Source organism: Salvia hispanica, chromosome 2 (genome assembly GCF_023119035.1).
Source record: "Salvia hispanica cultivar TCC Black 2014 chromosome 2, UniMelb_Shisp_WGS_1.0, whole genome shotgun sequence".
In the NCBI taxonomy this organism is placed as follows: Eukaryota; Viridiplantae; Streptophyta; class Magnoliopsida; order Lamiales; family Lamiaceae; genus Salvia; species Salvia hispanica.
In genome coordinates, this window is record NC_062966.1 from 20,197,666 (window position 1) to 20,325,788 (window position 128,123).

General features: G+C 34.1%; 16 protein-coding genes and 1 non-coding gene across 22 annotated transcripts; 10 read left to right on the forward strand and 7 right to left on the reverse strand.

The window, feature by feature from the left end:
* Window positions 1-9,493: 9,493 nt before the first annotated feature.
* On the forward strand, window positions 9,494-13,900 carry LOC125204286 (phosphate transporter PHO1 homolog 1-like). Its single transcript, XM_048102890.1, has 13 exons — window positions 9,494-9,955; window positions 10,052-10,355; window positions 10,439-10,829; window positions 10,938-10,986; window positions 11,067-11,138; window positions 11,407-11,536; window positions 12,026-12,146; window positions 12,235-12,484; window positions 12,576-12,725; window positions 12,804-12,956; window positions 13,049-13,327; window positions 13,415-13,551; window positions 13,649-13,900. The coding sequence occupies exons 1-13, from the start codon at window positions 9,731-9,733 to the stop codon at window positions 13,737-13,739; spliced, it is 2,352 nt and encodes a 783-aa protein (XP_047958847.1). The 5' UTR covers window positions 9,494-9,730; the 3' UTR covers window positions 13,740-13,900.
* A 1,707-nt stretch (window positions 13,901-15,607) lies between these two features.
* On the forward strand, window positions 15,608-16,168 carry LOC125206436 (dirigent protein 22-like). The gene has a single exon (XM_048105691.1). The coding sequence runs from the start codon at window positions 15,608-15,610 to the stop codon at window positions 16,166-16,168; it is 561 nt and encodes a 186-aa protein (XP_047961648.1).
* Window positions 16,169-17,124: 956 nt separating this feature from the next.
* LOC125204715 (protein MIZU-KUSSEI 1-like) lies at window positions 17,125-18,272 on the forward strand. The gene has a single exon (XM_048103430.1). It carries the CDS (start codon window positions 17,371-17,373, stop codon window positions 18,115-18,117), a length of 747 nt encoding a protein of 248 aa, XP_047959387.1. The 5' UTR covers window positions 17,125-17,370; the 3' UTR covers window positions 18,118-18,272.
* An 8,617-nt stretch (window positions 18,273-26,889) lies between these two features.
* Window positions 26,890-29,417, reverse strand: LOC125204353 (piriformospora indica-insensitive protein 2-like). The gene is made up of 2 exons (XM_048102986.1): window positions 28,604-29,417; window positions 26,890-28,173 (listed from the first exon to the last, which is right to left on the reverse strand). The coding sequence occupies exons 1-2, from the start codon at window positions 28,811-28,813 to the stop codon at window positions 26,968-26,970; spliced, it is 1,416 nt and encodes a 471-aa protein (XP_047958943.1). The 5' UTR covers window positions 28,814-29,417; the 3' UTR covers window positions 26,890-26,967.
* Window positions 29,418-30,738: 1,321 nt separating this feature from the next.
* Window positions 30,739-36,251, reverse strand: LOC125205440 (nuclear matrix constituent protein 1-like). The gene is made up of 8 exons (XM_048104367.1): window positions 35,702-36,251; window positions 34,961-35,170; window positions 34,634-34,887; window positions 34,273-34,543; window positions 34,111-34,194; window positions 31,542-33,529; window positions 31,316-31,439; window positions 30,739-31,223 (listed from the first exon to the last, which is right to left on the reverse strand). The coding sequence occupies exons 1-8, from the start codon at window positions 35,981-35,983 to the stop codon at window positions 30,924-30,926; spliced, it is 3,513 nt and encodes a 1,170-aa protein (XP_047960324.1). The 5' UTR covers window positions 35,984-36,251; the 3' UTR covers window positions 30,739-30,923.
* Window positions 36,252-44,598: 8,347 nt separating this feature from the next.
* On the forward strand, window positions 44,599-48,462 carry LOC125205084 (protein decapping 5-like). 2 transcript variants are annotated; one of them, XM_048103899.1, is made up of 9 exons: window positions 44,599-44,630; window positions 44,740-44,952; window positions 45,727-45,827; window positions 46,070-46,144; window positions 46,220-47,161; window positions 47,343-47,414; window positions 47,575-47,775; window positions 47,865-47,966; window positions 48,046-48,462. In XM_048103899.1, the coding sequence occupies exons 2-9, from the start codon at window positions 44,781-44,783 to the stop codon at window positions 48,214-48,216; spliced, it is 1,836 nt and encodes a 611-aa protein (XP_047959856.1). In that variant the 5' UTR covers window positions 44,599-44,630; window positions 44,740-44,780; the 3' UTR covers window positions 48,217-48,462. The 2 variants fall into 2 exon arrangements, with proteins under 2 accessions (XP_047959856.1, XP_047959855.1); XM_048103898.1 differs by lacking the exon at window positions 44,599-44,630 and having other exon boundaries at window positions 44,672-44,952.
* Window positions 48,463-48,762: 300 nt separating this feature from the next.
* LOC125205085 (probable transmembrane ascorbate ferrireductase 4) lies at window positions 48,763-50,962 on the forward strand. Its single transcript, XM_048103900.1, has 4 exons — window positions 48,763-49,703; window positions 49,808-49,859; window positions 50,056-50,252; window positions 50,526-50,962. Exons 1-4 carry the CDS (start codon window positions 49,554-49,556, stop codon window positions 50,829-50,831), a joined length of 705 nt encoding a protein of 234 aa, XP_047959857.1. The 5' UTR covers window positions 48,763-49,553; the 3' UTR covers window positions 50,832-50,962.
* Window positions 50,963-54,091: 3,129 nt separating this feature from the next.
* Window positions 54,092-55,702, forward strand: LOC125206437 (protein CHUP1, chloroplastic-like). The gene is made up of 6 exons (XM_048105692.1): window positions 54,092-54,349; window positions 54,435-54,566; window positions 54,655-54,836; window positions 54,965-55,076; window positions 55,180-55,323; window positions 55,417-55,702. The coding sequence occupies exons 1-6, from the start codon at window positions 54,092-54,094 to the stop codon at window positions 55,510-55,512; spliced, it is 924 nt and encodes a 307-aa protein (XP_047961649.1). The 3' UTR covers window positions 55,513-55,702.
* Window positions 55,703-56,523: 821 nt separating this feature from the next.
* LOC125206438 lies at window positions 56,524-56,970 on the reverse strand. The gene has a single exon (XM_048105693.1). It carries the CDS (start codon window positions 56,968-56,970, stop codon window positions 56,524-56,526), a length of 447 nt encoding a protein of 148 aa, XP_047961650.1.
* An 8,321-nt stretch (window positions 56,971-65,291) lies between these two features.
* Window positions 65,292-67,945, forward strand: LOC125203108 (probable splicing factor YJU2B). Its single transcript, XM_048101396.1, has 6 exons — window positions 65,292-65,418; window positions 65,912-65,974; window positions 66,066-66,145; window positions 66,835-66,943; window positions 67,029-67,188; window positions 67,268-67,945. The coding sequence occupies exons 1-6, from the start codon at window positions 65,416-65,418 to the stop codon at window positions 67,768-67,770; spliced, it is 918 nt and encodes a 305-aa protein (XP_047957353.1). The 5' UTR covers window positions 65,292-65,415; the 3' UTR covers window positions 67,771-67,945.
* A 5,844-nt stretch (window positions 67,946-73,789) lies between these two features.
* On the reverse strand, window positions 73,790-75,005 carry LOC125208116 (transcription factor CYCLOIDEA-like). The gene has a single exon (XM_048107674.1). It carries the CDS (start codon window positions 74,852-74,854, stop codon window positions 73,919-73,921), a length of 936 nt encoding a protein of 311 aa, XP_047963631.1. The 5' UTR covers window positions 74,855-75,005; the 3' UTR covers window positions 73,790-73,918.
* A 12,507-nt stretch (window positions 75,006-87,512) lies between these two features.
* LOC125204060 (transcription factor bHLH30-like) lies at window positions 87,513-89,702 on the forward strand. 2 transcript variants are annotated; one of them, XM_048102603.1, is made up of 3 exons: window positions 87,513-87,689; window positions 88,029-88,436; window positions 88,964-89,702. In XM_048102603.1, exons 2-3 carry the CDS (start codon window positions 88,059-88,061, stop codon window positions 89,426-89,428), a joined length of 843 nt encoding a protein of 280 aa, XP_047958560.1. In that variant the 5' UTR covers window positions 87,513-87,689; window positions 88,029-88,058; the 3' UTR covers window positions 89,429-89,702. The 2 variants fall into 2 exon arrangements, with proteins under 2 accessions (XP_047958560.1, XP_047958559.1); XM_048102602.1 differs by lacking the exon at window positions 87,513-87,689 and having other exon boundaries at window positions 87,696-88,436.
* Window positions 89,703-91,005: 1,303 nt separating this feature from the next.
* On the reverse strand, window positions 91,006-91,079 carry TRNAI-AAU. Its single transcript has one exon. It is a non-coding gene; the product is annotated as a tRNA-Ile (tRNA).
* A 1,624-nt stretch (window positions 91,080-92,703) lies between these two features.
* On the forward strand, window positions 92,704-97,720 carry LOC125208548. 3 transcript variants are annotated; one of them, XM_048108184.1, is made up of 15 exons: window positions 92,704-93,015; window positions 93,816-93,906; window positions 94,030-94,114; window positions 94,239-94,308; window positions 94,428-94,497; window positions 94,810-94,879; window positions 95,080-95,125; window positions 95,215-95,470; window positions 95,556-95,761; window positions 95,845-95,919; window positions 96,034-96,094; window positions 96,245-96,325; window positions 96,526-96,605; window positions 96,748-96,853; window positions 97,612-97,720. In XM_048108184.1, exons 1-14 carry the CDS (start codon window positions 92,900-92,902, stop codon window positions 96,827-96,829), a joined length of 1,389 nt encoding a protein of 462 aa, XP_047964141.1. In that variant the 5' UTR covers window positions 92,704-92,899; the 3' UTR covers window positions 96,830-96,853; window positions 97,612-97,720. The 3 variants fall into 3 exon arrangements, with proteins under 3 accessions (XP_047964141.1, XP_047964140.1, XP_047964139.1); XM_048108183.1 differs by lacking the exon at window positions 97,612-97,720 and adding an exon at window positions 97,172-97,605; XM_048108182.1 differs by lacking the exon at window positions 97,612-97,720 and having other exon boundaries at window positions 92,705-93,015; window positions 96,748-97,129.
* Window positions 97,721-101,451: 3,731 nt separating this feature from the next.
* On the reverse strand, window positions 101,452-101,868 carry LOC125205838 (small polypeptide DEVIL 4-like). The gene has a single exon (XM_048104990.1). It carries the CDS (start codon window positions 101,801-101,803, stop codon window positions 101,663-101,665), a length of 141 nt encoding a protein of 46 aa, XP_047960947.1. The 5' UTR covers window positions 101,804-101,868; the 3' UTR covers window positions 101,452-101,662.
* A 6,894-nt stretch (window positions 101,869-108,762) lies between these two features.
* Window positions 108,763-110,266, reverse strand: LOC125205832 (probable galacturonosyltransferase-like 3). Its single transcript, XM_048104983.1, has one exon. It carries the CDS (start codon window positions 110,095-110,097, stop codon window positions 109,099-109,101), a length of 999 nt encoding a protein of 332 aa, XP_047960940.1. The 5' UTR covers window positions 110,098-110,266; the 3' UTR covers window positions 108,763-109,098.
* Window positions 110,267-121,742: 11,476 nt separating this feature from the next.
* On the forward strand, window positions 121,743-126,450 carry LOC125205829 (receptor-like protein 4). 2 transcript variants are annotated; one of them, XM_048104979.1, is made up of 9 exons: window positions 121,745-121,958; window positions 122,053-123,132; window positions 123,403-123,550; window positions 124,094-124,165; window positions 124,350-124,418; window positions 124,707-124,775; window positions 125,058-125,135; window positions 125,671-125,879; window positions 125,965-126,450. In XM_048104979.1, the coding sequence occupies exons 1-9, from the start codon at window positions 121,895-121,897 to the stop codon at window positions 126,069-126,071; spliced, it is 1,896 nt and encodes a 631-aa protein (XP_047960936.1). In that variant the 5' UTR covers window positions 121,745-121,894; the 3' UTR covers window positions 126,072-126,450. The 2 variants fall into 2 exon arrangements, with proteins under 2 accessions (XP_047960937.1, XP_047960936.1); XM_048104980.1 differs by lacking the exon at window positions 125,058-125,135 and having other exon boundaries at window positions 121,743-121,958.
* The last annotated feature ends 1,673 nt before the right edge of the window (window positions 126,451-128,123 follow it).

The window sequence follows — 128,123 nt, forward strand, 5'->3', positions numbered from 1 at the left end:
TAATTAATAAAAACGAAAATTACACGTGCAAATTATAGACCACACGTTTTTTAAAATCATGTGGCCTTAAATGTTGTAGTTAGCAATTAAATGATGAATTAGCAATTGATCACTCCCCTATATATGGATATATTAGAAATAAATCATATTGTACGCTTGCATATAGTTGATATATTTTACGCTACTAATCTTGTACACTATGTTACTCCTAGCTATTCTATTTTGTTAGCCATTTTTCATGAATATGCAATGATATTATATTGTATTGCATATCATAAAATTACTTAATATTATAATTGTATCAAATAATCGAAATTTTAATTTCATTTGTGTATGTCACATATTAATATTATAAATAACTGGTATATTTAAGATACTACTAGAATATTCCCACGATATATTATGTACTCCATCCGTCCTCTATTAGGAGTCACTCTTTGACCGGACACGAGTTTTAAGAAATGTAAAGAAGAGTTGGTTGAAAAAGTTAGTAGAATGTGGGACCCATTTTTTTATATTGGTTTTATAATAAAATGTGAGTGAATTGAGTTAGTGGAATGTGGGGCCTACTTACTATTTATGGTAAAAATTAAAAAAAAGCATGCTTTTGAGGGGAGAGTGTGACTCTTAATTGGGGACGGACAAAAATGGAAAAGTGTGATTCTTAATGGGGGACGGAGGGAGTAAAATATATAATATTATTACGTTACAAAAACTACTAGAATATTATATAACCATCATTATTGCCAAAATAACTATCATATGACATAATACAATTATATACCAATAACTAAACTTGATAATAATAATAATAATAATAATAATAATAATAATAATAATAATAATAATAATAATAATAATAATAATAATAATAATAATAAAAAAAATAATAATAATAATAATAAAATAATAATAATAATAAATAAATAAAATAAATAAATTAATTAAAAAATAATAATAATAATAAAAAAAAAACAACAACAACTTATGTAGATAACATGTAAATTTATATGCAACAACATCTAAAGGTCATGGTACTAATAGGGTGAGTTTGGCCATAAATCCGTAATGATATATTAGTAGCGTTATATCATTATTAAGTTTATTAGTTTCATATACTATTATTTTTATATATTTTTTTAGTAGCTATTATTATTATATACCATACCTTATTTGAATATTATGATATTACTTTCTATTGTTAGTTAACATTTTTATATGGTTACATTATCAATTATTTAGATAAAACTAAGATTAGTAAAAAATTACCATTAAATACAAAATCAAAATTAAATATTCAATCGAATGAAGTTTTTTAGTTTCATAAACCAATGGAGCATCTCAAATGGTAGATTTAATCTAAAATTTTAGAATGTTATTATAAAATTGTAATTATTTTAATATGAACATAAATATTTTATTTTAATGAATCTTGTGATTTTATTAAATTGAACATTTAATTTAATCATAATATATAAATATACATTGAAATAAAAAAATGAATAAAGTAGAAAAAAATACGATCCACGAATAGTCAAGGGCATAGATATGATAACTATGAACAGTTTTTATGATGTTGGTGTAAATGACCTATGGATGATAGTAAGACGTGGCATTGTAATATTAAACAATTGATGGCTATTATTAATTTTTTATATAATTAAACAGACATAGATTTAAAATTTAATTTATCATTTTTCTCTATAATTTCACAAATAAGTTGTGACTATGTGGCATTACTTTTTCTTTGTAGTGAGTAAGTAGGTTGTGATATAGTAACACCAAGGTTAAATATACAATATATTTAAAATTAGTTATAAATTTAAAATTTAGTAAATAATTAAATTTGAATTATTTTGACAAATTATTAATATTGTATTATAGTATGTGTTTTGGTTAACATTAAATTATTTCACTATAATTAAACAGTAAATTAATATGTGGTATAACTAAAATTGAATTATTTTTATATCAATATATAGTTATATTTACATGTATTTTATTCACTAGTTACTTTAATAATGGGATAAGTTATAGTACAAACTAAATTAGTTTAAATTAAACAAGTGAAGCTAAACATAAATAATCACTAATAATAGAGATTGAAATATCATGAGTATATTTTATTAATACTTCAAATTTAATCGTATAGTACATATTAAATAATCTGAATAAGTAATTTTTAATACCTTATTTTGAATTATTAAAAATATGTACGTGTTTGATTACAAATAAATGCATGTTTGATTACTAAATAATTTTATAATAGTTAAAGATTAATATAGTTGAAATTGATCAAAATTATTAAATTACGTAACTAAAGTATATGGTTCAATGTTTTTTAAATGTAGGCATTGGAATATAATTAGGAAAAATATTTTTTTTCATCATGCCTTTGGATTTATTGATTTTCCAATCAAGTCGAGAATGAAGAATGAAATTTGAAGTCCAAATTGCCGTATTATTGATTGGATACAAATATACGATCGCTACTTATTTAAGTTACAAATATAATATATTCTACTACTACATATAACTATTACTAATATATGAGGGTATATTAGTCTTTAAAAAATTGTTACTCTCTAAATACATAAATTTCAACAATTGAGCATTAATTACACAGGATTTTAATAATTTTTTAATATTATGCCAGGCCATAACGTGGCCATTTAGCACTACTAAGAATTTTGATGATACCTAGGAATTGTTATTTTTGTTTTAAAAGAGGTTTATAATGATTGGAAAAGCGTGTGTTAAGTTGTGTAATTTAATTCTCAAAATGACTAGGAATCTGTTGTGTTAAAGTAACTGCTCTTTCAGAATCTTAGAGGCATATAATTTTTCTTGTTCTGTTGGAATTCTTTGATAACTGGAGAGAGCTATCTTTTTTCTTTAATATGAAGAAAATGACATGAAAAAAATTTCACCATTTTTGGTGATTATCTTATCGGTATATTAAAATGTCTTCCTTATTGGGCTTCAAGAATTATAAATAAAATATGGGCTCAAATATCTTCCTTATTTATTTCGAAGAAAATCGGCCCATCTCTGATGGGCCGCCTTATCATTGGGTCCTATTTGCAAGAGCTAGTGGCTCAAACTATCCTCTCCTTCAGCCCAATTATCATTTTCTTAAAAAAAGGAGTACTTATTATTGCGAAATAGTTTTAGGCTATATCATAAATTGAGCTTGCACAATTGGAATTCGACCTTCAATTTCTAAATTCAATTTTAATAGCTCAAAATATTTGAATTTAAAATTAATTTATAATTCCAATTACAATTTGAATTTCATATTAAAACTGGAATTCCACGTCACAACTAAATATTGGAATTTCAAATTTATTAAATTGGGCACCTTGACACAGTATACGCACACACACAGTGCATACACGCACACACTCTGCACACACAATACACACTTGCGCGCACACTTCATATCAATACTATATCATTTTACCGAACAAATGATTTGGAATTAAATTATAATTCAATTCTTTTAAATTCAATTTTGTGGAATTCTAATTTCAATTCCAATCCCGTGTACGGAACGAATCCTTATTCATTTGTTTACAATTCTCATGTGATATTAGTATATAATACTCTCGCCGTCCCTAAAAAATAGACAACATTTGAAATGACACGAGTTAAAATGCACAATTGATAAAGTAAGAGAAAGATAGAATGAAAAAGTGATGGAAATATTGTTAGTGGAAAATAAGGCACACCTCCTTAGAGATAAAAAAGTTTCCTTAAATAGAATTGATCTATTTTAAAGGAACATCCTAAAATAGCAAATTTGGTCTATTTTTAAGGGACATGGGAGTATTAATGAAAGCATAACGCAATACATAGTCGGGATCAAATAACTACACTACCCTAATGAGAGAAATATATTGAGCCTCTGCACAAGGAATTTGAACTCAAGACCTCTCGATTAAGAGTGTGTTATGAAGTCTCATCAGTAGGTATAGATAGAAACGTACATACACACAAGTAGATAATGGGAAATCATGAAATAGATCCATTATTTATAAGAAAATGATGGCCAATCATCGAACTTAGCCCTTTGGAGATGCGTGTGTATAACATGTGGATGCGATGTCAAAATAAGATGGCCTTAATCCACTTCATTTGATTTCATAAAACACCAAATCCATACGTTGCGTGATTTGTAGAATTAAGCAGATCCATCGCCGCATGCGTCTTTTGTTTTATTTTCTTTCCTTTTCCACTTTAAAAAAAGGGCAAGAGAAGTGACTGAGATATCTCAAAAGGCAAGATTTTATGTAACAAATAATCGCAAATGTGGACAAAAAAAATACTACAGTAGAACTTAAATTTGAATGTTATGAAAATGAAGCAAAAGTATATATCTTGATTCCGACTAATGAATACGACAGAAACGAAATATTTTTTTCTACCCACAGTCATTATTCATATTTCATACTGTATAGAGTATTATCTAGTTTTAGTGATACGTTTTGAAATAGCATACGTCTTGATTATAAACGGCAATGACTAACGTATGTAGATTAAAAAAATAAATAAAGTATAGGAGTATTAAATGTATGAATCTAAGTTTTTGGCACATTAAGCAAGCATGGCTAATTTGCAGTTGCGTTTAACAAAGAAATAACATCGTGTAGTGGATGATAAGACTTCAACTATTTAAAGTGGCGATTTATAGTCATTGTAAGGATACGTACAACATCATTTAAGTCGAATTACAACGTGGTACAATCATCTAGCTAGATTGAATTTGAAATAGTACTAGTAGTTTTAAGATGATGGGTAACTATAATTAAATACAGTATACTTTTTGTATGGTAAATACACATCAACATCTAATTACAAATTACAACTTTCTCCATTTATATTTTGAATTGATGAATGAAATCAAATGCACGCTGATGAAGCATCTCCATTTTCAATTTCATGAGAGATTGCCATGTTTCTTGTCTGATGATGCATCATGCATGCTGCATGTCCAAATACAGAATAAAATATATTTAGTTCTCTTGAATCTAACATCATGGAACGACAAGAATCAAGTATAGATCAGGGGAAACACATATTTTATCCTGATTTTCAAATTTTTTATGGGGGAATTAATTGTCCTAGAAGTTGGCTTCAATCATAAATGACGTGTTAAGAATCCTAGTCTACAAATTATATTCCGATGTACTACTATGTGATTAAATGGTGCTACAGTTTCTTTTCATTTGATAAACTACACATGTTTAATCAATCAAATCTTGATTCATATTCATGTACACGTCCTGATTCACAGTTGGAACTTGTAAGATGGGTTTCAGAATATTTATGTCTTGGATCAGATTAGAATCCATATGAGTAGATATACGAATTTAAGAATATTTTTGTTCTCTTCTCATATCTTAATAGTACTATCATTTATTATATTTATTCGCCACACATACGTACCTATATATATCCTTAACTATAAATGCAGGAATTTCAAGTATACTAGTACTACTTTAGTGCTTAGCTTATGCACGGTTAAATCGGAACTGTTAATTCGGCTCGAAACTGTATCAGCGGTTCCACACCTTCCAATTTAGAAGCCATCACTATGTCTCATGGGCGGAATCAAAACCGTTTCTATCGATCTGATTCCGGTTAGATAATTTGGAACCATACTCAACGCCGGCGGTTTCAATCCAAAATTTGGAAAAAGGAAGAATTTGTGAAAATCTATGAAAAAACGAGAACATTGATTAAAAAAACATTCCGACCCCACCGGTTTAATTTCTGGTTTAAAACCGGAACTACGGATTTTACTTAACCGGCAGGAACACTGAACATATAGTATATATCTTCAGTAGTGCTAAATAATTTTATAGAAATCCCATATATAAGAGTTAGGATACGTTGATTGAAAGAAACTGTATAGTAGACTTAATAAAATATGTCGAAACTTGTAACCATTATGGTGATTTGATTTGAGTTTTTTTTTTTATGTTTAATTTTGCTACTTTAATGTTGTGTGGTTCTTGATACTTCTTCTGAATCAAATCTACACCAGCAATGTTCGCATCGTGGGATACAAACTGGAGAAGACACTCGTACGATTTTTTTATTTAAACTCCTTGCCATTTTCTTAGCTCGAATTTACAGTTATTTTGTTACTAGTAGTATAACTTTTTTTCCCGATAAACACAACACTATATATACTACGAAGCTTTAATTCTATCTTACATCTATCATACCAATTTGTGACACCTATTTGATCAGAGAAACTTCTTCCAGGGTCATGAAAAGATACAATTAATAACGAAGGAAAAAAAGAAAAGAATATATTGCATGTTGGCCACTATTTCATTTATTTGCATTATTATGATGAATCATGTCATCATGGCCACTATTTGAATGCATAATACAAAAGAATTTAGAATTACGCAAGAATTTTTACCGAATAGTTGTAAGCAGCATATATGCCTGAATGAATTACTAGATTTTGTGCATTGTATGATAATACTACTAATAATTATTAGGAATAATTTATAAAAAAACTTTTTAACTTCAGCATGTCTCAATAACTTTTGAAACTATAATATAAAGAGTGAACTACAAAATTATTCTAAACAATATGGTCTGCACATTTTCTATAAAACTTATATCATCAGAATTTCTAGACTAGCTACTTAAATTTAAAAAAAAAAAAAAAACCTAAAATAATGCAAAAGTATCTCAAATCATGTATTTGAGGTACTTTTGTATTACTATCAATACATGATGAATATGAAATCAAACTTAATGTGAAAAAATCAAATATAATGTGAATATAAAACCATAACTTGTTATTACTACCATTGAAGAAATTTGATGCCACAATTTCCTGCTCATATGTACTTCATCGATCGAATTTGATTGCTTTTAGAGGATGAAACAAACGCACCATGTTTGCTGCAGGCGATGCACCTTACTATTGTTCATGTTATTTCTCTGAGATAAATATGCATATATACAGGGAGATGAATATATAACTAAAGTTACTATCAAGAATCCAAGATTATGACGAAAAAAAATAACTAAATTTTAATGCATATTCAAATAATCAATTGTACAGAAGTCTATTTTTTATCACAAGCATATCATTTCTAGTTCATACAAATACGAATGTCATTTTAAAATTGTTTTAGTTCATATTATGCAAACTATCATAACCCTATATATATTGGGCTTTTACTTAATCACAATAATAGTTACTAATTAAAACATGTATCTTTGAAATATGAATAGTAATAAAAAGATCAAACACAAAATAATAAAGGAATATGAAACGAAAAATAAAAATAACAATAACAAATCAATAAAAAGAAAAAATTAAGAAATGAGCAAAAGAATTATATACAATCTTCAGTTTAAGATGGATATTGCATATTTTATGATGAACAATATAATATAATTATTAAGTAACTAATAGAATAATGCTCAAGCGTATTTATTTTTTTTCAGAAATATAATGCTGACTTGATCGCAAAAAAACGTTACTAATGTTTCTTATCATGATTTTGCTTATATTATTATTATATGTATAATGTAGGAGTATATAATTAGTATAAATGTAGTAGGAGTACAATATAGATTATGCCAAGATTAATACTGAGAAAAGCAATTAATTAGGTATGCAAAAGTATGAGATAATTCTTCAATTAAAGTGGGATATTCTGAATTGATAATAATATTTTACCAATAATATAGGGGCATTTGCATGGAATCCTAATCCAGAATCATATGCTTAATATTGTTGACACGAGGAAGCTCAATGCACACATGGAGTATATATAACATCTCAGTATATTATATTTCGTCGTGGCATGAAGAATATTTTTATTAATTAATTATATACATCTAAGTATCTAACCATAGTTAGGAATAAATTAATTGTATTGCTATGTTTACTGTGGTTAAATATTCCGAAATTAGGGGAGGGTAAAAACGTAAAAGCCTAGGAGGCGAAGGGGCGGAATAAGTTTGGGCCCTGCTTACGTGGGCCGTGGGCGCAGTGCGCACCCACCAAAAGTTGACATCCTACTCAGACCATGATTCGCATAACTTTGTCATTGCATGTTTGGACTCAAAACTTAAAAAGCCTTAACTTTCGGGGTCTTTTTGTAATTCCCTTTTTTCTCTTTCCTTTTATTCGCAAATGCCATTGTACCAAACTTAGGCCACACAAAAACGAGATCAAGTTTTATGTTTCGTTCTTCATATTCAATTTATATCTTATTTCGTGTTTATAGATTTTCGTAATCATCATGCATTTTTCTGTATAAGATTCTTTATTTTTTGTAAGAACTTCACACGTATTCCACACAACGCACATTACCTTATTAAATTGTGGAATAAAAAAATAAACTTTATAATATAAACAATCAAAAGTAATATTAGACCTTCAACTATATAGTCTATATTGCATATATTGATTTGATTCTACGAGGGTTGTCAGGTTGTGTAACTAAGTTTATACTCACCTCACCCCAATAAATATGAAATATTTGGTTTTCGCCACGAGATTTTATGCAATGTTAATTTGTGAGTTAATGAAAAAAGAGTAAAGTGAGGGTGAGAGTGAGGAAAAAGTAAAGAGGTTAGATGATTTGTTTCTATTTTAGAAAACATTTCATTTTTAATGGGACAACAAAAAAACGTTTCATTTTTAATGGGACAATAAGAAAAAAGAAAACGTTTCATTTTTAATGGGATATAAGGAATACTAAAATAATGCATGTGTGGTCACACGTGTGATGAAAAGAAACAAGAAAAACAAGTTGGTCGCGCGTATCTTGAAGTCATCACCTCTGCAAAAATGGCGCTTTCAATTATCCACATATGTAACATCATTGCTATTGCAATTCCTTCTCAAGGGACAGAATAAATGGGTTCAGATTTTTTTTTATTTTAATTATAAGTGGAATTTTTTCATGTGAATAATTTGGTGGAATAGGTGGAATGAGTATTATTATACATAGGATAAGAATATAACTAATTCTCATTGTACTAACAGCATCTGTCACAAACAAGATTCTCAACTATTGCACTAATGTTACTATATATTGCATCTTTTTTAGTTTTAGCGTTTTTGAATTTGGACAAGAATGCAATGTCATTCTAATCTTTTCTTACATAAGAAAGGAAACCTTTTTCCTAAGTGAAAGTGGAGATTATTGCAAAGCTATCTCTCTTATTTTTTGTTATCTTCAATTTAGTGGATATCAGGCTGGTCTAATTAGAGGCATCCTTCGTGTGATTACAAATGATTTGACCAATAATCTTTCATTCCATAACAAGGAAATTATTGACCAAATGAACACAATCCAAATCCCAATTTTGCCCTCCACTCCATGCAGCCCCCATGCACATGCACAGGGACATGATAGGAAATTAGGAATTCCCATTACTACAAGGCACAACTTTAAATTCAGACCTCTTCAATAAAGGCTTTCATGCAGAAGGTTGTCTTAGAACCAAAAAATAAAAGAAAAAAGAAGCAGCAGTTTGGCAAGTCTGCTGCTGCAAAAGATTATAGTGGAATGAGCATAGGATAAAGATGCAAAGGATGTAAGAGAATGTGCTGTCGAGCATCCGCATCAATCAAAATTCCCTTCCTTCTCCATAAATAACACGATTTTAGTGCTCAATAGATATAACATTAGGCCATTTTTTTTCTTAATTTTTTTAAGTAGAAGTTATAAGCTTTGAGATGGTGAAGTTTTCAAAGCAGTTTGAAGGGCAATTAGTCCCTGAATGGAAAGAGGCCTTTGTGGATTATTGCAAGCTGAAGAAGGAGATCAAGAAAATCCATTTCCTAAACAATCTTGACACAAACAGCAAGCAACCCAAGGCCTCTTTTCCCCACACAATCATCTCGTCTTTGAGAAAATACGCGTTTCTTGAGCATAACCAGAGAGATCATGGGGTCATTCATGTATTTCCCCAGCCTCCATTTCAGTCAAAAAAAATTAGTATATTTCTGTCAATCTCACTGCATTGAATGTGAAATGTGTCGCGTCTCAATTTTCAGGTTCACCGGAAGCTTGCAGCATCGGATAGCAAGGGGGACATGTATGAGACAGAGCTGCTCGAACAGTTTGCTGATACTGATGCTGCAGTGGAGTTCTTTGCATGTTTGGATCATCAGCTTAACAAAGTGAACCAATTTTTTAGGACAAAGGAAAAGGAGTTTCTTGAGAGGGGTGATTCTTTGAGGAATCAAATGGAGATTCTCATTGAACTCAAAACCATGCTACAACAAAAGCGCGGTAAAGGCCCTTCTTCTGCAGAGGAATCTAAAGAGGATGATTCTGTTTCAGGCACCATATCATGTGGTAATCATCAGACAACTCTCTTTACCACATTCTTGATTATTTTTTAAGAATGATGATGTTGATTTTGTTGCGTTTGGCTGTAGATGAAGAGGTGTCAGAGCAAGGTTTGGAGAATTCTAGTGATGAAGTAGACAAACTTGGAGCTGAATTCTCGGACTCTCCGAGGTCAGGTGAAGTAGGGAAGCCATGTAAACTCAAGAAAAAGGACAGAAAAATGAGGTCTTTTTCAGACAGAACTGTGAGCTGCCGTGGAAAGAATCTGCGAATCCACATCCCTCTAACAAATCCAACACGCACGTTCTCAGCTATCTCGTACCTTCTCTGGGATGATTTGGTAAATCAGTCCTCCAAAAAATGTGGTGTGGACGGAAATAAGTTGCACATTAACAAAAAAAAGTTGCATCATGCAGAAAAAATGATCAGAGGAGCCTTCATTGAGCTCTATAAAGGATTAGGATACCTCAAAACCTATAGGTATAATTAACCATCTTTGGTAGTAGTATTACTTAAAATTTGTTTCTACTATTACACTTATAAAAAGAGAAAACTGTTGTGAAACATATCTTGTTTGTGACATTTCAGGAATTTGAACATGCTTGCGTTTGTAAAGATTTTAAAGAAATTCGACAAAGTAAGTATTTTAGCCAGTAGACGCGCATTATTTCCTTCGTTTAATCAGTATGGCCAACACTAGTTTTATGTGTTTCTCAGGTGACAAATAAACAAGTTCTCCCAATTTACCTAAAAGTGGTTGAGAGCTCTTATTTTAACAGCTCAGACAAGGTAAATCTCTAATCCTAAAAGTTGCAATATCTGGTAAAATATCGAGTGAACATAAACAACAATAACTTTTTATTCATAACTGGAAGATGATTGGATGTGTGAGTTGATAATTTTGGACAGTACCAAGTGTAATATGTTAGTTGAGGGCCTTTTATGTGTTTGTGTGTGTGTGCCTAGATTCCCATTTCATGTTGTCTGAGATATTCTTGTCTCACACTACAGCCAAAATCTGTCTGAAATCTAAACTAAGCTTCCACTAATATGACAGGTTTTAAAGCTAGCAGATGAAGTAGAGGAGCTTTTTGTGAAATATTTTGCTGATGATAACAAAAGAAAGGCCATGAAATACCTTAAACCGGCTCAGAAAGAAGAGTCGCATTCTGTCACATTTTTCATCGGTGAGTTTCTAGCAATACTCTACACCTAATGGAGAACAAACAAGAAATTGAAAAGATGAAGAAATGCAAGATAATGTTTAAAACTAATGGTTTCCTTTTATTTAAGTACTTTTTGTAGTGGAGATCTATCTTTAAGTAACAGCCGTTTTTCGTTTCAAAATTAAAGATTGATACATAAAATTTGTGACTATCAGACAAATTGATGACCATGAACCAGACATTGAATCCTCAATAAAAAATAATCATATAGGGTCCACTCTTTGGCAGTGGACAATAAAGAAAAGGTCATTTGAAGAAGCCATTATTGATTGAATGAAAAAAAAAATATAGAAACTGTATGTGTTGCTATGGACAGATAACAGCAGAGTTCCATACTCTCTCTGTTCCTCAAAATTTGAAATGATAGTAATGAAAATCTAAGATAACATGATCTATGTCAAGAATATCAATATTGTAACTGATCTTTTGATTGTTCCTTTCACAAACCAGGGCTTTTCACTGGTTGTTTTATCGCGCTTTTTGTGGGATACATTATCATGGCACATATTACTGGGATGTATCGACCTCAATCCGATGCTATGTACATGGAAACAGTGTATCCAGTCCTTAGGCAAGTGATGAAAAAAAATCACTAATTTTGATTCATTACCAACTCAACTAATAAGAGATAACTGAACATTCAAATCTGATCTTTGCAGCATATTTAGCCTCCTGTTCCTTCATTTATTCCTCTACGGATGCAACATGGTCATGTGGAGAAAGACACGTATAAACTACAACTTCATCTTTGAACAGCCACAGACGAAAGAACTGAAGCACAACGACGTGTTCTTGATCTGCACAACATCAATGGCTGCTGTGATAGGTGTCATGTTTGTTCATCTCTCCCTTGTATCTAAAGGCTACTCATACGCTCAAGTTCAAGCCATTCCCGGCCTTCTGCTTCTGGTAACTTCTAGAACATCACAGTCAAATACCATGACGAAATTTTCCATTTTCTTTAAGTACTAATTATAGAAAATCATCTCATCTGGTGCAGGCATTCATCATAGTTTTAGTTTGCCCCTTGAACATAATGTACAAGTCAAGCCGCTACTGTTTCCTTTCTGTGATAAGAAACATCGTTTTATCGCCTCTCTACAAGGTTGTGATGCTGGACTTTTACATGGCAGATCAACTCTGCAGCCAGGTATAATTAGTACACATTACACCTTTCGAAACAAGAATTCTACACACTAAACATGGTACAATCCGTTCATTTCCTCAGGTACCGATGCTCAGAGATTTGGAAAACATCGCGTGCTACTACATAACAGGGAGCTACAAAACTCAAGACTACCAATACTGCATGAGAACCACCTACTACAGAGACCTCGCCTACGCGGTTTCATTCCTACCATACTACTGGAGAGCAATGCAGGTCCAGGCCTAATCCATCTTTCTCCAGCAAAAAAAACTAAACAAGAATCATACCAAAAACTCACTAAATCCCTTTTTTTATTGGTTTGGCAGTGTGCAAGAAGATGGTTCGACGAGGGGCACACAAGCCACCTGGTGAACCTAGGCAAATATGTGTCTGCAATGGTGGCTGCAGGAGCCAAAGTGGCGTACGAGAAGGAGAAGAGCGCGGGGTGGCTCTGCCTCGTTGTGGTGGTGTCAAGCGTTGCAACACTCTACCAACTGTATTGGGATTTTGTCAAAGATTGGGGCTTGCTGCAGCTCAACTCAAAGAATCCATGGCTCAGAGATGAACTCATGCTTAGGAAAAAGTTCATCTACTATATCTCAATGGTATATGCCTCTTCATCACAAGATTAACACCAACAAAAAATGATAATCTTTTCTTGACAAAATATGCATGTTTATTGATGAATGTAGGGATTGAACCTCATTTTGCGGCTAGCATGGCTGCAATCGGTGTTTCATTACAATTTTGGGAGAGTAGACTACAGAGTAACCATGCTGTTTTTAGCAGCACTTGAGGTTGTAAGAAGAGGGCAATGGAATTTTTACAGGTACAGAAATATCATCAAGATTTATCAATACATAAATGTATCAAGATTGTTACATATTTTGTGAAAAGAAATGATTGTTGTTGTGTTGAATTTTCAGATTGGAGAATGAGCATCTGAATAATGCAGGCAAATTTAGAGCGGTGAAGACAGTGCCACTTCCATTCCATGAAGTGGATGATCAAGATTGAATATTAGCTTATATTCCTACATTCTTAATTATCCAACTAGAAAAATCAGAATAAAACTTTCTTGCAAGTTGATGATGATTGATGAAGAATATTGTCTCAACTGTATTTCTTTTCTACTGTTGGATTATATTGAATAAATTTATACCTATAATTTTAGAGGATTTCGAACCTTATTAATCAACACGGTAATTATTTTCATATTTCGTTATGATATGTGTAACGTGTTCAATATTCTTGCCATTTTGCCAACTCCTTACATATGTCATAATTCGGAAATATAATGAGTATTTCTAACAAATAAAATAGAGTACTAAAACACCAAGCCCATTTCCCACTCTTCAGTTCAGGCCTATTTTACCGAATTCTTTGTTTTTTTTATCAATAGACAACAAGTACAGAAATACAAAGTCCAAAAAAACTATAAAAGCAAAATGGATATACGAGCAAAAATACAACACACAAGCAAACACACAAGTTTAAAACAAATCATCATTAAAACGGAACATCCGTCATCCACAAACCTGAAAAACCACTACTTACCGAGAATTGAAGGGAAAATACGGAAAATCGCCTTTACTTTATCTAGCAAGAAGATAATTGTCTTTGCAATTATGTTGGACCATCTTCTAATTATAGATAAACCCTCTCACACTTGTCCGGTAAATATGAAAATTTCAGACACCTTCTTTTAATCCATATCTCAAGCTTTCAAGTAATGCCATTTTTCTCGACACGTCAGTTTGCTACCTTTTCTTCCGAATATTACTTTATTTATGAGTGTCATTAGATGAACCATTTCACATACGTACATTTCTTTGATGTTATGGGTGTTTAAGAGTATTAATTGATTAATGTGTGTACTAAAGAGTCTAATATTATTGGATGTATTAAAAGGCAAAAGAAATATAATGTGATATTTTTAAGAGAGAAAAAGATAGTAATGAATATATTAAATGGAGAGAGAAAAGTGTTCAAAGTTGTTTTATTATTTCTAAAATAGTAATCCCTCCGTTCCATAGTAATAGAGACATTTCATTTTGCGCACTCGTTTTGAAAAAATAATTATAAATAGTTAAAATTGAGAAAAAGTAAAGTAAGAGAGAGAATATTGTAGGTAAGACTCTCCTCTACATTATTTTTTCTCTTACTTACTCTCTCTCCACTTTAACTATTTATTATCATTTTTTTAAAATGAGTGTATAAAATGAAATGCCTCTGTTACTGTGGAACCGGGGAGTGCTAACGAATAACAACGTTATTTTGTAACTAGGTGGGTTTTAATATTTGGGCCCGAAAATTCGTCGGAAATAAACTATTTATATTTGACCGGAGTCAACATAATCTACAATTGCACGTTACGATAATTAATGATCATCTAATCAAAATTGATAATACTACTATTTTCACCAATTTTCCAATTTTTTAAAATCATTTATGTACCAATCAAAATCAATCCATATTCAGCCTTACAAAGGCATCGTTTGTTCCAAAAGAAATTTACGATTCAAATCACACGCACACACACATCTTTGAATTTGGGCACAATCATAATCTAAAAGTATGTTTTCGATGTACTCGGTACCTCCTAATTTATTACACGCTTGGAATAAAATCCAACTAAATATTTGACCAAGTAATATAAATACGAACTTAAAGATGCTATAACAAGTCCAACTGCCGAACATCTTATAAGTTAAAATGCAATCTTACATTATTTCAGCTAATTTATCGAATTAAAATAGAATGTTTGTACGTGCAGGCGAGATCAACCGATTCAGCATCTTTGAATGGTTCTAAACCCTCCTCTATGTAACCCCCAAATTCACAAAAAATATTATACATGTTCATTTATCACCTACACAAGAGAGATGGATAAATTTTGCACAATTCTACTTATTTCTTCATTTTTCATAGCAAGCACACATGCTACATCGAGCAAAGAGGCCGAAAAATGGTTCAAAAACATGCCTCATCGCAAAGAAAAATTCGTAAAACTCCATTTCTACATCCAGGACGCCCTAGGCGGGCCCAACGCCACCATTTGGGAGGTGGCGCGGGCTCAAGTGACGGCCAACTCACCTACTTCATTTGGGCAAGTTAGAGTTTTGGATGACTTGATAACATCTGAGCCCGACCATAACTCAAAGAAGCTGGGACGGGCACAGGGACTCATCGCATCTTCAGGCCTCCGCGAATCGTCTCTCACCATGAACATCAATTTTGTGTTCATGACGGGCCCGTACAATGGTAGCACGCTTTGTATTGCTGGCTCGAACCCTATCGAGAGGCTTAATCGGGAACTGCCAGTTATTGGTGGCACCGGAATTTTTCGGATGGCTAGAGGATTTTCCATCTCTAACACTTATTCGTATGATCCTATCAAAGATTTAGGGGTTTTGGAGTACACGGTTTATGTTTCTTACTTTTAGAGTTTTTATGTAAGAAAGAAGTGTGATTTAATTCATTATTTATAATTTTTGTACTACTAGTATGTATTATGCGTAAGTTATGTTTTGATTAATTTGTGGGATTTAAGGTATTTATGTTTATGTATGATTGTATGAGGAAACAGGGTTATATGTTTCTAATTGATCTTGAGTTATTAAAGATTTCTAGCAGCTACACTACATTGTGATTTAAAGATTTCATGTAGTTTTTCTACGTGGGGTATAATTTGAAAATAAATTTTAATATTTTATTTGCTCTCGCTAGTAGGTATATACAATTTACATTGTTATACGAACGTAGAATACTATGAAACTAGTTCGGCTAATAAAGGCCCATTAAACGGCCCAATGTGGCCATAAACAGCACATGTTCTATTTCAATAAGTTACTACTTCTAACATCTAAACTATTCTATTAGGAGTAGTATTTAATCGTTTTATTTTACTTTCGCATAAAGAATATAATCCTAATTCTATCTTCCAAAATTGTTCTACATTTAATTGTCAATAAATTTCACTTTATATAATAAAAGATTGAATTTGATGGACAAATGACTAATTAATAAATACTAGTATACGTTAAAAACTGGACTAATTTTGTCAAGTCTAAAGTTGTAACAGATCCCAAGGTTTGTTCTGCAACATTCTAAATTCCAATATCAACTTTATTTAAAAGAAGACAGCCGGCGGTGGTGGCCGTGGCCGCAGTAGTCATGAATAAGCGTGCAGTTGATGGCGGAACAACACACAATATGTTTTAGGAGAGTGCAGTCAGCAGTGGTCCAATTGCTTTACTCACTTGTCTCACTCTCCCCTACCTCTCCACAGTCACAACAAAATTGCATCAGACACTAAAAACCAAATAGTATTATTCAAGATTTATAAATTCTCGTCTCTTCACCTTACCATTATTACTTAATTATCCTTTTCTTCACCACTGTCTAGTGTGTTTTGTTTTCTGAATACATTCTCATGTTTTCCTGATCCAGCTTGGTGGGGCTGAGATTACCTTCTTTTTGTCAGAATTCATTCTCCCACCATCAAAAATCAAATATATAAACCCATAAATTATTAGTACTTCAATACACATTCTTCCTTTTTTCCATTTTACCAAGCTCACTTTCAACACAAAAAGAACCCATCTTTTCCTTTATAATTGTTTAACTGGTTGCTTTTAGCTAGTAGATGAAGCCAATCATGGCTAAAACCCCTCAAGACTCACTCTCTTCCTCCCGCAGATACTTCCACTGGACAAACAAAGCCTCCCAAGACGAAGACACCGAAATGGAAGAAATCTTGAATTTCACCCACAAATCCAAATCCAAACCCAAATCAGAAAACCCCAAGATTTTCCCAATTCACCAATCCCCACCCACCGCCACCGCCACCGCCGCGAGAGCGAATTACCGGAAAAGGGTATCAGTCAAGCTGCGGGCCGCCCTCGCATTCGGCCGGGCCCGGACGCCGTTTTTCGTGGGAACCCTCTTCGGGCAGCGGCGCGGCCACGTCCGGTTCGCGTTCCAGGCGGATTTCAAGGCGGCGCCGGCGTTCCTGGTGGAGCTGGCGACGCCGACGAGCGCGCTGGTGAAGGAGATGTCGTCGGGCCTGGTGAGGATCGCGCTGGAGTGCGAGAAGCGGCAGCAGCAGGAGAAGAAGCTGCTTCTGGAAGAGCCCCTCTGGCGCACCGACTGCAACGGCAAGAAGTGCGGCTACGCCATGCGCCGCGACTGCGGGCCCGACGACTGGAAGCTGCTCAACGCCGTCGGCCCGGTCTCCATGGGCGCCGGCGTGCTCCCCGGCGACGGCGAGGTCATGTACATGAGAGCCAAATTCGAGAGGGTCGTCGGCTCCAGAGACTCTGAAGCTTTCTACATGATGAATCCGGATAGAAATGGAGGCCCTGAGCTCAGCATTTATTTACTCAGAGTTTGAGCATTTTCTTACCAATATGTAATGCCATTTTAGTTTTATTTTACTTTGTTTAAACATAGTGACGAATGGAGTGGTGAGATTGGTATAGTTAAGTTGTGAATATGTTGCTGTTTTTTGTCAATGGAAGAAGAAGCCATGACCGATTTCTAGTTTTTTGTCTGAGTTTTTTAGATGAGGAATTTTGTCGAACACTTTGCATGCGTTTCTAATTTTGGATTAGTAAGGACAAGAGTGAACAATGATTTTTAAGGAAAAAAGAAGATGAAATGGCAATGATTAGGCATGATTTGGAGTCAGGGTAATGGTGACACACGTGAAGGAATGGATCAAATATGTTTCTTCAATTCTAAGTTTAGTCACCACTTTAATTATCATAGATCATGATGTATATTCAATTTTATCTTTCTTAAAAAATATTCTTACTAAGCAATTCAAACATCACCTTAAGATGTTATATAGGGTTATAACGGTTTAAGTGCGTGACAATTTGGGTTTGGAATTTATGAATTTGAAAATTTATTACTCCATCAGTTAAAAAAAATAGAGCAATTTGTGTATGACACGAGTTTTAATATAGAATTTGTAAAGCTAGAGAGAAAGGAAAAAAATAAGAGAGAAAGAGAAAAAGTAAGTGAGAAGTAATGTTAGTGAAATGATACGTACGATTATTATTTATTGAAAACTTTTCATAAATAAATGTGCTCTATTTTTTATGAATTGGATAAAAATGGTAATTGTGCTTTATTTTTTGTTGATCAAGAGAGTATTATTCTTGGTTGAAATTTAAAAAAAAAGGGACAAGTAACCTTCTTATCTGTCTCTCTCCAATGCAGGAAATGCTCACGAATGATGGTACTAATAATTAGTGATCGACACCATAAATTAGGGTCTTATAATTTAACCGAGTCATACAGACATTATAATACTTGCATTTAGTATTTTTTATGATATTTTTATAATTTAGTGAGTATAATTATTTAAAAGTCATATCTGTATAAATAGGTCAAAGTTATTTAAATTTAGCTTTACTCATAGTATAATTATTGCTAAAATTATTTGAAAGTTGTGTTGTTGGTAGTGTTATTTATCATGAAGTTTCTTCCCTATATTAATGAGTAATTGACTCCTGGCTCATATTAGTATACATATATCCTTTTAATTTATATGCAGAGATGATAATATATACTCATAATCATGTTATTACGGGATACTATTTTTTCTAAAAGGATTAAATTAAGTGGCGTTTGATTGTCATTGCTAATAATCATGAGACTATCCATCTAGGATTAAGTTGTAGGGTTCAATCTTATGAATCAAATATGATACATATTTAATCATGAGATTTAATCTTGTCAACACCCCCTAATTAACTAATTAGTAAAACTTAATCGATTTTTACTTCAACTAAAATTAGAATGCATAGTCCTTGAAAAAAAGTAGGAGTACTAGTACTCCACTTGTTTTCTTGCCTTAAATTCCACACAATTCCCAATTTCAAGAAATTAAACAAATATTATAAGCACGCGGATCTTTAAAGTGGAATGTAGAAAATCAAATCAAGCCCGGCGGCTGCATATTAAACGTTCGATTTTTATAATGATCTCTCAAACAATTCTCGATTATTTAGAATGAGAGGGAGATTACTTTTGCCTTGTGTTTGATAGTCACAATTCATATGGCAGAATCTGAAACATGAAACAAATTGTCAATTAGTATAATTGCTTGTTTTTGTCATGTAGTAATAATTTAAGGCAGCGAATGTATATCAGCGATTGTTGGTTGCAGCACTGGCAATTCTGCCTATTTGGATCCACTATTTTAGTCAAGTCTTATTTTCTTTCTTATTTTTATTGCACCACTCCAACACTACTTTTTCTTTAATTTTTTTTTTTTAAGTTTTTGAGTCTTTTTATGCAACAAAGTCTGAAATTTTATCTTTACACAGCGATCATACCCTACTCTTGTGTCTTGCCTTCTCCATTTTCGTGATTTATCATATCTCAGTTTCAAAATTTATGATTTGGATGTGTACCTATTAACCTATAAGTATGATTTGTTACAAAGTTAAATCCTAGTATAGTAGTATTTGATATAGAAACTACTGTAAAAGTTATGTTATGACGGCTTTTAACACACATGATTTTGCAATTTTTTTCCTCTAGTGGCGTCCTATAAATATGCCTCGTACGTTTTGTAACCGTAGTGTTCATTGAATGAAAAATCATAAAAGCACCAATAGGATGTGATCAAACGAGAACTCTAAATATTGTACAAACTCAAAACTATGATCTGGACCATTGAAAAATGTCAACAGATCACAAAAAAGCATCAATAGGAAAATGTCAACAGAATTTCAACGGTAGTCAATGATTGATGTTGTGTTGATATTGTGTTGACATTAAAATCTTAAAATTTTACACTGTGTTGATATTGTATTGAAACTGTGTTGAAGCTGTGTTGAAGAGTTTTAAATTTGTACAATATATAAGTTTGCATTTTATCACTACCCAGCACCAATATTTATTTATTTACGCAAGCATAACTTTCTGCCTATAAGGTAGAGAATCTCATAGTATATTATAAATATATGGAAACTTTGTAAAAGAAAAATCTATATGGGAAGTTTGGGCCTATTCTTGTAAAAAAAGAATTATATGGCCCATAAGTTGGAATGAAATTCATAAACTAGTTTTCACCAGCTTTACTGAAAGACCAACTTTAATTAAGCCAGTAGGCCCATGATAGATTAGACCTATACGAGCAATTATATGTTCATTACACAGTAGAAGTACTATAAAAAATATCATTAAAAAATCCAGAACTGTAATAACCAAATTTAATGTATACCAAAACAGCATATTTAATTTGAACTAACTACTAACTGGAAGCAGCTTTGTTTCGAACTACTAATTACTACAAAAAATAATAACTTTGCACCCTTTTGCTTTGTTTTTCTCTTCCCTCAGAGTTAGTGTTTTCAAATTTTTGTAGTACATTTTAATGACGTCAGCAAGCTTGTAGCACAAAAATGATGGCTAAGATTTTCTCTCTCAATTAGTGGCATCTAATAAATATGCCTCGTACGTTTTACGGCATATAGTTATTTCGAATAAAAACCATAAATATACTACGGCATATAGTTATTTATAATGCTATATGCAGAACTTTCTAAATGAAAAATCTATGGGAAGTTTGGGCCAATTCTAGTAAAAAGGCCATAAGTTGAAATGAAATAAAAACTAGCATTTCCTGGCTTTTTACTTGAAGGCCCGATACAGTTGGGCCTAAAGCCAGAATAGATTGGCCCTGGATGAGCAATTATATGCTCATAATATAGATTGAAACAAGATATCAAAAAATGTAATTAATCAACAGGTAATCCACAACAAAATTTAATGTATCACAAGAAAAAAATAATAAACACGTGACTTTTGACCTATATATTCATCTGTAGAAAGCTAATGAAGACAACTTTTTACACGAACTCTTTGACTACGTACGAAAAATAAATATTCCACGACATTAAATATCCCAAGCTTTATTACATTTCCAATTAGGACCTATATATGAATTATGATATCACCCATTTGTGATGTTTTTTTCTTTTGAATAGAAGATGAAGAAGCAAAATGTAATTAAAAAAAAGTTTAAACAAGGATATCATCCTCTATATATATATTTTCAATCTTGAGGTAAAGAGTTGTGGTTCTTGGATGGACCAGAAGGAGGGATAGGTACCCCTTTTGGAAGCTTAGCAAAGTACAACTCCTCATTGCGTCGCTTTGCCTTTTCTTGAAAATAATTTGAAGCCATTGAAGAATGATCACTCTCCTTCACAATCAAGATGGATCTCCCCGGCCTAGTCGCAATGCAAGAACTCCATGTATTAATGAGAAGGAGAGCAATAATGATTAGAGTTTTGAACAACGAAGATGGAGAATAAGAAGAAAACGAAGCCATTGTAGAGTATCTTTTAAACATTTTTTTTTTTTTGCTTTAGAGAATTTTTAGGAATGGTGTACAGCTTTTCTTGGTGATGAAGAAGATATGGATTTATATATACATATGTGGATGATTTATTGAGGATTTGTTTTTGCATGGGGAGGCCGAGAATAGGTTAGTTGGAAATGTGGTGTCAAGAGTTGAGAATTATCTAATAATTTTAGTAGTACTACATACATGAAAGTATTAAACACGCAAATGAGTGTTGAATTTTTTTAATTATGAAAGTATTAAACCGTGTATACAATGCATGGGTTCTATTGGATGCCGGCTTGAGTTTTTCATAATTTAAGTATATTTTTCGTGATAGGGTTTTCAATGTAGAATAATATTTCTTGTACGTCAAATATTGTTTCTCAATTATTTGTCTTATATAGGAATAAGTGTGAAATTGGTTTAGTTATAAATTTATACGTCTTATTGGATTAAAAGATTTTGTTGTATTTGTGGAGGTACCGATCACGTGACATATGGTAGTCTTATACTCATACTCTTACCCAATATGGTCATCAATTTTTAATGTGAACTACGTATTTACAGAAGATTAAGAGCATTACATAGCTACGCCTACGCTACGTATCTAAATCTTAAGCACTAATCTACCCAAGTGCTTATCTTTCTACATTCATATGTATTTAAAGGGAAATTTAATCTTAAGCACTTAACAATAATCATATTACTTTTTTTTAAATCTTGTTAAAATTATATTTTATGAATAATAAAATTAATAGTTTCATTAAATAAATAAAAGAACAATGCATAATTGAACTTAATAATTTCAATGAAAATGAAAATGAAACTTCAAAACCAAAAATGAAATAATACACTAATTAATTGAAGGTATATTAAGCATATGTATATGTGTGTGTGTGTGTGTGTGTGTATACCTCTGCCATTATGTGTATCTAACTACTTATACATGAGTTCCTTAAATTGCATGTTTGGTGCATTAGCATGAATTTATTGAAGGAAAAAGGGAAGATTAAAAATTTCAACAATGAACTTTTTTATAAATCTTTTGCGTGAGAAGCTACCAAAAGCTACACATGGGCCACTAATTACGATTAATAATCACTTTACTATTTTAAACTCGACAACGATAGTTATGTGCTATTATTGGTTCAAATCTTAGTACTATCAATCTAAATGAGACTTGTACGAATAATGAAATCAGTTCGGTTTGCAAGAATCGAAGTTGAATAGTTATAATTATTGTTTAGATTATGATACTTTAATTTGTTTGTTGTTATGCGGCAGCTTTATCGACCATATCATATTCATACAAAAACTCTCTTTTTTTTAACTAAATACTTGTAATAAGTAGTGTTAAATTAGTATTTCAAAGACAATTAATGAACAACCTAAGTGAAAAATAGGGTGCCATATATATAAAGAGTAGTGATTTAGAGACATAATGTCTCCATGACATAATATCCTTATGTCTCTATGCCATAATTATATTTTATATGTGGACAAATATAACCAAATGCTATTTTTGGATAAAATCAATTAGCATGAATGCATGATCATTAGGGGGTGATCTAATTTCTATAATAAAGACTAATAAAGCTAACGGTGAAATTAATTCAATAGAGTATATTATATATTTTACATAGGAATAACATAAAAATAAATACTCAAAAATCAAACTAGAGTACTAATATTATAAAATACTTAAAATTAAAACAATAAATTTAATTAGTATTATATTTATTTTGACTAAAATTTAAAATTTGAATAAATTAAAATTTCAAAATTGAATAATTTAGAATAGTAAGTATGATATAAAAAAACCTACACCCAATTAGTATTAATATATTATACATATTTTCTTAATTTTATTTCATAATATAGTGAATTGAGCTAATAACTCAATTATTTATAAAGCAAAAGAGAAAATACCTTGTAATTATTTATTTGATTGAAGTTCGATGGTAATGTTCTAAAAATAAAAAATTTAAATAAATTAAAATTTTGGAAAGGAAAGAAGTAGTATAATAAAAATTACAAAATTCTTAAAATAAAAACTATAAAGTCAATTTATTATTATTCATTTTTAATTTATTTAATGATATATTGAATGGAGCTTAAAACATTAATATTTTATATAAGAAAAAAAGAAGAAAATAATATAGGTATTAAATAGATTAGTTAGAAACATAAAGTATGATTTTGTTATCAAGGTTCAACTATAACATTCGAAAGAATAAGAACTTAAAGAAATTGAATTATGGAAGTAAAGAATTTAAATTTTTTGCAATCCAAATTGTTACTTAAAAAGAAATCTACTATATATTGCTTTTAGAGTAAGGTAAAAAGTGGTCATAAACATATGACCGAATTATGAATTTAGTAAAAAATATCCACTTTTTGAAAATCATGTCCTAAACAAATGAAATTGTCGTCGGATTGGTCCTTTTTTTAAGGTTGCGTAAAAAAACTGACGATCAACGCCCAATTAGTGATATTTTGACTAAATAATAAATATAAAATTTATAATTAAAATTTATTTTGAAAGTAAAAAGTTAAAATAAAAAATATGCAATTCATAAAAATATTAAATATAAAATTTATAATTATAAATTTAACTATCAAAATGGCTTGTAACTAATTTTATTTTTGATCGAGGTTCAATTATTTTGTTAATGTTAAAAATTATAAATTTAATTGTCAAATGACTTGTTACTAAAAGGAGATAATTAATGATAAAATAAATATGTTGAACCTTAATCATAAAAAACTTATATAAAATACTAATAAAGAACATAAAATTATAATAACAGATATACTGTACTTAACAAACAAACCCAATATAGAAAACAATTGAGTTTAATAATCTTGACGTATAAAGACATTAAATCTTGAAAGAAATTAAAATGTTTAATATGCAGCATTCAAATCTCTAGAGATTAGTATGGTAATAATGGATTGAATTTGTTTTCTAAAAATATAATCATAATAGATAAAGGGTAAGAACGTCTAGTACAAAATGTGTATTTAAAATAATATATAGAAATAATAGAAATTGACATAATAGTCCCTATTATGTCTTAGACATTATCCAAAACATTTTTGATATATAAATTACAAATAGTTCTATTTATGCGATATCAAAATTCAGAAGTTACCATAAGTAAAAATAGAAATAGAATGATCCTTCTCATTTCATTAGTGATCTAATTTGTGAAGCGTGAATTTTACTACTAATAGTTAATAGTCTTTTTTTAGTGTAGATATTTTGTGGGCGTTCAGGAATAGCTTGTTGTTGTCATTGTTTTTCAACTCTCTTTTTAAAAATTGAGATTTTTATGAGTGTTTAAAAATCTAAAAAGAAATTATTAATTATGAATTGGGGTTGTTTGTAAAGAATATAATAGACTACATCGTTAAAGCATTTTTTTGACGATTTGCTTAAGTTAAGATTAATTTGGTAATATTTGATCATTGCATGTAATTTTTGTGATTATTACTTTATTATTTCAATTAAATCTTGCAATGATGATCGAAGACGATGAAATTTCCTTACGTGCCCTTCTTATTAAAATTTGCAACCATTTTATTTATTTATCAGTTTTCTTACTTTAATTGTTATAAACCACACAACTACTAGCCACAACGTTTAATAAAAATTGAACGATCTTTATAGGTATTTAATGGAGTATATATTTCTTCATAAAAATGGAAACAATCGTCACCGAACAAAATATTCGCCAACCCAATTCAATATAATTGGTATAGTACATTAAATAAACCAATATTAGCTGTAAATTGTGGTAAAATGAATCACCCACCAATTTTGAGACAGCATATACATAGCCAGAACTGCCGGCCGGCCGGTAATGATTTTGGAAATAAATTCATGTCAGTGACATTGGAAGCAGCTATAATCTAAATTTCATGTAAAGTATAGAAAAATAAAATAGTTTATTTAGAATTAGTAAATCTTTGTGTTTTTGTGTAAAAAAATGGGATTATGCATAAACAGTTGTGACAGCTCTGGGGTGGACCCTAGAGGCCAAAGAAATCCAAAACAGAACACTAAAATCTAAGTCACAATAGATACCTAGAGCAACAAACTCTGAATTAAATTTAACCACGTCTACAATTCTGACACCCTTGAATCACTCTGCATTACTGCCCTTTGTAATTTCTAGTATGATTTTTATCTTCAAATGGTCCACCACCACTTCCCTCTCATCATCACCACAATCTCTATACTTTCATGGACCACATTTCTCTACAATCTATACATATACACATGCAATGCAATGGTGGATAGGGTCGTGGGGTCGAGCGACCCTATCACGAGCATTGTAGTTGTTGTTGACCTCACGGTGCGACGTCTCAGGGTTCCCTAACCCTTCATGGTATGATTCACTTTCGTTTTTCATCCAGTGACAGTTGCCGCACTACCTCTACCTTTCGACATTGGCAACAACCTTCGTTAATACGTGTATCCCTCGTGTATCCTGTTTTCTAGATCCGTCAGTGTTCGCACGACTAAATTTAAGTGACCAGTGTGTGTGTGCAACAAATATTCTACCCATAGCACCAAAACATATCTACAGTTAGTTAGTTCCATTGCAATTGATATTTCGCTTTCGCAACATTAATTATCATCTCTACAATGACTGGATCAAGAAGGTGCTCTTGATAATTCCAATTTTATCTTTTCCCCTTTTGTCGTTTTTATTGGCTTTCAAAAGCCAAACATTTATTTGGGATATTAATTAAAAGACTAATAGACAAAAAGGTAATGCAAGGAGTAAATATCGTTGGAAATATAATGAGTTTTTAATTAGCTTGATTACATATACAGAGTGACATTTAGCAAATTTTAAAATGTTGTTAAGCCAAGACTAAGAAGGCCTCAACAAGCAAAAGTAGCCCACTAACACTAAACACTTTGAATTCCAAAGAAGGCACTGATGATGCGGGGTGATGTGTCCAATTCTTGTCGAAATTTGAACTCGAATCGAGACCAATTTCGTACTTGATCACTTGAGGTCGACATAGCTTGACCCCAAAGGGCGCATAAGTGGGTGACTCGAGCTCAGCTTGATAGCAAAGGTTCGGGTTTCCCCACGCCCCGAAGCGCCGTCCCATCCGCCGGTAGAAGAGCTCCGAGAAATCGAGCTCGCCGGTGAGATTGTTGCCGTGGAGATAGATTGCACTAACATTAGGTAAAGTTGCAATCTTTGAGGGTATATCCCCTGTTAACTTGTTGTCATTGAGACCCAAAAACCTTAGACTTTTCAAATGTGTTAGAGACTCTGGGATGCCACCTGTCAAGCTCGTATTGGCCAGATCCATAGCAGTTATACAATTCAAATCTTGCCATCCAATACTCATTATGTCTCCACCAATGGGATTGTTTGAGAGGACTAATTCTTGCAATGACCCCAATTCTTGAATAGATTCAACCAATCCTCCACTTAACCTGTTGTTACTAAGGTCTAAAAGTGTGAGGTTCTTAAGATTCCGAATCTCACTCGGAATCTCGCCCTCTATTTGATTATCCCTCAAGTCGAGTTTTAACAGGGCCGTCAACCCTCCTAGAGTCACGGGCAGGGTGCCCGACAGCGCATTCCCACTCATATCAAGAATCAAGAGTCGGTTAAGCCCACCTATGCTGCTCGGGACCCTGCCCGTGAACGAATTCCTGGCAAGATTCAAACGCCTCAACGCCACCAAACTACCAATGCTCTCGGGCAGCTGCCCTATTAGGCCATTTTCCGTAATCACCAAAGATTGAAGATTCCCGAGCCCCCCAAAAGTCTCGGGAACTGTTCCGGTGAGGCCGGGATTTGACCGGAACTCGAGCGATTCCAAACTTCCAGAGAGAAACTCCCAATTCCCGGCCGGGATCGAGACGGCACGGCGGCGAGGCGCCACAAAGCAATTGAAGAAGGATAGTGATTTCAAATGCCTTAGTGCAAACAAATTGGGACTAAAATCCACATCTTGTCTACATGTTAAAGAGTTATCTTGAACAGGTCCAATGCTTAAATCAGTCACGTACCAAAATCCATCATACAAATCACAAGAAACTCCCTGCATTAAGAGTGATAGAAAAAATAAATTTCCATATGTAGACAATTTGTAGCAAGATTCATTTTTTAATACTTATTATAGCAGACAAATTGAGTCAGAGAATGAAGGAAGCTGCACAAGCGAAAGCTTTATTTTGTTTCAGTCTCTTACACAATGCAATGCATATAATAGAGAATAAAACTAGAAATAGAAAGTGGAAGTCTTGAATTTTAGAAAGCTTCTCCAAAACGACGTAGTTTTAGTCAGCAAGGAAGAGGAATCCACAGTATAGCAAAAAAAGTTGCACAGTTCTGCACGGATTTGACTACTCTTGCAACTTAAAACGAGATCCTAAAATAAGATGGATATTCTACTTTCCAATACAACTTTAAAACTGGATAAAAGATTCAAAGAAAATTTATGGAAAGTTATTTTTTTTTGAGAGAGAGACCTGAATAGGGGTCCAACCGCAAGGATCTGGATAAAGATCAGAACCATTCCACCATTTTCCAACAAAATCTTGAATAGTATTATACAAAGCTTCTTGCTCAGCTCTCACCATCGGAGCTCCGACGCTCTCATCTTGTCCAATGCATGTCGCAGTGAAATGAATCAAACACACAACAAGAACTGAAAACCTCAAAGACTCGATTTTTATCATGGCTGTTTAAACCCCAGATTTAAAAAAAGCTAGCTAGAAACCAGCAACCAAGAAAATGCAAACAATGGATTCAAGAAATCAACAAATTTACAAGAATGCGAATGATAAAAGAGAAAAAGATTAGATTTTTATCGAAATGAAAGCGCAAGGATTAAACGCTGAGAGAATGAAATGCGGAAAGGTGGGATTTTTCGAAGAGGGATTGCAACACGAAAGTAGTGGAGGCTAGAGTTCGATTCTTGCATGAGTTTATAGCAAAAGCTAAGGTAGTAAATGGGGAGTAATGAAAAGGGAGCGTAGACTGTAAGAGCGGCAGAGTTCGCAGTAGTCTGAGGAAGCCTAAGGCATCTTTTCAGCTAATAAGTTCACAACCACAGTTGTCAGTTCGAAAAAGAGAAAACACATATAGCAGTTGTGGTAACTCCAATAATACCAAGATCTAACCAGTGGCAAAAGAGCTGATCAAGAAAAGGTTGCAGCTTCTAATTTGTACGAAGAAATCTATTTCCAAAAGCTTGAAAATACTTAACCCAAGTTGCTATAGTTTGAATTCTTGATTGGATTAATATCGATATGTGAAATCCAATGCTAGATAAGTGATGGTAGTTTAATGAGTGAGTAAACAGTTGGGAGATTTATTGTGGGATATAGGTATCTAGGCTTCTGATCAAAGGGTTTCAAGAGAGATGGGGGGTGGGGTGGGGTGGGTAGGGGGGGGGGGATTAGGGGACCATATTGAATCTTTGATGCTCAAATCAAAGTGAAATATGGGCTTGTAAATGCATGCAAGACAAAGGTAGTTTTTTGTCTAGAGGAAACTTGTTCTCACCTTTGGCTGTTGGGTTCAAAACTGATTTTGCTGTAATAAAAGAGGACAAAAGGAGTGGGCATGAATTCAGACATGGTGAAAGACTCTTCGAAATTTGGACACAACTTTTTTTTTTCTTTCTTCCTTGACAGTTCTAAACGCTTGTTTAGTAGTGGGCTTCAATTAATACATTTCAGTTCATTAGAGCCTTCACAGTAATGTCAATTCTCAACCCCAACAGCAACTAGAAAAATGGCAGAGCTAAATTATTGCTTGTTGGGACTGTTTAATGCACAATTTTGTGGTTAAACAACCGTAACATATGCAATGATGTGTGTTTTCACAAACAACACACTGTAGTGTGTGTACTATGATTTTTTTGTGAGGGGACCAAGGAGATAAATGCAATGTTGTAATGGAGAATTAATGAGGCTTTGGTGTTGGAGAAAGGGCAAAAAAAAAAGGCTAGTAAAAGAGAGAGGGAGATGGGGCTAGCCCACTCTACAAATATCATTTTCCAGACCTAACAATGTGATAAGTCATTTTCTAGACTTTGTGGCTTTTTTTCCTCTAAGATCCTTTCTAAACAAGATTAATGCACCCTAATTTAGCATTTGATTTTCTTACTTCTTTGATGATATGTCACTTAATTGGGGAAAAGGATTGGCCATTGCTTTTCTGGATTTGTAACTGCTATGGGGTTGATGGAAGTAATTGGGGTCCTTTTCTTGCTTCTTTTCTTAAGGCCATTTCTTGGCATGTGCACGAACATGGGTCCCCTTTGGTATTAATTAGCTTCAATTGATATGAATAAGGGTGCCTTTGCCTCCACAAAAATATAGTTCAAGAATTATTGTCAATTATAGTGGAGCAGATACATAATTGCCACCTTTTAACGATAACAGATTGAATTATTATAAATTTTCTCAAATTATTTGTGAAACAAACGGCTTAAGCCATAAATGAAGTTTCTCAACCTAAGTTGCTCACTACTGTCTTGATTAGTGGGTGTAATAATTTGGGCCACAATTATTAGCTTTAGGTGGTTTTATTCAGTGCAAAGATTTGACAAAATTCAGTTTCCCCAAGCTGATCACACTCGTTTGAAAAAATAAAATAAAGAAGAATAAGGTATTTTGAAATACAACCGGACTACAAAACCGAATATGCTGACGGATTCTCAACAAAAAAAATAGACCCCAACAATTCGGAATCCACTACTTACCTATGCATATTGCTACAACATTTTAACCTTGTGAAGTTCTAGTACGTAAAAAATGACATGTTACAAGAAATTAGCCATCAAGATGTGAAGAATTTCCAAAGCTTTCTGGGCACTGAAGCTTCACCGGGATTATCTTCTTCATCTTCATCTTCATCATCCTCTTCTTCATCTTCATCTTCATCTTCATCTTCATCATCCTCTTCTTCTTTGGGATTACAGTGCAATGGACTGTTGTGCTCATCTTTGTGGTGGTTGTCGTGATCATCTTTGTCGTTGTATTCTGATGTGCCATTGACCTCCTCGCTGACTATTTCCACTTTATCCATGGACTTGACAGCATTCGAATTTTCTTCAATCTTGGCTTCTGATGGAACAAACTGCATTGCAAATTTGAAATACACAACTGATTTAAACAACAAAATACTTGAGGAAGAAACGTGATGCATTCATAATTTCAAGAGAGACTTACCCTGACTACTCTATCAACCATGATCATTTGTTCGTGTTTATAAGCCACGACCTGGGCTGGATCCTCAGGGTTGTCGCTCTGACTGGCGACTTCAGCTGGTGTGGAATTAATTTCTTTTGTGTTGCTGTCCATTTCAAACATGCAAAAGGAAATCAATTTGAAGAAAATTGATGCATCAACTCATAGTAACTATTTTCATGAATGTGTAGTGAGATTCAGGACTAACGCTTTATGACGTCGAAGGTTATAACGTGACTTTCCAGTATCTTGTGCCACTGGAGCAGCAGCCTGCCGCCTTTTCCTGCGGCCACCCACACTCACGCTTTCCGACTGACCATCACTTTCATCGCCATCACTCATTTTAGAAGACACTGCACGAGTTCGTTTTCTCCGAACAGAACCAACTCCTTTACCAGCAAGGCTAGAATCTCCTCGACTTTCCTCATTGACAGAAGCAGGGGCGTCCTTATTTTCTTCCTCATTTGGATGATCATCTTTTGATGTCCTCCTGAAGAAAGCTTCAGCATCTTCAACTACTGCTTTAACAGAACGTGTTCTGTGGATTACATCCCCTGGTTTTCTAGCATATTTTCGTCTACGATGAGTCATCTCAGAATGCTTTGAATCTTCTGAAACTTCTGGTACAGCTCGATCTATTTCGGTCGCATTGGATTGAGTGGCACCTCCAACTGGCATGCTGGGTTCTCCAACATTTTGAGCACTGACCAGTGTATCAGACAATGCTTGGTCCAAGTTTTGAGAAGGCACGTCTTGTTGAACTTTTGTAGTTGGAGACAACTTAAAGAGTCTGGGGGTGCACTTCCTAAGAAGCCAGGATATACGCCCACCAGAGTCCGGAGATTTTGCATCATTCTCACCAGGAGTTCTCTGAGCCTTTACTTCATAAGAAGCGACTTTTTCCAGAAGTTGTTCACCAATTGCCTGAAGAGGAGAGGCTCCGCTTTCGTCCAGTTCAGTAATAAGATCAGCTAGCATGTAGTCGCTTGCCATGTCCCCACAGTTTTGACAACTCTTTATCCTCTCAAGAAAAGAAACCAACCGGCTTCTTTCTTTGACAAATTGCTGCCTCTCTGACTTGAGCTTTTTACTTAAAATGCCAAGTTCATTAATGTCATTTTGCATTTCTAGCTGCTGCTCTTCCAACTGCTGCTTATTCCGGGCAATATTTACTCTTTCCTTCTCCAATCTGCTTCTCTCTGACCTCATATTTTCCATTTCCTTGTCAGCAACGTCCTTCAAATGACTGATATTGCTACGTTCCTTCTCAGTCTTCTCCTCAAATGCCCTCTCTCTTTCCTGAAGAGATTTCTCGAAATCCTCTTGCTTATTTCGCATTTCTGCCTCAAGATCCCTCTTACGAGTCTCAAAATCACGAATTAACTGATTATGCTCGTTCTGAGCTTTTTCTGATAACATTAACTGCTCATGCTTCATTGTAGCAGCAAATGATTCTTTCTCAAGTCTAAGAGCCTCCATCTCCCTCTTAATGTAGTTTTCCAAGGCTATTTTATCTTCTTCCAATTTCCTTTCCAATGAGTGTTTGTATTTATCATTTGTTTTTTTGTCTTCGTCAAGTTGTTGCAACTCTCTAGTAACTTCAGCTCTTTTTTGATCAAGAACCTCCCACTCTTCCTCGAATCTCTTCCTGTCTAGCTTTAAATCATCCCGTTCCTTACAAAGCAAATCATTCTGCTGATTGTACCTCTGTATCTCCTGTTTCAATTCCAGTATCAAATGGTTATGATTCTCCCTCTCTTCTTCAGTAATTCTAAGCTTCTCTTTTTCATCATGCATCTGTAATTCTGTCCGACTAATCTCAGCTTTCATCTTCTCAAGCTCATCCCTGAGACTTTGTAATGTTTCTTTCTCTGAAATTATTTCTTGTCTAACCGAGTTTAGATTCTTCTCCTCCAATTTGAGGGCCTTATCTTTTTCCTTCACTCCCTTTAACTTTACATCAATATCCTTCTCTTTCTCCTTTACCCTTTCAGATTTCTTCTCCAGAGCCTGTTCCCGCTTTTTCAATTTTTCCATCATATGGCTGGTTTCGCTCTCCTTCTTAACCAATTCATCAGTTTTGACTCTAAGCTCATCCTCAAGCAACTTTCTCTTCTCTTCCATTTCTACTTCAAGGTCCTGCTTTTTTATCTCAAATGCAGCTTTGTGCTCATCAACAAGGTTCTGAATCTCCATCTGCAATATGACTTATCAACCTTCAGAGGGTTTCTATGAAAAATAAAAAGGACCCAAAATTCCAACTATCCAACTAAATAGCTGATATATAATGAAATGAAATTGCATAATAGGAGGATTTAGCAACCATATAGTAATCTCATCTTTTGCACTACAGTCTACACACTCTATTTGTTTCTGTACAAGATAGGTAGATTGATTGCAGGAACAACACTGAACATTCTTACAAATATAATGAAAGCATATGATGGCCTCCCTAAACTTGAGTAGGAATATCAATTGAATATTTGAATATAAAGATGAATTTTTGGTTACCGAGATGATGCAAAATCAACAAGATATATTCCACAAATAAATTTCCCACAATCTATTGCAAATTTTCCAACACAAAGTAGTCATTATGCAAAACAGTTCTCGTCCGTGAAGAGAGGAAATGCAGAAAAAAGGCTACTAACAGATACCATTACTCAACACCCGCAAATTATTTGGATCATTAAGGAAGCTATAAACAAAATCAGAAAGTGCAGCATAAAAAATCAACAAATCTTCATGCAAAGTGCAAAGTAAGGAAAGCAACTCACTCTCTCCCTCTTGCTCAGCTTCTCAGTCAACACACTTAAATCTTTTTCCTTCGTCTCTAAACTAGATCTAAGAGCTTCAGCTTTCTGCACAGAAGTCAATCCAAAGTTAGACATAAAAAGTATAGAGTACAATTTTAAAACTAGATACAATCAGAGGCTTACTTCCTCTTTCTCGATCAGTTCAGAAAGTTTTTTGTCAACCTCTTCTTCTTTTTTCTTTAGATTCAAATTTAGCAACTCAGTCCTCTTCTGTTCTTCAGCAAATTCACTCTCTTTCTGCTTCAACATCCTATTTAGTTCGTTTAACTTCTCCTCTCTCTCATTAATATGTCTCCTATTCTGACAAAGTCTCTCTTCACCTTCTTGCAGTTTCCTTTCCCACTCCTGCATATCTTCTTTATGCTTTAGATAAGTTGCTTCGTGGGCATCCCGCCTGGTATAGAATTAGACAAAGATATTTATAAACAAAATCATGAGCTACAATCAAATAAGCAAAACGATTAAGTCATCACATTAATCATACTCGGAGATGAAGGACATGCGCTCCGTTTTAAGTACACTTTCACGTGTCTCAACCTCTTGCAATTTCCTCTCCATCTCTAAACTCTTTCTGCTGGCCTCAGCAAGCTTTGAATCAGCAGCAAGCAACTTCTGTTGCACCTCCAAAGACCGATCTTCAATTCCAGCCACCAAATGATTGGCATCAGCAAGCTTCGTATCAGATGTTATCTTAATTTTGTCATGCTCCGCGTATATCTCACGAAGAGACCTCTCGAGCTGCAGAAAGTAAGCTTTAGCATTTCACAATGACAAACACCACATATTGAATTTACAATGACAACATAATCACCTCTGCCACACATTGTCTCTCAACCTCAAGAGCCTTTCTCAAATTAGTTTCACGCTCCTCCACTTGATTAACTGCAGTCAAGTGTGTTGCCTTTTCACGTTTGAGAAGCTCCTGCGCTTCTAGAAGAGATTGATGAAGTTCTTCATACTTTGAAGTCCACTCTTTATTCTCAATTAGTAGCAAACCCATATTATATTGATAATCGTGAAGCTGCATGAGCACGACATAAGATTGAGTAAGCTTCAAATTGGTTCCACACTTCCAGGATATGCTGCATCTTAAGTCTTAACATAATCAATGATTCCATATACACCAACAATATATGCCAAATTCTAATCAAGTCCAGAAACAAAGAGTTTATACATCTTTGGCAATAGTTCATTCACCTTATCGATGTCTCAGCTCATTATATTTATCATTCTCAGCATTATACACTGTTACTATGATTTAATTTCTGCTCTATTATCTCATAATGCTCTGGGCACCTTACATGAAGCAACTACTACTTTATTTCTCAATGAGATGGGCGAATTTCCAGCCGGCATTACACTTAAGCATATCAAAACCTAACCAAGAGTTCTTATGCTATGCGATCACCCATTCACCAGTCAAGTTAAAGACTCAAATGAAAAAACAATATAAATCAAATGAATAAACAAAGCAGTCAAGTTAAAGACTCAAACGTTCAAAATGAAACAAAGCCGCAAAAAGTAAGTACAAATTTGGCCATTCTAATCTAACCTCTCTTTCAAGCCTCTGGGCTTTCTCCAGCAATGCTTCTCGATCACGTCTCTCCAACGCCGCCTCATCCAGCAGCCCCACCTCCCGAAACCTTCTCCAATCGTCCATATTCTCCGTCTCAGCTCTATCCCCATTGTCATTCAACAAGCCCCTCGGTGGAGGCGGCGGAGGTCCGTCAATAAATGTCACCAATTTGTCCTTGCCGGTAGTAGGGTTTGGCGTACGCACTTCATTCCTAGGTGTTCTCGACTGCCCCTGCCACTGCCGCTTGGGGGTGAACATTGCAGCTTTGATTTAAGATACAAGCTTCAAAATTTTAGTTCCAATTCTTGAAAAACTGGATAAAATCATAAAACCCCAATTGAGATAATTGAACAATGGCCTGAAAAAAAAGATAGGGTTTTCACGGTAACTAGAAGTTAGCAGGTGCCAGTAGTCAGTGGAAGACGGAGAAGTTACTAGTGGACGGAATATTCTGGCTCCGGCGACGGAATATTCAGAAAACTGTGTGCTTGGAAACCTTGATGAAAGAGAAAGAAGAAGAACACATTGCGATGCGGAAATTTCCTCTGATTTTCTGTTATAGCGGTGCCAATATTACATTTATGCCCTTAGCGGTTGGGTACGGTACCAACCTTCTTAATTACTCTGAACTCCATCACACATAACGGCTGCAATATGTCTTGGCCAAGCGAGAGACAAATTAATACTCAAGTTAAAAAAAATAATGAATAATTTTATTGGAAGATTAGTACTAGAACTAAACAATTTTTCATTTCTAAGAGCACTCCCAATGGCGACGGCGAAAATCCGGCGATTTTTTGGCGATGATCAATTTTTTTTTTTTTTTTTTCCTCAACGGTCATATTCTAATTTCCACCCCTATAAATATTTCATCCTCTTCCTCCATTCATCACCCACAAACTTCATTCACACAAATTTTCAATCTTTTTTCTCTCCATCTTTATTAAATGAGTTCTGATTCATCGTCTCGTGCTCACCGCCCTTGAATTTTTTTTTCTTTGAATTTTTTTTTTGATTTTTTTTTTCCATTCGTGTACTTTTTTATTTTAAAAATTTTCTTCGTTGTAATGTGTACCCGTGTTTAATACAACGAACTTTATTACTATTATTTGTTTTATCTTATAAATTAAATAAGCTAGCTTTATTATATATAAAAGTAAAACAATTAAATTAGTGATGATGTAAAAATGAAATGTTGAGTTAGGGAGAAATAAGGGAGAAATAAGGGAGAAACCATTGGAGAGTTGGCTAAAAGTTGGCTAAAAACTGGGGATAAATTTTGGTGCTGATGTGGCGCTGATGTGGCAGGAGTTAGGGAGAAATAAGGGAGTTTATCCCCAAACCATTGGGAGTGCTCTAAGACCATCTTCAATGTACACTAAAATTCAGAACGGATCGACGATTAGTTCTAAGACCATCCGCATCTTTGTCTCTTATCCGTCTACTGTCTCATCTCTTCACTATTCATGGGTCCTACTGTACTTCTCAGCTCATCTCTTAACTAAAAGATAGCACCTGCATCCCTCCATTTCTTAACCATCTCATCCCTTAACTATTCATTCAATTTCATTTTTAATTTTTATTTCCAACAAATTCAATTAATAAAAACACGCTTCATTAAATAAAATAAAAATTACAATTTAAAGGCCTAAAAAAAAATACATGATTAAAATCCTAAAGAAAAACTAAAAATACATAATTAAAATCCTAAACAAATTAAGAATACAATAATTAAAATACTCTAAATTAAATTATAAAAACTACTCCGCCGGCGAATCATCCCCCGAAGTCGGCGGTGTACCCAAGTTAGATCGAGTCCGAATACCAAGTTGAGCTTTCAAATGCGCAATTCCGTCCATATGGGCTTCAAATTGGGGAGGACTCATTTTTGAAGTGTCAGCCATCGTGGCGACCAGGTACATGGACATTAGGGTGTTCGAGCCCGAGCCCGCCTGGCTTGATTCATCGCGGCCCCTCCGCCTCCCTCTCCCTCTCCCCCTCGCTCTCGCCGCCTTCGCCGCCTTGGTCCCTTGCGGCCGACGCCGTGAACCGGAAGAAGACCCCCCTGCATCATCGGTTGGCGTGCCCTCTTGTGAGGTGTTGCCTTCGCCGCCATCACTAGACGAGTAGTGGACACGCGCCGTGTGCTTCGTGCATTTTGAGCCCGAGCACGACTCGACACCTCCAGCCCACCTTTCAAGGTGGTGGACGTGCGACCAAACTTCGACATACTTGAAATCTTTACCGATGTCGTCTTTGAAGATCCGCAACGCCGCTCTCAGAATGTCGGCTCCACTGGCTCCGCTTTGGTAATTCGCCTCTTCTGCCATGTATATCGCGCAAAAAATTTTGACATCTTTGTCGCATCGGTCCCAATGACTGCGGAGCATCTTCACGTTGCGGGCAAAGGTCTTCTTCGGCCTTCGTGCGTTGTAAACTTCGGTGACTTTTTTCCAGAAGCACAAGTGGGTTTGTTGATTCCCGATGACGGGATCGTACGAGACGTTGATCCAAGCGTCGTACAACGCCAACGTCTCTTTTTCGCTGTATGGATGACGCCCGCCGTCCCCCACAACCTCGTGCTGGTCGCCCTCTTCCTCCTCGGCATTGACGCCGATCCTGCCGGAGCCTCCACCTATTGGCCAGTCGGGCAAAGTGCGTTCAGGCGGCAAAAAATTCTCCGGAATTTGGGATAATCCCGGCGATTGCCCATACCTCTGGGGGGGAGGGACGATAGTATGCATCCACATCAAAATGTGGTGTTTGGTACGCCGGCGGAGTCGTCGAGGCTTGGGTGCCCGGCGACGAACCGGGAGTACCCAAAAAGTTGTACATGCTCGCCCAATCGTCGAACGAGTTCAAGTCTAACCCGCCGGAGCGCCGCCTGCCGCCGCCGCTGGAGTTTCCATCGCCGGACATTTTTTCAACAATTGGAGAGAAAGGAATAGATGAGTGTAGTCTTTGTGTGTAAAATGGTGAATAGAAGAGGAATAAGAGTAGTGTTTGTGTGTAAAATGGTGAATGGAGTATTTATAGAATAATAAAAGAAAAAAATATTAAAAAATCGACCGTTTGCTGCAACGGTCCTTTGATCGTTTAAAAATAATTATTTTTTCGAATTTTTTGAATTTAAAAAAAAATTAAATTATTACGTCATAATTCCGACGCCCACTCGCGGGGCGGCGAGTGGGCGTCACGCCATCGCATAGCGCGCGCCACGTGACCCGCGCGCGTGGCTCACCAGCTCGAGGCCGACCTCTTCCGGACGCGTCGCGCGACGAGATGTCGCGTCTCGTCGAGACGAGACCGAGACAACATCGAGCCGCGATGCGCATGCTCTAATAGTACTTCAAAACCAATCTCATTGTTGATTTTTGAGTAAAATATAGCTCTACAGAATTGCTCAAAGTTTAGTGAACCAACGGTTAATTGTGAAACCGAAACTGCCAGTTATGGTTCCAAACCGATATCATGACATTTTGAGCCGCATGCCGGTTCTGGTTCAAAAAATCTGGGCCTGAAGCCGTGACGGAACCGCCTGTTCCGAGCAATTTCGAACCGGAACTGCGAAAAACTGCCGAAAAATCGGTTGTTCGGAACTGGAACCGGGACCGCAAAATACGCTCAAGGCTCGGTTCCGATTTGATATTTTTCGGAACCGTAATCGTCGGCTCCTGAACCTTTGGGCATGTCTATACCTATCTTTAGCATACACTAAAACAAACTTAAATCACTTTTTCAAATTTTGTGAGTGAAAAAGATATTATAACATAGAGATATTCTTTTACGTTTTACTAGTTTAGTATAAATGATAAAAGTAAAAACATTATTTAATGTAACACTTACACTAAAGTACTACTATGTTTTAGTTTAGTATAAATAGTTGAAGATGCTCTAAGTTCTAACTTTAAACTTTTAGGTAGGGATGTCAATCGGTCAAATTCAGCGGATTTCAGACCAACCCTACTTGGACTATAAGTTTATCAGGTGCAGGCTTATCGGGCTTAAATTTTATCAGGGTAAAAATTACAATTTTAACCCTAAGTACTCAAGTTGCAAGTTAGTCCAGTGGGCTACTCGGGCTACAAACTATTAGTTATACCATTATCTTCAAATTTTTTCATTTTTTTTAAAACTGAGTGTTTAAAACGAAACGCCTCTACTATAATGGGACATAGGTTATAGTAGGACAGACGGAGTATATTTTTCATATAAAAATGTAGAAAAGTGATTTGAATAAAAAGGTGCGACATAGCATAAAATATGGAACATAAATAAAAAAGATTATTTTTGTGGGTTGACCCGCTTAACCAGTTAGCCCGAACGACCGCGGAAGGGATCAGCTAAGACATTTCATAAAACATTTGGTGCTACACCAATAATAAATTTACATGTGTATACTCTTTGAAAAAATGAAAAATAAATTAAATCCTACCTGGCATCTCTTCTTCCTCTCACTCAGAATTCAACATTCATTTCATCTTCCCCTGCAACTCCCTATGCATCTTCCTTACAAAGTCTTTCCCAATTGAACTTCACAAACTCATATTTGCTGTAGAAATTCTTCGAAAAGTCGAAGCTTTTATCCAAACCCGCCCCCCTTTCCACCTCCTTCCCCTCCGGTATCGCCGCCTCATTCGGCTTCACGGAGCCGTGCCGCCGCACCAACACGGCTTTGATGTGCTTTGCCGGAGACGGCGGCGGAAACGGCCTCTTGAAAAACCTCCTCGGCGTGCCGCTCCCTGGCGCCGGAGATCTCGCTGGAGACTTCTTGGAGAAGAGGTAATGAGCCGGGCTCGGGCTGTAGAAGGGGAAAAACGGAGACCTTTTTCCTGCTTTGACTTTTTCCTCGCTCTTGTTCTTCTCGAAGCTTCCAGAAGTTCTCCCATTCTCGAGCCTGTTCTTCGCCGGAGCTTGGTGCTAATCGTTATTATGATTTGGGGCATAATTATCGCCAATTTCACCTGATGAATGGCAATTGAGCTCTCTTGAGAGGGTTTGGGTCTAGAAGTGCAAACTCCCATTTCCGTTTATACATACAAAATCTCAACTTTTTTTTCTCTCTCTCTTTTTATTTGTCCGCAGAGAGAGGCAGAGGTGGTGCTTTAGCTTTCTACCGGCGGCAATATGATGTTCAAAAGGTGGAGAGTTGTGGGGAAGATGAAATGAATGTTGAATTCTGAGTGAGAGGAAGAAGAGATGTCAGGTAGGATTTAATTTATTTTTCATTTTTTCAAAGAGTATACACATGTAAATTTATTATTGGTGTAGCACTAAATGTCTTATGAAATGCCTTAGCTGATCCCTTCCGGAACGACTGCCCCATGAACCCGATTTTTAGTTAAGTTGTAATTTTTCTGCTTTAATCTTCTGATTCTAGCGGACTCATTTAACCCTAGTAGGAGTACTTCATTTCTTTTTCGATAAAACTAAAAAACACGACTCAAATTGCACTACAATTCAGATTACCAACATATTGGGCCCAAATTTTGAACACGGAGTATATAATATTTCGAAAACCAAATCAATCAAACGCCATATTCCCACAATTATTTAACCACCACTTTATTTTCTATATAGAATATGACTATACACTATATTTCGTTCACATGATATATTAATACAGTGAATTACATTACATAATTTCTGAATTTTGTTGTTTGCATATTTGTGATCCTTGAAAAGAATATTATGGAAAGTCCTTGAATTATGTAATTTGCACATTTCAAATACTTTTCCTTTTTTATAACACTAAAATGTCCTCTAAGCTGTGAAAAGTATTTTGATTTTTTTTTTCATATTCTAATAGTACTAATTAATTAGATGTATAAAGACGTAATAGTAAATATAATACTAATACATATTTGTAATATAAAATAAAAATCGTACATATACTATATGAATATCTATGTATTACATAAATATATTTGTTTGGAGTTAATAATAATTACATATATTAATTAAATCAATCTAACCAATTTGTGAAGTGTTACAAGGGATTAGTTAAATCAATTTTACCTATACGTGCTTAATTGATAACATCTCACAAATTGGTTAAATTTAACAAATCAATATAATTTTAATTAACTTTCAACAAGTATATTTTTGTAATACTTATATAGAATTATTTACAGGATAGATTTAATCACTAGCATTAATTATTAAAATATATTGAATTATAAATATTAAGATGAAACGCATAATATTATATGCATGATTTTTATATTATTAAGGATGAAAGGCATATAAAATATATATAATTTTTATATTACGAATTGCTATTAAAATTCAATAATATGTTTACCTACTTGATATTCTATTTAAATATTCTATTTTTTAAAATGTGGAAATTTATTAATAAAATGCTTTTTGTAGCTATGGCGACATCTTAGTTCAAAAAATTTGAAAAAGTGCAAAAATATTTTAAATGTACACGTGCAAAGTTAGAGCACCATTGCGTGCGGCTAGGGAAGGACGAAAAAAAAGCCCTAGAGCCAGGGCGTGGACAAGCGCGCTAGCCGATCACCAGTCCACTATTGCGTGGACGAGCGATCGGCTAACCGATTTTTTTTCTCATTTTACTTTTTCTATGCTTTTTTTTCCCTCCAATTCACTTCGTTGTTGTCATTTTTGGTGTTTTTTTTTTGTTTTTCTTTTTCTCGAGATGGCTAGGGCATTGGTTGAGCTATTGCTAGGTAGCTATTGTTAGAGTTTAGTATACTGAAAGCATCTTTCGAATGCTTGTATATGTAATAACTCTTATCCATTTTTACCATTTAATGAGAAAGAGTATTTTGTTACAATGTGTTTTGCTTATGGGTTGTTTATGTATTTATGAGATGTTGAAATATATTTTCCATTTAAATACATAGTTTAAGCAAAATGAGTCTAAGTCTTCTGCATAGTAGATAAGTTGTGAGCGACGTTCACAGTAGGTAACTTGGCGGTTCTTGCAGAAGGAAAACTGTTTCACAATCTATATAGGCTTTGACTACCTATCGTGAAAGGTTGTGACGTCAGTCCGAAAGTTACCTTACCTAAGGAAATGAACGACGTCGGTGTGGTATAGCACTGAAATGATCAAACAGTGAGATAAGTCTTTCTTGGCTATTTACTGAAAGACGAGGTCTCGGTGATTGTCATTTCTTAATCATTGTTGACATAATATTGAGCATACGATATTAATTGAAAACTAGTTTGATTTATCAAATGGTGAGGGTATTTCGTTGCCCAAGAATCCTGATAGATTGGGTAGTGATCATCAATGTCTAAGTGGTGCTAGTATTGTTATTGCAATGAATCGTGTGCTGGGAGAGGCCAGTCTGATAATATCCTCAAGTGGTGTTTAGAAAAGGGTTTTATTATTCAGAAAGCTGGTCAGTTGGAATTTATTTCATGAATAATAAATAATGTTTATGAACTAGACCACTCTTGAAAAAAGAAATTAAGTAATAAAAGTGGATAGCAGACTTGATATTAATTAATGGATATTTATATCTTTAACACGAGAAATGATTTAATTAAAGAGGAAGTCCCGGAATACTCGTAATTTCGGTTTGGACGGGCAGTCAATACTATATCTATAGTGGATGATAATAATATTTAAGTTTGAACTTGAATTAAATTAGTTTTAATTTAATTAGTGAAAGACTGAACTGTGGCCCAATCCAATCCTCCATAGATCCCTGGTCTGGCCTAAAATAATTAACTTAATGTAAAAGGGAGAAGAAGAGAAGACATATTAAATAATTCTACCGATATTTTTCGTTCTCTGCAATCTGTGAGAGAGAGTGAATTTTTTAGATTTAGGGTTCTTCAAACCAGATCTTCAATTCTTCTCCGACTTTTGAGGATTTGACAAGCTTTGCCCACACAAAGGTCGATTTCAAGTTAAAGGGAACAGATCAGAAGATCCGTGGTTGAGATCAATTGAAGAAGGTGATAGAATTCAACCCTTGAATTCTTACGTTATGTTTTTATTAATTGCATATATTCAGTATGATCTGTAATTACATGCTTATGAACATGTTTCTAGTTTACAATCTGAAAAAACATGTTTAGATGTAAATCTTTCAATCAATCTAAATAGATTTCCGCTGCAAAACCAACAGCTATTTGGCTATGGCATTTGACTAAGCTATTTCTAGTCCATGATGATATCGCATGAGGAGTTTTAGGTTGGGTTATTGCTAGTCCACGCCGTTGTGGATGATCTTACAGGAACAACGAACGTTCAGATAGAAAAGCTTAAGGACCAATAATTTGATTCGATTGATTTAATTTATACTTTCAATATTTTCATTATAAAAAAATCCGACCATATGCATATCATATCAATTCAAATTAAAATTATTAAATTTTTTTAAAGTCCAAAATTAGTCTCATGCATTTAGAAATAAAGATTTTTTGATTCTCCACGTTATATATGTTAGCTTTTTGTCATAGAAAATATTTTTGATTTATATTTAATAGTTCCATACAAAATTAATATGATTAACCACATTTTTAATAGTTAACCACATTTTAATATGATTAATGAGTTAAATTAATGGACTTAAACATATTTTTTGTGAAGTGTGTAGAACCAAATAATATTTTTGTGCAAATTTTTGAATTTTAAAATGCGTTTAACTGCTTAATTTTTATGAATAGTTAAATATAGATGAACAAATTATTTAAGAGTTAAGAGTAGAAATTAACACAGTTAATATGTAAGAAAAAAAAGTTTTTTTTAGCAAATCTGTGTTTAGTATTTAAAATATCCTCATTTCTTGTGTATATCCAAGTTAAAAAATTGTGTAATCAATGATTAACAAAAGATAAATGCACCGAAAACCCTAATATATGGATTATTTCACAACTTTACGATTTGCCCCACAAGGAAAGAAGAAAGCGATAGAAAAGAGTAAAATTTCTCTCTGATAAATACTCATCTCACACCACTGGAGCTGTCCAATTTCCTCTTTCTACAAAATTTGCATATATGCGCCAATAATTTTATCTTTTCTGTATAGTTAAACGCCCAAAATCAGAGTAGCAGCTGAAGATTTCGAACATGGCTGCGGAGCCTTCGACGGCCGCGTCAAGCGGTAGATCTGGCGCCGGCGGGGCATCGGCGGACTCGTACATCGGCAGCTTGATAAGTTTGACTTCGAAGAGCGAGATCAGATACGAAGGTATACTGTACAACATCAACACAGAGGAGTCCAGCATCGGCCTACGCAACGGTGAGACCGAATCGAGCAGTTTTTATCTGTATAGAAATGGTCAAACTCTTTAATTTTCTGTGTGTTTCCAGAATTCTTGTTCACCGGTGATTTGGATTCGGCTTAATCGTCTTTTGTTTTAAGTTTCAATCGCTGTATTGTCCGTTCGTTTAATTTTCGGAATTTTTATAATTTTGTGTGCCACATATTCAGTACTCCATATTTGGGTTAGGGTTTCCACTGCATTTCTCTATTCTAATACTTATTTTTTCCCGAAAGTGCTTGCTTTTGTTAGATGTGTTCAATGTCAATAGATGTTTATCGCTTCGTAGCTTATTACTCATATTTCTCTATTTATTGCTTATAATGAGTATTCGGTATCGTCAAATAGTGAATGTGTTGTCAATAAAACTTTGATGCACTAACTTGTCTAACCTTTCATTCTTGTGTGCATATAACTAACTAATTAGCTGGATTTTGTGTTCTGTTTTCACGAAATGTGTATTTTTGAGATACTTGTCAGAAATCAAGGATGCTTTATGTTTCAAACTAGAAAATCACTAACTTTTGTGTGCAACCGAGATCGTTAGGGATGCGTTTTCAATTGATAATGGTGTTTTTGTTTGTTACTTTTAGAATGGTTTTTATTATTTCGGCTGATTGGTTCACGCCATAGTAATTTTCATGTTAGGCTTCATTTACATGGCTGTTAGACGAGAAATGTAATGTACTTGAACTTGTTTATTGGTTGTTATTCTTCATGTAGAATTAATTGATTATCGTAATTTGTTGCAGTGAGATCATTTGGAACTGAAGGACGGAAAAAGGATGGACCCCAAGTCCCTCCTGGCGACAAAATTTATGAATACATACTGTTTAGAGGAACTGATATTAAGGTACTAATTTGATTTGATGCTTGTTTGTCTCTTCAGGATGTCAATGCTCAGCAAAACCTTTGTTCATGTTGATTGCTTTTCTAATTTCATCTTAACTTGTTTGTCTCAACCTTTAGTTTCACAGATTTTGTCAACACTCATTTTTATTTATGTCCTTATCCATTTTATGCTGCATGTGGGATCGGCATTTCCTCATTCAATTCATCAGACCCAAGTTTTTAGTACTTGTCTATTTTCCACAGGATTTGCAGGTCAAAGCTTCCCCTCCTCCAGTTCAGACCACACCTCCCATCAATAGTGATCCTGCAATTATTCAGGCAAGTAGATTTGCAGCTTCTTTCATAATATGATGCATGAAATAATTTAATCTAACAATCTGAGTTCTGATGCAGTCACATTATCAACGTCCGGCCGCCCCACCTACAAGCTTGCCTACAGGTCCTCCTGGGTCTTTAGCAGATCTTGGTCCCCATTCTGCTCCAATGGGACTCCCTGGGCCAAATTTCCAAACTGGTCCGCCTTCATATCAACAACCTGGAGGGAACTTGAATTCTTGGGGCCCAACTCCGCCGAATGCAAATGGTAGTGGCTTACCTATGCCAATGTATTGGCAGGGATTCTATGGCGCACCTAATGTTCTTCCACAACTACCTCAACAGTCCTTGCTTCGGCCTCCTCTTGGCATGTCAATTACTCCACCCATGCAACAGATGCAATTTTCTGGCTTCAATTCATCTTTACCAACAGCTGCATCTAGCCTGCCGAGTTCTAGTTTACCTGATCATCATTCTTCGTTTATTCCTAACAGCACTAGTTCTTCTAGTTTACCATCTAGTAGTTTTCCTGCTTCGACTTTGTCTTTGAATCTGCCCCCTATGCAACCTGTTTCTTCATCATCTGAAATAATGACCAATCTGCTGCCAAACAAGGCTCCAGTTTCTACCATCCCTTCATCAATACCGAGTTCTGGATTGCCATCACTAGCTCCATTTTCAGCTCCTGATAATGCAGGAACATCTTCCATCACTAGCAAGAGCATAGGAAATGTCCCAACAGCCGTGCCCCAGCAGACCCTATCTCAGCCTGTAACATCTAATGTTGGGACATCTGGTTCTGGTCTTACAGAAACTCCAACACCTTCTTTAATAACCCCAGGGCATCTGCTGCAGTCTGGACCATCTACTGCTTCTGCACCTCAATCTTTACAAACAACACATAAGGATGTGGAAGTAGTCCAAGTGTCATCAAAGCCTGTGAAAGAACCATCAGCTCCTGTGGCAGCGGAAGCTCAACCACCTATATTACCATTGCCACCAAATGCTCGCGCACATAAGGTTATCTTCTTTTTCCTATACATCACATGGACTTATTCTAGAATGTTCCCCTAATTTAATTTGTTTTAGTTTTAAGCTAATACATCACATAAGGTTATCTTTCTCCTATATTTGTTTAACATGGATACTCTAACCCTTTTATTAGACTTTATGAGCTAATGATCTTCTTGTTGTCCATTAGCCCAATGGAGGCCCTCATTACATGCGTAACAATTACAGAGGGCGTGGTGGTCCTGGTGGAAGAGGATCTGGGGTAAGATCTTTGTCTATATTATGGCACATCGTGGGTTTCCTGCATATGTATATACCCAGACATAGTTATACATCAATTTTTTCTATGCATGGCTGGTTACTGGATTTCCTTTGTAAAATGTTATCCAAATTGTTTATGGAGCTTTAACTTTGCCTTGCAGAATCAGCGACCAATTATGAAATTTACTGAAGATTTTGATTTTATGGCAATGAATGAGAAATTCAATAAGGACGAAGTTTGGGGTCATCTGGGAAAAGGTAATAGATCACAATCCAATGATAATGAAGGAAATGGTAATGGCAGTGATGAGGAAGATCGAGAGGACGAGGATAATGTTGAACTGCCTAATGTTGAAGTGAAGGTTGTTAATATAGTCAATGCTTAACTTGATGCTCAGCAATTCATAAAAGATTTCATGCTAATGCTGAATTATTTCTCTTGTTGTTTCAGCCTATTTACAATAAGGATGACTTCTTCGACTCCCTTTCTTCCAATGCTTTGAACAATGATGGAAGGACAAGATATTCTGAGCAAATAAAGTTAGACACAGAGGTATGCCTAACCCTTATACACCAATCTCCTAGTTTTTGCTTTATGAGATTGCTCATGGTAATTTGATTGCTGTGCGCAGACGTTTGGAGAATATTCAAGGTATCGAGGTGGTAGAGGTGGTCGGGGACCATATCGTGGTGGCGGTCGTTATCGCGGGTCCTCCTATGGAAGAGGAGGTTATGGTGGTTATGGATATGTAAATAGGGGACGTGGACGCGGGCGTGGCATGCAGAGTCCAGCGCCCCAGTGACCGGGATCAGCGTATAAACTTTCATGTAATGTGTTTGTATCTTGATTGTGATTTGAGTATTAAACTTAGGGTATGGGACAGGAGTTGTTGATCTTCCTCTAATATTCAATTTCCCTTTTTCATCGATGTGAAGTTGAAGTAGAGGCTCCGAGTTGAGTGAGCCTTGTAGAGGAGGTGAAGTTGCTGATATTTTGTTTTTCGAAGATGTACTTGAACTGCAAGGTAATGAAGACTTGAAGTGGATTCTCTTCGGTGTTGATTGATTCAATCATTTGAAATAAATCTTTTCATGTGTCAATATATATATATGTATCTATATATGTAGATAATTATATTAATACAACACGTAAATTTTTAATATCAACACAAAAACATAAGTTTATCATTACAAGAATATTGATAAATTTATGTCTTTGTGTTGATATTTTTAACATACAAGATTGATATTAGTTATTAGTTATTGCTATAAAGTAGTTAGTATTTCATCACACACCTATATATATATAGCATGAGAATGAAATTAAATTAAGAATTTTGTGTTTTGTTGTGAACGAAACAACTCATCACTCTAAAGATTAGATATTTTTTCTAATTAATAGAGAAATCAAGTCATGGCATTGACACATCAACTACTTTAACTGTAGTAATTGCAGTATTAGTATATCCTCAATTGATGCCGACAAGTCTAGAACATTTGTAAGTTGTAACGGCACCAACATCGTTGTGGTCAATATGCTTCCTTTGTCCCATAAAAATATGTCATAGTTTGTTTTTCATCCGGTCCTGTAGAAATAGTTCATATACATTTATGATAATATATTTTTTTTTTCTTTATCATTTGTGGTCCAACAATCTACTACACAATTTCAATTACTTGTTCTCATTCTTTCGTACTTTACCAATTACATATTAAACCTCATGTCAACCCTAAAGGTCTATTTCTATGGACGGAGTCACGGAGTGAGTATATACGATCGGATTTGTCGATTTGTGTGTGTTACTACTTTGTTTCGGTTTGATGTACTACATTCATAAAGCCAAAATTAGTAAACTGAAATTCATGGATGGTTATTCTTTTTTGTTTAGACAATCTGAATTAATAGTTATTTGGCGACCCACACTGCTTCACTAAAATAGCAGAATGATACTCCAAAAGAAAATTAGGACCCCAATAATAAAGATGCTTCTTTTTCCGTACCCTACTTAAAAAGTTGGGATTGTAAATTAAAATTGATGCCACATTATCATTATTGCGTCGGTGGCTCACTGTTTCTCATCACTGGACACTACCACTATGGCCAAGAAAGTGCTCTGAAAATCAAGGTTACTTTGAGGCCATGGCCGCAGCTTTGACTTCTTCATTTCCTGTCCTGTTCTTTGCAAGATTTTCAGCTTGTCTAGTTGCACTGCTTGTAGTAATATGGGCTCTTCATTTCAAGGATAGCTTCATTCCTCAGTCCCCAATCCAAGAAGAACACATTTACGCTGTAAAAACTGAACCCATTTTTCTAATTTCTTGATCTATGGTTTTTCTTGAATGGAAGGTGCATGCATGTTTACATTGAATTTCTGTGGATTTTTTTGTGAGCAGGTTATGCACCCTTTGTTAATGGTGATTGGCTTCATCCTCATCAGTGGAGAAGGTAGATTTTTCCCCTTTCTGAAAACTGAAAAGTGTGAAATTGGGGGAAAGGGTTAAGTATTCGAAGATTCAAACTTTCATAGTGAAAGTTGGTGAGAAACAAAATTTGTGGCAAACTGGGGAGGAAAATTCTGATTGATTTCGAATTGGGTTTTTTAAAACAAAATACGTAACTTTTTTTATTGTGGTTGTTTCAGCCATTTTGGTGTACAAATGGTTGCCTGGTTCAAGAAATTTGAAGAAATTAGTGCACCTCTGCCTCCAAGGTGTGGCTTTGGCTTGTGGGATTTTTGGGATTTGGACAAAATTTCAAGGCCAAGATGGAATTGTTGCTAATTTTTACAGTTTACATTCATGGATGGGAATAGTCTGTATGTTCCTGTTTGGGGCTCAGGTTTGTTCTAGCTAGATCCTTTTTATACAGCATTGCTTGCATAAATGTTAGATTTCGTGAGTGATGAAATCAAGAAACTGGTATTCCCATCATCTCATTGACTCTACACAGAGTGAAACACACTTGCTAAGGCTGATTTCACATAGATACTGCTGCACACGGTGAAATACACGCGCATTAGTGCCTATAGGGCGAGTTTTCGCATAGTGAAATGCAAGGACTCTAGTGACATTTATCATGAAATTGAGTGATTCTCTCCGCATAATGGTGCAGTGGTTGTTTGGATTCATGAGCTTTTGGCACAAGGGCGAGGTGCGAACGACGAGGCTAAAGGTACTTCCTTGGCATGTCTTCCTAGGTTTGTACACATATGGTTTAGCAGTGGTAACAGCTGAGACAGGGCTTCTTGAGAAGCTCACTTTCTTGCAAACCTTGGGAAACGTGTCTAAGCGTTGCCCAGAGACGGCGGTTGTCAACGGTTTAGGACTAAGTTTGGCCCTGCTGAGCAGTGTTGTGATTGTAGCAGCGGTTACACCACCAATGCGCCAAACTTCAGACAGGAAGCTTTCTTCTCTCTAGTTGAAAAGAGTTCTGTTACATTGTACATATTGACATAGTACATGCTTTGTAATGTGAAGTGTTACTTCTAAAACACTCTTTACTTTTGTATCACTTTGCATTATTGCCTAGTTGACTTATGTTGTTTTGCAGGATCTTATGTGATGAGGGAAACCTGGATTAATAATAGTAGAACTGTTTTTTTAGTTTTTGTGGTAAATTTGCACAGTTATTTTAACAACCTTAAAACTGTCTGACATTAGTTGACCCAATTCCAGGACCACACGGTTGTGGTCTAGATCATGATGATCATTCCTGGCCCAGGCCCAGATTCATCAGTCTGGACTTAATTTGAATTTGAATTTCAACTAATCATTTAAATTGGAAAATTCTGGAATATAGTTTACGTACCCCCTTTGTTCCCTCATAGTTGAGTCATTTTTCCATTTCGAAAAATTTCCTCATAGTTGAGTCATTTCCATATATAATAGTAACACTTTTTCTTACTCTTACTTTATTGTCTCTATCTTTTTCACTTTCTACTTTATTTCTCTTTTACTTATTTATCTATTTATTAAACACACTCAACATCCATTTCTTAAATTTCATGCTGAAAAGTTTTGCCTCAATTATGAGGAAAGGAGGGAATATGAGTATCAATTTGTTAGAAAATGGCAATGTTTTAAAATTCGGATCAGCCGGTGTACCAGCGAGATTACTGGTTTACGGTTCAACCGGTTCAATCACTGGTCCAACCGTTTTACCTTGCAAATATAAAATTAAATATATTCTTATAAAATATATTAAATTTAGTGAGTAATATATTACAATTAATAGTAACATATAACAAAAACATATATTAAACATTTTAAGTAAATTAAATATTAAGAGTATTTAAAATAAGTGAATTGTAAAATTTAAATATTTATGAAATGCATAAATTTTTAAATAATGTAGCCAAAAAATGTACTCCCTCTGTTCCACTTAAAATGAAATATTTGGGAATTGACACGAGATTTTATGTAGTGTTGTTTTGTGAGTTGATGAGGAGAGAGTAAAGTAAGAGAGATGAAAAAGTAGAGATAGATAGAGTTGTTTCCATTTTAGGAAACGTTTCATTTTTAATGGGACAAACAAAAAAAGAAAACGTTTTATTTTTAATGGGACAGAGGGAGTACATATTTTACATATAATAAATAGATAAAATTCATATTATCTCAAAATATTTATGTGGTGAAATAGTATTATAGAAAATATATAAAACTAAACATCAATTTTTAGTTAATTTGGATAAATATATACTATAATAGTATTATTAGTTAACACATAAAATTAAACTTGAATTATTAGTAAGTTTGGAGTAATATTTAGTAAATATGGAGTAATAAACTATATTAATAGTATATATAATATTAAATCTTAGGTAAAATTATTTTTTTCATATATATAGATATATATATTACACCAATAAAAATAAAATTTAGTGGCTTATAATTAAAATTAAACATATCACAACTAAAAATTATTTAAAAGTATAAAACTAAATACAAATTATTAATTTGTGTGACAAAAAATAATAATTGATGTTCACAATATTTCATTCAAGACCATGTGGTGGAGTGATAGAGGTGTTGGTTTCTTCCCTAGAGGTCTAGGGTTCAATCCCTTCTAGTCTCATATTTTAACCATAAAAACCGGTTTCCGATTCAGGGTTTAGGGTTTAGACAATGTAGACAATATTTGATTGAGGGAGGGAGTATATAACCCTCACGTTATAAGGTTAAATTTGTAAATGGTAACATTTCATGGGAATATTATTTATTTAAACGAGAGTGATGATTATTAAAAATGAGGTTATGAGCAAAATTGTACCTATCAAGAACGTTTAGTCTTTGCCTGGATCCACTTGAACCTTGAAATGAATTAAGATCCACTTGAAATGTTTTGTTGGATTTTAGTGGGAGCGAAGCACCCATACTATGTAGCCTATCATTTTGTCACATTTATACAGAATAATTACAAATGCAGCCAAAAAAAATGTGCCACCATATTATTAGCAAAATTTTGTTTTAATCTACTTATGTTATGGATAAATCAATGTATATGCACAAATCCAATCACACAAAGCCACCAATTAAATTCCAATATTACCTTTTTCAACCTAATGAAATTTAACTCCTCATTTTCTTTTACCAAACACATAAATCCAACAAATTCTACTTTTGTTATCTTTCCCACGATTCGTAATTAGCATATTTAATTTCATACACGAGAGCAGTCTCACTAATTTGAGCCTGAGGTGTTGCCAACTTGAAGAATAAAATCCCACTGGTCGGCCGCCTTATTTATGACAATCCAAAAAAAGACATTTTTTTTTAGTTGTAAGTTGTAACTAACAAGTAACAACAATTGCTCAATGAAACTGGAGCTGGATTCAGACAAGTCGCTTAATTCTTGTCCAGGAATAGGATCACCTCTTTCATTTACTGTTGTCATTGTCAGTCATTTATTTGCCAGTTTTATTATTTTATTTTCAGTTCTCATCAGGTTAGCTAATCAGACCCACCACATGTTTGTAGAATTGCAATCCTCTTGGTCTTGGAGGATAATTGGCCACTCGAAAATTGGTGGCTCCTGTAGCTCGATTGTGCTGCAAAATCCTATTTATCAGAAACTTTGTTTGCAAGCAAGTTTCTGCTTTTATCTCGTTTTTATGTGAAGATAATGCCATTGAGGAATAAAAATCCTGTCTTGTGTCATTTCATATCCTAGGAAAGGAAAAACCTTTTTACTTGTGATTGTATGGATTCTTGGACTGAAGCATGAGATATGGGGTTGAAGGGAGATGAGGGAAAGCCTTCTGTTTTTATTAGTCTATGAGTGGAAAACACAGTATTTTCCATCAACAGTGCCTACATGATTGTCAGGTTAGGCTTTGTTGTTGCTGCTTCTATTGCAGCATATGCAGTTAAGCAGGTTAGTGTCAAGAACTCGAGGCCACCGGACAATTCTAAGAAGCGCCAAGGTATGCTTATAATTCTAGATTATGTGTATATTGTAATGAATCAAAGGCAGATTCGTTTGTTGAGTCTTGTGATTTTGCATGCTTAGTTTGTGTTATTCATTTTGAAATTTGGTTGCTTTGAGTAGTAGAAAATGATGAAGCATCCCTTGACAAGTGTAGCCAAGGACGTCCCAAAAGAACATTGGTTGAGGTGATAGCATCGATGACGTGAAATGTGACATAAGTCATCATATCTTCGATCATTAACCGTAATCGGATGGTGCCTAGGGCTTGTCCTCCGCCTCCACCCCCACCCGGTGGGGCTCCTCGCCCTCCGCCTCCACCAGGAAGTCTGCCCCCAAGAGGAGCCAGTGATAAAGTTCACCGGGCTCCTGAGCTAGTTGAGTTCTACCAGTCATTGATGAAACGTGAGGCGAAGAATACAAACGCCTTGATCTCTACATCATCAAACACCTCAGAAGCAAGAAGCAACATGATTGGGGAGATTGAGAACAGATCATCCTTCCTGCTAGCTGTATGCTAAACCTTAACTTATTTTCTTCAGTAATAATATCATTTGCCTTTCTCAAAGCTAACAATGCAACAAATCTTGCAAACAGGTTAAAGCTGATGTGGAAACCCAAGGTGAATTTGTTCAGTCATTGGCTTCTGAAGTCAGAGCAGCTTCTTTTACAAACGTAGATGATTTGCTGGCATTCGTGAACTGGCTAGACGAGGAGCTCTCCTTCTTGGTAAAGTTTTGTTTTTGATGGAAATGATTTGAGCCTTTCATGCTTAAAAACAATTTTGTTAACTCTTTTGTGCTCATGTCTGTGCTAGGTTGATGAGCGCGCAGTCCTCAAGCACTTCGACTGGCCAGAGGGGAAAGCAGACGCGTTAAGAGAGGCAGCCTTCGAGTATCAGGACCTCAATAAACTGGAGAGGCTCGTTGCAACATTCACAGATGATGAGAATCTTCCTTGTGACGCTGCTCTGAAGAAGATGTATAAGTTGCTCGAAAAGTAAGTTCTCTCTAGCAAGGAGCTATTGAATAACAAAAATTCGGTTCAAATGGTCAATCAAACTCTACAAAATAAATTTATTTACAAACTATTTTGGCTTGATTTCTGTAACTTTACCCTTCTCACAGAGTGGAGAATGGCGTCTATGCCTTGCTACGAACACGAGACATGGCCGTTTCACGATACAAAGAATTTGGCATTCCAGTGGACTGGCTTCTTGATTCCGGAGTAGTAGGCAAGGTATGTAATGTTACAAAACACCATGCAACAAGCAGTGATAAATGCAAGTTGATTAGCATGTTTTTTCATGATAAGTAACACAAATTACCATTCATTTATGCAGATCAAGCTGTCATCTGTTCAACTAGCTCGGAAATACATGAAGCGCGTTGCAACAGAGCTCGATGCAATGAATGAACCAGAGAAAGAGCCTAACAAGGAATTCTTGCTCCTACAAGGAGTCCGGTTTGCTTTCAGAGTGCATCAGGTACACACCTCTCCACAATTTTGTACATTACTGAAAAATGATAGTCCAAAAATATGAAATTTGAGCTCATGACCTTTCAAATAACTCTTTCAGTTTGCGGGAGGGTTCGATGCAGAGAGCATGAAGGCTTTTGAAGAGCTGAGAAGCCGCGCTAATACTACCACAGCAGAGAATAAACAAGAAGAATAAATCTACTTTTTTTTTAAAAAAAAAAAGCTCATTGTACATTAATTTAACATCTGTAAGAACACAATTTTTTAGTTAGATCAGTTATATAAAGATTATAGCCTGTTTCATGCATATATGAAGAAGAGGAAGAACAATGAGGCATGATATCATGTGAATTTTGCGTATTTACGTAAGTATGATTTCTAGTCAACTTCTGCACTTGTTTTTATTATCTTTGATGAATAGCGATGAGTTCGTATGCTGTCATGAAATAATATAAAACTACAACATGGTCACCATATATACTAAGATGTTACATTTGATTATTTTTGCCGTGTCATTGAACAACTTGAATACAAAATCATATTCTGTCAACTATTGAAATATTTTATTCTATGCAAGGGGCGTCTAAAATAATGGAGTGACAAAAATCGAATAGGCAGCTTGATAGTTGATGTAGTGAACGATTTTATGATGAAATATCTTCAAAAAAAACAAAATATATCCACAATAGTTTCTAATAAAAAAAATACGGAGTAAAAAGCTAGGGCCTAGGTGCACGCTGTTTTCATGACGATGCATCCCAAGCATTTTTCAATTTTTTTATTCATTTAAATTTATAAATAGCATTATTCAATTTATACACAAAAGACTTTCGTTAAAAAGGCTTCCAGAGTAGAAGGTTTTACGAAATATTAGTAAATTTAGGTTAGGTCACCTAGAGTTAATATTAATTGAATTGACCACGTAAGCAATTAATCCTACACGAAATCAACTCTTTAGAAAGACCAAGTCAATTTCAAAAGGCAGCAACTAGTTTACCATAAAAAAAGAGGAGAATATGAAACAAATTAACTTTCCTCTAAAAATATAAAATAAAAATTCAGGACCACAAACCACTGAAATTAATAAAAAGCGAAAAAGATAAAAAAAGAAAATAGAAACACTACACCAAAATTTCATAATTCATATAAACACTAAAGAAAAGGAAAGGAAAAAAAAAGAAAAGCTCCAAATTATTACAGGATAGTATCAGTAAACAGAGGCCTCATTTTTCTGCTGCGGAAAACTAATATTCTTCAACGGCGTCATGGAGCCGTGGCGCGGCGACTTGGGCATCTCCGGGATCCTCTTTCCGTCGTAATCGTAGTAGATGACGCCGGAGAATTCCGGCGGCTGGCACTTCTCCCCCATCAAGATCGCCTTCTGCCACACCCCATTCTCCTCGCCGGAATCCGCCGCCGCCGCCGCCTTCTTGCTGTGGATCAACGGTGACATGGCCTTCTGGCTTATCGCCGCCATCAGCTGCTTCGGCGACGGCAGCGGATGCCCGCTTTTCGGGCTCTCCTTCCGACCAATTTGCTTTGCATGCTTCGCACACAAACCTACCAAAACAGACACCGAAACAAACAGCCCCAACGCTACCGCGATCGCCGAGAAGCTCTCACTTTCATGGAATATTGGAATTGGACGAACCATTTTTTTTTTCTTCTTCTTGAATTCTTGAAATTTTGAAGGTGGTGAATGGATTGTGTGTATATATATAAGTGTGTGTGTGTGTGTGTGGTTGGGTGGAGGTTGGGGGGGTGGGAAGGGACGTAGTCAACTTGGATTACTTGTGGGATTAATAAATGGTGGGCAATTAGTGCTTTGATGGAAATTGAGGTGTGTTTGGGTCATTTCATGATTAGGCAAAGTGTTGATAACAAAATTAAGGGGATATGGAAAAAATGGGCCACTATAGATTTATCATGCTTTTGGAAGTTTGACTTGGGGGATATTGAAATTAAATTGAGCTAGAGTAGTAAAATATTGATGGTTGTTATTGGGAGAATATTTTTGGTGGACAAATGGATGGTTCTTGGACACATGACATAAAGTGATGAGTAGATATATCATATTGCAATTGTATGTATTGTATAAAGTGTTTTTGTATAGATTATTAATGAAAATAATTAGATGGAAGGTATAGATAACAAGATAAGTAACAGACATGAATAATTAGGCGAAAACTAGGTGAGCAAAATGTCAGCTAGTGCAGTTGGGTCAACTGCAACTATGCAAGAAGTGGCATAGACCAAGTCTACCTATATACGTATCATATGGGAAATATACAGCCAAAAAACAGAGTTGACCGAACAAGTATTTTGTCAATGACTATGCGAAATTAGTTCGTAATTTTGTTAATAGTTGCATATTCAGGATATAATTTTTAGTAAAAGTACATATGAATTACTAATAAAAAAAAGAAACAAGAAAATTGTTAGCCATGGCATAAGATATAGTTAATATAGATATTCATCAATAAATGAAAGAAAAGAAAGTCATGAGATAAGAATATGAATTGACAAAAAAAAAAAAAAAACCCGCTAGGAGTTTAAAAACCTGACCAAATTAATATATGTACTCATTATTTTATCCATCAGTGATTTAATTTTGTTTAGATTGATAAAGTGTTTACCGATTGATGTGTCTATCAATGATACTTACGATGCCAAATTAATTAATCGGTGAATTCGACAGTGATTTTGGTGCATAGCAAGTTTTTGCACCGAAATCCATTGGCCATCCGTCGGGGAATCTCGTCAAAAAGTTGTCGGAAAATCCATCGGTAAACATACTTTTTTTTGCAGTGGTTGACATTTGTTGTATGTCATTAGTCTCATTAATCAAATTGCAACTTGGCAGGTTGACTATCAGATATGTATGGTGACTAAGTCATATTAGTTTGCAAGTTGGAAGTTTGGGGGTTTATCACTTTGCACTTTGTAGAATCTGCCTAACACTAATTAATTATATATTGATTTCAGCAGTTCTTTTATTTTTTTAGATATATGCAATACTATAAGTCGAATTAGAAAATTGTGAAGAACCGAGACCATAGTTTTTTAGTGATATGACTCATATAGTATTAGTAAAGGCCACATATGTAGTTAATCTATTAATTAGGTCTCGTGCTTTTCATTTTAACACCGATCGACTCGACTTAATTTGTTTGTTTTGTGTGAGAAGAAATATAAAACAGAATTTGGAAAAAATGTAAATTAATGATATAGTCCATTCGCATTTGCTTCTTTAGGTATTTCAGCAGTAATTTGCGTTTATCTATTTGACAAATTCAACGATTAATTGAAGTATACATACAGCAGTTGTTCAGTGTCTATGCAATAATTGCAGTATGAAGGCGTTGACGGCTTGACGCCTATGAAATTAATTTACATGATGTAGATATACCTATATATGTCGACATATATATGTATCGTGCGTCCATGATTTATAGTAACTACTAACTACACATGAATCTGTGATTATGTGCTTCCATTGCCATATCATTTATGTTCTGTCTTCTTTGAGAAAACATTTACATGATTAGTTTATTTTATTTGAAAATAAGATAGCTTTTTTTTTGGAGTGGATATAGATTAAATTCCATGATTAGTTTATTTTATTTAATCAAAATGTTATGGTAATGGGCCAACGAAGAAGTACAACAAGGCCTAAAAAACCTTAGGCCCAAATACGAAACAGAGAAGCCCAATCTAACCTTGTTTTAATTTAGCATCTAAACTTCATAGGCCCAAATACGAAACAGAGAAGCCCAATCTAACCTTATTTTAATTTAGCATCTAAACTTCATAGGCTCATTATGCCTAACATTTCTATTTATTTTTTATTTTTTTATTTTTTAACATTTCTATTTACTTGGAATGCAACCAATTACTTTATCATAAAAAGTTTTTTTTTTTTAAAGTACTAGAATAGTCGAACATAAGGGGTGAGCCCATAATCGATCCTTTATCTTCATTTTAATATGTCATTATTTTCCAGTAAGAAGTTTCACTATCTAAAAAATGATAAAAATAAATAGACTAAAAAGATGTAAACAAACACTTAAAAATATTTAATGCATGACAAATAGACAATATAGAAAATTAATATATCAAAAGAATTAAGTTTTATAAAAAAATAATGAAAAGATAAAAAAAAATATTATATGAATAGAATATTTAATAAATTGATAAAATAAAAAAATTCGGCATTATATATTTTAATTGAATTAGTAATGGGTTAAAAAATTAGATTAATCTCAATAAAGTAAGAAATTATAAAATGTTCTCTAGGAGGTCGAACCCACACCCAGAAGTAGAGAGGCTAGTACTCTACCATTGGGCCATTAGTGAATTGGATAAAATTGGATCCTCTTTGTTATTATTGGAAGGTTTGGGGGTACGGTTGTACCCCTAGTTCTATTCTTCCTCCGTTACTATTGCCATATAATCAACATTATCTAATTAGAAGTAAAAAAAAAAACAACAAATAATAAGGACAAAAAAAAAGCACGAGCCACAAGAAAAAACAAAAGGAATAAGAGATAAATAAGGTTGTAACAAGAGAACATCGACGAGACCAGAGATGGTCAGAAAGCATTACAATCAACAAGATAAACAGTATTAGATTACCTAGAAAGTGAATCGGTCTTTTAGCGTGGACTAGCGTTTAGAGGATTTTTATGAACTCTTTTACTTTTTGATTTCTTTAAAACTTTGAAGTATGATTCAAATGAATAAGAAAGTTGAAACGCCATCCACCCATTCACTTGCTAACTAACTAAAAAAAGTCTCTTTTTCAAACTCGGGATTGGATTTGAAGTTTTAAAATTGTTTTGTATATCTCAAATGGACCACTGATAAGACTAATTTCATGCATTGGTTATAGGGATAAATTTTGTGATTTCCTGGGTCTAACAAGGTTTTATAAGCCAGGTGTGTAGATAAATCGCCAGCCCCAGGAAGAAGACGAAGATTGCCTGGAAAAAGAAGCTGGCGGGAAAAGTGAGCAGAAGAAGGAAGAGTTACTAGACTAAGGACCATCCAATTGGAGGGCGAAATGGGAATCACAAGAACAGTCTAGAAGCTCTACCTCCTATAAATAAGAGCACGCGATCAATATGAAGGGAGATATCTCTTTTTCCACTTCGGCTCTTAGCTTAGCTTTTTCACTTTTCTCTACACACACTTGAGGGGAATCATTCTGGGGAGTTCACGTTTCGGATCTAGTTGTGGTGTAACACCGTCTCTACGGAGGCGAAGATACAATCCTTTACTGCTTTTCGGTTACATTCCGTATTTTCCCGAGTCTTTGCTGTTCGAAGCTCGGTTATGCTTTGTTATTGTTCCGTTGGATATTTTGTATTGTGCTATGGAGACTGCTATTTGTTTTCAGTTATGATATTGTCCTTTTATTTGTTTGCTTTGGTGGATATTGTTGGTTGATTTGAGTTTGGAGTTTGAATTGCTTGGAGATTGTGGTTGATCGGTTGAATCTAGTTAAATCTGTGAAGATCGGAGGTGGAAATGGTGTTTGATTGTTGTGGATGGCTTGGATCCGGAGTGGATGAAGCATCCGACGTGTAGATCTGTTCGCATTTGCATGGTTATGATGTTTTGAATTCTATTTACTTGCTTGCCTTGTCTAGTCGTCATGGATCTGTGTTAGTTTCAGTGGTTCTTTGAGTCAATCGGTTTAATTTTGTTCACCCTGAATCGATCTTTGTTTGCTTTGTTTTTCACCGGTTGTTTCGTAATAAAAGTTAGAGAAGATGATGTCGCTGTTAGTTAGTCCTTTAGTTAGTTGATTTGCAGCTTTTTTCCGTCGTACTATGCCGTTTTAGGAAATGGTCCCCATGTTTCGCTTTTCGTCTGTCTAGGCTAGCTTAGGAAGACGTTTACCCAGTCTAGTAGTCATTTCAAATACTTTCAGTCATCATGCATGTCCCTACCTAGATCTGGCTGTTAGAATAGAGTATTATATTTACCCAGTCTAGGAATTAACGCTCAACCCCGAAGATTGCGTGGCAGCAGCCAAAAATAGCTTCCAGGTCTTTAAGCATGTTTACTTACACATCTGTCTCTGTGGATTCGATCCCTGCTTCCCTGTACTAATCTTTTTAGCTATAGCGGGTTGAGGGTTTTGAAGGGCGAAGAAAGTGATTGTGTATCCAACGACAGGTTACCCAAGGATTCTCTGAGTTCCTAGACCCGGTGTCTAGTGGATTATCTGGATCGAGAGATTTAATTTCAAACACACCTCGCTGACTTTTCGCGACTCTTCAACCACAAATAATACTCGTATAGAGAGAGTATTTTTTTTCAAAGCCTCCAAATGGACCACCGAGCTAGGGGAGAAAGCTCTTATTTATTTCTTTGGGGGAGAAACTTTATTAAAAGTGTCACGGTTTGTGCTATCCTTGTTTTTTGGTAACAGTTGAAATTTTTTTACAATTAAGAACAGATCACTTTAAGAATTAGCCGATTATAGAATATTTACGTGGATATAAATTGTAGAGGCAAAACAAGGAGAGGTAAATCAAGGAGGACGAGCTATCAAAAAATTCATTAAATTTAATTAGTTAAATTTTATTTAATCTTGCAATTTAAGAAATGATAGTTTATTAGTATAACTTTGACAATTTTTTTTCAATATTCTATAATCTTGGATTAAAATTTCAAAGTATAATATGTATGATGTGTATATTGATAAAACGCTTGCTAGTTAACGAAACCGTTTAATACACTTAGTCTGTTACGTCTTTAATTAAGTGTACAATATATGTGAACACCACTTTGTTGTTAATTTGTTGTTTTTCCGACAATTTGCTCAAACAAGAAATAGCTTAAAACTTTCGATGACTGTAGCGAAATTTTCACGTAAATATAGTAGACTAATAGAGTATTACAGAACGTGTCTTAAATTAGCCAAATTATACATCAACCTAGTGTGTGTGAGAGAGAGAGAGCATAGTAATTAGTTATTTGAGTTGAAATCAAGACCTTGCTGTGTGAAATCATGTACACCAAAGCCACGACACACCGTGTAATTGAATAGGTATATTATATCAGCTGGTCCCTCCATCTATAATAAAATATGAGGTCAAATATTTCACAAAAATCCCCCTTTAACTGGATACCCCAAAGATCTAAAGTTTCTGGTTTTATGCAACTTTCCTTTTTAAAACTATAATTACAATCTATATACATAGCTTGGATAACCTACACGTTGCTTTCATTATGTTGTTTAACAAAGGTGTTAATTCTATCATGATTAATTAAGTATCTATTTTTTTTTGGTTATTTCAACACTGGATAAATTTAGCGTGATGATTAATTCTGAAGTATAGTAGTAGAATTTGACCTTATAGAATATGCTAATTAGTACTTAGTACTCTAGTACACTGTCAATTAATAAGCTCTGGATCTCAAAGTACTTCAACATAAGCTCTGGATTTGAAGCCAACAGAAAGAAAACAAGAATCCCAGAAATTAATCTGTCACATGACTTTCATCAATATCTAAACATCCAATCAAATTAAGTACTACTACTATAGATTATAATAACATTCATTTTAAACATTAATTTTGCAAGAATTTAAGGGACAACCGGAGAAAAGGATTTCTCCATGTCGATATCCAGCTCATCACGTGCAGTGCACACCCCAAAAATTAAATATTTTTAATGTAATCATTTCACTATTTTTGACTAAACAACATTAATTGTACGGTAATCTAATTAATGGTGTATAAATTAAAGAAAAAAACCGATTTTCCCCTAAACTGCTGCCGTGCCGTCACAACTACTCATCTTTCTTGAAATTTCATTCATCGTTACATACATAGCGGCGATTAAAATGCCCATAAAACTTTATTCATCAAATTCAAATTCATGCATTATTAATAATAAAATATCTACAGATCATAAACGAAACATAAAAAATGTAAGAAAAAAACAATCATTCAGATATCCTATCTTCTATATCCAATAAACTCTAAGCTTAATTCTCATCATCATACAAATATACAACACTCACGATCCCCAAAAACTCAAATATATTGTGACCAATAAAAATTAATTTCGTAACATATCATGACACTAACCATGGAACCATATAACACATCAAATATTAGCACATAATATATGTACCAACGCCTTCGAGCTCGAGCTTAATGGTGCAACGGGTTGGGACCGGTCGGTACCAAGCGCTTCTCGACCCCATAACGAGGGTCGATTTCACTTTTGTCACGTCCTTCCCGGTGGCGTTGACGTTGGCGTTTGAGGAATGGAGTGAAATCAAATTTAGTGCGAGCTAGTGCTCTCCGATGAGGGAGTGATCCGGCCACCGGCATGGCCTTCTCGAGGTGGTGGAACTCACGTGAGAGAAGCAAGAAGAGGAGGAGAGAGAAGCAAAAGGAGTATAAAAGGAGAGGGATTTTCATGATCATAATAATGTGGGGAGTGTTGTTGGTGAAGGAGGAGAAGGGATTGATGAAGAGGAAGCATGGGGCAATGAAATAATAAGGAGAAAAATGATGGCAAAATTTGTATAGTGAGATTGAGAAATTTTGAAGGCTTGACAGCTTGAATCTTATGGAGAAGAGGGTTGAAATTTAGAGGGTTTTGTGCTTGCTTCCATGTGTGAATTAAGCTAGTTAATATTGTAGTAATTTAATGAGGGAGGGAGAATTATTTGGGGGTGGGGAGCAGTTTCCAATAAATGTTGCTTAGAAATCAAGGAAGTAGAAAAAGGGTCATTATGTGGATTGTCAAAACCTGAATTATATATTGTTTGATTATGTTTGTGAATTGAATGTTACTACTATATATATCTTGAAAGTGGGGAGCATATATATGATAGTCACATTTCCTTCTCTCTTTTTGTGTAAATAAATAAATTGCTTTGGAAATATGTTGTACGAATATAGGCTCTTGGTCAAATCCAATAATTAAATTAGGAATCGAGAATCGAAGGTCAACATCGGTTCAGGTCACGGTATGTATTTATTTTATGATGAATTATAATCCATAAAATAAAATGGTAAGTCATAAGTGCTCGTGTTATTATGTTAATTATTTACATTTTTGAAGATAGCTATACATACCTAATTTTATAACACGATTTTATGTGCCGACAAGTATAAATAAATTTCCATAATTCTTAGACCAAGAAATGCATCATGAACTGTTTGAGAAAGGTGAAGAATCATTAGCATTAATGGAAGAAAAAGAAAAGGTGAAGATTGACGAAGAAGAATAGCAAAATGAATATTGATCGATGGTCATATATATATAGTGTTCATGTCATCTCTCTCTTTCTCTGTCACACACACACACACTCACTTACACACACTCTATTTGAGTGATCATCTTTGGCTCCTAAAATAATTTACAATCATGAAAGATCATGCACAAAGCAGAAATTATATACTATACGTTTGTGCGTATTCCATTGGTCTAATAATATCTATTTTTGCTTACTTTTCAGATAATGAGGTGGATAATTATTTAAACCTAATAATAACACGTGAGTTCTTATTAACTGATATTATTATTATTATTATTAAATCGTTTGAAACTTTTCAAAACTTTTTGAGAAAACATCAAATGGGAGTAAGATGATATATAATCTTAAATAAATAAAAAACTTAATTAAATCAACATTGGTCTAGAACATACTAATAATTTTTTTTTTGAAATTCAATAACTTTACTAAACACGCAATATTCTTTTGAGTTGTTCACTTTTTCATGATACTAGCTCCTTATTATTGATTTTGGAGACTTGGAGTAGTATTTTCTCTTAAAATTAAACCATGAAGCTGGGCTTTAAATATAATGAGTAACAAATTCATAGGCCCAATAGTAGACCCTTACCCAGTTACAGTAGTGGGCTTGCAGGCGGTGACTTGGCCCAAGTCATCAATTGTCAAAACGGCGTCGTAATTTTATTTTTTCATGAACTGTGAAATAAAAGGGAAGAAAAGTACCCTGGGTTGATTACTTTGATTCAGAGCTATTATCAAAATCAATCAAAGCGTAAGGGATCGGTGGAAAAACCTCCAAGTTTCTTTCGACGATATAACCAGATCGCAAGATGGTATGGAATTCTCTCTCTGATCTTCCTATTAGCCATATGATTATTGAGGGGTTAGGGTTTGTGCCATGGTTTTGTGGTTGATTTATGAATAACAATGTCATGCTACGTGAACCGGGGAAGTATTTGATTGTGCTGTGTAAAATTGAACTTTTTAGATTGATTGGAAGAATTAATTCATCATCCGGGATCAGTTTTAGCTGTTAATATCTTTTACAATGATTCGAGTTAGGTCTTCGAAGTCGAACGTGTTTTTCTTAGATTCAGGATTCAATTACTCGTAGGTGAACAGGAAAGATGAGTTTTTGTTTTCCCCTTGGTTTAAACGGTTTTTGATATTTTTAGATTCTGGGCATCTTAAAATTTTCATATGCAGATCGCCAAACTGACTATGTCTAATTGATGTATTGTAAAATTTTATTTATTGATGCTACTTTTATTCGAATGAAAAGGTTGTTTTCTGGGTGGTTAAATTTTTTATTTTTGTTTCCTGCAGTCGACTCTTGCAGCAGCTCGGGCAGATAACTTTTACTACCCACCAGAATGGGAGCCAAAGAAGGTATGTTTGTGTTTGAACTTCCTCACAAGCATTGCTACAAGCATTTCTATTTGTTTATATGCTAAGAATCTTTTGTTGCATTTGTTTGCAGGGTGGGTTGAACAAGTTCAATGGTCAGCATGCTTTGAGGGAGAGAGCAAGAAAAATAGATCAAGGCATATTGATTATAAGGTACTGAACCAAGCTAGACTAGACTCTAGTTAACCTCTGTTGGCCCCTTGACTATGAATTTTGAAGAGCATGTTTATTTGATTCTGGGTGCTGGACAGAGGAAAGTGATGTAGAGATTCGGACTGGATATGGGTTTTGAGTATTTATGTTGATTATGAGTCTTTTGAACACCAGGCTATACTCCGCTAGTTTTCCAGAGATTAGGTTTTACATTTTCATAAACTTTACAAGCAATAGTGAAGAGATTCGGACTGGATATGGGTTTTGAGTATTTATGTTGATTATGAGTCTTTTGAACACCAGGCTATACTCCGCTAGTTTTCCAGAGATTAGGTTTTACATTTTCATAAACTTTACAAGCAATAGTGATTCAATGAATGCTTTCATACTTATTTTCTTCATCATTTAAGTTTTGATGTGCATGTTTGATCCCAATATGTAGTCTAGCATTCACAAATGGAAGACATGATTTCTTTTAAATTCCTATCATGTGAATTTGATGTGATAAAGAATTTGGCTGCTTAGTATTATGGTTACTGTGACTGTTTGTAGAACAATTCAATTGATGTTCATAGTTACTTGCTGAAGGAGCACCACACTTATGTGAAAATGATGCTGTTATATAAAGTTTGTGCAGTCATTACATTTTGAGATTTGAATGTGTTTATCATTTGCTTTGATTTTCACAGGTTTGAGATGCCTTATAATATTTGGTGTGGTGGTTGTGAGTCCATGATTGCAAAAGGTGTAAGGTTCAATGCAGAGAAAAAGCAAGTGGGGAATTACTACTCTACGAAGGTATTATGTTTGCTTCGAACTGGATGCTGAACTTATTTGTAATTCTATCAGTTCTGCTTGTTATGAATACCTTCTTTTCTTGCAGATATGGAGCTTTAGTATGAAATCCCCATGCTGCAAACATGAGATTGTTATTCAAACCGATCCACAAAATTGTGCTTATGTGATAATGAGTGGAGCCAGACAAAAGGTTGAGGAATATGATGCTGAAGATGCTGAGACTTTGGTACTCCCTGTGGATGATGGTGAGTGTTGTGTATATACAAATAAATGCACCTGGATACATGATCCCCCCAAACTAACCCTTACTCTCCTCTGCTTCAGATAAGAGTAAGCTAGCGGATCCATTTAAGCGGCTTGAACACCAGGAAGGAGATATTAAGAAAAAGAAAGAAGCCGAGCCTGTACTGGTACGCCTGCAGAGAATATCAGACTCCAGGCATTTAGATGATTATGCATTAAACAAATCGCTGCGTGCAAGGCTTAGGAATCAAAAGAAAAGAGTAGCTGAAGAAGAAGCTAGTGCCCGGAAATCAGGATTTGGTTTAAGACTTCTCCCAAGTTCTGAAGAGGATGCAAGAGCTGCTAAACGTATTAAATTTGGTACGAAGTTTGAGAAGAATAGAAAAGACAAGAGAGCTCTAATTCAAGCAGCCTCGATATTTTCTGGATCATCATCTTCTCCCTCTGATAAAAGGCGTTTGGAGCTAGAAGCTAAGAGGAGAAAAATTAATGCTGCCACTGCATCAAAGCTGTTAGCTGGAGGAGTCAAACCATCTTCATGGGCTCGTGACTCTCTCCCATCTCGGAAATCCATCAGATCCTAGTGTGATAACATCTTTGTCGGCAACCTATCATAGATGATTTGAACTCTGGCCAGCAGAGAGATGGATGGGTCGATATCCGTATCAGTTGATATTTCCCAAATTTACTTTCTCAGTTTGTAAATATTGTGTACACTGGAGCCTATGTTTCTTTGACCTCAAATACGCTTTCTTTGTATTTTCGTGTATTGTTGGATTGAGATGCCATTTTTGCTTGCCACTTTCCTCATTGCTAATACCATAATATGTATAGTAGAATTCATAAATTGCATTGTTCCTAATCTTGCGGTACTTTTCTCATTTTTGGATTTGTCTCTTTATAACCAGCGCAAATGTCACGATCCACCTAAAAATTTGATGTGTGTATCAGACAAGAACATCCTTGATGTTGTTCAAATAGTTATCCGAGTGCAACACATGCTTCATTTTATTACCATCTACAGATAATTTAACTTCATACGAAGCTCAGGTTGCATCCATTTTAAAAAATGTGGTGTACAATTATCGAGATGAAGACTTCAAACATTAATATTCCGGACTGAGATGAAATAAAATAAGCGTGGCTACAGTATAAAGAGTAGTTTTGTTTTGCGCAAAAATTTTGGTTACTTTTGGAGTACTTTTTTTAATTTTTTTTTTATTTTAGTATATTGCTATTACTTTTGTTATACTCCCTCCGTCGCACAAAGATTGTCCCATTTTTTTCATTTTGGTCCGTCCCACAAAGTTTGTCCCATTTCACTTTTTACCATTTTTGGTAGTGGACCCTATATTCCACTAACTCATTCATACCCACATTTTATTATAAAACTAATATGTAAAAGTAGGACCCACATCCCACTAACTTTTTCAACTCACTTTCTATTATATTTCTTAAAACCCGTGCTCGGTCAAAGTGGGACAATCTTTGTGGGACGGAGGGAGTAATTGATAGTATAAAACTAAAGAGTGGTTTTGTAATTGTAATTTCTCCTAAATTTTGTTGATGTCTGAGCAATTTTTTAGGATATAGTAGTAAAACATTTCGAATATATTTATTTTATTATATAGAACTACTAAAAAAGTATACTAAATATAACCTATAAACAGAAATATAGTCCTCATTATTAGATCAAAAGAGAAGAAAAATGCCTTAATTTTGATTTTTTACGAATAAATATTTATTAAACAATCGGCTTCATGATCATGGAAAAAGGGCCTCCAAGAAATTAGGGCTCCGCTACAAAGCAAAATTACGACAAGCATATAGTATTTGTTAATTGTTTAAACATACTATTTCCTCAACTTTTAAATTTATAAGTAGTACACTAGAATGCACTACATTGTAAAACATAGGTGCTATACAACATTGAGATATGAAATTTGAAGCGTATAATAAGTTACCTAACACACTCCCTTCTCACGCAATAACCCACAATTCAACTGCTACAGCTCTCCGATGGTAGGCTACACAACTACTACTGTATATCTTGCCAAAAAAATGAGTTCAAGATTTACTTTTTCTAAGTGCAAGATTCACCTTTTCAGCTATATCTTTTCTTTTCGGCTATGATCCAAGGATATAATATAATTGTCCCAATCACATATCGGTATGATCATGAAGTTGTACAAAAAAATATGACTCAGACATGTATGTGTGTGTAAATCTATAGGCAGATTCTATAATCTTGAAATTGGTTGCCTATTATTGGACACAGATTCCACTTTAAACATCTTACACTGAACCATGCATTAAGAGACAAAATTTAGCAACATTACTCTTGTTTCTTTTTCTACCAAAATCTGCATACGCATGCCTTAATTTCCTGTGTGTGTTTCACAAAACAAAATTGCAGGATATGAGGATTTCTACTTCCAAATTTATCAGCCTGCCCTATATCTAACATTTTCTGCAACATTCACATAGCTAAAAACTTCTCACAATCTGCACTCAGTTGAAGACACTATGAAATTGTTAGAGATTTCAAGATCCATCTTCCTAATCAGGTGAGTTTTTAATTCAAGAATTGGAGTCTTTCAAGAATTTTAGCTACTTCAGATTTGATTAGCATTTCTTAGGTTAATTTGGTGCTAATTCTTAAGCTGATAAAAAAAAATACCCAATTTGGGCTCTCTCTTAGAATTAACAAACAAGGGTTAGGATTAATCTTGTTTATTTCAGTTTGATGTGTGTGTGCCGGCATTCATTGCCTTGATGGTTCGAATATTGGGGTGATCAGTGATCACGATTCCATGGTAGTAATAAATCAAACATAAAGTTATGTAGCTACTGAAATTTAATTGAATTTATTCTTTTCTTGGTAATTTATAATGGGGATCAGAGATTTGAAGAAATAATGAAAGGGGTTAATTGCTCACTTGCTCTATTTGACCAGATTTTGCTGAGTTTTAATCTTATACCAATAACCAATCTTATTATATAGTACTACGGCTTAGCCACATTTAAATAGATTTATTTCTCATCAAAATTTTGTTGTTTAGTGTTTTATATATGGTTGTCATTATCATCTTTATTTCTGGTGTCACAACTCACAACCCCCAATTTAAAGATGATTCGTCTCTGTCATGTGGTCCGGTGTATGAATAGATCGCAGTACATATTCATTCAACATTTCTGCATGTAAACTTTTTTTTTTTTTTTTTTGTGGGAGTTTTGCTCTATTTACAAGTATTTTGCTAAATGCCAAGTCGTGGCTTGACTACATTATTGCTGCAGCAGAAAAATACAAAGAATGTGTTCAATGATTCAACTTTATCTCATCTAAAGATATTTGGGAAGTAGATTTGGATTTTCCACTCCAAATGAAAAAGACTGATGAAGGCGAAATAAGATATTATTATCGAATTAATTAATTAAAGGACAGATAGGATCATAGGATGTTTGACTGTTAACTTTACATTATTTTTTACTAGTCCGTATATATTCATATGTGAAATATGTGTGTGTGTGTATCTCTTATAATAACATTCCATTTTGCAGTGAGAATGAAAGGAAAATACAAATCTGGGTTTTTGCAGTGAGATGCAAATGAGGTATGTATAAGAAATGATTGCTGTACAAAACTCTCGGATACTAACATAGAATGTCTTATGCCTTGTTGTTTTCTCCCACCATTATTTTGTCTCTATAGTTGACTGCATTTATTACAAATATTTAAACCCTTTCCAAAACTCTGAAAATCGATAACCCTAACACATATCAAGCACAATTTTCAGCACTATTGTTTAGGGTCAAGAATTGCAGAGTGGATTTGGTATTTATAATTAAATTATTTAATACTAATACATACTAACATACTGCACATATAAAAAGACATTTCTTCTAATGGAGTATATCCTTAAAGGATAAAAACCTAGATTCGTTTCTTAATTACTACTAGTATTTAACAGAATTTTTCAAACTATAACTTCTAAGTCGCCCGTCCAAGCACACCCTAAGAATAAGCAGTGTTGTTAGACAATGCAATAAAGGAATATTAATCTCATTGAAAACTAGAAATACATCAGTAGTTGAAACTTTAAAACCTTGAGGTAGAGCGATTGATGATCAAATCTTAAATTTTATTTCAAAACGGGTGTTTTGGGCTAACTTCCTCGCATTCATTTACATACTATTATTAGAAATCTTGCATTCATGTTAAAAATCTAGCTACCGATTCTTAATACTACTACTATTACTATAATTCCCTTTTTTATGGATCAGTCTTTAATGTTTCTGATATAGTGCCTGACAATTTTGTAGTTATTATTATTATTATTGTTATTATTATTAATATTATTATTGTTATTATTATTATTATTATTATGTATAAAGATGTGCTTTAGGTCAATTCGAGCCGTATGAACGCGAATCACACAAGATTGCAATCGACTTACTTCACTTAGCAAAATTTTGTGAGACAATCAAACTTACAAAATTTTACTACTCCACCAAAGTTACTAAGTTTCTCATTGATCAATTAACTTCGCAAACTACATTAAACAAGGCGTGAAAGCTTTGCCAACAACTTTATTGATAGTGGTTGTGTGTTTATATGCTGAAATAAATAATACAACTAATTACCTACTCATGGTTTATGAGTATTTAGCAAGGCTTTTTTTCAGCAAAATAACATACACGCGATAAAACATCTGTAATATAAATAGAAGCGTTTAATAGTTATAATATGATATACTTGTGTCATCATAAGTATATAGTAGTACACTAGTACTAATTATTTTGCTTTTGTTTGATTATTCCTATTAGTACCTAATTGTACATTTCTGATGTCCTCCCACCAGTTACTCCAAAATTACAAGTTACTCCAACATTATTCATAAACTAAGCCTCTCAAAGAGCTTCAATGAAACACTTATACTTCGTTTCTACTAGCATATACTCCCTCCCTCCCAGTATAATTAATTCGTATTCATTTTCAAGCCGTTGCAAGATAGCTGAGTCGTTTCATTTTCTTGACAAAAGACTTCATTTTTTCATTTGATGTACTCTCTCCTTCTCCCTCATACTTTATTCTCTCTCAATTTTAATCTTTAAACACCAATTTCTTAAATTTCGTGCACAAGATAAACGTCTCAATTAATTTGAGAATGAGAGAATATATATGGAAAAAACCTCCCTAAAAACAAAAAACTCGTGAAGTTGCCTTAGTCGGAGCATAAGTGTTATGAATAATATTTACTAGTACATGCTTTACCTGAGCATCATTCGTAGGCATCGTTCACATTTAGTCTATGTTAACGCTATTTGTTTTATTTATATAGGAGTATTTATTTTTATTCTAATACGTCAAAGTTATTATTCACATCATTAGTTTTATAAATTACATATATATAAAATCTCAATTTATTTATTTTCTTTATAGATCCAAAAACACGTATAAAAGAACAAATTGAGCTTTAATTTTTGTAATTTGTAAACTGGTGATATAAGTAACAATTTTGAAGTGCTATAATCATTAACAAAATATGGATTAAACGGGAGTGGTATTCCTAGATGATGTTGGCATAAAGTATACTAACATAGTAGGAGTAATATTTGTAGATATAGGACTAAAGACAAATTTTAGTCAGTCTCTAATTATGGTCTTCAATAAGGGTGTGGTTGAATACATCCCAGGTTAAACTTAAATTTTAACTTACAATAATGCTGCAGGGATTAGATAGATCATATCTACATTTGAAATATTCCAGAAAATAAGGGAAAATAACAAAGAAAGAACACCAGTGAATATAAAAGTGAACTGTCAGTGCAGATCAGATCGATTTCGCAGCTAGCCCAAGTAATTAAAATATCATACATAGGTTGCTGTAAATAATCAGCTGAATCATACTATATGTATAGCTTCTCACACACAGACTCAGTGGCAGACCAAGATTACCAAATGAATGAAGAAAAATAAATGTATGATCAATCCCATCTCTACCTCAACCAATCTATTTATAACAAATAGTCATAGTAGTTGTTTACATTGTAGTAGTTTTTACTACTCCCCAATTCCAGTTGTTCATCAGAATAATTGAACTTTATTGCTTATAATTTATGCATGGAATGCAATGTTCCTATATAAATTCAAATCTGCCTAACGTAAATGACAAATTGAATTACAGGAAAGCTAACTCTAGAAACAAAGATGCTTCAAAAATTCATCTTTCAAAAATAGCTTCATCTGGCACCTCAGGTACTAAATTTTCAAGTGTTTTTTTTTGACCTCACATATATAGTTTTATATTCCATCACCTTATCGCAAGATATCATTATCCGTTCAACATTTCTTTGGATTTTTGTAAACTGCCATCTTATAGCTTAAAAAAATCATGCCTTGAAACAATATAAGTTTGAATTGGATGCTTGATTTCAATATAACACATAACCCCAACACATGGCCCCAACAGATTTTGCTTAATTAGCTGCCAATTTCAAAATATATCACACAAGAAGGATTAAAAAACACACACTTCACACATTCATTGTGGTCGTGAAAATTAGCAGTTAGTGTGTTGAATTAGATGTAAGCAGTTGGAATAATTGGATTATGATTATAAATTCATATATTTATTTAACCCTATCGGCAAAGGATTATTACATTCAAAAGCTAGGGATTGAAAAGAGTCAAACCGAATCATAAATATTTTACAGATAAAGCCCTCAAAATTATTGATGAAACAGTGGAAAATCCGGGGTGGTGGCTGAGTAAATTGAGTTGTGATTACCTGCATAATTTAGTCTGTCCAGGTCCCAGTTTTCGAGAAATCCCATGAAACTGGTAGTGGGATCGGTGCAGCAAGAGACAGCAGCAGCAGAGCTTGAATTCCCCAGAAGCTTCTCGATTGTTCCGGCATCGGACGGCGGCTGCACGAAAGGGGCGTAATCCTCTAGGCTAGGGTTTGATTCGATGCGCTTCCCCATCATCTTCTCCTCTGTTCTGCTGCGCGCCCTCTCCCTCGCCTTCTCCCTCGACTCCCTCGTGTTTCCTGTTGTTTTCCTTCCCTTTTTCTCCTCCAATCCCCCGTTGTTCGAGCAGTTCTCCTCGATCCCGGAGATTACCTCGCATTCCGACACGAACGATTCGGTCTTTCCATCGCTCATTGTGATGGAAACATTGTTCTCTCTCTCTCCAACCTCCATGGCCAGCTCCTTGATGGCCTTCTTCGATTTGGTGAAGAGCCACTCGATGGTCTTGCTGGCTTTGTCGTACCCCAACATGTCTTGGAGATCGAAGAATTTCCTTGCCACTTGAAGGGAGAGCCTCATTCTCCGGTCTCGGATCCCCTGCGCCGTGCAGATCTTGCTGTGCCGGTCTTTTTTCCCGGTTCGCTTCCTTGGAGGGGCGGCCGCGATGGCTTTGGGGTCTTTTTTGGTGATTTTTTTGGGGTGATCTGATGAAGAGGATGGTATTGGTAGGGTTGTGGGGATTGAGGGTTTCGGGAGGATTTGGTGCAAGGGAAGCTCGTGTTCGTCGAAGAATGGGGAGGGGAAGTTGGAGAAGAATGGGGATTCATCGTGTTTGGAGAGGATAGGGTTGTGAATTTGATCGTAAAGCTGAAAAGGAGGCTTTTTGAAAGAGGGGTTTTCTCCAAATGGGAACATTGCTGTGGGTGTCTTGGGCGTTGCTAGCTACTACTTGTTTTTGTGTCCTTTTTTCATTACTTTGTTGGTGGAGAAAGAATGCACAAACTCATTAGAGAGAGAGAGAGGTGGTGCTGGTGCTGCAACTTAGTAGTGAATGTTAGGGCAAGAGCGTGGCTAAAGTGATGCAAGTACATAACATGACTAGGTAGGGATGGAGGAAGTGGGGTCGATTTAGCATGATTAAATCTTTTGTTTTTGTTTAATTTTTAGTTTAGGGATCGATAGTGGCATGTAATAGCCCCACGTAAGTAGTAATAGATTAGATTGGAAATTAAGCTAAACATGATGTAATTTGACCATGTGTAGTACTCCATATATCTAGAAAGAAAAACCTAACACTTTTTGCACCCGGTTGTAGTTAGACGTAGTTTGTTCCCCTTTCTCATTTTCCCAAATGCAAGTCCAAGGTTCTTGCAGTTTTTGTGAATCATAAAACCCAAGAATAGGATTCTATTCGTATGAAAAAAAAAGAATTAAAAAAGATCAAACTGATATAGACCAAACATGAGAACTCATCCCAAAAGACTAGACTGTTAGGAGAGAGTCCATTTAGTCTATATAACATTCGACCCTCTTGGGAATTGAGTCCGTAACATTCGACCCTCCTTTAAGGGCCAACGTCCTCGTTGGTAACGGCCACGACGGAATATTTGCCCGGCCACCACTCCGTGTGTCACCACTCCGAGTCGGCCCCAAACGTACTCGTTGGTCGTGGCGAATTCGTTGCCCGGCCACCACTCCGAGCCGTTTGGGCTCTCAATGAAAGAGCCAATTGATACAGACCAAACAGGAGAACTCATCCCAAAAGACTAGCCTGCTAGGAAGGAGAGCCCATTTAGTCTATATACCCCACACTAGTTGTTCTCACAACCGATGTGGGAATTGAGTCCGTAACACAAACTGAATGCTACACATATATTATTAGGCATGTGTTAATTCACAAGCGAAACAAAAATTTTGACTTATGTAGTTAATTGTTCATTGGAGAGGAGAGTGATGAAAGAAAATAGGTTTTACTCTTTTAATATCCTTATTCACAAGATTTTCTATCATATAATTTAAGGTTGTTGATTCTTGAAACCTTTTTTATGGAAGGTAAAATATCTGATGAAGATTAAGTATCCAAACATATATATCCAATTTTGTTTATAATTTCCCTTCCATTTTGTGTGTTCTTCATCTTATTTTTGTTATCATCGGGCATAACAATTTCAAAAAATATTGCACATGGTTGTATGAAATCTTGGAAAAGGATTGAAAAGAATTTCCCACTCTATATATAAACATGTTTGGATCATATAATATGCACACTGGTTCGACATAAAATTGCATTTGAGACTTGGTCGGCTGGGATTTTATCTAAAGAAAGCGATGCCTATATATAGGTATATTATTGATGCATGGGTAGATTGTCAAATATTATTAATTATAGAGTACTATTTTTTAATTTATGGCCTTATCTTTTGTCTTTATTAACTTCCTTTTTCACTAAACTCCCTATTTATACAATTTTTGTTTTTTCTGTCTCTTAAAAGAATTCTTGGATCCTTCATATCAGTTCCCTCTAATTTATAGAATTTCGACTCACATTATAATTTTTTTTATTACTACTATGTTTAACATGTGAAGTTTCCTAATTACTACTCCTACTGCACCTTTTTAGAGATAGATCTTCAAAGGGTTGTTCAATTAGTATTCATATATGTTGTGATTAACTCACATGGGAGCAGGTGAGGATAGGGCTACTCGTAGGTAATGGACGAAGACTGATCTTAGCTGCTTTAATTTATTAAAAGATTTTTACTCATATTTAATTAACAAATGGAGATCAAAACAACATATATAGTGGTAATTTGCCTCCAAAATCCCAACTTAATTACCCAAGATTAATATTAATGACTTAATTATATTTTATTTTATGATGTATTTTGTTGTTTAGACATGTAGGTAGGTGTCCTCATAAGCTAAAACACATAGGGACTATATGGGTGGGAGGACAATTATTAGAAGCTGTATTTAAAACTGCTTTATTTCCATTGAAGGCCTTGTTTCTTTGACCATATGACTATATGTCTCTTTCACTACTAAGTCTAAAGTTGATCTGAAACCCTATCTTCCTTTTAATTTCATTTTCATCCACCACTTGCTAACTCAGTAACAGGAGTGAGAGAGAAAATTGAAAATAATTTACAAGAAGGGAAATCAAAATCAATTTTATTACACACTCAGTCTAAAGAAGTTTGTAATTGTGAGAATCTCACAGTTGGCTGCAACTAAAATTACGAATTCTTTCTATGTTAATTCCTCCTTTGATCAGTTAATTAGCGGATGGAAATAATCCCTCACGCTAAAATTAAGTAAATTAATTAAATAGTTAATGTGAATATATGATATCAATTAGTTATACATATAAAACAATAATCATCAACTAAGTAGTGTAAATCGATTAGCATATAAAACAATAATAAATAAACTAACCAATTTAAGAACAATTCTTGTCGATCAATCAGAAATTACATTTACTTACTATATATTTCGTGCTTAACTAATTAACTAGCTATTGCATAAAGCTTAAATAGAATCACGAAATAAACTCAAATTAATTTTCAGCGTGATATACTCCCTCCGTCCCATTTTTTTGTTCACTTTTGCTATTTTTATCCGTCCCCCATTTATTGTCCACTTTCTCTGTTTACCATAAATGATAAATAGATTCACATTCTACTAACTCATTTCACACGCATTTTATTATACAACTAATATTTAAAAATGAGACTCACATTTCAATAGCTTTTCAAACTCACTCTTCTTAAAATTCGTGCCGAATACAAAATGGACTAAAAATGGGGAGCGAAGGGAGCATCATTCTATATCTTTATTTTCATTTATATTTTCTTAATTGTCATTCAACTATATACTGTCACCACATATGTAGCAAGCACGAAGAATCTTTGCTGCATTGACTCGATGTTGGCTTAATACTTGCTGAATTTCTCGTTCCAAAAGAATTTTTCAAAGTCACAATATATCTGAAAAGGAAAGGAACTGCATACCACATCAAGCTAAACCCCTCTTTCTTGGGGTTACATTACGTGTATAGATAGTACTCATCTACTACTACAAGTACATATTGTCCCCAAAACAATAATTCGAATTATTGAGATCAATTAGGAATCATCATTCGAACGCTAGTTAAAATCATAGTAATCTTTAATTATACATAATCACAAATTTGATTTCCAATTTAATCATCCAATCGTGAGACGTCGATCGAGGTATATAGCTTCTTTTCACCATATGTTTTGAAGTTCAATTGAGCAGTCTGATTATATTGATATTTAATTAAATTTGTGTAACTATTAGTATTTGTCTTGTGTTCCTAAATTTTCAGGCAGTGGTATTCTAAGTTGAGCTCAAGTTGGAAAGACTTGAGTTTGATTTGATACAAGTCTGTCAAATTTGAGGCGTCCCACTTCAACACATATTGCAACAACTAGAAACCCTATTTACTAGATACTCTCTCCCTATATTTTTTTAAAATAATTTTATATCCTTCATATTTTGAAGTGATGATCGATCATTTACAAGTCACCTAGAAATTAAAAAAAAAAAAAAAAGAAGATGCATTTGTCCGATTAATGGGGTATATGAAGTACTATAAGTCACCTAAATAGCATCTCAACTACCGTATCCAAAATCTCTGCATAATTAATTAAGACCAATTATAGGTGATTGTTTGAGAATGTCAATTGGGTCGGATTCGTTTTAATTATCGGATCTTTTATGTAGATGAATATTGTGTTAATCTTTTAATTACTGTATAAAAAAATCAGTTGTTTGAAAAATGAAATGGTGAAGTAGAAAATACACGTGTATAATGAAATGACATCGAAGTCCACGTGATTTGATGAATGATAGAAACAACACAACATTTATGGTCATCAAAATACACATGTTTTGACACCTCACCTATCGCTGCAGAACTCGGACCACAACACTGTATAACTGGCTTCATCTCTATTTTCTTGATATTTCTAATTTCTGACCTTCAAAAACATTCAATGCACCAATTATTATAGTATCACGGAATTTTATTATGCTTGCTTATTTAAGCAATGAAATCATTTCTATTAAGACACATGGACAAAGAAGAAATTACGTAAAATAAATTAATCATTTTCTTAATAATATCCAATTAATTTAATTATTTAAATGATTTTCTAAAATTAAATAAATGATTAAAAATTAAGTGAAATGGATAGTTAGGTTAATGCTCAGACCAAATTCTAACCTAAACTTGTGAAGCCCATATCCAAACTATAATTAAGTGAAACTAAAATTGTGATAGTAGATAATGGCTCTTGCACACTATATTCAGAATATCAAATGGACAATGTGAACCGTAACTCTGGACATGTATCAATCACGTTCGGCCCATTAAAAGAGCTGGACTTACATTCTCTTAATAATGAATGGGAGGGGGGAGGGCTCACAATTTTTTATCCGACAAAAACACGCACGTTTAGAGTTTGGTTTCTTATAGGATCCACCTAATTAATAAGAACCTGAAGATTTTGGACTGGGTTGGGTCGGGTTAGGGTCGGGTTTGTGTTATCTATTAAGAAAAAAAATATCATTATTAATTAAATAGATATTAAACTTTAATTTTAATTATTTCTATTAATTAAAAAATTCAAATGAAAACTCTCGTGCATATTAGAAATGTATACTTTATCCGTCCCATCAAAATAAACACTTTTGAAAAGACACAATTTGTAAGTGAGAGATAATTAAAAAGAAAAAATAATTAAATTATTGTTAGTGAAGAATGAAATCCGTGTATATTTGCTGAAAATTTTTTTAGAGAGATATATTTGCGGAAAATCAAAATAATATATTTAGTAAAAAAGTATTGTAATTCATTGACGTCGTTTTGACATGAGTCCAATAAAGTGTAATCTTAGAGTGTCCACTATAGTTGGCCGGGCCAAGCCACAAAGTGTGGCCAGGCCACAAAATCGTGGTCGGGCCACCAATGCCCATGTTTCCCACTATAGTGGACATGGCCAAGCCACCAAAAAGTTTAATTTTTTTCATTTTATTTATATTTTAATTAAAAATGGGTATATTTATAGAATTTGTGCAGGAATGAGGTAAAAAAATGTGTATACTTATAGAATTAAAAAAAAAAATCAGAAAATAGAGAGAGCCGCGGCCCGTGGCCGCTGCAATAGGAGAGCCACGGCTCCCGCCCAAGAGCCGCGGCCGGGCCACGATCGTGGCGCTCTCGTGGGCAACCCCCCCCTCCCCCCGGCGCGGCTGCCCATCCCCGTCACTATAGGGAGCCGCGGCTCGCGGCTCTGGCGTGGCCCGGCCGTGGCTCCCCTATAGTGGATGCTCTTATGCAGTCTGGGCTTGAAGACTTTATTAGAGTTGCAGCTCTACTTTCGGTCAAGGCAAGAATGGGAAAACTGAAAAGATATAAAGACAGCATGTTTTGCCATGATATAAGCGAAGCCTTATAGTTCTACTGTTCTAAAGAGAAAAAAAAAAGGAAGTCTAATTACTTTTCACATTGGCTACTTAAAAATAATAATTATGTTTCAATAAAGTTTAGAACATAATTTATGTTTATGTATTAAGTAAAAAATTAACAAGACCAAATCATGGTTGACGTGCATATGGTTGAAACTGAGTTCAAAATTATGTATCCAAATTTAATAAACTTGACGCTTAGTTTCCTAATGAATTACTCACTTCATTCCACCGTAGTAGAATCATTTTGTCATTTTAATACGTTTCATATTAGTGAAGTCATTTCCCTTTTTGGTACAAGTCAATACATTTTTTGCATCTATTTTATTTTCTCTTCGTCTTTCTACTTGTTTTATTTTCCTAATTTATTTTTCTTTTACTTAATTCATTTAATACAATTTTTTTAAAAATTGTGTGTCGAAAATAAATATTTCTACTACTACGAAACGGCAGGAGTATGAAATTGTATGTTAGATTCTAGCAATTATTTAATCAGTTTTTATCATGAGGCCTGCAATTGCCGTTGATCGATTCTGACTTTTCATTTTTAGACTACCTGGACTTATTCAACAATATTGCTACGTGGCCACGTTATGGCCAACCATAAACTGGTTTAATAGCAAAAAAAACCGGTTTACTACAAATTTCCGGTTTAGTACTACTTGATTTTACTTTTATATATATCCTTTCAATATTTGGAAGAGAAATTGGCGGTCTCGCTTCTTCTTCTCCCGCCAGCATTAACACAAAATGGAGCCAATAGCCATTTTTAGTTTCTGTCAGTCTCACCCATTTTCTTTTCGCAATGATTTGTGCACAAAATCCTTAATATACAAAACTTAAGTTTTTCGTATGAGTTTAGCTGTATGTCAAGCATAGAAATAAGTGTTGATTTTTTTACTTAAGCTGGAGCTGAGAGAGTTGTCGAGCAGGATGATGAGAAGCTGGCCGTCGTTGAGTATCCGGGCGCGTGGTCGCCCTGCATAACTTTGACGTTTTGGTTGAAATTCACGATCGATGCAGCTGCTGATGTTTTAATTCTCTGGAAATTTCCGATAGATTTCTTAAATGTTTTTCGTGAAATTGTTTTTCATTATCTTTAAACTTCGATAAATCAATAGAATGACTTTTGATTCTTTTTGAAGAAGTGTTGTTGCAGAAAAATGGATATGGCGTACGTAAAACATTGGAACAAGAGACAAGGAGGATGTGTGAATAAATTGATTTTATGGTCAATTCTAATTTTCAATTTTGATAAATTTAGTCATCTTGATAAATGTAGATGTTGTGGATAATTAATTAAAGCAACATGCTTGTATTTAATCAAGCACGATTAATCATGCCATTAATGAAGCATGCTAACAAGAGAGTTCGAGGATATTATTTCAAATTTAAATTTAAAACTATTCTCTCCCCGTGAGAGCTACTACTAATTAGTTAGTTCAATGTTAAATCAATACAATCAGTAACTCAATCACAATGTAAACAATAAAATTTAATTCTCAATTGAATTTAAAATTCAACTCAATTGTCTAATTTTGCAAAAGGTAATATATTATCATTTTATTTGTTTAAAATAATAGTAATAAATTTTAAGAAAAATGCAGAATACAACATAATACTTATTATTTAAAAATTATCGATTACAATTAAAAATAGCTATAAAAATAAAACAACAAATAATCCTTAAATAAATTTGGTCCAATATAATAATCTAATAAATTAAGAAGGTTAATGGGACTTTGAATTTATATTAATCAACTAAAATCAATCAAGTAACTGAAATAATAACAAAATAGTAATATTTGACATTATAATAATTCAAAATTTATTAACAAAATAACAATAATAATAATAATAATAATAATAATAATATAAACAAATGAACACATTGATTTAAAAATTAAGAAAACAGATTACTCAACCGAATATAGATTAGTTTGATATTAAATTAAAGCTATATCGAAATGAACAAAATTCAATAGTGGTTAGTTTCGCTTAAATATAAGATGAAACTAAATTATTCAGTTAATTTAGTTAAAATTGAACAATTTAGTAGTGATTCACTTAAATATAATGCAACTAAACTATTCAATTGAATTTAGAAACAATTAGAACAATTCAATAATACTTAGATCCACATAAACACACGACATAACTAAATAATTCAATTAAACTTGTAAGTAATTGAACACATAATCAATTGAACAATTCAAAAGTGATTAGATTCTTCAAAATATACGACGTAACTAAATAATTCAATTGAACTTAGTGTAAAGTGTAAACTGAACAAATATTTAATTGAAATTTTCAATAGTGCTTAGATTCACTCGATTATAAAATGCAACTAAACAATTCAACTGGACTAGGAGTTAATTGAACATAGAATTAGTTGAGTTCAGTTAGATTCATTCGGTTGTAAGATGTCACTAAAAAGTTCAATTGAACTTAGAGTTATTTGAATATATAATCAGTTAAATAATTCAATAGTGTTTAGATTCTATCGATTGTAAGATTTAACTAAATAATTCGATTGAACATAATAAATTGAACAATTCAATAGTGATAAGATTCACTTGAATTGTGCTGAATCTAAAATTCACCTTAATTGTCCATTTACATCTAAAACTAGAATATAAAAGGCAAATAGATTAAATTGATATACTTGAGATTTTTTAATTGATACTACTCGATTCAATTAAAATTTAGATAAAAATAGAACAATTTAATATAGTGTTTAGATTCATATCAATACTATACCATAATATAGTGAATTTGTTTAAATTGGGATGAAGTTATACATTAATCGATTGTTCATTTTAATCTAACAATCACCTTAATAGTTCAATTACATTTAATAAATAAAATACAAAAAGTAGTAGATTAATTTCTTCAATTATAATTTCCAATAGGATTGATTTTCTTTAATGAGTTCACTAATACAATTATAAAATTTTATTTTAAGAGTTACAACTAAGATTCACAGTTATATATTTTAATTTTATAAATAGATTTTGTTAACTTCTAATTTAATTTCATAGTACTAAGAAAGAAAAATCTTAGTACTAAAATGACAGCCGTCGTACCTTTACTAACATGTACAAAAAATAATGAGGATAGAAAAGGTTTGTGAGTTTATTCTCTTTAATTTTCAATCACTATTGAGTACTAATGAATCTGCTATTAAATGGAGTAGTAATTAATGAGGATAGGAGTTAAATTTGTTATTAAGTCGAGTAGTATTTAATGAAATCTTTAATTCAAATTTAAAATTTAAAAGAGGCTGAATTATCTATTAATGATGATTTGGGGGAAACAAAGACTAAAATTGAGGGAAGGACATTTAAATAATTTTAATTTTCGCATATTTTTAAATTGACTAAATTAATCCTGTGGCTGGCCTTAATGTGGTCATTTAACGTCACTCCTGGTTCAATATGGAAAATAATTGGATTCGTGAATCAAGCGTCATAATATGTCTTGTTCCACCCAAAAAGAAAAAAATGATTTTGGATACTAATTAATTTGCTGGCCACAATTGATCACATTACTTTCCGACAAATAGACAAGGTTAGTTTTTATAATACATGACACTTAGACCACTTAGATTTTTCACGGTCCACTAACACGAACCATCCCTTTCATCAAATTCTCTTTTTTTTAAACAAAAATAAAAATAAAAAAAAAATAAAAATTGACACCCCAAACGTATGAGCTTCAAGATTTTCATTTAAATTTTGGGATTATTTAAATACATTGAATGGCTATATTTAATTAGATAGTTGTTAGAAGTATGGAAAAAATTGTAAAAAATTGTAATCCAGGTTTGAGGTATGAGGTAGGTATACACATGGTAAAACATTGTCATCCAGGTTATAGGAAATATGGTGTTTTTGAATTCTCCAAGTATCAGGAGAGATTTGAGTTCACGACGCATTAATTTCTTTCTTTTCTTATATTTCCGCCTAAATTTCAGCTAGCTTTGACTGCACTGCGCAATATTTATAGTATAGGGATAACTTTCTCCACAAAACTCCGATTGAGACGTGCTAGATATCCACGCAAAGCTATTTAGATGACGAAGAGAATGGTATGCATTAAGTACTTATTGGACTTCAAAATTGCCGAAAAAATCGGCTTGAACTGACGATACTGCACCTTGGCCTTTTTGCACCTTTTAAAGTATTTTTCCGTTATTTTTCAATAAAAACGTCAAAATACTAAAATGTATAAATATATGAAATAATGAACATAATATACATGATCAAATTTTAAACGAGCCAAATCTAGGCCTTACAAAAATATGCAAAATCCATATTTATCAACTAATTACTGCCCCTTTAATTACTCTGTATTTTTGAAAATGTGTACTCAATTGCAGTTTTTGGATTGAAAACCTAAAGCCGAAAGGCACTTTGCAAGATTTTGTTTTTTCTTGCAGAAAAAAGCAGAAAGCTACATATATTTTTATTATCAATTCTAACTTAGAAAGCGTTCAACGGTAATAGAAAGAAGATTATCTTTTTCTGCAAAAGAATGATTTTAGTATAAAAAACTTTATGGCTTGTGAAAAACTCTAAAGGACTATAAATACACACACTCACACATTTGATGCTAAATTAATCTGGTGCTTTATCTTGGAAGGAACCATTGTAAAATTAATCAGATTCCACTAGCTTACTCAGATTTCAGCTTTTTATTTATTTACCCACTTTGTGGGGAATTTTCTTGAATATGGACCACTTCTTGTACTAATCATTCAAACCATGGATTTTATTCGATCGTTTGCATTTTATCTCAATTAATTGTGCATCATTAGCACATAAATTAGTAATGATTGACTCAACACCCAAAACCCTTTGAGCACTTGAAAAAAATAGCATGTCATGTTTCACTCTCATGTCTTGCTTCATAAATGATACATATCGATTCTCAAATTAGCATGTGGCAAGCACCGTTGCACTCTTATAATCAAAAAAATTAAACAATTAATAGTAGGAGAATAGAATAATAAGGAGGCCGTACCCAAATTCCAACTTTTTGAACCAACCAAACACACTAAACATGCAATACTAAAGAAATGTGTTTTAGTTACTAAAAAGGCGAAGAATGCACATTTAATTATGATTAAAGCCATGAGGTTAGGATTAATAATTTATAATTAGCACTACTAAATGTGCTTAGTGGAGAGGGGACATACGTCATGCAAGCGTGAGACTGATGTCATCATAAACCCCACAAACAAGCTTACTTTATCGTGGCCTATTGTAATAGTGGCCAGTGGGGGTTGGAGCTATCATCAAATCTTTGAAAATATCATTAAAATGACAACTTATATATGATGATAAATAAACATTATTAACACTATCATTGTAATTTATAATATGAAAAACCCTCCTCTAGAAAAATTGATGATAAAGTATGGGTTAAAAGGTTATGGAAAATGGGACCAAAGCAGCCATGCGTGTGACCATTTTCCAGAACTAGCTAGGGTTTGTCTTCTATAACCATTGTCTACTTTGTCGGACTTCTGACATTCGAAATGATTAGTCTAGATTAAGTGAAATGTAAAATTAACAAATTAATTCACCAAATAATTTGGAAACGACAAATTAATTTTGGTATAGAAAAAAAGCATATGGCTAGATAAATTTGGTGTGGTCTGGATGCAAAGCCGAAAATCTCTCTCACGTTCACTCTCCCAAATAAGGATGAGAGAGGTAGGAACAGTGAATTAAATAATGGTGCTTAAAAAAGGAAAGAGAGAGAATGAAAAGTTTAGTAGGGTTAATGATATTTTTGTTCGACTTTTGTTTTTGTCAGCTACAAAGCCTTCTTATTAGCTGTGTAATTACTCAGACTTTGTTGGTCATGACTCCTAACAATGGTGAAACACTTTTTCTTGTTTTAGTAGTAGCATCTTTGTTTTTAATGATCTTGTCTATTGTTCCTTTTTCTTTTCCTAGAATGCAGATCCCTCTAGTTTGAATTTTGCCACTTTGATGGAAATAATAAAATTAAATTTAGCAATTAATGTAGTACTATTTCTTTAAATAAAACTCAAGTAACAACAAAAAACTATATTTGAGAAACCCTAAATTTGAAAAACTTAGGTCGCTTTCACATTATCTCATTCCTTAGTAACAAACTTTCAAATCTCAGTTAAATTAATGACCAATATTAATACTCCATTTAGTATAAACTTGCATACACATAAAAATGAGAAAAGGGACAGCTACATTAATTCATTAAAGTTGAGAAGCAACCTAGCTAGTGTTCAAAATCCAAATCATAAGAGGGCATAACCAGACAAGAAGAAGCTGCATTTAACTGTACTGTTTTCTTACAAATGCCATTTTACTATATTCATCATTATTCAAACTTCCCAATAAAGCTTACTCAAATATGATCAGTACCCTTTCTTCCGCTACACCTCTGTTTATGTATCGACAAAAATGAGATAGATGCATTATGCATATAATTTCTTTATTTAATGCATTTCTAAATGCAGTTTGTTCTGCAAGAAATTTTTAATCCGAAAAGGGACAGTAAGCATCAAATAGTAAATGTCATGAATACATGCAACTGAAACCGAGGTAGGCTAAACCTATAGAGACACAAACTGTATGCAAGAGTAAAGAGAGAACCTGGAGACGAGGAGGGTGGGTGGGTGAGTGTGTTCCAAGACACAATGATTGCATGGGGCCTAGGGAAGCACAAAGGCTTGGCGTGGAAATAGCCATTATATTGAAGAACGTGGGATACTTGTTTAATTAATACTACTATAATTCCTTTTTTCCGTCTTAATTACCATCATCAATCACACACACTAATTACTAATTAGGCTTCATTTGTCTTTGGTAAGTCTCTCTCTTTGAAAATCTAGTTTGTTTGTGCCGCAGGAGAGTGTAATTAAGTTACATCCCTATGCACCTAAATAATGTTCTCTGGTGTGATAGCTACAGAAGTGGATATGTGGTAAGAGAGAGAAAAGAGAGTGCCGTAAGAAGAAAGGAAACAAGATTATCACCACTTTCATCCCCTCCCTCTATATAGCTTGGGAGAGTGGGGAGGTGGTGGGGATACACACAGAGAGAGACCAAAAATTGAAAGGTTTTATTTTTTTTTGAGTGTATTATAAAAAGGGTGTCTCTTCACTCATCAACTTTCCTCAGAAACCACACCCCTATATGTATAAAGGCTGATGCCATAGAGGAGAAGATTTTCAAAGAAAAGTCCAAAACTCCATCAAAGAGAGGTCTGTTTTTCTTCCATCCCTCCTTTTTCCTATCTTGTTTCCTTTTCTACATCAACAAGTAAAATCCATGTTCTTGATCATATATATATTCTCTCTTTTCATCTTTATGTGAAAGAAAGATGGTATGATTATCAAACAACACTAAAGTCCACTTGATTTCATACCTCTTTCTCCACCACAACTCAAAACACAGATATCTTCAAGTGGGGTTTTAATTTTCTTCAAATTTCAACACCAATCACACATAGATACATACTCAATATTATGTGTGACAACAACAAAGAGAATGAAGAAAACATCCATATCATAACTGACAACATTGAGGGTTTCCAAATTCAGGATCAAAATCTCAACACTAGCCCTCCAAATATGCAGCACCAGCACAACACTAGCACAGATGCATACCTAAATGGAGCTGCCGACGTCTCACAGATCCTACCGTGGACCCTCAACCCGGCCCACGACCCCTTCCTCCTCCCGCAGGCCCGGGGACTGCAGTACGGATACGACGGTGACCACCACCTGAGGTTCCTCACTGAGTCGTTCAGCCAGGTTGTGCATCCCGGCGGTGGTGGCGGCATCCCTTTCGGCCTCCACGCCGAGCTGCAGAAGATGACGGCACAAGAAATCATGGATGCCAAAGCTCTCGCGGCGTCGAAAAGCCACAGCGAGGCTGAGAGAAGAAGAAGAGAGAGAATCAACAACCATCTTGCTAAGCTCCGAAGCTTGCTCCCTAGCACCACCAAAGTAAGCATCTCTAACATTTCATTTTTATTTAACTTATTTCATATTTAAAATATTTCAATTATATTACCTAAAGTTATCAAGATTAATTTTAGCATGAGTGGTATTTTAGGTAGGAGAGAGTGAGTCTCAAAGGCGCCTCAGTTTTCGTAGTACATTAAAAAGCCTCTAAAATTTGTTTGATTTTTCAATATTTCTGAACAAGCGTAAATATCGGTAAGTTTGATATGTTAAAGAGAAACCACAAAGCTTCCATGGAAATCCTTGCCGGATTCGCAGTCAAAAAAATTCAAGTATGAGAGATAATCCCAAAAAGAATAAAAGACTCTAAAAAAGCCAGACAAAGAAGCATTCTTGTCAGTCTATTTTCACACATTATTAAGCACACTTGGTTTCAAATTCCACCCTTAAAAACTCCCTTTTCATGATTATTTTAGGAAAATGCATCCCTTTTGTACATTGTGCACAAGTCTCACACCACTCCTTTAAATTCAATGAACAAAGCATTGTATGTAACTTTCTGTTCGCAGACAGACAAAGCTTCATTGCTGGCTGAAGTGATCCACCACGTGAAGGAGCTGAAGCGGCAGACATCCCTCATCGCAGAGACGAGTCCGGTCCCTACCGAGATAGACGAGGTAAACGTGGATAACGAAGCGGACGAGGAGGGTAGAGCGGTGATCAAGGCGTCCATATGCTGCGAGGATCGGTCGGATCTGTTGCCGGATCTCATCAAGGCGCTGAAATCCCTCCGCCTGCGAACACTCAAAGCGGAGATCACCACGCTCGGTGGAAGAGTGAAGAATGTGCTCTTCGTAACCGGAGATGATGAATGTGAGCACTCCATGAGCTCCATTGAAGAAGCGCTTAGAGCAGTGATGGACAAAACTAGTGATCAATCCGGTTCGGGGAGTGTGAAGAGGCAGAGAACCAATAGCAATATCCTTGATCAACAGGCTTCTCTTTCAAATTCAATTCATCATTTTATGACCTAATTTAATCTGTCTTTATTGGAGGTTTTTTAACTGACACGTGCAGCGCCACCGTATGCCGTTTTCCTCCGCCGCCGCATGGTGGGAATGTATATAGGCCAAATCATTGGTATATTTCTCTTTTTGGGTGTTGACTGTTGAAGGTTTGGATTAAGTTGTGGTTAAGACTTAAGTATATAGGTATGTTGACTTGGGCCTTAATTGGTTAGGCTTGTAATCTAAGTGCAACATTTTTTCATTGCACTGCTTCTGAAAAACCATGCTTTTATCTTTTTAATTTGTGTTTTATATATCTTCATTAATTTTTATTTTCTATGTGATGCGGGATATATTATATTTAAATATTTGCAAATAGGCATTTCATTGGTTAATAATAACAACAATATTCTTTATAATAGAGCACCTAATTAATTATTTAAGCTAAATTCAGCTTGTGATAATTTGATAAAAGGATACTACTCTACTACATGTGTTTTAAAATCTGGTTTGATGTGTAAATGAGTAGTGGAGTACATTAGTTTTCAAAAATGATAATGCAAATTAAATAAGAAATATAAGTATTCAACAAAATATCATATAGAGGAATATCTTTGGATTGTTCACAATATATATATATATATATATATATATATAAAGGTTATAAAAACCAAATACAGAACAGCATATATGCGGTCAAAAAAACATTTGCGTCAGCCAATTTAAGTGATGAACTATATCTTTTATTCTTAAACGGATCGAGTTTATTCCTAATTAAATAGAGTTTTCCTTTATTAGTATTTTGTAAGATTTTAATGTATAGAAGTACTTGTATTGAAATATAGGCATTTATTCCTTTAAAAGGTCTTCAAAGATGGGAGATTGATTACTCATAAATAAAAGAGACATGATTACTAGTGTAACATTGAATTAAGACAATAACTGAAAGTGCCCCCCATATATACATGTGAGCCGGAATGCGTATTGAACTTCGATACGTACTTGAAATAATGAGAGAGGAAAAAAAAAATCCATTGTCAACTTAATTATGCACTAAACTTATAATACTATAGTATATAGAAATGACTAATGAGTAAATCATAATCCCTTAGAAGGTCATAATACTTGTACAATGTACAAAACTTAAGTAATGTTTGAATCTTGTACAAATAAAATGTAAGTATATACATACATATGAATGATGTACAAGTGCACAACAACAACAAATATTAACTCTATATACATATTTCTGGGGAAAAAAAAATCATAAGCACACAATGGCATAATCATAATTGTAATATACATTCACTGGAACAAATTAAAATGAACACCCTGGCCCTGCGCCTCTAACTATTTATTTTGAAAATACTGTAGTACCCATGCCTAGATTTTTTACTTCCTTATTTTTGGATCTTTGTTTGAGATGCAATAAGATATAGTATGGTTTTAATTAAATGAATAATAAAAAAAAATCGTTTAGTTTTAAATTGTACACTGCGCGAATCAAAAAGTGGAGGCCCTCAACTGCAAATGAGTGCAGGAAAATAAAGTTAAAATTGAAAAAGTGGAGGTCCACAACTTAAATATACGAAGTAAAAATTAATTGGCCCATGCAGGTTTCGAACCCGCGACCTTCGCGTTATTAGCACGACAATCTAACTAACTGAGCTAATAGGCCTTCATGCCTATAGGTTTATTATAATTTTGTATTAATGCATAAATAAACTAAAGTTCTTTACAAATATTACTCCCTCCGTCCCGGATAATTCGGGTCACTTTGACCGGACACGGGTTTTAAGAATTGTAATGAGAAGTGGGTTGAAAAAGTGAATTGTAATGAAAAGTGGGTTGAAAAGTTAGTGGAATGTGGGTCCTACCTTTATATATTAGTTTTATAATAAAATGTGAGTATAATGAGTTAGTAGAATATGAGGTTCACTACCAAAAATGGTAAAAGTGAAATGGAACAAATTATGTGGGACATACCGAAATAGAATATTGGGACGAATTATCCGGGACTGGCGGAGTAAAAGTTAGTAACAAAAAGTACTAATTCTCTTACCAGCTCTCACTGGTTTCGTGTCGTAATTCTCTTCTGACACATAATCTATTATTTATCACTTTGATAGTAGTATAAACCTTATCGTGGGCTATTGTATATCTATATTTCAAATGGTTATATTTTACTAGGATATTTCTCTGTAAATAAAATGGTGGCGGCGACTATGGAGGTTGAAGAAGTATTGATTAGGTGGATTTTTGTTTGTAGGTCTTATAATATTCAAAAAATACCATTTAACAAGTTTTAAGAGCATCTCCAATGACAATAGGCCGGCAATAGTCTAGCCAAAAAATTCCTTTTGTCACATTATTTAGGACTAGAAACTGGCTGCCACATCATCAGGACAAGAAACTGGACAAGCAATAGTCTAGCCATAGGCTAACAAAATTATAAAAAACAAATAAATTACAATCTCACGCAAAATACAGAATTAATTTTACGACACAAATACGAGAAAATGCAATAATTTTATTTAAATTAAAAAAAAGTACATTAAAAAAAATTTCATTAAAAAATATAAGCATGCCCTGCACCCCCCCCGCCACCCCGACATCATCCGCGGCAAAGGGTACATATTGTAGTACCCGCCCATCAGACCCCATCCACCTCCCACGGGTACCGTGCTAGTTTGCAACCCACTCGTCACTGGAGTAGAGTCGTTGTTGTTCTCCATTTCGCGATATTGCTTTTGTACAAAAATTAAGAGAGAGAGAGAAACTGTTAAATGGTGCGAATGAAAATGACGATAAAATCGCGTATATATAGAGTTTCGAAATTTTTTTTAAAAAAAGGAGGGCTGGCCGATCGCTAGCCGATTCGCTCGCTGATTTCGCGCTCGCCGGTCCTAATGGTCAGTTAGCGGACAGGCCAGTGCTCGCGGAGCGGCTAGCCGATTCGCTAGCCACCATTGAAGATGCTCTAATTTTGTACCATTGATTTTAGCAAAATTTAATTCTAGAGGAGTTACGGGAAAACTTATTGATTTTTATAAATTATTTGAAAGAAAGTCTGTGTACAAACTACAAAATCATGAAAGGCTTAAAATTCAAGATATAGATTTTTCGGCGGTCATATGTATTCCACGATCCCTCCCCCACCAACGCCTCCCTGAAATGACAATAATATCCCCATATGACGCTCCTTTCCTCGAAAAGACAGTGGGCAAATTGGGGTTTTCTGCAGCTTTAATCCACCCATACCCAGTTACGCAAAAGCGACATTTCCCTCAAATAAAAATAATGGAAAAGCAAAAGCGACATTCGTCTGAAAATCCAAAGACCTCCTCAGCGATTTACGTTGTTGTCTGAAAGATTGGTTTCCTATTCCCCCCAATTCAGCTTTCAACATATTCTTCTCTAAATCGGTCGTTTCTTAACAATGGTTAGATTGCATACAAACATTGACCAAGTGTAATTGTGTGCATATTTGGTGAAACGATGAGCTGGAGGAGAGTTTTCAAGTCTTTTCAAGTGGTGGTGGCGCATGGCTTGCTTTTCTCCTTCTCTGTTATTCTCTCTCTCAAGCTCGATCATGCTGTTAACTACTCTTGGTGGTATGTTTCTTCTTCTTCTTCTTATTCTTTATCTCTCTGTTTTTTTGGTGTTGATCATGCCCTGTTTGCTTGATTAAAATTGGAAATTGAGCTGTGGGGAGTTATATAGGTTTAATTTGAGGGCTTTTGAATTAGGGTTTGGGTTGACTGTTGTTTGGCAGCCAATAATTTTCCCTCAATTCAGGTTTACTGCCTATTTATATGCTATTTTGATTTAGGGTTATGATTTGGTGAAATTGGTGCAAAAGTTGCATCTAAATGCGGAATTTCGAATGCTCCATTATCTTAATTAGAATTGAAGGTTGAAACTTTTGAGGTAGTTTGGCGAATGCAGCATCAAGTGATGGTATTTTGAGTTGCATATCTGTAATAAGTTTTCCACAATGTTTTTGCAAGAGGTTTATGTGCAGATGAAAGTGTAAATGCTCCCAATTATCACTTAAATTATCATTTACCAGACGTTTCTGTATTAGTTCAGAGGTAGAGAGAAGGGTTTTCTTTAGCTAGAGAAAGTTCCCCAAAAAATATTTGTATGAAAAGTGATGGAATATATATCCCATGTTCCATCTCCAAATGTTGAGGTGGTTTGGATTGGAAAAAAAAATTTATTGATTAGAAATTGTTTTTGTCGATTGAGAGCTTTTTTTCTTTTGTTTCAATATAGCTCCACTTGAACAAGGCAACATTTTTCATGAATAGTATACTATTGTACATTTTGGAATAAATTGTTTGCATTTCATGTTTAAACTCCATGTTTATACGATTTTTAGTTAATTCTGTATTTTTACAATTTTTTGTAGGTTGGTTTTCTCTCCTATCTGGTTATTTCATGCAGTTGTGGCAAGAGGCAGATTCTCCCTACCTGCCCCATCTATGCCTCACGGTCGCAATGTATGACGAATATACTCTACTGATCTAATGTCTCCTTTGATATTCTCTTCCAACTTCATTTTTTTACTCGTTCTCCTCCAACTTCATGATCCCTACTTATTACTTGAAAACTTTTATGGACAGTGGGCGCCTTTTCATGCCGTTGCGGCGGCTCCGTTGCTTATTGCTTTCGAACTTCTCCTCTGTGTACATCTTGAGGAAAGATATGGTAAGCTTCCTCATTGCTCCGATGTTTACAATATTTGCAAAAACATTCAAGAGTTCTTCTTCATGCATAGGCTATCTCCATAATGAACTTATCCTGTTTCTATCTGTAATGTGATAAATGACAGCTGTAAATTTGAAGATTGTGTTTCTGCCTCTGCTAGCTCTAGAGGTTGCAATTTTGGTTGATAACATTAGGTAATACTTTTTCCATCCTAGTATACACAGTGATATTCTTAAGTCTTGATTTGGTCATTGCCTTCTATCTGAAAGATTGTCTATATATTAATTCCTTCATTTGTTGTTTTGCTGCTCAGGATGTGTAGGGCCCTTATGCCTGGAGACGATGATAATATAAGTGATGAAGCTATATGGGAGACTCTCCCAGTAAGTTATGAGTAAAGCATCTATTAAGATGTGCTTTTGAATCTGCAATGTCTGTGCTTTTGACTAGCATACAAAACATTATGCAATGGAAGCTAGATGTTCTTATAGATTAATCAAATATATGGAATTTCTAAGGGAATACATTTACATGTGATGTTGTTACTGTTGCTCCGAATTAATCATTAGGAGGATTAAGGTATAGATTGTATATGCTAAAGCTAGATGTTGTTACTGTTGCCACTAATATCTATGACCAGTTACACTGAAATCTATATATATATACTGTTTAAAATGTTTTTTTTTTGTCTTCAGCACTTTTGGGTTTCCATCTCAATGGTCTTCTTCATTGCCGCAACAACATTTACGCTTCTGAAACTATGTGGTAAATTCAGCTCACGATTAAGAAATCTCATTGATTATGTTCTGTCATACACTATCCATTTTAGGAACATTGAAGGCATCACCTTGTTTGGCAGAAAATCATAAGATAGGAGTAATTTTTTGTTTTACTTTGTGTTGTGAAACATTATCATTAATTTGTAAGTTGTACTCAACTTCTACTCCATGTGAGATGATATGCAGGTGATGTCGATGCTCTTGGTTGGTGGGATCTGTTCATAAATTACGGGTACATGATATATTCTAGCTTCATTTATGCTATTGACTGTCCTATCTGTTGCATGGTTAAATAGTTATATTTCTGTCTTTGGTTCTCAGGGTTGCAGAGTGCTTTGCATTCCTTATTTGCACCAAGTGGTATAATCCTGCAATTCATAGACGTTCACATCTTACAGCAGCAGCAGCATCAGCATCTTCGTCAAGTATCAGGTCTTATACCTGGAGTAACGGTGTCTTGGTACCCCCCGACGAAGAAAATCAAGAAACCACGATGTGCAGCTTTCAAGACATTGGTGGGCATATCATGAAAATTCCTTTGATTGGTTTCCAAGTCATACTCTTCATGTACTTGGAGGTATGTCGGGCTAAGAAATTTCTTTCCAGACAAGTATCGAGTTCTTTATGAGTCAAATCTTACTATTACAAGTTTTCAATTATAGGGAACTCCTCCTGGTGTTAGAAATATCCCCATTCTGCTTTTGTTTTCTCCTCTTCTTTTGCTGCAAGGAGCTGGATTTTTCTTCGCCGTGTATAGATTCTTTGAGAAAATCTCCCTCTTACTTAATGATGAAGCTGTAACGGGAAGCAGCTTCAGATTACCCGCTACTGCTTATGACTATATGGGCTTTCTGCATCGTGGATCAAGGTAATGACTCTTAAATCATTAAAAGATCTAAATTTTCCAAAACCATAATTTGTTGTTAACCTTGTGGATTTTTCTCAATTTAGATTACTGGGATGGTGGTCGATTGATGAAGGAAGCCGTGAAGAGCAAGCTCGGTTGTATTCTTCATGGGATTCAGGGTATTTTTCTGCGGTGAAAGTTTCATGTTCTTCTATAGCAGAATTTCACAATAATTTTTTATGCATATTGATCGCATTCGATAGGCCATAAAAATATTTCTTTGTTCCTAACAGGTACGATACCTTCTCACCTGATACTGTCAAGAAAATGCCCAAGTCTGAGCTTGCTAAGGAGGTGATTACCTATTGATTTTGTTTGAAATTTTTGTAGAATCTTGGATCATTCCTTAAATTATTTGTTTTATTTTACTATCTTAAATTTTTAAACCTATATACTCCATGACTATGGCTTAATGGCAGTGTGATATTGCTACTTCTTTCTCAGATATGGAGGCTTCAATCAGCACTCGTTTCACAAACAGAAATCACAAATATCAGCCAGGAGGAGTTTGAAAGACTTTTAAATGTGAGCCTAACTTCTGTTTGTTCTCATCTAGGGAGTACAAAATTCCTCTCATCTTTTTTGTGGAATGCTACTTTAATTCAGGCACGAGTCCCGTATTTTAAGAGAGATATAAGCATATGAATAATTTGACTACAATGCATTTCTAATTCTCTTATATGGCTTAACACCCATTGATACTAATTTTTCGTCTACTTTCTCAGGAAAAAATCCTGTGTCGAGTTTGCTTTGATGATCAAATAAACGTAGTCCTGCTACCTTGCAGGCATTACGTTCTTTGCAGGTATCACTATTTACCTGTCAATCCATTCTCGTATTTGCCTAAATGCTTGAAAACCTAAAAAACATAGGATAGAAGGGTTGGCATGAGCAATGCTTGCCTCCTCACTTGACATCATCGTTAATAATTGTGACCATATATGCAGCTCCTGCTGCGAGAAGTGCAAGAGATGCCCTATCTGCCGCGTGTACATTGAAGAGCGGCTACATGTATATGACGATGTATAGCTACTTACACCACAGGCAAGCCAGGTATAGTCTAATGTCCTGTGAAATCACATTTGTTCGAAGGTGACTGCAATTTTATCAAGTCATTTCACCATCACAAAAAAAGAAAAAGCTCAAATTGTTGATTCTGTGTATAGCGTTACATAACTTTTGAACGATTTGTTTGTGTTCAAAGTGATGATTTCTTTTTCTTGTATTTAACATCTTCGGTTCGAGTTATGAGAATAACTTGTGTTGTAGTATTTGTAAGAAGTTGAGCTTAGAAACAAGTTGAATGAAAGGGATCTTTTTGAAGCCGAAGGAGCTGATGTTTTAATCCTGAATTGCATTTTTTTCCTGTAGTTGTCAAAAGTGGGATCCCTTGTAATAATGTGTTGTCAAAGTCGAAGACAACTGGTTCAAGTACATGAACCTGGAGAGTGTTACAGATCATTAAGGTTGTCTTCAAGGCAGCTGGGGCTGTGGAGAAAACTAACTTTTTAGTCGAGAGAAAAGGACATATTTAGGTGTAGTACCTAAACTAGATAGGGAGCACAGATATCTTAGTTCAATAACATGAAAATGGGCCATACTTTGTGTCCAAAAAGGGCTTTCCAAAACGAGGGCTGTTATTTTTTTGTTGCATTGAGGGCCTCCACAACCTGGGCAATTATTAATACAGGTGGGGAAAATTGTGTAAAAAAAATCAAGAAATTGTGAGGTTTATCTCATTTCAAAACAAACACCGCTGTGTGCACACTTGCATCGGGTTTGATCCGCATTCTCTCTGTGCGCGCACGCAGGGCAGGTGTGTTCCTCTATTTTCAGTCGATAAAACAACAGAATGGTGGTCAAGAAAGTTGGGATATGTTGAACATATAATAGGTATTTTTTAATTGTAAATATGGGTATAGATATTATCTTAATTGCATAAGAGTGACAGATTTGTCCTATATATTTATTCCACTATGGGTTTTGATGTGGATGCTGGGATGCCAAATTAGTACTTATATGAAATTAACTAAATTTTCTAATGACTGGGTTATCTAGCAGCCTAACTTCGGTAGCCCAAATTAAAGCTTCTAGAACTGGAAGTAGTCAAAACAAGAACTCAAATTGAACTCTGTTGAAGAAGGGTCTATAATCTGTAGAATTTTCAGAAACATATTTACTCTTTTTTATTTTTAATTGTTGCAATAAAAGAATTTGCATTGAGAACAGGGATAAAATAGGGAATTTGATATTATTCTATCATAAAATTGTGAAACTATTGGAAGACAAGATTCATTTCCATTTATGTAATGTAAACTGAAACTTGAACAAATTAAATACTGCCAACGGCTTCTTGTTCAGATCAAAGGCCAACAAATCAAGAAACAGATTACGTTGTCAAAACAAAATCTTACTCAACTGTCAATCATGGTTTGTGACGAAGTCACAAATATTCCACCATCATTTGCTTGTTTCCAAACTGATAGTTATTCTTAATCTTAATTAGTTAAGAAGAGTTGGTAATGATGTTTAGGCACTAAGTCATGTTGAGGTGGGCAAAAATATTATTCCCTCAAAAAGCAATAAACAAAATAAAATTAGAACGAATTGGCCCGAGGGTGGTACTATTGGAGTACTATATATATATATATAGATAAACACATACCACCAAAATTCAAGGCATAATTTTTGTAGCAATAATTGTGCAAGTGACTATATCATTATATGTGCCGATAAAATTCTTGGAGTAAGATGATAGTGTAAAATTGAGTGGCCCTCAACTCAACTTGTGAAACCATCCAAATTAAAATTTTGAAGCTACATATATGTATAGGTGCTAGACCAGTCCTCTCTATATATGGGCGTGGGGGATGCGTGTAAAATTGTCATGTACTATAAATGATTGTAATAGTGGCTATATCAATATGCATATTTAAAACTTGGGATATTTTGAATTATTAGCTTAGAATGTGACATCTCAATCATATGAGGAGAAACAAATTTACCATGACGATGACTAGTTTAATTACCCTATGGTTGAGTACCATATACCAAAATGGCTACATAAATATAGTTGTACGTAAACGATTCACTTTATAATTAATCGACTATGTACTACATGTATTTTATTTAGGTGGGCAAATTTTTGGTGGTAAAAAAAGACAGTAAAAAATAAAGAAAGTGAAAAAAGAGAATTATTGAGAGGGGCATTGGGTCAAGTAGATAAGAATTGCACGTGGAAGAGATAAGGTGACAAAATGAGTCAGCACATATTGTCGGCTGAATTTTGGCTTTATTTTGTGAAGCTATTTTCTCTCCGCTCATCACATTTATTGTCTTTTTCCGCCTCTTTTTTTAGTTCTAACACTTTTTTTATGTTTTTGTTTATATTGAGTTCAAAGAATTAGACATTAAAAGACAGATTAATGAAGCAACTTATCAAGCTGACAAATGCAATTTGCACACTTTTGAATATTTTCTTCTAGAATATATGATACAAATCAAATAGTTTTGATTGTTGGAGTAAATATTAATTTTAAAATGAATAAAAAAAATATGGGCTTGGAAGGCCCACAAAACGAGTACCATGCTGACCAAACTCTAGCTATAGTGTTTTCCATATTATGCCTGTGTTCAATGCTTTGATCACTTTTTGTTTGTATCACTATTTATTTTTTATTTGTTAGGATATTATAAGCTACACATACCCCTTATTATTATTCTTATCATTTGATAAAATAATAATACTAACAGAAGATCTTATTATTACGTGACACGAAGACACATGTACGTGTCTTTTGGATTAAATAAATCTCTCCATTATACACACTTAATGAAACAAACCTAATTTTAATGTCAACTCACATAGTTTGTATGTTTCATCCATTTTGTTTGGGGGTAAATTTTTTTTTTTTTTTAAAAACACTTTTGAACTCGTCTATTCGTTTTGTATCAAAATTACACGTCATTAGAAATCAAATTGAATGATTATCAAATTGATAGTTTTCAAAGATTGGGACATTTTTACTAATGAGTCCAAAACTTATGTTAAAATCACATATAATTGCCGTCCATATATATTCACGGCTGATTTTGCTTAGTTGGATAGCTTTGTTGATGCCGACAAACAAAATTAAACAAAAATTAAATGAGATTTGTTTCTAATGATCATGAATCAAGGTAAGTTTAGGCAATCATCAAAAGACGTTTTATGTTTCTGATAATATTCAATAATCAGTAATGGACAAACTAACTAAAATAAAAACAGCCAAACCTAACAACGATTTTTCTCTCGTAATTAATAGTACTATAATCGAGTGGTTGATTAGCATGCCTTTGTTGCTAAAGCTATAGGCACCCAAAAAAAGACGAATAAGCATATGATTATTTTTGTATCTAGAAGATTTAATTAATTATCACTCTTTTTTTACGTGCTTATTGGATGACTGCGAAAAAGTTAAGCAAAATTTATTTTTAATTGAAAAAGCGTGTTTGATTTGCAATCATAGTATAAGTCGCTCTAATGATTTATGGTAGGATAATCATGAGAAATAATTACCAAAATCTTGCCTTTTGGATTGTTGGTTATCTAGTTAATCACTTTTGTAATGTATATATAAATGTTTCAAGACATTTTCTAAGTAGAATTAATTAATCAAAAACTATTTTGATTGAAAAGGCGTGGTTGAATTTGCAATCATAGTATAAGTCGCTCTCACAAATTTATGATATTATATCACCGGATACTCATAAGAAATAATGATTAAAATCTTGCCTTTTGGATTGTTGGTTATCTAATTAATCACTTTTAAATGGAATGTATAATAAGTCTGAAGAATTTTTCTAAAGTAGAATTAAAGCGTGACAGTGAAGTGTTAGAAAATTCATAGCACATATTTTCGTGAGAAAACGTGCTATATTGCTAATAATGTCTGTAGATATTTCTACTCTACCTAAAAAAATTGACATTTTTAATTCCTTGGTATTTAGAGCTTCGGATTTGTGATATAACCATATTAAAGAAGCTCTTTTTATGTAAAAAAAAAAAAAAAGTTAGCTACGTGCTTTGATTGTAATTCTTTGAATATTCAATCTATATACATTATTTAAATCTTAATTTACCGGTAATAGTGAAAAATTATTTTATTTGTAAATGAATTCGGACGATCCCTCCAAAAATAACACACCCTATATTTATAAATCATACTAGTAATCCATAAAAAGGGACGTCGAGAAATGATCAAACTAACACGTCCACAAAAAAAAAGTAAAAAATAAAAATAATGAGAATCAACCCTAAACTCGAAAAATAAGAAGACACACATAAACGCACACTTCTCAGAGGATTGATCTGCATAAATTATATTCTACTATCACTTTAAAGAATAAAAAATCTATTTTTCTTCTGACACATATTTGGGATTTTTTCTGCAAACCAAAAAATTCAGAAGAAGAAAAAAAGGAAAAATATCACACGAACTGAGCTACCCATCCTTCATCTTGTCAGACATAACTAATCTGCTCCAAAAATAAGAAAAAATATAAATAATTTGTTGTTGAATTGAATCTGATCCACATCTACTGATTTTCACAAGCCGCCTCATTAGACTAGAGTTGCAAGAATGAATAAAGTAAAGAAATGCAAGCCAAAATGATGAATCAAAGCAATCTTTCATATTTGATGATAATAATTGTATACAACAAGGCACATATATGTAAATGCCAAGATCAAGATTAGTAGATTACACTACTCCAAAACTGTGCCGATTAAGTAATTATATGGTCTCCCTCTTTTGGCGCTAGCTAGCTTCTCTATTTATTTACACTCTAATTAACCAAAAAAAGAAGGAAAAGGGGCATGAATTAATCATGATAGCAAAGCAGCATGACAACGCAGCGTCGGATGATGTAGAGTCGAGCTCTTTGCTCTCTCAACACTCCTGCAATTCCTCTGCTCGAAATTCTTCTCTTGCTATTGCTGCTGCTGCTGCTGCTCATTTTCATTTTCTTGCTTTAATTCTTGCTAGAGAGAGAGAGGGTTGGGTTGGGTTGGGTTTGGTTGATTGAAGAGAAGGGGTTGATTTATAGTGGTGTAAGAAATTGAGAATTAAGATATTGGTCGAGTAAAGAAGCAACTGTGGGGGTACAAAAGTGCGTGCAGTGCTCCCTACCGCACCGGACATTTCCTCCCTTGGGCCCACCTCCACTTGGGATTCCTTGCCTACTTTCATTTTATTATTTATATATTCATATCTTGCGTTATCGACATTGGAAAATCGTTTTATTTAATTGCTTGTGCAAAATGGTATGTGTATTTGTGGCGCTTTAATTTGTAGATTAAAGTCAAGATTAAATTTTGATTTTTTTATTTATTTTTCATTCACTCGAATGTAGATTTTAGTAATAGGTCAACTTGTTCCCCCATGATTCGATATCAATTTCAATGCTCAATTGATAGCTCGGTGAATTAGTATAAATTTATGACCTAATGTAAGAGATTAGTTGTAGTACTAATAATTAAAACACGACTTTGTCATTAATTTGTCAATTTAAACAGATTAATTCAATCTTGAAGTCCGATAAAATTCATTTACGATTACGAAACTAGTTTCGTTTTGATACTCTAACAAAGTAGCTCCAACTTTATTATAGAGTACTTCTTTCTAGTGCCAAATTGGAGTTCTAATCATGCGATAGTGACTCAATGCCCAAGTAGCGTTGCATGATTTGAAGTGTGAGATAGTACTTAATTAGTACGGATAAGGTGTTTATACAATTTAAACTCATCATAAATTCCGATCATTAGTTGTAATATTTTCAGTTTTGTCAGACAAGATGTGCATAAAACAATTGGCTTCTTGAATCTTTGCCATTTTAAGGTATGGACATTTTTTGTGGCCACTAATTTATACTAGCTATAAATCAGCCTACACTTATCCTAATATCAGCGTAGACTCCACCCACCAACATAATGTGTGGCCTTGCAATTCAATCAGCCTACATATTTCCATAATTTGCGAACTGCCTTGCAATTTGCAAATATGCTGATGATAGGATAATGATTAATCGTTTTGGAACCAATCATATATACGTATTAATTTAATAGGAGTACTCTCTTTTTCCTATTTTAGAATAAAAATCGTCATTTTCCGAATTTATTAATATGTCGAAACCAACTAAACCGGCAATAAAACAACTGGGGCTTAATTCCATTGAGTCCTACTTAGTGTTCCACATCTTAACTACTTTTTGTTCAAGGTTGATGACAACAATTATTCACTAAAATTGCTTTTGACTAGACATCACACTCACTTACAATCATGGTAGTCAACTTGAAATAAAAGCAAGATGGATAATTAAGGGCGTCGTAATCATAGATAGCCGTTTTAGGTATGTCGATCGGAGTCGGACCAACTATCTCAAGTGCCTAAGTTGGGACACCGCAAGATTCTACTTAGCGATAGATCACGGATTTTGTTGTGACAGAATAAAACAATGTGTAATCGAGACAAACAGAAACGTAAAGAGACACAAATTTACGTGGTTCACCAACATTGTGTTGACTACGTACACGAGCAGGAAACAGAGAACGGATTGTATTCAGATTGTTCACCAGTGAGACCTTGTTTGGCTAGCAGCAAACTATACAGATTCAAGGCATACTAATAGATGCAATTCACACCCGTCTGTACCAGTACAGTATGTAGTTTGTTGCAAAATTTTCACCCAAAAGAGTCTTCACAATGACGATATTTACAAATGAAAATTCAAACATAATCATATTAATTAGAATATAATAAAATAAATCCAAATAAGCTAAAGCAACGTTGTACATATTTGGTAGGATAATTGCACAAATATCTCCACTTGGTGGAAATCGAACATGGACATATTATAATATTCCATGTATACTTGTAAATTGCAAAAGATTCTTATGGAATGTGTTCAAATAGATAGAAATTCATCCCATTTGGGAAATACTAAAGTCGGTACGACATATTTTTGTGAAAGACGAGGTTCGAAGTTGAAGAATATAACTAGTATAGAATTGAAGTACTTCTTCTTTGGTGATCTAGGAATAGAAAGAACTTTTAAATGTATAATTAAAAATGGAGTATATATATAGTTTCCCCCCTTATCAATATAGTGCGAAAAATCGAACAACTAAAGAATATGTGGAAATTAGTGAGGACATGATCAAATGGGAAATCAAACATCATATTTGTATAGCATTCTAAAATATGATACTCCACTTTTTAGGGGTTGGGAGAAGTTTTTTTTCAAAATGATAAATTTATACGTGAATAACCGAGCATATATTGTATTGGTCATGAGTCGTGAGTCCTTATAATATCAGTAATCATTCAAATGAAATTAGCTAGAAGGTGATGAAACTATATTATACTACTATTTCACATAAACCACTTCAATTTTGAAGTAATATATGTGTACGGGATCAAAATAACAGTCAAAGCCCCCACGTGAATTACAAATAGTCGAGCCATCTATATATATTCTCTTCCAAAACTAGTAGTATTTTACTATTTTTAACAGCCCCAAGAAGCCTGTGACCACTTTTACTATTCCCATCTTGATTTTAATTTCAATATTTGTTTTTAAGTAAAGATAGCACAAAACCCAATTCACCGATCGATTAATTCAAATAAATAATGCTTTTTCCCGTTTCTCTAAGGTCATCCCATTCTACAAGCCCTAATTTTAAATTACCCTAGGGTCAATCTTGGTAATTGTGATCAAGGGTTTTCTTTGTCTCCCACACGTACGCATTCACCTTGTTTTCTTTGCGAATATATGAAAAATGCTTAAATCGAAAAGTCGACTAGTAACGTTCGTGTGTCAAGCTCGCAGAGCACAACATATCCAAATAATAGAAATCGATTCAGTTTTTTGTATTGGACTAGTAATTATATATGCACCAAATGTTTTGATTAGTGTGGGAAACCAGCTGAGCAAATAATGCATGGACAAGCTCATAATGGGCATTCATATTATCATATACATGTATGTATATATAATTGAGTACAGAGGGGTTAAGCCCCAAAGTGTTGGAAACTCAATAGACTGATCATGGAAAAGCGGTGGGGATGAAATTATTAATTGATCACAAAATTTTCACTTTATTAATTGCACTTTTTAATAATACATTAAAAAAATAATTTATACTGGACAAGAAAATAAGGCAGCACGTGATGTACTCGTGGTTCATACCAGCCATTCTTCAACATGATCATATTTGAAATGGAGTTTGACGAATATGCAAATTGCCTTAGGCAGTTTGGATAGTTTTTGATGCCTCTCATTCATCTATAATAGTCTGTAAGTAGAAAATTACAAACAGATTTTATTATATGAGGAGTTTAATGCATGCGGAAGGCGCGGTTTGACAAGAACTAGATACGGTCTCGTTCATTAAAATGTATCTGAATCGATCCCTATCAAACCCTAATAAAATTCCATTCTAGAATCGATGGGTGATATTAAAGGTGATTCACAATGTGTTGAATTGATCTTTTATAAATCTATATTCTCAATATGAGACAATTCATATGTTAATACTCAGTTAAAATATTTATTCTAATTCTTGTGCAAAAGTTGGTCTGCCACCAGCCGAGATAATCTGATCGTGTATTTGGCACTGGACTCACAAAATTAAAGCTCAACTATTGTAGATTCAGTTTATGTCGTCTATACATTAATCTATGTTTTAATTGAAATGCCCAAACATATATTTAGATAGTTACCTTTTTTTTAAATCGCCTTTTAACTTTGTAGCAGAGTAAGTTTTAACGAATTAATGTCCCGACATGAATTAATCGATCATCACTTTTTCCACATGGATTGTTGGGGTGCAATGTGTACTTTCACAGTGAAATTGAGAAAAATATTGATATAATTTTGTGATTGATCGAAATGTCACTAGTTTTACCACAATTAAACCATGGGCTAACTTAAGTTTTGAGCAGTTTGATGTTGAACTAAGTAATCAACTTCACATGCTACGCGGCAATTAGCTTATAGCTTTTGCTTCGAAAACTTCTCTACCCCTTCATAAGGGAAACGTAATTAAGAGGTAATTTAAGTAGCTAATTAAGTGAATACATATTTAATGAGTGTGTCAGTGATTGTGTACTTAATAATTGGGGTTTATACAGTTGTAATCTTACTTGCATATCGAATTTCGATACACTTTGCTTGGGAGAGAGGAAGCTCATGTGAAATTAGGCTCCTTGTTTATGGCTTCATGACAGACTGCATGCTAACTGTATCACTATTAATTAATTACTAAATGTTCATATTTAATATTGCATGTCACTGCATTACAGTCTTCGATTTTTCTCGTAGAAATACAGCAAATCATCGTTAGTTTGGTTTAAAATTAGTGATATGATCTCAGCAGGAACCGACCAAATATTTTGAATTTTTGATGGAATATTATCCATCACATGATGGAAAAGTGCAATTTATTTGCTCTGAACGATGTTTAGTGATTTTAATTTAATTCAACCGAGTTGATTTGAAGTTGGTTCTTCTTTATAATATTATTTCATTTGAAATTACAATACATTAAATTTACTACATGATTTTAAATGGGCCATGTCAGCCCACAACATAAATGGATTAAGGCTGCCGGATATCTGTAATTAATCTCAAGTCGATAACTATTTTGTTTGATCCAATTATAATTTCAAATCATAAGTCAATTGCATGAATTAGTAAAACAAATTATCAATATACACGAAAATATGCGCAAATAAAAACTAATTAAGGCATCTGTGAACCCTTTCTTTTCTTTCACATAAATTACTAATTCTGATATACTATTTGCATTTTGAAGATAAATGATTTATGATGTTATATGTCAATGTGGACGATCTCATGATTGAACAAGTATCAGGAATCAGGATTACTAATTTCATTAATGGTTTTAGTTACACTGATAAAATACTAACAAGAACAGCAGAATAAATTTCACATTGTGATTTTTCATTTGGGCTACTTCTAGCTTCATATTAGTGGGCTCTTCCATTCTTTCAGCCCATTAAGAAACTATTTCTTCAGGCCCAACTACTTACGGGCCTTTCTCCATCACTTCAATCTTAGGCCCAATTAAAAAACATTACTGGAAAATAACAGGTTATTAGATTCAACAAGTATATTTCTATTTGGTTGCAGAACTCTATCAGGCAAAATAATGTGATTTCTATTTTTTTAAAATTCTGTATCTTTGAAAATTTATAAAAATTTAATCTAATTTCTAAGAATTATTTTTATAGAAATTATAATCTCTAACAGCATTACTTTCTAACAATCAAAAGACCATAACTAATAGGGAATACTAAAGAATCCTTAACTTTCGAATTCGCAAAACTGATATTCACGTCTCAACATCATCCTTCCTAGATCTAAGAGTAAGTGGTGAAGGTGAATCGTTGAATGTAGTATTTTGTAAATAAGTTAGGAGTATGTTTTATGTCGAATGGATACGTGAGAAATTGAGGTCCAAGTTGTTGAGAGCATAAATGGAACCCCACACAGCAAAACTAATTAATGTGTGTCAACTGTCAAAGCAGCTTTGATGCGAGAAAATGGTGGACGGGAACCGGATACCAACATACAATACCTCACGATTTGTAAAGTGGAATGTGGACACCTTCTCTAACACCCAAAATTAAATTCTTCACTACATTTCATTGCGATTCTCAACTCCTCGCACTCAGGCATTCTCTCTCTCACACACATTTCAATCGTTTTCCAACTTTTAAACCTTAACTACTGATCGTCGACTGCAATATTAGTTTGGTATTGTCTGTTTTGAGTCAAGCTCGCACGGATTTATTTTCAGTCACTTCCAAAAGACTTCAAACTAATTGGGGTTGGACAGGATTATATACACCTTCCAACTTTTTTCGCTCATTCGATGTGGGATGGATATGTACCCAACAACTACGTGGATTAATTATCCCAAGGTAGAACTTTTTGATGGTACTTAATATAATCTGAGCTCTCTCGATTTGGAAATTAGCAATTCAACATGGTTTTACTTAAATTCCAATTGTTATACTCCCTCCGTCCCAAGGAAGATAACCCATTTCTTGGGTGGCACGAGATTTTATGCAGTTATATTTTGTGTGTTAAGAGGAGAGAGTAAAGTAGAGATAAAGGTGTTTCCATTTTAAGTAATGAGTCATCTTAGTTGGGACAAACCAAAAAGGAAAGTGGGTCATCTTCAATGGGACGGAGGGAGTACTAATTTTCGAATTTAAAATTTAAGCAACCTCATCATAATCATCCACTAATAAATACTACTACTACTATTTCTGTCCCACAAGATTATGAACTTTTTGTTGGGCACAAATTTTAATGCACAAATAATAAAGTAAGATAGAAAAGAAAGAAAAAGTAATTAAAATATTTTACTGTAAGCAGAGATCGGGTCCCTCCTCATCAAGAGAAAAAAGTTTCAAAATTTTAGAAAATGTCTTGTGGACAACTAAGAAAAATAAAGAACAATTTTATGTGACAAGGCAGTATTATCAATATCATTTTCTTAAGTCAGATCAAATAACAGATTAAGTTTGTGGAGTAGTAGTTAATTAGACGAAGCAATGTCCAATTACGAAAACGACCCCGACCGACACCCCAAATCCAATAAATAGGGTAGGCAATAAACAAACTAAAGATATTAGTAATAGAAGATAGTAACAAAAGTCACGAGATGGAATAAATTATAGAGAATAGCAGATAGGAGTATTTAATACAGATAATATTAGTAGTCCACCACCTAAACACCAATAAAATAAGTACTCCCTCCTCCTACACAAAAACTTTCATAATAAAACAAATTTTAAAACAAAATTAAAAAAATAAGAAAATAAATAAAAAGAAAGATGTGTTAGTTGAAAATTGATGTCAACAAAAAAGTTTCTATCTTTAGAGATGGATGGAATATTAAAATAATCACAATTATTCATAAAATTTGATAAAGATTGAACTCAAGGAACACAAAAGGTAGAAACACTTGTCCTAGAGCCGTATATACAGAATGTGTAGAAATGGTTGAGTGTTGAGTGTTGAGTGTCCTAATCCAAGCCATACCACATCATTCACGCAATGCCACAACCACAACCACGGCGCAGATTCTAGCTTGACCAATAGTCCAAGAACAAAAGCCCAGAAGAAAATAAAAACAAATGTGGAGGCAGGAGGCAGAATTCCATTTCACGCATTCCGAAACTACCCCTCTCTGGGCTCCCAATTTCACAGTCTCCAACTCAGGCTCAGCTATCGGAGATCAGCATCTGGTGTTTAAAGAGATCATATGGGGCCCACAGATAATCCAAGGTACAAGCCCTCTTGGCGTCGAGCCTGAGCCACGGCTTCCCCTTGCCGCTCCAGTGCAGCAGGCTGACCGGGCCGGGGTGGAGGTCCCGGCATAGCCCCCGCAGATTGTCGCCGCCGAGGCCGTGCTGGTTCCAGCGGTGGTCGACGGGGGCGACGTCTCCGGCGAAGACGAGGAGGAAGGGCGGGAGGGAGCCGAGGTCGTAGATTCGGTAGCGCTTCTGGATCCTCATCCAGTGCTCGAGCTTCTGAGTGAAGGCGTGGCGGCGCCACTTGAGGAGGTCGATGACCATGACGCCGGTGTTGAAGTAGCAGGGCGTGCGGCGGCGGAAGGTGGCGCCGAGGGAGGGGGTGGACCAGAATGTGGGGGTGAAGTAGTGGGTGAAGTTGGCGTGGCAGTACTGGGGGGCGCCGAGGACGTGCGAGTGGAGGTTGGTGTTCCAGAGATGGGCGATGTCGTCGACGAGGATGAGGTCGGAGTCGAGGTAGATGACGCGGGCGAGGGAGCGGGGGAGGAGGGAGGGGAGGTAGATGCGGGCGTAGTTGAGGGGCTGGTCCAGGGCGTGGCGGACGGAGGAGGAGATGAGGGGGAGGACGGCGGAGGGGTGGAAGGGGTAGAGGTGGAAGCGGAGGAAGGGGAAGGTGGCGGCCACGGTGGAGCGGAGCAGGGGGTGGTGGAGGGGGACGGACAGGAAGTGGAACACGGTGTTCTCCGGGCAGGAGGAGTGCTGGAGGACGGACAGGACGGCGGCGATGGAGCCGCGCAGGTAAGGGGTCGAGTAGTCCAGGGTCATGGCGATGTGGACCACCTCCGTGGGACTGGGGGAGCACGACTTGCCGTTGCGGAATGCGGGGGCCTCGTTGAATTGGGGGTGCGAAGCGGCGGAGTGTGCGAGGAGGACAAGGAGAGTGGCGATCAGGATTCGCGGCATCGTCATCAGTGTGATGACTGATGAGAGATCAGAATCAGATAAGGAGGAGGTGGATTATGGGAACCAGACTGTCTCGCCAATTCCCATTTATACCCTTCCTACTATTTTATTCCTAAAATATTATTTTCCTACTCAACCTACATTCTTTACTCCATCCACATTCCAGATTAATAAATCCTACTCCATTTTTTAATTCATTCTCCTTGCATTATACTCAAATGGAGTATTAAAATTCGTATGTGAATGATTGTAAATCTATACTAAAACTATGAAATTTGATCAGATTTTATCTTTATAAAATACTACTACTAATTATTTATATATCTTTGACATTTTTATCCATGCTTGGTAATTCGCCTAAAAAAACTATAACTACAAATCAAGAGTGTGAAATTTTCCTTTAGAACTGCACCAAGTCGAATGTGCTTTTGTAATTGAATCTAATATTTCGAGATATGCCTTTGATATAGGGTCTAAAATACAAAATGTCACTCCCTCCGTTCTATAGTAATAGAGTCATTTTGCCATTTTGGTACGTTCCATAGTAATAGAGTCATTTCCCTTTTTAGTAAAAGTCAACACATTTTTCCACACCTACTTTACTCTCTCTTACTTTTTTCTCTCTTCATCTCTCTATCTTTTTCATTTTTCACTTTATTCTTTCTTTACTTACTCACCTAACACAAGTTTTCTTAATCTCCGTGCCGAAAACAAACGCCTCCATTACTATGGAACGGAATGATACCCTTGAGGTCCCATATGCACTCCTCGCGACCGTCGTCTACCCACGGATGACTCCTATTCGACTCTACATAAAAGCTTGCACTAGTCACGTAGCTCGAAACGGGGTCCACTAAGTTACTGGTGAAGAATCCGTCATTGGATGTATGATTTGTTTTCTTCAGCAACATGTTCTGGATTAATCATACTGTAAAGATCTCAAATTATTGAATTATTCAATGTAGGTTGTACTACTTCTCATTTTTCTCTCAAAATATCTTTTGTTTTTGTCAATTTACGACCATAAGAACATTGGTGAATGCACAAAAATATCGGATAAGAGCATGTTTCTCCACTTTTTTGTAGGAGTCAGAAATTTGAAGTTTTCAATATCGCGGGGCAAAGGATGATGAGGAATTTTGTGGAAATCTTGAGAAGATGGTGATTGTGCCAATTCAGTGAACATTTTGTAGAATGATGGATTGTTTGGATAAAATGAAAGTGCATGTTTGGGAGATGTCATGTGCTCTCAGCCAAATTTCAAATTGTTTTCAATAAGGGTTCGACTTTGTTTGGTATCATAGGCCTAGATAAGACCGCCTATCTAGGTTCTTCCTCCACTTTGATTGGTATGATATGTACCTCAAGATATCGGTAAAGTAAGCACGACCCGGTACGGAATAAGATACCTTAACAACATAGTGGCATTTGAGGTATAAACAACTAGATGAAATCTAAAATAGTGACATAACTTGGAACCACCTGCTACAAAATGAGCTTTGCTGCATCCAATATACTACTGCTAGTACTTGTTTAGTTAACTGGGAAAATAGTTTTCTCAATTCAAAATTTCATATCATAGACAGAATCAAACACATTAAATAACACACCTGCTACAAAATGATAGACAGTATAATTAACATGCATGGGACAGTCTCGCACTTGTCTCATCTACATACATACATAAATAATTGGCACTTATTATAAAAGTAAAAAATTTAAAAACATAAGGAAATTATTTTATCAAAATTTTGCAATGACGGTTCCGAAGAGAATAGTCGTGAGGGCTAGCTACTGCAATGTGTTACAGACTGAGTATGCTGGAGGCTGAGGAGTGAGAAATCGGCATGACAGTACGAGCCTTGCACCATGCGCGGATGCTGCACAGCCATCCCAGACAACTGTGTGACGTGCACTGGCGGACCTACACTTAATGGGGGAGGGCTTTAGCCCCCTAATGAATTCATTTTTTTAATTATTTTCTACTATAAAGTTCTAAAATTTATTCATATTCTATACACATTATTATATAAAAGCCCCTACTAAAAATCTAAGTTACCTATAAATTTATTTTTAAGGTAAAATTTGAGAATTTAGCCCCTACTCCCGTGAATTTCTGCGTCCGCCACTGGCGACGTGTGCAAACGTCCACACTAGCGAAATGTGTGATATCTCATTTATTTTTAATTAGAAAATCAATTTTTATTATTTTATATTTTTTTATTTTTTCCACTTGAAAACAGTAATATTTTATTTTATTTTTATCAAACCCCCTCCTTTAAATGGAGTAGTACTCCCTCCGTTTCTTCATAGTTGAGGCGGAACTTTTCGGCACGGAGTTTTAGAAATGAATGTTGGGGGTGTTAAATAAATGAGTGAACTACATAAATGGTACCTGATCTTTCATTTTCGCACATAAATGATACCTGATCTTTATTTTATATCGTTTTTGATACCCAGTGACAAAAATAACCCTAGGTACCAAATATGTGATTATTTTTCATGGAGGATATTTTTGGATATTTTCATTAAATAGTACCAAATATGTGATTATTTTTTCTTCCTTTCTTATTTCTCTTTTTCTTCTTTAGTTTCTTCTTCTTTCTTTTTTCTTCATTTTCTTCTTTCTTTTTAATATTTTATCTTCCTTTCTTTTATCTTTTTTCTCTTTAGTTTATGTTTCTTCTTCCTTCTTTTTTCTTCTTTCTTTTTAGTGGTTTATACATACATCTAATTGCATTCATAATATAAATAAAAAATAAAATACTTAATTAAATTAATTATTTAAAGTAATTAAATAAATTGAATATTTTTTATTAAATTATTTTATACTCATTTTAAGGTTGAAACACCTAACTAAAAATATTCAACTTTTTATATCATTATGAATACAATTCACAATGTTAAATTTTTATTAAGGTTATATTGAGTAGTTACTAATTTAATGTAAAATAATAATTATTATTATTACATAATATTATGTGATTCATAATTTATATAATTATACTACAATTATTTATTAATTACTATCAGTTTTTAGTATTATAACAATAATAATCTATATTGATTAGTTACTAATTTAATGTAAAATAATAATAATAATAATTACATAATATCATGTGATTCATAATTTATATAATTATACTATAACTATTTATTAATTACTATTAATTTTTAGTATTATAACAATAATAATTGGATATAATTATAACTATAATTATATTTAAGTATAATATTAACAATGAATATTAATATTAATATTGATTAATAATAATAATAGTATAAAGAATTAGGAGAATGAGAGAAGATATTATAATATCACTTTTGGTACTAATTTTATGTTTGCCCAAAATACCCTTTATGATATAAATGGAAACATATATTTGTTTAAAGGACAATTTGGGAAGAAAATTGCATCAGGTACAAAAAATGTGATTTATAGGTACCAAAAACGATATAAAATAAAGATCAGGTACCATTTACGTGCGAAAGTGAAAGATCAGGTACCATTTATGTAATTCACTCTAAATAAATAGATAAAAAAGTAAGAGAGGGGAAAAGGTGGAGAAAATAAAGTATAAAGTAAATAAAGTAGAGAGAATAAAGTAAGAGAGGGTAAAGTAAGAAAGATGAAAAAATTACTATAAAAGGAGAAACGACTCAACTATGAAGAAGCTTCCCGAAATAGTAAAATGACTCAATTATGAAGAAACAGAGGGAATAGTAAACTTCTCTCCCACTTTATATACACTTCAAAATCAACTTCTTCTTCTTCTCCTTCTCCTTCAAGTCAGTATGTTTTATTTTGTCTATGATTTAAAATTGAGAAAACATATTTTCCTAGTTAGCAAAAAAAATATAGATAGTGCAAAGCTCATCTTAACTAATAAGAAATCTTTCATTCAACCAATAAATTTAGGATTTGAGTAATCTCATAAATGTACTGATGTACATGTATGTTATTATGTACTACTCTATATAGATTAAATATGTTTTAAGTTTTCTCAAACAAATATAATGCTAATGGATTGATGTAGCATTTGAATTTACTAGTGGTTTTTCACTACATTATTATGGAAAAGAATTTGAGATCTAGATCAAAATTAGGGTGGATAATGGGAGATAAATAGGATGCACATTCTATTGTTTCATTTATTGCTTTAAAGTGTATTTAACAAAATTTTAAGTACATAGTATTCTTGTTTTATAAACTCCCAATAAATGTTAGATTGAACTATATCATAAATAAACAGTGCATGTGCATTTTAAGATACATGTGCGCTAAGTGTAATTGTGCAATGTAACATATAATAATGAAATAATAATGGGGGATGCCTAAATTAATTTATTAACTCTTGCATGAAGAAGATGAGTCCAACGTAGTGAAGATATTGACACAATCGAGGAGTATTAATATTTGACTAAGTTACCATTCTCTATACTGCAGTACATATAGATTTGGAGATGCTTAATGTAATGACAATTTAACGTATTTGACTATATTTGAAAAAGTATCAAGCGAAAACTAAATAAAAGTTTTAATAAATATTTTAGTAAGTAGAGAGATAAAAAGAATTGAAATAGAACATTATGTAGAGAAAAATAGGTAGGTAGTTAATAATGAAAAGAAATGATAAACCATACTCCATCTGTTCCACAAGAATATCAGGATATGCACTTTTTTCTTTTTAGTTCGTCCCATAAGAATATGTAATGTAATACTACTTTTTAATTTTAGAAATTATTTTCTCTTCAATGAGGTGAGACTCATTATTTACTAACAATACTTTAGTTATTTTTTCTCACTACCTCTCTCTTATTTTACCAATTATGTATTAAAACTCCTCCAACTAATAATACATATATTTGTGGGACGAATGAAATATTGTACTTCTTGTCATTTTAATACTCTCTTCGTCCAACTGAAGATGACCCACTTTTCTTTTTAGTTTGTCCCAATCTTTTTCATTACAAAAAATAGAAACATCTACTTTATTCCATCTCTCTTACTTTACTTTCTCCACTTTATACACAAGATAAAGTTGCATAAATTTCCGTGACCTCCAAGAAAGGGGACATCTTACTTGGGACGGAGGGAGTAATTAATTAATTTAAGGAAATCCTAAGGTAATCTTACCTTAGTTGTTAGACAAAATTATGCATATTGATTAGTACTCCATAATTTAAATAACATATATAATAATTAGTTAAATTCACATCAATAAGTTTTTGATATGCAATTGATTTTCCAAGAAAACAAGAAATTTTTATAATAAAATCCACTACTGTTAAATTCCATAATTAGAAAATAGAGTTGGGTTATATAGGTCCATTCGTAGTAAGAGAAGCATTGTATTTAGTGTAAGTAGGCCCACCATTGTATGAAATCCAGCCTGGAAAGCGAGCGACTTTAATCTGTGATTTAGTTAATACATTAATGAGCGAGCAATAATCCTGTGTTGGTAGTTGCAGGAACAGCTTTTATGCAGCCGTACAATGTTGACCGTCAGTATTAAGAGATAATGAGGTCCAGATTTACCTCACCACTTAAATAAATCAATTGCTTCTCTAAGTTATTGCTAATCAATAAGTCTACGCAACCAAATTTTGTACAACCAAAAATTGATTTATTTGAGTAAAAAAATAATTTATTTATGCATTTAATTAAAAGGTATAAACATATATATAGTATAGGGAATGTGCACAATATTATGGTATTTGTGTATAATTTTTTAAAATTTTTTTGAACCATAAAATGTAATTAATGCATACTTTAATACAAATTTAAAAAATAATAGAGAAATAATTCAAATATAAAAATAAAAAATTTAAAATGAGGCTAAAGACTAATAAATTGGTTTTAATTTGTTAACTAACTATATATATTATTTTAATATTTAATTAACACATCAAAATTACTAATATAATCTTATTTTGGTTGTACAAAATTTGGTTGTTTGGACAGCAGCTTAAGCGACTGAAGTCGGATTTTAAAAAAAGAGATTAAAAAGTCACAAAGTGAAAGTGACGGATCACATGATTCACATCTTGCCTAAATCCCAATGCGCCGGATCTTATACGTTAATTAACGCTCCTAATTATTTATGTAATATTGTTTATTAATTAATGGTTTTAGACTTTAGTCTTTTTCTGTTTTTTTTTTCTTTTGGCGACTATTTTCCTTTACTGTTAAGCAACTTAAATTTGTTCACTACTGTTGCGTTATTGTGTTTGGTTTCATAGATAAAATAGTAGTAGCAAAATAGTATAATATAGGTTAATTTGTGAGATTATTTAGTAGGAGAGGTTGGTTATGACTAAATATCACATGACTATCCATCTATGATTAAGTTATGAGATTCAATCTCATTAACCAAATATAATAATATAAATTTAATCATGAGATATAATTTTACAAACCGAACACCACATATATATATATACTTCATGCATTGATATTGTCCAGAGCCTTTGTCCTAGTGGAAATGAACTTAGACATCATTGTATGAGGTGCTGAGTTCAAGTCCTTTTCACATTAGTTGTAATTTTCTTTTTTCTTAGGAGTTTATTTGTAGTTATAATTTTCTTTTTTTCTTAGGAGTTTATTTGTAATTTTCCTCCTTTATATAGGAGTATTTTTTTTAAAAAAAAACAAAAAAAAAACTTCATGCATTGATATTATCTTATTTGCACATTAGTTTTTATACTAGTACTAGTGTTTCCTTTGTTTGTATATTATCCATGTTGATTTTCTGAAAGAGTAAATTCCTAATTGAGTACTAATTTACACTAATTTAAGAATATAACAGTATCAACTACAATAAAAGTTTGTTTAATCAGATTTCAGTTACAGTGTCGATTTATTAGTTTTATATAATCGAAACACGTGCATAAGATAAAACAATGCGAATTAGTTATATTTACTTTAGGGTGCACATATTGTGTCATGTGTTGTGTTCCTTTTAATAGTATACTTGTACAATTTATTTATATAGGATGCACATATTGTGTAATGTGTTCTGTTAGAGCTCGGATTTGCGACCCATTTAAAAGCGGAAATTATATAAAGCTATTTATCAATGAATAAGAGTGAGAGATACTTATGTAGTTATGTACTACTATTAGTTAGTTAATTCATTATATGTTGTTGATCAATTTAAGATATTAATGACTGATGGGCATGTAAAACAATATAATAGCAAAAAAGAGGCTTTTAAAAGAAAATACTGTTTTAGAAATTAACTGCAGTGGTTACAATCATATTCATAATTTAATTATTTAAAGTCTTCTAAATAGTTACTCCATTGGCCAGACATTAAAGGGTGAATAATATATGTCGTGCACTAATAAAACCGCCTTGACATTTTACTCTACTTTTAACATTGCTCGTTTGGAAGTTGAAACTTATGATAGTAGTAGGAGTACTATATTTGTTAGCTACACTAGCTAGCCATGTTGCCTTGATTTGGTTGTTAGGGAAAACGAATGACAATTAATTTACTCCCTCTGTCTCAACTAAATTGGTACAGGAGGAATATTATACAAAAAATTCTTTATTTCATTTACATTGTTATTAGTAATAATTTCTTTTTCAATTCTAATTTCTATATCACACTTATAGTTAATGATAATATTATCCCGGCCTCGTTAAAATGAAAGGAATGACAAGAAATGGCGAAATTTGCTGTACGTATGGTAATTAAAGAGATTTGGATGATTTAAGAGTTCAAAATTTCTTACTGGAGTATTTCTTAGTAGTTCGTAGCTTTGCCACAAGAAAATAAAATTTCGAAAAAGAATTAACTATTTTCAAATTCTGCATTTCCAGTATACTCCATATTGTCTCAGGCCCAAAGTAAATTTATGTTGCATTACTAATATAGTTTTGTCTCAGGCCCAATATTCATACTTCTCAACTGGATCCATCATCTAGATGCCATTTATTCCACCTATTTTCGAGATCTTTATATGAATGTTTTAGTTTCAATTCTCGTTTAATTAGTGCCAAGTTTGTTGAATTATAAAGGAAATAAGAAGATAAAGTAATAAAGAGTAAAGTCAAAAGCAAGAATGAAGCAGGAGGTGCTGAGGTGCCACACTGATCTTGTGGTGGTCCAATCTCAGCACATGCTCGTGCATGTGTGAAAGGGGCACGGTCCATTCTAGCAAAGACGACGCAGACCATGTAACATTGCAACCTCAACACCCCTCCCCCGTGCATAACCTCGGTTCAGAATTCCAACACTCGATGTGCATACTGTTCAGTGATTTATTTTTGGTGAACAACTTGTGCATATATTGTCGCCAATGTTTTAACAAGTTTTGCACGACTCGTGCGTTAAAAAGTAATGAGAGCACAAACTATGCATGAATTGAGATTTCATATGGAATTTTCTGGCATTCGTAGAGCAATTTTCACCAGGCTTAAACTCATTCTAGCTAGTTATATTAACGTTTTTAGAGTTTATTGGATTATCATTCAATTTCAATACATGAAGCTGTTAACTAACTTTTATGTATAACAATACTGAGATATTTGGGTTGTCATTTATTTTAATTCAGATTATTGTAGAAATTAGTTCTCATGTGCTCATTTGTTAAAATATTGTCTCTTCTATGTTTTCCTCTTAATGAGTACTAATTAAGTTTGGCGCCCACATCTTATAAAATTAGTGGTTGGAAACATTGATGTAGTTTTGAAACTGAAAGTAACTGAAATCAAATCGCAAAAGAAATTATTAATTCTCGGTTCATGGTAAATCTTGCAATTCATAGTTGTATTTCATATAATTTGAAGTCTATTATGGTAAGAGGTAAAGCATCTAAAGTAACATTATGACATAATAATTCTCAGTGACAGCTAAAATTAAGTTTGGGATTTTACAAAATACACTTATTAAATATCTTAATTATACTCCAAATTTTGTTTGAGCAAACCATGGTCCATGTATTTAAGAAAAAAAGTGCATCCTCATCAGTCATCACTCTCACATACCCCACTCATAAAATTGCACTTATATATTGAGATGTCAATGTAGCCCGCAGTCCGTGGGCTGGCCCGAATAGCCCGCATCCGATTAACCTGCGACCCGTTAGGGCCAGACCCGATCGATGGGCTGGCCCGAAAACCCGATAAAATTTCTATTATTCTATTTTTTACTCCTAGTTTGATACTTCATTAATTAATTTTATAATATAGATAACTAAAAATATAACTTTTAATTTTATATTAAATATACAAATGATATATTAAATTTTTATTAATATAATAATTGATAAATAAAATAAAACTTCAAATTCACTTAAAAAAATATTTAAATTTCTAAAACATACATTAAAATTTGACGAAATATCTCAGATATTAGTATTTCACCATGTTTATGATTGAGTTTGAGCATATATCTCAAATTTATCATAATTAAATATTTTACATTTTATGAATATAACTAATTTTCATCATTATTTATTGGATTACTCGCATGTTAATCTTATCGGTAACAACCCGATGGGCTAGCCCGAAACCCGAACTTTTAGGTTAGGGTTGAGCTTTTATAACCCGAAAGAATTCACAACCCGATTAGCCCGCACCCGATTGACCCGCAACCCAAATAGAGCCGGGCCGAAACCCGATGGACTGGCCCGATTGACATCCCTACTTATATATATATATCACTTCACGTCAATATTTTCATTGACATCGAGTGACTATTTTAATGCCTAAAATTAATTTCATTAAAATATGGAGTACATGATTCAACAATTGTAAACATTCATTAAGATTCGCAACGTTGCACATGCACAACATAAATCTTTTCTTCTGCTTATAGGTAACATATTTTGTGGTCCACGAACTTTGCCAAAATATCATTTTAGATCCGTGAATTTTGAAAATATCATTTGAGGTATGCCAGCTATGAGTTAATATCAAACGAAATACTTTTTTTACTATTTTCAAATTTTTTTGGACGAAAATACCTCAATATTTTAAGGGTATATATTTTTAATAAACTTATCATATACTCATATTTTTTTATAAATATCTTTACTATATATTTTTGATGAATTTTCTAAATATAATTTGACCTTTAATATTATCACTTAATTTTGTGACATGCAAGAAAAGATCCTTATTCAATTTTTTATTATTAAAGAAAAGTTCTTTATTCAATTTTAAAATTCTTTAATATAAAAAATTGAAGAAGCAATTTGACTTGCATGTCACAAAATTAAGTGATAATATTGAAGGTCAAATTATATTTAAAAAATTCGTCAAAAATATATTGTAAAGATATTTATAAAAAATACGAGTATATGATTAAGTTTATTAAAAATATATACCCTTTAAGGTATTGAGGGTATTTTTGTCCAGAAAAATTTGGAAATAGTAAAAATGTACTTCAAATGATATTAATCCATAGTTGATAGACCTCAAATGATATTTTCAAAGTTCGCGGACATAAAATGATGCATTGGCAAAATTCGTGGACCAAAAAAGATGTTACCTCTTCTACTTAAACCATTAAACGTTGAAGATTAATTGTCTAATTAATTACATCTGAAATATTATTGTATGAACACAATCAAATCTTTTCAAACGTCATATTGCATAGGCTATATTTACTGTATATAAATTGGAGTATAATTTATAGAAGTTGACCCTTTCACTAATATCACTATTTTAAATTCACAATACTCAATCATGGTAGCTTCAAACTTGGCATGGTCAGCACGTTGTTCTAATTAATAGTCGTTGAACTTTGTAACGAAAAATTCGAAATTTAAGAATTCATTATGTATTTAAACTTTGTAATGCAACACGCACAACTATACCATTATATGGAGTATTTTATATGCAACTTAGAATAAATATACAGACTGTCTGATTATTTAATTACAGTACAAGATTTTATATCGAGACGGACCCCTACCCCTGCACACTGAAATTTCCAATCACTCAATCGCGCATTGCGCGATATAATAATTGGGCAACGTAATTCAAACAATGAATATACTAAGCAGTACACTACTTCTTTCCTACTCCTTACAAAAGCTCCCAAATAGTAGTAACATATTGGAAGTTATAAAGTTAATATAACAAAAATAATGAAAATTCATTTTTCAACCACTAATTACTGATTCAGCACTATATGGTCGTAACATGCGACTCCATAAATATAAACAATTAAGATATCAATGGCCCAACTCTCCATTATATTCAATTAAAGCCATTAATCTCTGCACACATCCCACAATCAGTCCCCATTTGACCCAACCCTCTGTTTCTCTCTCTTCCTTTTGTAAAATTATAACATCCCTCAACAATTTCCCCAAGAGTCGAGACTTATATATTTGGTCACATTAATCTATACGGAATTACGGATTATAAAGTAACTCAAATTCATTATATTATTCATCTTGTCAGTTTTAAATTATGTACTTACCAAGTATAACTGAGTACTATAATAATATTTTTTCCTATATATAAACGGAGAATAGATATGGGGTAATAAGTAATTTAAAAGTGATATAAAGATTTAAAGTATTTGTATAGTAGATTGAAGTTAGTGCATTAACCTTATTTAAACACATTCACTAACAATTTATAAATTCTCAATGGAAACAGAAAATTTGTTGATCAAACCAAAATACTCCAGTTTCCTTTTCCTTTTCCTTTTCCTTTTCCTTTTCCTTTCAAGTTTCAACAGCTCCTCCGCTAATTGCGCCACTTCTCTCAAAACAAACACACACAGTTCTCTCCATATGTCCATACGACAAACATTATCAGACAACATAGTCACTTGCCATGTCCGCCCTCTCTCTCTTCATCCTCCTTTCTCTCATTCCCTCCCTCTCCTCCTTCCCCTTCAGTAAGTCCAATACTACATTTCACTTCTTCTTTCTATTTCTATTTCTATTTCTCTAAACTTTAACTAACTAAACTAACTCAATTTCCTCTCTCAGACTACAGCGTCCACATTGACTGCGGCGGACTCCTTAATTCCAGCGACGCCTTCCACACCGCCTGGCTCTCCGACCGCTTCTACTCCGGCGGCGCCACCTCCGTCGTCTCCGAGCCCCTCCTCTTCCTCCACCAGCAGGAGAAGACTCTCCGCTACTTCCCCATCTCCTCCGGCAAGAAGAATTGCTACTCCATCCCCACCCCCGCCCCCGACGCCCGCTACTTCTTCCGCACATTCAACGTCTACGACAACTTCGACGGCAGAGCCCACTCCCCCTCCTTCGACGTCTCCGTCGAGGCCACTCTCGTCTTTTCCTGGAGATCCCCATGGCCCGAATCCATCTCCCGCTCCGGCGCCTACTCCGATCTCTTCTTCTACCACAACGACTCCGCCATCGACGTCTGCTTCTACAGCATCGCCACCGATCCGCCGGTTGTCGCCTCGCTCGAGCTCACCCAAATCGACCCGCAAGCTTACCCCTTTGAGTATGCCAAGAATTCCAGCAATTACATTCTCGTCAATTACGGTAGGTTTTCGTCCGCCTCGGATCAATGGGGCCCCGGATTCAGCAACGACACCGATTTCTTCAGCCGTTCGTGGCAGTCCGATAAGGAGTTCCGGCAATCAGCCCTCTCCACTCCTAACGGGGCGGAAATTAAACCGATTTCCGCGACTAAGCGTATCGCGAATGTCGAATTGAGCCCTAATTACTTCCCTGAGAAGCTTTACCAGACTGCGGTAGTTGCGCAGGGAGATGGGGGTGGGATTTTGGAATACGAAATGCCGGTCGATGCGAAGCTTGATTACTTGCTTTGGTTCCATTTCGCTGAGATTGATGCCAGCGTGACCAAGGCGGGGCAGAGGGTGTTTGATGTGATTGTGAATGAGGAGAATGTTAGCAGGGTTGATGTGTTCGACAAAGTCGGTGCTTTTGCTGCTTATGATTTCAGCCATGTTGTCAAGAATTTGAGTAACACTGTTTTGACTGTGAGGTTGGAATCGGTTATGGGCGCGCCCATCATTTGTGGCCTTGAGAATTATGCAATCGTACCCGTTGATCTCAAGACTGTTCCTGATCAGGGTAAGTTGGCAGTAGCATGTTTTGATTTTTTGAGCTTATTGTTATCTTGGATTCTATAATTTTTGCATCTTGCTTAGTTGTGAAGGAAATGCCAGATAAGATGAAGGGTTCTTTTCATTTGACCATTGTTATAAGGATTACTGCCTTTTGTGTTCTGTTCCTTTCAGTTAGTGTGAGAAAGCTGCTGTTGGTAATTGGGGCAAACAATAGGTTGAGTTAATATATAGCAGAAAGTGATGGTTTTGATAATCTGAGCCTACATTTGTGCAGTTACTGCTATGAAGGCATTGAAGGAATCACTGCGTGTGCCCGATAGAATGGGTTGGAATGGTGATCCATGTGCCCCCACTACATGGGATGCTTGGGAGGGCGTTACATGCCATTCCTTGAAAGACGAAGCCCTTGTGGTCTCACAAATGTAAGTGACTTTGACCATTTTCTTTTATACCAGACGTATGTCAACTAAGGTGTCGTTCGGTTGGCATGAATAATAATCCATCTAGGATTAAGTTGTGAGATTATTTTAGTTGGAGGGGAGTGGCTATGACTAATTATCACATGATTGTCCATCTAGGATTAAAATATGAAATTCAATCTAATGAACCAAACACAATACATATTTAATCATTAGATATAATCTTGCAAAACGAACAATCCCTATGTGGATGATTGTTCAACCTAGTAACAGTCTCTAAGCTAATCTTTTAAATTTTGCATCTCTGTATTAACACTCGACATGTCGACTACTGAGTTTATGGTGCTATCATTTCCTAGGCAACTTTATAGTAGTTTATTTCTAAGTTTGTGTTCCACAACCTAGCCAGATAGAAGTTCTTAATAGCATGCTTAAGCTTCCACTTCTGTGTATTGTATATCTTGATTAGAAAATTTCTAGAGGTTTTTCTACCTTTAGCACACATGTCACAACTTGATGGACTGTTTTCGTGGATCTTTTGTACAGAGATCTTGGAAGCCAAGGCTTGAAAGGCTATATAAGTGACAAAATTGGTCTATTGACGAATTTGGTAAGCCTGTAAGTATCTAATAGTTTTTCTATTCATCTTTTTATGCTTTTCTTTTTTTAAATGATAGGATAAGCAGGCTAATGACGTCGCTCAGATGCCTAATAACTTAGATTATCGTTCAACTAATTTTCATTCTCTTGTATTTTATTCTTGATTGAATCTATAATGTTTCGGAATACTATTTATGTGCAGGAACTTGAGTTCGAATTCCTTGGTAGGGGAGATACCCTCAGGGTTAGGTCAAAAGTCTCTTGTGAAGCTGTAAGATACACAATTTTCGTACTGTTTTTGTTCTGTTTGATATGATATGGTGTGGAATCATTAAGTCTCGACTCTCAAATGTCACTTAAGCGTAAAAAGTAAAATCAGACTGTTCTACTGATTACATCTTAAGATTTTTATCATTTTGGATTTCACAGAGTTATTTTAACTAAAAATGGAGTTTATCTCCTATACTAATGGATCTTGAAACTGGATAGACTGATGCTGCATATTGTTTCATGTTGTCAGGCACACTTTTTTCTTATAATATTGCTGCTTTTGATGCAGTGATTTGTCGGATAACAAATTTACTGGATACATACCAGATAGCCTAACTTCTGCCAGCCTGCAGCTCGTGTAAGTTTTGAGCATATCATCGTTGTTTGAGATTGATTCTAGAATCTTCCAATCCATTATAAAGTATAAACAGAGGGAAATAGATAAATCACGAGCTACCTGTCTTAGCTTTTCAAACACCGATTGCCCTCAGTTCCCCAGGGCAATTCCCCTTAATACCCTCTTCTGTTCAAGAACAGAAAATTGAGAATCTGGATTCCCCAATTTGAAGAACATTCAAGTTCATGCACTATATGGCGAACTTTTCTTTTAATCTTAGTAAATCGTGTTGCTGTCGCTCAGGTTACTGAACGATAACTTATTGGAAGGGCGGGTTCCTGAAGAACTTTATTCGATTGGGGTTCGTGGTGGCGCTATAGAGTATGTCGTCATCTCTAATCTTATGCATACGTTTCAGCTATTGCATACTGTGGCTATTTTCTTGTGATGCTCTTGGATATTCTATTACGAAAGTCACTATAAAAAGAAGTGTGATTTTCGTATAGAATGGCTTGTTAGAGTTGATTTGTTTTTCATCAGCATCATCATACTCTGTGATCTCTTGACTTTATGTTGCACCATGTAAACAATAACAATAACATTACAATCAATTCTTGTATACATACTTCATGCTCATCCTGTATAATGCAGGGTATGCTGTGTATAGCATAATAGCACTAAGTTTGCTTGTAACCAAATAGTCATCCCTAATTTGTAATTTTGAAATCTACTTACTTCATAATCTGAAAGGTTCACTCAAGATACGAGAAGCATGCCTCTATAGTGAAGCTTTGTGCAGTTCTAGAAATCTGGTAGTTGCACATAGGAATAATTATGCAGTTAAATTCGTGTGGCCGAATCACTTGTACATGTATGGATAATGTGCATAGCTAACGAAGTTTATTTCGTATTGCAGTCTCTCTTCTAACAAAGGATTGTGCGGTGTGCCCTCACTTCCCGAATGTTCTCTGCTCTGGGGTAAACACGGCCTCTCCACCGGGGGGAAAGTTGCAATAGGCATATCGTGTCTGGTAGTAGTTTCTGCTCTAGCATTCGGGATATACTACTGTGTTGTCTGGAGGCGACGCTATGACTATGACTTTGGTTTACCTCACGAGCTAACATGTAAGTTCATTTCCTAGCATGTATACACTCATACTTGTGTTTTAACAACATAAGCTGTTGATGCAACTGCAATTGTCTGCTGCAGCTCTTGCGGCAAAGAGAAACCGATACCACCGACAAAAATCGTTGATGGCTCTGGAAATGGAGAGTCAGCATGCTAAAGGATTCATACCAACATACAATGTGAGTTGATGGGGGATGGAGAGGTGTTGTATACAGAGAGAAAGAGATACAGATATTTATAGGCGGAATTCTAGCTCGGTGGTGGTCGGAAAAATGGAGCCGCTGATTACTGGATGAGGACAGATTTGATGCAGGAAGGCAGATTGTGTTAGAGATTTGATCAGAATTTTGTCTATATTTGTGGAGAATTATTTGGATGAAGATAGCTGAGGTATATGCCAGTTTTTGCCCTTTAGTCAGTCAGCATTTTAAGCTGTAATAGTAAAACTATATTTATTCAATGCGAATTTAAACAACAATCTATAGCAACCATGTGTTTCTTATTGGTGTCAATGTTTGTCTTTTGTATCCATATACATATAATTTACTTATGTGTAGTTTGACGATATTGATTATAGTCAATTTTTTTGTTTTGGCACAGATGCTACTGGACAAATAATTACTCCTACATAACAAAAAAAAATAAAAATCGTTATAATATGAACCCCAAACAATAAATTGAATAAGAAAATATCAATAATTATCATGTTTCGTATATTAACTCAATCCAAGTTTATAAAGTGATTTTCATTGTTAAAATTTTTATCTTAACATGAATTGTGAACTAATACAAACTCAACAATATCAAACAATAATTACAACAATTTATCTCTTTGTCAATCTCTGTATTCTACTTTGTGTAAAGAATGAGATGCATTTTAGGCTAAAATAAAAATTAGAAGTACATTTAGTAATATTATATAAATTAAATAATAATATCATGAAAAAAAATATTTAAGCTATAACAATAGCCTTTTTCCCTAGTTGACGACCAACTCTGATTACTATGCAACAAGTTCGTGAGATTTTATTCCAATCCACTTTCTATTAGCATTTCTTAAAATATTTGTCGGGTCAAATGATGACAAATTTTTGGAAACGGTGGAAGTAGTATAGAAATAGACTCATATGGTGATTTTACTTTTTTTTTTCTTCACATTGATGTTAGATATTTTGAATATATTATTACCATTCTAAATGGAATCCGGTCATCAATATTTCTTGGGTGAGAACATTTTCAAATTCATAACAAAAATAGCAAAACACAAAAGTATAAAGAAAAAAATGCAGTTCCATCACATGAAGAATGAAGTTCAGAAGTCGTTGATAATGAGATCCAAGTTGATGAGTATATGAAGAAATTTCAAATATCTTAATTTCATTAAAGGACAAGTAGAGTTAACATAAGCGCGTGGTCCCATTCCCATATATCTTTATTAATTATTGCATGGTCCATTTTTCTGCTTCAATAATGTTTATCTCAATTTCATGAACCATATCTGCATTGATGCAGCGTGTTGCGAATAAACGAATCCGGGCCCCACAATCACGACAAACACTACATATTTCACATATAATTCCAATTTACCCAATTACTTACTACCTTATTTCCATTTACTAATTACTCATTCTATTGACGTATATATTCCTCAAATGTGTTACTTTCTAGAAGAAATTGTGTGTTTAATTATGTTATCCATCGCTTTGCTTTCTTGATCACTAATTATGTCACCAAAATTACTAATTAGTTTTTGCTCTTTTTGGGTAATTTCTCGTCGTTGTCAATTGTTATCCCATTTGATGAAGATCTAAAACAACTGCGCCGCTGTGATTTACTGATTATTAAGTTTTATATGACAGAAAAAAAATCTAAGTCAGAACCTAATTTAGGTAAAACTCGGATAGAGTTGGAAATAAACAAATAAGGAAAAGAAAAGACAAATATCATGTACTCCACGGAAGAGATATTTAATTTTAAATATGGTATTTCATCTAAGAATTTGTAGTAAAAATAAAATACATTTCAATACTAACTAATGAACAATTTATTAAAGATATAATAATATATCTAGAGTAATATTAGATCTAACTAATAACCAATATTAAGATAAAATAATCCTCACATGGCCCATTGATAATCAACAAAATGGCTTCTGATTTTTGACTCCAAAAATTAGGCAGTACATGACATGTAAAGAAAAAACAAACAACTTCTGATGACTTTTAGATATATTTTTGAAG

Bases quoted from the DNA above. Each gene is read 5' to 3' on its own strand.
- LOC125205838 (XM_048104990.1), bottom strand. From the start codon at position 101,803: ATGAAAATGAGCAGCAGCAGCAGCAGCAATAGCAAGAGAAGAATTTCG.
- LOC125203108 (XM_048101396.1), top strand. The intron at 65,975-66,065 runs GTATGTTTGTGT...ATTTGTTTGCAG, and splicing joins CAGAATGGGAGCCAAAGAAG to GGTGGGTTGAACAAGTTCAA. The intron at 67,189-67,267 runs GTGAGTGTTGTG...CCTCTGCTTCAG, and splicing joins GGTACTCCCTGTGGATGATG to ATAAGAGTAAGCTAGCGGAT.
- LOC125205832 (XM_048104983.1), bottom strand. From the start codon at position 110,097: ATGACGATGCCGCGAATCCTGATCGCCACTCTCCTTGTCCTCCTCGCA.
- LOC125206437 (XM_048105692.1), top strand. From the start codon at position 54,092: ATGGTGCCTAGGGCTTGTCCTCCGCCTCCACCCCCACCCGGTGGGGCT. The intron at 54,837-54,964 runs GTAAGTTCTCTC...CCCTTCTCACAG, and splicing joins ATGTATAAGTTGCTCGAAAA to AGTGGAGAATGGCGTCTATG. The intron at 55,077-55,179 runs GTATGTAATGTT...TCATTTATGCAG, and splicing joins ATTCCGGAGTAGTAGGCAAG to ATCAAGCTGTCATCTGTTCA.
- LOC125205440 (XM_048104367.1), bottom strand. From the start codon at position 35,983: ATGTTCACCCCCAAGCGGCAGTGGCAGGGGCAGTCGAGAACACCTAGG. The intron at 31,440-31,541 runs GTTAGTCCTGAA...TGAAATGGACAG, and splicing joins AACCTTCGACGTCATAAAGC to CAACACAAAAGAAATTAATT. The intron at 31,224-31,315 runs GTAAGTCTCTCT...TTTGCAATGCAG, and splicing joins TGGTTGATAGAGTAGTCAGG to TTTGTTCCATCAGAAGCCAA.
- LOC125206436 (XM_048105691.1), top strand. From the start codon at position 15,608: ATGGATAAATTTTGCACAATTCTACTTATTTCTTCATTTTTCATAGCA.
- LOC125204286 (XM_048102890.1), top strand. From the start codon at position 9,731: ATGGTGAAGTTTTCAAAGCAGTTTGAAGGGCAATTAGTCCCTGAATGG. The intron at 12,726-12,803 runs GTATAATTAGTA...TCATTTCCTCAG, and splicing joins CAGATCAACTCTGCAGCCAG to GTACCGATGCTCAGAGATTT. The intron at 12,957-13,048 runs GTCCAGGCCTAA...TTGGTTTGGCAG, and splicing joins ACTACTGGAGAGCAATGCAG to TGTGCAAGAAGATGGTTCGA.
- LOC125205085 (XM_048103900.1), top strand. From the start codon at position 49,554: ATGGCCGCAGCTTTGACTTCTTCATTTCCTGTCCTGTTCTTTGCAAGA. The intron at 49,860-50,055 runs GTAGATTTTTCC...TGGTTGTTTCAG, and splicing joins CATCCTCATCAGTGGAGAAG to CCATTTTGGTGTACAAATGG. The intron at 50,253-50,525 runs GTTTGTTCTAGC...ATAATGGTGCAG, and splicing joins TGTTCCTGTTTGGGGCTCAG to TGGTTGTTTGGATTCATGAG.
- LOC125206438 (XM_048105693.1), bottom strand. From the start codon at position 56,970: ATGGTTCGTCCAATTCCAATATTCCATGAAAGTGAGAGCTTCTCGGCG.
- LOC125208116 (XM_048107674.1), bottom strand. From the start codon at position 74,854: ATGTTCCCATTTGGAGAAAACCCCTCTTTCAAAAAGCCTCCTTTTCAG.
- LOC125204060 (XM_048102602.1), top strand. From the start codon at position 87,954: ATGTGTGACAACAACAAAGAGAATGAAGAAAACATCCATATCATAACT. The intron at 88,437-88,963 runs GTAAGCATCTCT...TTCTGTTCGCAG, and splicing joins TGCTCCCTAGCACCACCAAA to ACAGACAAAGCTTCATTGCT.
- LOC125204353 (XM_048102986.1), bottom strand. From the start codon at position 28,813: ATGATAAAAATCGAGTCTTTGAGGTTTTCAGTTCTTGTTGTGTGTTTG. The intron at 28,174-28,603 runs GTCTCTCTCTCA...CTCTTAATGCAG, and splicing joins GCGGTTGGACCCCTATTCAG to GGAGTTTCTTGTGATTTGTA.
- LOC125205829 (XM_048104979.1), top strand. From the start codon at position 121,895: ATGTCCGCCCTCTCTCTCTTCATCCTCCTTTCTCTCATTCCCTCCCTC. The intron at 123,133-123,402 runs GTAAGTTGGCAG...ACATTTGTGCAG, and splicing joins CAAGACTGTTCCTGATCAGG to TTACTGCTATGAAGGCATTG. The intron at 124,419-124,706 runs GTAAGATACACA...CTTTTGATGCAG, and splicing joins CAAAAGTCTCTTGTGAAGCT to TGATTTGTCGGATAACAAAT.
- LOC125204715 (XM_048103430.1), top strand. From the start codon at position 17,371: ATGAAGCCAATCATGGCTAAAACCCCTCAAGACTCACTCTCTTCCTCC.
- LOC125205084 (XM_048103899.1), top strand. From the start codon at position 44,781: ATGGCTGCGGAGCCTTCGACGGCCGCGTCAAGCGGTAGATCTGGCGCC. The intron at 46,145-46,219 runs GCAAGTAGATTT...GTTCTGATGCAG, and splicing joins GTGATCCTGCAATTATTCAG to TCACATTATCAACGTCCGGC. The intron at 47,967-48,045 runs GTATGCCTAACC...TGCTGTGCGCAG, and splicing joins AAATAAAGTTAGACACAGAG to ACGTTTGGAGAATATTCAAG.
- LOC125208548 (XM_048108184.1), top strand. From the start codon at position 92,900: ATGAGCTGGAGGAGAGTTTTCAAGTCTTTTCAAGTGGTGGTGGCGCAT. The intron at 94,309-94,427 runs GTAATACTTTTT...TTTGCTGCTCAG, and splicing joins ATTTTGGTTGATAACATTAG to GATGTGTAGGGCCCTTATGC. The intron at 95,126-95,214 runs GTACATGATATA...TTTGGTTCTCAG, and splicing joins GATCTGTTCATAAATTACGG to GGTTGCAGAGTGCTTTGCAT.